The sequence below is a fragment of the Neodiprion virginianus genome, chromosome 6 (assembly GCF_021901495.1).
Source record: "Neodiprion virginianus isolate iyNeoVirg1 chromosome 6, iyNeoVirg1.1, whole genome shotgun sequence".
Classification (NCBI taxonomy): domain Eukaryota; kingdom Metazoa; phylum Arthropoda; class Insecta; order Hymenoptera; family Diprionidae; genus Neodiprion; species Neodiprion virginianus.
The window spans coordinates 27,274,955-27,406,641 of NC_060882.1; the positions used below are offsets into that span (position 1 = coordinate 27,274,955).

At 41.1% G+C, this 131,687-nt stretch overlaps 6 protein-coding genes and 1 long non-coding RNA gene across 10 annotated transcripts; 3 read left to right on the forward strand and 4 right to left on the reverse strand.

Annotated features, from left to right (window-relative positions):
- Positions 1-21,928: 21,928 nt before the first annotated feature.
- LOC124307908 (DDRGK domain-containing protein 1) lies at positions 21,929-23,846 on the reverse strand. Its single transcript, XM_046770087.1, has 3 exons — positions 23,709-23,846; positions 23,461-23,608; positions 21,929-23,222 (listed from the first exon to the last, which is right to left on the reverse strand). Exons 2-3 carry the CDS (start codon positions 23,543-23,545, stop codon positions 22,429-22,431), a joined length of 879 nt encoding a protein of 292 aa, XP_046626043.1. The 5' UTR covers positions 23,546-23,608; positions 23,709-23,846; the 3' UTR covers positions 21,929-22,428.
- Positions 23,847-23,896: 50 nt separating this feature from the next.
- On the forward strand, positions 23,897-25,516 carry LOC124307911 (transmembrane emp24 domain-containing protein eca). The gene is made up of 4 exons (XM_046770092.1): positions 23,897-24,043; positions 24,404-24,624; positions 24,793-24,939; positions 25,040-25,516. The coding sequence occupies exons 1-4, from the start codon at positions 23,902-23,904 to the stop codon at positions 25,187-25,189; spliced, it is 660 nt and encodes a 219-aa protein (XP_046626048.1). The 5' UTR covers positions 23,897-23,901; the 3' UTR covers positions 25,190-25,516.
- On the reverse strand, positions 24,971-29,162 carry LOC124307913 (uncharacterized). 3 transcript variants are annotated; one of them, XR_006908886.1, is made up of 3 exons: positions 28,855-29,162; positions 28,482-28,668; positions 24,971-27,672 (listed from the first exon to the last, which is right to left on the reverse strand). It is a non-coding gene; the product is annotated as an uncharacterized LOC124307913 (long non-coding RNA). The 3 variants fall into 3 exon arrangements; XR_006908885.1 differs by having other exon boundaries at positions 24,971-26,920; positions 27,462-27,672; positions 28,482-29,162; XR_006908884.1 differs by having other exon boundaries at positions 28,482-29,162.
- On the forward strand, positions 29,144-43,686 carry LOC124307899 (myogenesis-regulating glycosidase). Its single transcript, XM_046770065.1, has 9 exons — positions 29,144-29,348; positions 32,341-32,600; positions 32,681-33,154; positions 33,243-33,334; positions 35,671-35,849; positions 38,263-38,393; positions 40,253-40,474; positions 40,615-40,725; positions 41,146-43,686. Exons 1-9 carry the CDS (start codon positions 29,304-29,306, stop codon positions 43,049-43,051), a joined length of 3,420 nt encoding a protein of 1,139 aa, XP_046626021.1. The 5' UTR covers positions 29,144-29,303; the 3' UTR covers positions 43,052-43,686.
- Positions 33,409-34,836, reverse strand: LOC124307905 (nucleoside diphosphate kinase homolog 5-like). The gene is made up of 5 exons (XM_046770083.1): positions 34,529-34,836; positions 34,063-34,455; positions 33,853-33,991; positions 33,703-33,791; positions 33,409-33,638 (listed from the first exon to the last, which is right to left on the reverse strand). Exons 1-5 carry the CDS (start codon positions 34,757-34,759, stop codon positions 33,528-33,530), a joined length of 963 nt encoding a protein of 320 aa, XP_046626039.1. The 5' UTR covers positions 34,760-34,836; the 3' UTR covers positions 33,409-33,527.
- Positions 43,687-45,123: 1,437 nt separating the features above from the next.
- Positions 45,124-117,774, reverse strand: LOC124307898 (microtubule-associated protein futsch). Its single transcript, XM_046770064.1, has 9 exons — positions 117,261-117,774; positions 114,143-114,349; positions 76,275-76,373; positions 71,954-72,126; positions 71,704-71,861; positions 71,211-71,622; positions 61,613-71,130; positions 50,838-61,558; positions 45,124-50,748 (listed from the first exon to the last, which is right to left on the reverse strand). Exons 2-9 carry the CDS (start codon positions 114,345-114,347, stop codon positions 50,579-50,581), a joined length of 21,456 nt encoding a protein of 7,151 aa, XP_046626020.1. The 5' UTR covers positions 114,348-114,349; positions 117,261-117,774; the 3' UTR covers positions 45,124-50,578.
- A 5,800-nt stretch (positions 117,775-123,574) lies between these two features.
- Positions 123,575-129,826, forward strand: LOC124307907 (uncharacterized). 2 transcript variants are annotated; one of them, XM_046770086.1, is made up of 6 exons: positions 123,575-123,929; positions 126,742-126,910; positions 127,170-127,339; positions 127,852-127,911; positions 128,077-128,189; positions 128,344-129,826. In XM_046770086.1, the coding sequence occupies exons 1-6, from the start codon at positions 123,822-123,824 to the stop codon at positions 128,600-128,602; spliced, it is 879 nt and encodes a 292-aa protein (XP_046626042.1). In that variant the 5' UTR covers positions 123,575-123,821; the 3' UTR covers positions 128,603-129,826. The 2 variants fall into 2 exon arrangements, with proteins under 2 accessions (XP_046626042.1, XP_046626041.1); XM_046770085.1 differs by having other exon boundaries at positions 123,578-123,929; positions 127,146-127,339.
- The last annotated feature ends 1,861 nt before the right edge of the window (positions 129,827-131,687 follow it).

Here is a 131,687-nt window from a genome sequence, read left to right on the forward strand (position 1 = left end):
GACCCCCCTCCCCCCTCCCTCTTCCTGACCCCTTCTGCCGTTTCACACCCTCGCGCACTTTCTATCTTCGTCTCACGTGACCCTTTTTTCATTCACATCTGAATATATTTATTAATGAAAATAACGTTCAACGTATAATTAAGGCGTACAAGCCACAATATATACATATATATATATATATATATATATATATATATTGTAGGCGGGATTAAGTGAGTTTTTGAATAGTTTCGTGCGGTTTTTGTTTTTTTTTTTTTTTGATTACGAAAAGAATTATTTTTCTTTTTCGTGTTTTCGTAGATTTCGATGTACGACTACGTATTATATAATAATGATAATGATAATGATAATGATAATGAGAATAAAACTGTCAATGCCGCGCGTTCGTGAGTAGTAAGGGTGTACTTTTTGTGCTTGTTTCAATCACTGTATAATTATTACGAATTCTCCCTCCCCCCCCCCCCTCCCCCTCCGCCCCTATTAAAAGTAATTTGTACTATGTAACTATCGCTATTTTTATGAATTTTTGTACATTTTTCTAATTATTTTGTATAAATAACCTTAGCGGAACGATGGAAAGTGTCTGGCACCTGCTCCCCCAGTGTTCAAAATGGTTATGGTAATGGTTTATGATGATATGTATTTATATAAAAAAAAAAATATATATATATATATATATATTATATATATAAAAATATAATATATATATATATTATTATAGCCATTTCACGTTATTATATAAATTCTATATATATTTCGAAACTATGCAAATGCGTTTTTTAAACTGCACGGTATAAATTCAATAAATAGAAAGATAAAGGAAAATAAAAAAAAAAAAATGGAAAAAAATGAAAAAAATAAGAAGGAGAAAATAAAATTTGAAATTACAATTTCTGATGCACTCTAGGACGTATCAGTGATACTGCGAGTGGACATCTACTATGAATAGGTACATTAGGTTCCATTGTATATTATATATGTATATCTATATTATATACAACATGTATTACCCACTTTGTATCGGGGGAGAATTTTTTCCTAAATTCAACTATAGAGGTATTTTGCCGATAAGAAATATGATTTTTATTGTTTTGTATTTAAAAAATCAAAAAAGCAAACGAAAAAAAGGATAAAAAAAACTACAAAAATTGTAAACGAAAAAGTTTTGCGCATACTATGAAAACAATACCATGAATCCCTATACAAGTTTCAAGAGTGAACAAAGAAAAATAAGCAAGTGAATAAGCGTGTACTTGATGTGTGAACTTCATACGACGTGCATATAATGTATATATACGCATCAATCGATATGTAATATAATATGATTTATAATGTATTTTATTTGTGTATATATACATATGTGTGCGCCCACAAATTCAGGAGCAAAAATTCTTATACAAACATACACATAAACACGTAACCTAAACTTACATACACATATATAGGTATATGAATAAAAATTGTGTTTGCCATTAGAAGAAGAAAAACATGAAAATGATGAAAAAAAATTTTCCCTCTTTTCTAACACGGAATTACTATATATAAAAATCAAGCAAATAGATCAAGTCTTTAATGAAAAAGAAAATTTGATGTTGTTTCATACTTATTTTTCTTATTCTTCAACTAATTGTGTTGACTGCACATGTATGTATAAAATATTCTATACAACACACCTGAGGTCCCACTCCCGTCCGTATGTGTACATTTTTGTGAAGTAATGCACTCACTAGCTGCTGCACGCTCTCATTTCATAATACCTACTTGCTACTTCATATCCTATTCTTACTAGATCGTATTTGATAATTATTATGTGTAATTTTTCGATTTTGTTAATTTCAACAATTTTACTACTTTAATAAAATGAGTTTGTTAAGAATATTACCTGACAATCATTTCTATGCAAGCGATGGTAAGTATAATATGCAATAAGTAGATACCTCGTGAAATAAGTTAGCGTACACATGTAAGTTTTTTTGGAACATTGGAAATTGTCATAAATGATAAATTACATAACAACTGGCGCTTGACTTATACACTGAGACGCGAAACAACTGACGGCTTTGTCATTATTTAACAGGCAAGATCGTTTGTTTTGTTATTTACATGAAAAGAGAATTGCTCCGATTGATTGAATCAACTTACGAGAATCTGCTACCACTAACTTCCTCTGAAAAAATGTGGCAAATGTTGAAAAAATTTTAGAAGCAACTGTTGTGGCGATACGGTAGGGTCTCGGGCAATTGTACAATTGTTTGTTTGATTTGGCCGAATTCGGATGAAAGATTTCAAAGAGATGAGGCTTTATTTTGCTTATTTTTGAGTCGTAATAATTACGAGGAGAAGTCGATTTGGATGAGCCTTTCTGGACTGATTCTACACTGAGAAAGCCTGGAATGATATCTACCACATCGAAGATCAACAGCTGACGGAATACCTACAAAGAATATATGGTGAAATTTCAAAATTTCCGCCTACGTTTGATCCGATATGTGGAGTAAGTCAAGACTGCGCAATCGATTCATCTCGCAGGATTACGTAGGAATAGTGCACGAAAGAATTTATTCCAGCACTTTTCAAAATCGCGAAAATTTTCGCCAAAAATGAAAGGGGTTAGCCTGACTTTTTTTTCATTTTTCGACCAAAAAAATTATGGTCTCAGATTCGATTTGTATGACCCTTTCCTGACGAATTGGACCCTCGGGAACTCAGAAATCGCAGCGAAAAGAGCCTGGGATCAACAGGAGAGAAGTTACGAAGGAAAAAGCACCTGCTGAAAAATGTGGAAAACGCAGGTTTTCGTTTTTCGGCTGTAACTCTTCATACGTTGCTCGCAGCGTATTGGGACTGCGCCTGATCGTTTTCTCTCGCAAAATTACGTAGGAATAGTGCACGAAAGAATTTATTCCAGCACTTTTCAAAATCGCGAAAATTTTCGCCAAAAATGCAAAGGGGTTAGCCTTACTTTTTTTTTGGGCAAAAAACTTTTGGTCTCAGATTCGATTTAGATGACCCTAACCTGACTAATTGGACACCCCGGAACCCAGAAAACGCAGCGAAAAGAGCGTGGGATCAACTGGAGAGGAGTTACGAAGGAAAAAGCACCTGCTGAAAAATGTCGAAAACGCAGGTTCTCGTTTTTCGGCTGTAACTCTTCATACGTTGCTCGCAGCGTATTGTGACTGCGCTGAATCGTTTTCTCTCGCAAAATTACGTAGGAATAGTGCACGAAAGAATTTATTCCAGCACTTTACAAAATCGCGAAAATTTTCGCCAAAAATGCGAAGGGGTTAGCCTTACTTTTTTTTTGGGCAAAAAATTTATGGTCTCAGATTCGATTTTTATGACCCTTTCCTGACGAATCGGACCCTCAGGAACCCGGAAATCGCAGCGAAAAGAGCGTGGGATCAACAGGAGAGAAGTTACGTAGGAAAAAGCACCTGCTGAAAAATGTCGAAAACGCAGGTTCTCGTTTTTCGGCTGTAACTCTTCATACGTAGCTCGCAGCGTATTGGGACTGCGCCTAATCGTTTTCTCTCGCAAAATTACGTAGGAATAGTGCACGAAAGAATTCATTCCAGCACTTTTCAAAATCGCGAAAATTTTCGCCAAAAATGCAAAGGGGTTAGCCTTACTTTTTTTTTGGGCAAAAAACTTTTGGTCTCAGATTTGATTTAGATGACCCTTTCCTGACGAATTGGACCCTCAGGAACCCGGAAATCGCAGCGAAAAGAGCGTGGGATCAACAGGAGAAAAGTTACGAAGGAAAAAGCACCTGCTGAAAAATGTCGAAAACGCAGGTTCTTGTTTTTCGGCTGTAACTCTTCATACGTTGCTCGCAGCGTATTGGGACTGCGCCTAATCGTTTTCTCTCGCAAAATTACGTAGGAATAGTGCACGAAAGAATTCATTCCAGCACTTTTAAAAATCGCGAAAATTTTCGCCAAAAATGCAAAGGGGTTAGCCTTACTTTTTTTCTGGGCAAAAAACTTTTGGTCCCAGATTCGATTCAAATGACCCTTACCTGACTAATTGGACACCCTGGAACTCAGAAAACGCAGCCAAAAGAGCGTTGGATCAACAGGAGAGAAGTTACGAAGGAAAAAGCACCTGCTGAAAAATGTGGAAAACGCAGGTTTTCGTTTTTCGGCTGTAACTCTTCATACGTTGCTCGCAGCGTATTGGGACTGCGCCTGATCGTTTTCTCTCGCAAAATTACGTAGGAATAGTGCACGAAAGAATTTATTCCAGCACTTTTCAAAATCGCGAAAATTTTCGCCAAAAATGCAAAGGGGTTAGCCTTACTTTTTTTTTGGGCAAAAAACTTTTGGTCTCAGATTCGATTTAGATGACCCTAACCTGACTAATTGGACACCCCGGAACCCAGAAAACGCAGCGAAAAGAGCGTGGGATCAACTGGAGAGGAGTTACGAAGGAAAAAGCACCTGCTGAAAAATGTCGAAAACGCAGGTTCTCGTTTTTCGGCTGTAACTCTTCATACGTTGCTCGCAGCGTATTGTGACTGCGCTGAATCGTTTTCTCTCGCAAAATTACGTAGGAATAGTGCACGAAAGAATTTATTCCAGCACTTTACAAAATCGCGAAAATTTTCGCCAAAAATGCGAAGGGGTTAGCCTTACTTTTTTTTTGGGCAAAAAATTTATGGTCTCAGATTCGATTTTTATGACCCTTTCCTGACGAATCGGACCCTCAGGAACCCGGAAATCGCAGCGAAAAGAGCGTGGGATCAACAGGAGAGAAGTTACGTAGGAAAAAGCACCTGCTGAAAAATGTCGAAAACGCAGGTTCTCGTTTTTCGGCTGTAACTCTTCATACGTAGCTCGCAGCGTATTGGGACTGCGCCTAATCGTTTTCTCTCGCAAAATTACGTAGGAATAGTGCACGAAAGAATTCATTCCAGCACTTTTCAAAATCGCGAAAATTTTCGCCAAAAATGCAAAGGGGTTAGCCTTACTTTTTTTTTGGGCAAAAAACTTTTGGTCTCAGATTTGATTTAGATGACCCTTTCCTGACGAATTGGACCCTCAGGAACCCGGAAATCGCAGCGAAAAGAGCGTGGGATCAACAGGAGAAAAGTTACGAAGGAAAAAGCACCTGCTGAAAAATGTCGAAAACGCAGGTTCTTGTTTTTCGGCTGTAACTCTTCATACGTTGCTCGCAGCGTATTGGGACTGCGCCTAATCGTTTTCTCTCGCAAAATTACGTAGGAATAGTGCACGAAAGAATTCATTCCAGCACTTTTAAAAATCGCGAAAATTTTCGCCAAAAATGCAAAGGGGTTAGCCTTACTTTTTTTCTGGGCAAAAAACTTTTGGTCCCAGATTCGATTCAAATGACCCTTACCTGACTAATTGGACACCCTGGAACTCAGAAAACGCAGCCAAAAGAGCGTTGGATCAACAGGAGAGAAGTTACGAAGGAAAAAGCACCTGCTGAAAAATGTCGAAAACGCAGGTTCTCGTTTTTCGGCTGTAACTCTTCATACGTTGCTCGCAGCGTATTGGGACTGCGCCTAATCGTTTTCTCTCGCAAAATTACGTAGGAATAGTGCACGAAAGAATTTATTCCAGCACTTTTCAAAATCGCGAAAATTTTCGCCAAAAATGCAAAGGGGTTAGCCTTACTTTTTTTTCATTTTTCGACCAAAAAATTTATGGTCTCAGATTCGATTTGTATGACCCTTTCCTGACGAATTGGACCCTCTGGAACTCAGAAATCGCAGCGAAAAGAGCGTGGGATCAACAGGAGAGAAGTTACGAAGGAAAAAGCATCTGCTGAAAAATGTCGAAAACGCAGGTTCTCGTTTTTCGGCTGTAACTCTTCATACGTTGCTCGCAGCGTATTGGGACTGCGCTTAATCGTTTTCTCTCGCAAAATTACGTAGGAATAGTGCACGAAAGAATTCATTCCAGCACTTTTCAAAATCGCGAAAATTTTCGCCAAAAATGCAAAGGGGTCAGCCTTACTTTTTTTTTGGGCAAAAAACTTTTGGTCTCAGATTCGATTTAGATGACCCTAACCTGACTAATTGGACACCCCGGAACCCAGAAAACGCAGCGAAAAGAGCGTGGGATCAACTGGAGAGGAGTTACGAAGGAAAAAGCACCTGCTGAAAAATGTCGAAAACGCAGGTTCTCGTTTTTCGGCTGTAACTCTTCATACGTTGTTCGCAGCGTATTGATACTGCGCTTAATCGTTTTCTCTCGCAAAATTACGTAGGAATAGTGCACGAAAGAATTTATTCCAGCACTTTTCAAAATCACGAAAATTTTCGCCAAAAATGCAAAGGGGTTAGCCTTACTTTTTTTTCATTTTTCGACCAAAAATTTTATGGTCTCAGATTCGATTTGTATGACCCTTTCCTGACGAATTGGACCCTCTGGAACTCAGAAATCGCAGCGAAAAGAGCGTGGGATCAACAGGAGAGAAGTTACGAAGGAAAAAGCACCTGCTGAAAAATGTGGAAAACGCAGGTTTTCGTTTTTCGGCTGTAACTCTTCATACGTTGCTCGCAGCGTATTGGGACTGCGCCTGATCGTTTTCTGTCGCAAAATTACGTAGGAATAGTGCACGAAAGAATTTATTCCAGCACTTTTCAAAATCGCGAAAATTTTCGCCAAAAATGCAAAGGGGTTAGCCTTACTTTTTTTTTGGGCAAAAAACTTTTGGTCTCAGATTCGATTTAGATGACCCTAACCTGACTAATTGGACACCCCGGAACCCAGAAAACGCAGCGAAAAGAGCGTGGGATCAACTGGAGAGGAGTTACGAAGGGAAAAGCACCTGCTGAAAAATGTCGAAAACGCAGGTTCTCGTTTTTCGGCTGTAACTCTTCATACGTTGCTCGCAGCGTATTGGGACTGCGCTGAATCGTTTTCTCTCGCAAAATTACGTAGGAATAGTGCACGAAAGAATTTATTCCAGCACTTTACAAAATCGCGAAAATTTTCGCCAAAAATGCGAAGGGGTTAGCCTTACTTTTTTTTTGGGCAAAAAATTTATGGTCTCAGATTCGATTTTTATGACCCTTTCCTGACGAATTGGAGCCTCTGGAACTCAGAAATCGCAGTGAAAAGAGCGTGGGATCAACAGGAGAGAAGTTACGAAGGAAAAAGCACCTGCTGAAAAATGTCGAAAACGCAGGTTCTCGTTTTTCGGCTGTAACTCTTCATACGTTGCTCGCAGCGTATTGGGACTGCGCTTAATCGTTTTCTCTCGCAAAATTACGTAGGAATAGTGCACGAAAGAATTCATTCCAGCACTTTTCAAAATCGCGAAAATTTTCGCCAAAAATGCAAAGGGGTTAGCCTTACTTTTTTTCATTTTTCGACCAAAAAATTTATGGTCTCAGATTCGGTTTGTATGACCCTTTTCTGACGAATTGGTCACCCAGGAACTCGGTATCGCAGCGAAAAGAGCGTGGGATCAACGGGAGAGAAGTTACGAAGGAAAAAGCACCTGCTGAAAAATGTCGAAAACGCAGGTTCTCGTTTTTCGGCTGTAACTCTTCATACGTTGCTCGCAGCGTATTGGGACTGCGCTTAATCGTTTTCTCTCGCAAAATTACGTAGGAATAGTGCACGAAAGAATTCATTCCAGCACTTTTCAAAATCGCGAAAATTTTCGCCAAAAATGCAAAGGGGTCAGCCTTACTTTTTTTTTGGGCAAAAAACTTTTGGTCTCAGATTCGATTTAGATGACCCTAACCTGACTAATTGGACACCCCGGAACCCAGAAAACGCAGCGAAAAGAGCGTGGGATCAACGGGAGAGAAGTTACGAAGGAAAAAGCACCTGCTGAAAAATGTCGAAAACGCAGGTTCTCGTTTTTCGGCTGTAACTCTTCATACGTTGCTCGCAGCGTATTGGGACTGCGCTTAATCGTTTTCTCTCGCAAAATTACGTAGGAATAGTGCACGAAAGAATTCATTCCAGCACTTTTCAAAATCGCGAAAATTTTCGCCAAAAATGCAAAGGGGTCAGCCTTACTTTTTTTTTGGGCAAAAAACTTTTGGTCTCAGATTCGATTTAGATGACCCTAACCTGACTAATTGGACACCCCGGAACCCAGAAAACGCAGCGAAAAGAGCGTGGGATCAACTGGAGAGGAGTTACGAAGGAAAAAGCACCTGCTGAAAAATGTCGAAAACGCAGGTTCTCGTTTTTCGGCTGTAACTCTTCATACGTTGCTCGCAGCGTATTGGGACTGCGCTTAATCGTTTTCTCTCGCAAAATTACGTAGGAATAGTGCACGGAAGAATTTATTCCAGCACTTTTAAAAATCGCGAAAATTTTCGCCATAAATGCAAAGGGGTTAGCCTTACTTTTTTTTCATTTTTCGACCAAAAATTTTATGGTCTCAGATTCGATTTGTATGACCCTTTCCTGACGAATTGGACCCTCTGGAACTCAGAAATCGCAGCGAAAAGAGCGTGGGATCAACAGGAGAGAAGTTACGAAGGAAAAAGCATCTGCTGAAAAATGTCGAAAACGCAGGTTCTCGTTTTTCGGCTGTAACTCTTCATACGTTGCTCGCAGCGTATTGGGACTGCGCTTAATCGTTTTCTCTCGCAAAATTACGTAGGAATAGTGCACGAAAGAATTTATTCCAGCACTTTTCAAAATCGCGAAAATTTTCGCCAAAAATGCAAAGGGGTTAGCCTTACTTTTTTTTCATTTTTCGACCAAAAATTTTATGGTCTCAGATTCGATTTGTGTGACCCTTTCCTGACGAATTGGACCCTCTGGAACTCAGAAATCGCAGCGAAAAGAGCGTGGGATCAACAGGAAAGAAGTTACGAAGGAAAAAGCACCTGCTGAAAAATGTCGAAAACGCAGGTTTTCGTTTTTCGGCTGTAATTCTTCATACGTTGCTCGCAGCGTATTGGGACTGCGCCTAATGGTTTTCTCTCGCAAAATCACGTAGGAATAGTGCACGAAAGAATTTATTCCAGCACTTTTCAAAATCGCGAAAATTTTCGCCAAAAATGCAAAGGGGTTAGCCTTACTTTTTTTCTGGGCAAAAAACTTTTGGTCTCAGATTTGATTTAGATGACCCTTTCCTGACGAATTGGACCCTCAGGAACCCGGAAATCGCAGCGAAAAGAGCGTGGGATCAACAGGAGAGGAGTTACGAAGGAAAAAGCACCTGCTGAAAAATGTCGAAAACGCAGGTTCTCGTTTTTCGGCTGTAACTCTTCATACGTTGCTCGCAGCGTATTGGGACTGCGCCTAATCGTTTCCTCTCGCAAAATTACGTAGGAATAGCGCACGAAAGAATTTATTCCAGCACTTTTCAAAATTGCGAAAATTTTCGCCAAAAATGCAAAGGGGTTAGCCTTACTTTTTTTTTGGGCAAAAAACTTTTGGTCTCACATTTGATTGAGATGACCCTTTCCTGACGAATTGGACCCTCTGGAACTCAGAAATCGCAGCGAAAAGAGCGTGGGATCAACAGGAGAGAAGTTACGAAGGAAAAAGCACCTGCTGAAAAATGTCGAAAACGCAGGTTCTCGTTTTTCGGCTGTAACTCTTCATACGTTGCTCGCAGCGTATTGGGACTGCGCCTAATCGTTTTCTCTCGCAAAATTACGTAGGAATAGTGCACGAAAGAATTCATTCCAGCACTTTTCAAAATCGCGAAAATTTTCGCCAAAAATGCAAAGGGGTTAGCCTTACTTTTTTTTTGGGCAAAAAACTTTTGGTCTCAGATTCGATTTAGATGACCCTTTCCTGACGAATTGGACCCTCTGGAACTCAGAAATCGCAGCGAAAAGAGCGTGGGATCAACAGGAGAGAAGTTACGAAGGAAAAAGCATCTGCTGAAAAATGTCGAAAACGCAGGTTCTCGTTTTTCGGCTGTAACTCTTCATACGGTGCTCGCAGCGTATTGGGACTGCGCCTAATCGTTTCCTCTCGCAAAATTACGTAGGAATAGTGCACGAAAGAATTTATTCCAGCACTTTTCAAAATCGCGAAAATTTTCGCCAAAAATGCAAAGGGGTTAGCCTTACTTTTCTTTTGGGCAAAAAACTTTAGGTCTCAGATTTGATTTAGATGACCCTTTCCTGACGAATTGGACCCTCAGGAACCCGGAAATCGCAGCGAAAAGAGCGTGGGATCAACAGGAGAGAAGTTACGAAGGAAAAAGCACCTGCTGAAAAATGTCGAAAACGCAGGTTCTCGTTTTTCGGCTGTAACTCTTCATACGTTGCTCGCAGCGTATTGGGACTGCGCCTAATCGTTTTCTCTCGCAAAATTACGTAGGAATAGTGCACGAAAGAATTCATTCCAGCACTTTTTAAAATCGCGAAAATTTTCGCCAAAAATGCAAAGGGGTTAGCCTTACTTTTTTTTTGGGCAAAAAACTTTTGGTCCCAGATTCGATTTAAATGACCCTTACCTGACTAATTGGACACCCAGGAACTCAGAAAACGCAGCAAAAAGAGCGTGGGATCAACAGGAGAGAAGTTACGAAGGAAAAAGCACCTGCTGAAAAATGTCGAACACGCAGGTTCTCGTTTTTCGGCTGTAACTCTTCATACGTTGCTCGCAGCGTATTGGGACTGCGCCTAATCGTTTTCTCTCGCAAAATTACGTAGGAATAGTGCACGAAAGAATTAATTCCAGCACTTTTCAAAATCGCGAAAATTTTCGCCAAAAATGCAAAGGGGTTAGCCTTACTTTTTTTTCATTTTTTGACCAAAGAATTTATGGTCTCAGATTCGGTTTGTATGACCCTTTTCTGACGAATCGGATACCCAGGAACTCAGAAATCGCAGCGAAAAGAGCGTGGGATCAACGGGAGAGAAGTTACGAAGGAAAAAGCACCTGCTGAAAAATGTCGAAAACGCAGGTTCTCGTTTTTCGGCTGTAACTCTTCATACGTTGCTCGCAGCGTATTGGGACTGCGCTTAATCGTTTTCCCTCGCAAAATTACGTAGGAATAGTGCACGAAAGAATTCATTCCAGCACTTTTCAAAATCGCGAAAATTTTCGCCAAAAATGCAAAGGGGTTAGCCTTACTTTTTTTTTGGGCAAAAAACTTTTGGTCTCAGATTCGATTTAGATGACCCTTTCCTGACGAATTGGACCCTCTGGAACTCAGAAATCGCAGCGAAAAGAGTGTGGGATCAACAGGAGAGAGGTTACGAAGGAAAAAGCATCTGCTGAAAAATGTCGAAAACGCAGGTTCTCGTTTTTCGGCTGCAACTCTTCATACGTTGCTCGCAGCGTATTGGGACTGCGCTTAATCGTTTTCTCTCGCAAAATTACGTAGGAATGGAGCACGAAAGAATTTATTCCAGCACTTTTAAAAATCGCGAAAATTTTCGCCATAAATGCAAAGGGGTTAGCCTTACTTTTTTTTCATTTTTCGACCAAAAAATTTATGGTCTCAGATTCGATTTGTATGACCCTTTCCTGACGCATTGGACCCTCTGGAACTCAGAAATCGCAGCGAAAAGAGCGTGGGATCAACAGGAGAGAAGTTACGAAGGAAAAAGCATCTGCTGAATAATGTCGAAAACGCAGGTTCTCGTTTTTCGGCTGTAACTCTTCATACGTTGCTCGCAGCGTAGTGGGACTGCGCTTAATCGTTTTCTCTCGCAAAATTACGTAGGAATAGTGCACGAAAGAATTTATTCCAGCACTTTTCAAAATCGCGAAAATTTTCGCCAAAAATGCAAAGGGGTTAGCCTTACTTTTTTTTCATTTTTCGACCAAAAAATTTATGGTCTCAGATTCGATTTGTATGACCCTTTCCTGACGAATAGGACCCTCTGGAACTCAGAAATCGCAGCGAAAAGAGCGTGGGATCAACAGGAGAGAAGTTACGAAGGAAAAAGCATCTGCTGAAAATAGCGAAAACGCAGGTTCTCGTTTTTCGGCTGTAACTCTTCATACGTTGCTCGCAGCGTAGTGGGACTGCGCTTAATCGTTTTCTCTCGCAAAATTACGTAGGAATAGTGCACGAAAGAATTTATTCCAGCACTTTTCAAAATCGCGAAAATTTTCGCCACAAATGCAAAGGGGTTAGCCTTACTTTTTTTTCATTTTTCGACCAAAAATTTTATGGTCTCGGATTCGATTTGTATGACCCTTTCCTGACGAATTGGACCCTCTGGAACTCAGAAATCGCAGCGAAAAGAGCGTGGGATCAACAGGAAAGAAGTTACGAAGGAAAAAGCACCTGCTGAAAAATGTCGAAAACGCAGGTTCTCGTTTTTCGGCTGTAACTCTTCATACGTTGCTCGCAGCGTATTGGGACTGCGCCTAATCGTTTTCTCTCGCAAAATTACGTAGGAATAGTTTACGAAAGAATTTATTCCAGCACTTTTCAAAATCGCGAAAATTTTCGCCAAAAATGCAAAGGGGTTTACTTTTTTTTCATTTTTCGACCAAAAATTTTATGGTCTCAGATTCGATTTGTATGACCCTTTTCTGACGAATTGAACCCTCTGGAACTCAGAAATCGCAGCGAAAAGAGCGTGGGATCAACAGGAGAGAAGTTACGAAGGAAAAAGCACCTGCTGAAAAATGTCGAAAACGCAGGTTTTCGTTTTTCGGCTGTAACTCTTCATACGTTGCTCGCAGCGTATTGGGACTGCGCCTAATGGTTTTCTCTCGCAAAATTACGTAGGAATAGTGCACGAAAGAATTTATTCCAGCACTTTTCAAAATCGCGAAAATTTTCGCCAAAAATGCAAAGGGGTTAGCCTTACTTTTTTTCTGGGCAAAAAACTTTTGGTCTCAGATTTGATTTAGATGACCCTTTCCTGACGAATTGGACCCTCAGGAACCCGGAAATCGCAGCGAAAAGAGCGTGGGATCAACAGGAGAGAAGTTACGAAGGAAAAAGCACCTGCTGAAAAATGTCGAAAACGCAGGTTCTCGTTTTTCGGCTGTAACTCTTCATACGTTGCTCGCAGCGTATTGGGACTGCGCCTAAACGTTTCCTCTCGCAAAATTACGTAGGAATAGTGCACGAAAGAATTTATTCCAGCACTTTTCAAAATCGCGAAAATTTTCTCCAAAAATGCAAAGGGGTTAGCCTTACTTTTTTTTCATTTTTCGACCAAAAAATTTATGGTCTCAGATTCGATTTGTATGACCCTTTCCTGACGAATTGGACCCTCTGGAACTCAGAAATCGCAGCGAAAAGAGCGTGGGATCAACAGGAGAGAAGTTACGAAGGAAAAAGCACCTGCTGAAAAATGTCGAAAACGCAGGTTCTCGTTTTTCGGCTGTAACTCTTCATACGTTGCTCGCAGCGTATTGGGACTGCGCCTAATCGTTTTCTCTCGCAAAATTACGTAGGAATAGTGCACGAAAGAATTCATTCCAGCACTTCTCAAAATCGCGAAAATTTTCGCCAAAAATGCAAAGGGGTTAGCCTTACTTTTTTTTTGGGCAAAAAACTTTCGGTCTCAGATTCGATTTAGATGACCCTTTCCTGACGAATTGGACCCTCTGGAACTCAGAAATCGCAGCGAAAAGAGCGTGGGATCAACAGGAGAGAAGTTACGAAGGAAAAAGCATCTGCTGAAAAATGTCGAAAACGCAGGTTCTCGTTTTTCGGCTGTAACTCTTCATACGTTGCTCGCAGCGTATTGGGACTGCGCTTAATCGTTTTCTCTCGCAAAATTACGTAGGAATAGTGCACGAAAGAATTTATTCCAGCACTTTACAAAATCGCGAAAATTTTCGCCAAAAATGCGAAGGGGTTAGCCTTACTTTTTTTTTGGGCAAAAAATTTATGGTCTCAGATTCGATTTTTATGACCCTTTCCTGACGAATTGGAGCCTCTGGAACTCAGAAATCGCAGTGAAAAGAGCGTGGGATCAACAGGAGAGAAGTTACGAAGGAAAAAGCACCTGCTGAAAAATGTCGAAAACGCAGGTTCTCGTTTTTCGGCTGTAACTCTTCATACGTTGCTCGCAGCGTATTGGGACTGCGCCTAATCGTTTCCTCTCGCAAAATTACGTAGGAATAGTGCACGAAAGAATTTATTCCAGCACTTTTCAAAATCGCGAAAATTTTCGCCAAAAATGCAAAGGGGTTAGCCTTACTTTTTTTTTGGGCAAAAAACTTTTGGTCTCAGATTTGATTTAGATGACCCTTTCCTGACGAATTGGTTCCTCAGGAACCCGTAAATCGCAGCGAAAAGAGCGTGGGATCAACAGGAGAGAAGTTACGAAGGAAAAAGCACCTGCTGAAAAATGTCGAAAACGCAGGTTTTCGTTTTTCGGCTGTAACTCTTCATACGTTGCTCGCAGCGTATTGGGACTGCGCCTAATCGTTTTCTCTCGCAAAATTACGTAGGAATAGTGCACGAAAGAATTCATTCCAGCACTTTTCAAAATCGCGAAAATTTTCGCCAAAAATGCAAAGGGGTTAGCCTTACTTTTTTTTTGGGCAAAAAGTTTTGGTCTCAGATTCGATTTAGATGACCCTTTCCTGACGAATTGGACCCTCAGGAACCCGGAAATCGCAGCGAAAAGAGCGTGGGATCAACAGGAGAGAAGTTACGAAGGAAAAAGCACCTGCTGAAAAATGTCGAAAACGCAGGTTCTCGTTTTTCGGCTGTAACTCTTCATACGTTGCTCGCAGCGTATTGGGACTGCGCCTAATCGTTTTCTCTCGCAAAATTACGTAGGAATAGTGCACGAAAGAATTCATTCCAGCACTTTTCAAAATCGCGAAAATTTTCGCCAAAAATGCAAAGGGGTTAGCCTTACTTTTTTTTTGGGTAAAAAACTTTTGGTCTCAGATTCGATTTAGATGACCCTTTCCTGACGAATTGGACCCTCTGGAACACAGAAATCGCAGCGAAAAGAGCGTGGGATCAACAGGAGAGAAGTTACGAAGGAAAAAGCACCTGCTGAAAAATGTCGAAAACGCAGGTTCTCGTTTTTCGGCTGTAACTCTTCATACGTTGCTCGCAGCGTATTGCGACTGCGCCTAATCGTTTTCTCTCGCAAAATTACGTAGGAATAGTGCACGAAAGAATTTATTCCAGCACTTTTCAAAATCGCGAAAATTTTCGCCAAAAATGCAAAGGGGTTAGCCTTACTTTTTTTTTCATTTTTCGACCAAAAATTTTATGGTCTCAGATTCGATTTGTATGACCCTTTCCTGACGAATTGGACCCTCTAGAACTCAGAAATCGCAGCGAAAAGAGCGTGGGATCAACAGGAGAGAAGTTACGAAGGAAAAAGCACCTGCTGAAAAATGTCGAAAACGCAGGTTTTCGTTTTTCGGCTGTAACTCTTCATACGTTGCTCGCAGCGTATTGGGACTGCGCCTAATGGTTTTCTCTCGCAAAATTACGTAGGAATAGTGCACGAAAGAATTTATTCCAGCACTTTTCAAAATCGCGAAAATTTTCGCCAAAAATGCAAAGGGGTTAGCCTTACTTTTTTTTTGGGTAAAAAACTTTTGGTCTCAGATTCGATTTAGATGACCCTTTCCTGACGAATTGGACCCTCTGGAACACAGAAATCGCAGCGAAAAGAGCGTGGGATCAACAGGAGAGAAGTTACGAAGGAAAAAGCACCTGCTGAAAAATGTCGAAAACGCAGGTTCTCGTTTTTCGGCTGTAACTCTTCATACGTTGCTCGCAGCGTATTGGGACTGCGCCTAATCGTTTTCTCTCGCAAAATTACGTAGGAATAGTTTACGAAAGAATTTATTCCAGCACTTTTCAAAATCGCGAAAATTTTCGCCAAAAATGCAAAGGGGTTAGCCTTACTTTTTTTTCATTTTTCGACCAAAAATTTTATGGTCTCAGATTCGATTTGTATGACCCTTTTCTGACGAATTGAACCCTCTGGAACTCAGAAATCGCAGCGAAAAGAGCGTGGGATCAACAGGAGAGAAGTTACGAAGGAAAAAGCACCTGCTGAAAAATGTCGAAAACGCAGGTTTTCGTTTTTCGGCTGTAACTCTTCATACGTTGCTCGCAGCGTATTGGGACTGCGCCTAATGGTTTTCTCTCGCAAAATTACGTAGGAATAGTGCACGAAAGAATTTATTCCAGCACTTTTCAAAATCGCGAAAATTTTCGCCAAAAATGCAAAGGGGTTAGCCTTACTTTTTTTCTGGGCAAAAAACTTTTGGTCTCAGATTTGATTTAGATGACCCTTTCCTGACGAATTGGACCCTCAGGAACCCGGAAATCGCAGCGAAAAGAGCGTGGGATCAACAGGAGAGGAGTTACGAAGGAAAAAGCACCTGCTGAAAAATGTCGAAAACGCAGGTTCTCGTTTTTCGGCTGTAACTCTTCATACGTTGCTCGCAGCGTATTGGGACTGCGCCTAATCGTTTCCTCTCGCAAAATTACGTAGGAATAGTGCACGAAAGAATTTATTCCAGCACTTTTCAAAATCGCGAAAATTTTCTCCAAAAATGCAAAGGGGTTAGCCTTACTTTTTTTTCATTTTTCGACCAAAAAATTTATGGTCTCAGATTCGATTTGTATGACCCTTTCCTGACGAATTGGACCCTCTGGAACTCAGAAATCGCAGCGAAAAGAGCGTGGGATCAACAGGAGAGAAGTTACGAAGTAAAAAGCACCTGCTGAAAAATGTCGAAAACGCAGGTTTTCGTTTTTCGGCTGTAACTCTTCATACGTTGCTCGCAGCGTATTGGGACTGCGCCTAATCGTTTTCTCTCGCAAAATTACGTAGGAATAGTGCACGAAAGAATTTATTCCAGCACTTTACAAAATCGCGAAAATTTTCGCCAAAAATGCAAAGGGGTTAGCCTTACTTTTTTTTTGGGCAAAAAACTTTTGGTCTCAGATTCGATTTAGATGACCCTTTCCTGACGAATTGGACCCTCTGGAACTCAGAAATCGCAGCGAAAAGAGCGTGGGATCAACAGGAGAGAAGTTACGAAGGAAAAAGCATCTGCTGAAAAATGTCGAAAACGCAGGTTCTCGTTTTTCGGCTGTAACTCTTCATACGGTGCTCGCAGCGTATTGGGACTGCGCCTAATCGTTTCCTCTCGCAAAATTACGTAGGAATAGTGCACGAAAAAATTTATTCCAGCACTTTTCAAAATCGCGAAAATTTTCGCCAAAAATGCAAAGGGGTTAGCCTTACTTTTTTTCTGGGCAAAAAACTTTTGGTCTCAGATTTGATTTAGATGACCCTTTCCTGACGAATTGGACCCTCAGGAACCCGGAAATCGCAGCGAAAAGAGCGTGGGATCAACAGGAGAGAAGTTACGAAGGAAAAAGCACCTGCTGAAAAATGTCGAAAACGCAGGTTCTCGTTTTTCGGCTGTAACTCTTCATACGTTGCTCGCAGCGTATTGGGACTGCGCCTAATCGTTTTCTCTCGCAAAATTACGTAGGAATAGTGCACGAAAGAATTCATTCCAGCACTTTTCAAAATCGCGAAAATTTTCGCCAAAAATGCAAAGGGGTTAGCCTTACTTTTTTTTTGGGTAAAAAACTTTTGGTCTCAGATTCGATTTAGATGACCCTTTCCTGACGAATTGGACCCTCTGGAACACAGAAATCGCAGCGAAAAGAGCGTGGGATCAACAGGAGAGAAGTTACGAAGGAAAAAGCACCTGCTGAAAAATGTCGAAAACGCAGGTTCTCGTTTTTCGGCTGTAACTCTTCATACGTTGCTCGCAGCGTATTGGGACTGCGCCTAATCGTTTTCTCTCGCAAAATTACGTAGGAATAGTGCACGAAAGAATTCATTCCAGCACTTTTCAAAATCGCGAAAATTTTCGCCAAAAATGCAAAGGGGTTAGCCTTACTTTTTTTTTGGGCAAAAAGTTTTGGTCTCAGATTCGATTTAGATGACCCTTTCCTGACGAATTGGACCCTCAGGAACCCGGAAATCGCAGCGAAAAGAGCGTGGGATCAACAGGAGAGAAGTTACGAAGGAAAAAGCACCTGCTGAAAAATGTCGAAAACGCAGGTTCTCGTTTTTCGGCTGTAACTCTTCATACGTTGCTCGCAGCGTATTGGGACTGCGCCTAATCGTTTTCTCTCGCAAAATTACGTAGGAATAGTGCACGAAAGAATTCATTCCAGCACTTTTCAAAATCGCGAAAATTTTCGCCAAAAATGCAAAGGGGTTAGCCTTACTTTTTTTTTGGGTAAAAAACTTTTGGTCTCAGATTCGATTTAGATGACCCTTTTCTGACGAATTGGACCCTCTGGAACACAGAAATCGCAGCGAAAAGAGCGTGGGATCAACAGGAGAGAAGTTACGAAGGAAAAAGCACCTGCTGAAAAATGTCGAAAACGCAGGTTCTCGTTTTTCGGCTGTAACTCTTCATACGTTGCTCGCAGCGTATTGGGACTGCGCCTAATCGTTTTCTCTCGCAAAATTACGTAGGAATAGTGCACGAAAGAATTTATTCCAGCACTTTTCAAAATCGCGAAAATTTTCGCCAAAAATGCAAAGGGGTTAGCCTTACTTTTTTTTCATTTTTCGACCAAAAATTTTATGGTCTCAGATTCGATTTGTATGACCCTTTTCTGACGAATTGGACCCTCTGGAACTCAGAAATCGCAGCGAAAAGAGCGTGGGATCAACAGGAGAGAAGTTACGAAGGAAAAAGCACCTGCTGAAAAATGTCGAAAACGCAGGTTTTCGTTTTTCGGCTGTAACTCTTCATACGTTGCTCGCAGCGTATTGGGACTGCGCCTAATGGTTTTCTCTCGCAAAATTACGTAGGAATAGTGCACGAAAGAATTTATTCCAGCACTTTTCAAAATCGTGAAAATTTTCGCCAAAAATGCAAAGGGGTTAGCCTTACTTTTTTTCTGGGCAAAAAACTTTTGGTCTCAGATTTGATTTAGATGACCCTTTCCTGACGAATTGGACCCTCAGGAACCCGGAAATCGCAGCGAAAAGAGCGTGGGATCAACAGGAGAGGAGTTACGAAGGAAAAAGCACCTGCTGTAAAATGTCGAAAACGCAGGTTCTCGTTTTTCGGCTGTAACTCTTCATACGTTGCTCGCAGCGTATTGGGACTGCGCCTAATCGTTTCCTCTCGCAAAATTACGTAGGAATAGTGCACGAAAGAATTTATTCCAGCACTCTTCAAAATCGCGAAAATTTTCTCCAAAAATGCAAAGGGGTTAGCCTTACTTTTTTTTCATTTTTCGACCAAAAAATTTATGGTCTCAGATTCGATTTGTATGACCCTTTCCTGACGAATTGGACCCTCTGGAACTCAGAAATCGCAGCGAAAAGAGCGTGGGATCAACAGGAGAGAAGTTACGAAGTAAAAAGCACCTGCTGAAAAATGTCGAAAACGCAGGTTTTCGTTTTTCGGCTGTAATTCTTCATACGTTGCTCGCAGCGTATTGGGACTGCGCCTAATCGTTTTCTCTCGCAAAATTACGTAGGAATAGTGCACGAAAGAATTCATTCCAGCACTTTTCAAAATCGCGAAAATTTTCGCCAAAAATGCAAAGCGGTTAGCCTTACTTTTTTTTTGGGCAAAAAACTTTTGGTCTCAGATTCGATTTAGATGACCCTTTCCTGACGAATTGGACCCTCTGGAACTCAGAAATCGCAGCGAAAAGAGCGTGGGAACAACAGGAGAGAAGTTACGAAGGAAAAAGCATCTGCTGAAAAATGTCGAAAACGCAGGTTCTCGTTTTTCGGCTGTAACTCTTCATACGGTGCTCGCAGCGTATTGGGACTGCGCCTAATCGTTTCCTCTCGCAAAATTACGTAGGAATAGTGCACGAAAGAATTTATTCCAGCACTTTTCAAAATCGCGAAAATTTTCGCCAAAAATGCAAAGGGGTTAGCCTTACTTTTTTTTTGGGCAAAAAACTTTAGGTCTCAGATTTGATTTAGATGACCCTTTCCTGACGAATTGGACCCTCAGGAACCCGGAAATCGCAGCGAAAAGAGCGTGGGATCAACAGGAGAGAAGTTACGAAGGAAAAAGCACCTGCTGAAAAATGTCGAAAACGCAGGTTCTCGTTTTTCGGCTGTAACTCTTCATACGGTGCTCGCAGCGTATTGGGACTGCGCCTAATCGTTTCCTCTCGCAAAATTACGTAGGAATAGTGCACGAAAGAATTTATTCCAGCACTTTTCAAAATCGCGAAAATTTTCGCCAAAAATGCAAAGGGGTTAGCCTTACTTTTTTTTTGGGCAAAAAACTTTTGGTCTCAGATTCGATTTAGATGACCCTTTCCTGACGAATTGGACCCTCTGGAACTCAGAAATCGCAGCGAAAAGAGCGTGGGATCAACAGGAGAGAAGTTACGAAGGAAAAAGCATCTGCTGAAAAATGTCGAAAACGCAGGTTCTCGTTTTTCGGCTGTAACTCTTCATACGGTGCTCGCAGCGTATTGGGACTGCGCCTAATCGTTTCCTCTCGCAAAATTACGTAGGAATAGTGCACGAAAGAATTTATTCCAGCACTTTTCAAAATCGCGAAAATTTTCGCCAAAAATGCAAAGGGGTTAGCCTTACTTTTTTTTTGGGCAAAAAACTTTAGGTCTCAGATTTGATTTAGATGACCCTTTCCTGACGAATTGGACCCTCAGGAACCCGGAAATCGCAGCGAAAAGAGCGTGGGATCAACAGGAGAGAAGTTACGAAGGAAAAAGCACCTGCTGAAAAATGTCGAAAACGCAGGTTCTCGTTTTTCGGCTGTAACTCTTCATACGTTGCTCGCAGCGTATTGGGACTGCGCCTAATCGTTTTCTCTCGCAAAATTACGTAGGAATAGTGCACGAAAGAATTCATTCCAGCACTTTTTAAAATCGCGAAAATTTTCGCCAAAAATGCAAAGGGGTTAGCCTTACTTTTTTTTTGGGCAAAAAACTTTTGGTCCCAGATTCGATTTAAATGACCCTTACCTGACTAATTGGACACCCAGGAACTCAGAAAACGCAGCAAAAAGAGCGTGGGATCAACAGGAGAGAAGTTACGAAGGAAAAAGCACCTGCTGAAAAATGTCGAAAACGCAGGTTCTCGTTTTTCGGCTGTAACTCTTCATACGTTGCTCGCAGCGTATTGGGACTGCGCCTAATCGTTTTCTCTCGCAAAATTACGTAGGAATAGTGCACGAAAGAATTAATTCCAGCACTTTTCAAAATCGCGAAAATTTTCGCCAAAAATGCAAAGGGGTTAGCCTTACTTTTTTTTCATTTTTCGACCAAAAAATTTATGGTCTCAGATTCGGTTTGTATGACCCTTTTCTGACGAATCGGATACCCAGGAACTCAGAAATCGCAGCGAAAAGAGCGTGGGATCAACGGGAGAGAAGTTACGAAGGAAAAAGCACCTGCTGAAAAATGTCGAAAACGCAGGTTCTCGTTTTTCGGCTGTAACTCTTCATACGTTGCTCGCAGCGTATTGGGACTGCGCTTAATCGTTTTCCCTCGCAAAATTACGTAGGAATAGTGCATGAAAGAATCTATTCCAGCACTTTTCATAATCGCGAAAATTCGTACTTATAACACCAACGGCTGAAAGATCTCCAGTCTTGAAACCGATTCGAACGTCAATTTGACTCCAAGGAATCTGAAAATGCACGTCAAGCACAGTGCAGACTAAACAACTAAGGAGAAACCCAGAAATCACAGAGAAATATGTTCATCGATCGCAACTCTAGATGAGTTGAGTACCGTGATCGGGGACTGATGACAATGTATTATTTCCTCTAACAAAGTTTCCACATCAGGATCGTCAGAAAAGCATTTCAGTATTTATTCAATTTTCCCACATTCAGACTGTGGAAATTTAAAAAGAATAACATTTTACCTCCGCGATTATTGGTACCGATAATCATTACGTATAAGAATTGTGGTGCAGGAGTCTTTTTCCACTTTCTTGACTCTCATAATGAATTTAAATAGGAGCAGGCGAGTTTGTGTGTTTTCATTCAAGAAAAAGTCCTTCAACACTCACTAGGAAATACATTTTTTTTTATTACATACAGGTACTAATCTACCCTTTGAAAGAGTCGTTTGTTCAAGACGCATAATTAGAAAATTCATACATCAATTAGTTCAGCTTGTAGTGTTTGTTCACGTTAAAAGTTTCTGTTGTGTTACCCAAAGTGGCTCTGGCTTATCAAAAATTCAAACGCAATTCAGTTTCTGGTTTTTACACATACGAATTTTGATACTTTGTTCACGATATAAATGAGAGTAAAGGTTGTTTCAAAACTTGATATTCCAATGAGTGACAATTCTCGCTGAACTGTTTTGTTGGTAACAAATTTTACACTAGTCTTTCAGTTGCGAGTTATAGAAATACATGATTCAGTTATAATAATGAAGGGATCAATTGTTTTCCTCAAAACTTCAAATAATGTTAAACATTCGTAAATATACAATACTATCTTACAATAATTTATACAAGAAACATCTAAAAATATTGCTGTCAAACAATCTGTCACCGCGATTCTATGTGCTAACAGAGTTCGTCTTCGATGGATTCAAATTAATCAATATATTAGAATTCTCCGCCAATTCCGTTATGCTAACGCGGCCCCTCTGCCGGATGAATTTTGCAACAGCCTCTAGTTCTCCTGTTGAAATGTAAATAAACTTTCCTCGGTCATCAACGACTCCGGTAAGATTACCATCAGCTTGCAAATTCTGTATCCTCTCAATAACACTGACGGTCTTCATTCTAAAGTGTGCTGCCAAATCCTCAAGCACAACAACTTTGTTTACTTTTATATAGTCTATAAATTTAGTCAACAAATTCTCTTCTTCTGTATTTTCCCCATCCTCGTAGCCCTCCTCTTCAACGCTGAAGGCCTCCTTCATTTTCATGTACTCCTCGTACTCTCTTCTCTCCTTTTCTTCTCTAGCTTTCTTCTCCGCCTCCTCCAGTTTAGCCTCTTCCATCCTCTCTTTTTCACTCTGTTTATCCCTTTCCTCCTGGAGCAACTGATCTCTCTTTCTCCTCTCCTCTCTCTCCCGCTCCGCGGCTTCCCTCTGTAGCTTTTTTTCTGCTTTAGCTTCCAGCTTAGCCCTCTTTTTAGCTCCTAGTTTGCTGTCTGCCAAATCTATGTCCCCATCCTCATTTTCATCGTTCGCATCATTGCTGTGATCCGATTCGTTTCCTCTTCTAGCTTCAGCCGCGGCATTGCCTCGCATTCTTTGCCTCGCATTTCTAACTCCCGCCGCACGCCTTGGCTGTTGCCTGTGCGCCTGAGCTCCTCGACCTCTGACATCTGCTTCGGGTGTGTCTGAAATAAAAAGTAAATTAAAATCGGATTCTCAATACCAGTATACCAATTCTAACATCAGAATTCATTCCAAAAATCTTCTAAGAATTAACCTACGATGAGTATATTCGATATTCAAACAGCTGTTCCAGTTGCTTATAGGTTATGGTGTACAGCGATTTTTAAAATCATCGAAACGATGTCTATCAATAGTATAAAATTATTTAAAGATGATAATAATAACCACTTCAAATATTACCTGCCTTTTTCCTGGAAAATAGGGCCAGGATAATTAATAATACGACTAGTCCCGTCACAACAGTCACTAGCAGGAGAACGTCCATGATTGTTGTTGCCACTAGTCACTGGTCGGTAAAATCGAAAGAATGTCCGTTGAAAACGGGTTTCTGATGAAAATTGGTTATGTGAAATCAAGAACAACTATTTTAGCAAAGTTTGAATACTTTTAAACGTTTTAATCAACCCCCGCTTTTTCTTTCAACTCACAATTTGTATCTCAAGTATATTCTTTGACTGGCGTGGTATCCGGTGACGGCAAATGGTTGGAACGAGAAATGAGACCGTCGTCATCCGCTGACGTGTGTCATCTGTGTTTCATCGTCGGTTTCGTGTTTTGTGTTTTCCGTGGTCTATTCGTCCGAGATTAGAAAATAAATAATAGATAAATACACACAATTTAATGAAGATGTGGAAATGCTTTACTTCCTTTGTCGTGCTCAGTGTTATATTCCTCGAATATTCGAGCGGACTTTATTTCCACATCGGTGAAACCGAGAGAAAATGTTTCATAGAAGAAATACCCGACGACACTACCGTTCTAGGTTTGTAGCAGACAGATTTCAACTCGTATTTCTGTTCCCACCGCTCTCAAGCGTCCTCGAATTCGCTCAGAACACGCTATTTCATTCGTTGTTGCCCCTCTATCGGCTATTTACACCGATTTTTGATAACCTCATACTTGTACCCCGTTTTCTCAATCCCTAACCTAACCTACTTTGAACTAACCTCGTTGGCATTTCGGAGTAAAGTTTTTACCAACTGAGATTTAAAACTAGTTGACTTCATTTTGATTATGCCATTCTTTTTGTAACGGCACACGACGATCAACGGATTAGCTTTATAATTTTACGCTTTCTCTTATTTCGTCTTCATCAAGTTAACTTGCCTTTTTTTGTTGTTAGTGAACTACAAAGTCGAACTGTACGATCCAAGGAGCGGTGGATTCATGCCTAGCAGTCCTGGTATAGGAATGCACGTCGAGGTCCGAGACGTCGATGACAAAATGATATTGTCGAGGGTCTACAGTTCCGAGGGACGCATCTCGTTTACTTCTCATACGCCTGGAGAACATGTCATATGTTTGTACTCGAACAGTTCTGCCTGGTTTAGCGGTACTCAGTTGGTGAGATTCAATTCCTTTATTACTTTCTGTAGCGCTTGAATGAATACGTAGTGGCAAACTAGCGAAACAAAACAATGAGCTATTCAGTGTTGGTATTTTCATAGATATAATATTTTTAGCTACTACATCCTTGACACCTCAATTACTGATTGGTTATTCATTTTGCAGAGAGTTCATCTAGACATACAGGTTGGGGAGCATGCTATCGATTACGCTAACGTCGCACAGAAGGAAAAGCTGTCCGAACTACAGCTCAGACTTCGTCAGCTGCTTAGCCAGGTCGACCAAATAACCAAGGAACAGAATTATCAAAGGGTAATTGGCAATGAGAAAATACACATTCTGATTATTTTAACTAAATATAATATTATTCAGTCTTACCATAATCATTACGATACAATATTCAATGTTTCAGTATCGTGAAGAACGATTTAGACAGACGTCGGAAAGCACGAATCAACGTGTCCTGTGGTGGTCGCTTGCTCAGACAGCGATTCTTCTAGCAATGGGTGCATGGCAGATGAAACATCTGAAAGGATTCTTCGAGGCAAAGAAATTGGTTTAAAAGAATCCCCGCGTCTATACGTGTATCATCTAAATATCGTGCATTTGTCACGGTGAATAAAATACAATTTGTTATCATTTTTCAACATAAAAAATTTCAACACACTGAGTCTGATTGTTTGGTAAATATACACATCAATGTCTTAACTTTGTAGTCACCGGCGGCATTACCGAGGTCTACATATAATGCCCAAGTACATATTTCGATCATGGATATTAATCAACTAATTTTTACTATCAAGATTGGGAAATATTGTATGACCAGTTAATCCGCAACTGTGTATGCCATTGAAATGTTTATAATAAAATTATCTATTTATAAAGTAAAGATATGAAATTCTCTATGATTATTTATCAATTATTTGCGCTTGATCCTGCATCACGTCTTTACGCGATGGTTGCATATAGTAAGGCGGATTACGCTCGATTTCGTATAAAAATTAACTGACCAACTAACAAGAATAACAACCATCGTCGGAAATTAGAAAAGACATTTTACTCCGTTATTAGTGAACAATTATCCTCGTTTGATCTTTAAAAATGTGATGGAACGTCTAATCGTCGTGGACATCGTATGATCCGTGACAAAGGGTAATTCTTCCCGCTTGTATTCGACGGCGTTAAGAAATCTAGCGTAAATTACAACTCACATTTGCCTTGAAAGTCCGAGTGTCCTGCTCCTTTTAGCAGCGACGACATCTTGTTAGCACCACTTAGCGACTTTATACCAGATTTGTTTAACGCCGACGATAATTGTGGCGGAATATCATGCTTGATTAACGGCCTCCGCGAACGAAAATGCAAAATTTAATTATCCCCCAACGAGCACGGCTAGTGCGTTTTATATTTACCATTAGCATGGTACGTGTCACATGTGCTAATGTTTATTTTGAGCACCTTACGATCCGATAATGACGTCTATGTGCTTACTTATGGCGTAGAGAAACGCCGGCTTGAACATTCGTGGAAAACTGTGTCAAGAGTAAGAAAACTTGACCCTGAAAATCCGCAGCTATCCAAATGTTATTAACTACATGTGATATGTTGTATTATTTCGTAATTTATGGAACTCTGTGTGCATAACGGTTCTTTTGACTCGCCGTCCGCAAGGTGTCTGAACATAATATAAGGATGTTTGATTTGATTTAAAAAAAAATTTATGTGACATACATGGCGTGCCTCGTCAGTTATTCCTGTTTCCCAAACACGATGGCTGCTATAATATACACAAATAAGCTATTACGTACCTATACATACATTGTTTTACCGGTTTTCACAACACTAGCAATAATTGCATCACTTTCGTCGCCAGGGTGTGGTGATTGTGTATTTTCAATTTTTGGTAAATTTTTTCAGATCTTCAAAATTGAAAACACGAAAGTGTAAAAAGCTAATTAATTTAGCCGCAAGTCTAGTTCGATACATTTGAAAGTCCAATTTATAGGTCATGTGTACAAAAAGTGACGCGCTTTGATATTACAACTAATCTTGTAATAATATCACTTAGTTTATACACTTGTTAACATTATGTCGTACGTATAAATAACATTGGATTGTTGGTCTTGGTTAGTTACACATATGTATATCTTTAACGCAAACAGTTAATAAGGCTAAACTTAGCAATCAATGCAGATAATAGCAAATGGGTTCATTGGTGAAGTAAAAGACTGGTGTTTAGCGTGATGGGTGAATTACTTCGATTGCAAGTTAGCAATTCTTCCGGAGCTTATCGCTAAAAAAAAAATCGGCAAATTATTTCTCGCGATAATTATAAATCAGTCAGATTCATCGTAATCTGCCAAAAATATTTTCGCGTACGCAATAGGTAGTCGGTACAAACTCGATGCGAAGCTTGCGCCATTACCACAATAACCCGACATAAGTACACCTATGCATTGACGCTCGACTTATATATCAGAAGTAAAACCTAGGCGACAGGTGGATTTATAAACAGATATATATTTATGCGCCCATCTCGATGTCGCTGCAATCAAAGATTGTAGGTAAACAAGTACCTATAGCTAACTATACGTGCATGAGTCAGGTTGATAATCATCGGGAATAAATTTTAACACAGATACCGGTATCTGCTCTCCGGATGATAACAAAAGCTCAAAAAATATCCGTCCAGTTGCACCCGATTTTCGCTTATACCCCATGCATGTAGGTCAGGTATGGAAGGGTACGAATTGAGAGGAATGGCGACCATCCTCTATTGTCACGAGAAAAGCGGTCACGGGTCACGGAGAAAGAAAAGTTCACTGTAACATTACTTGAATTTTTATCGTCCGTTGACTCTCTTATCAGTCACATGGTGTGTCGATTTGTTTTGCTCTCCCTGCTATGCTTTCCGCTGAGCCGAGTTCTTCTACCAGATCTAGTCCAGCTTTATTTTCACGTTTCTTCGTCACGTAAGGAACCGGCTAAAACCATCAGCCGTCTTCGCAGTGGGCTCGATTTTTTTTACCATCTATCACTCAATGCCTGTAACGGTGAGTAAGCCAAATCATTAGACGATCCACAGTTGGAGCGAAGAACAATTTACGCACACTCTGCAAGTTCGCGTAATTTTTAGCGAGCCATAGGTGAAACTTCAATCTATTTCCGGTACAGGTATTTCAATAGTTCTCGTCGGCAGTAATTATAGGTTTCTCTAGTATTCGCTCGGTGCTTTGCTTTGCCTAATAATGGCGAGCTCCCTTTTCTTCTAGATCAACTTACACCCTCAAAAATTGATTAATTTCACAAATAAGCCTCGATGCTTACGAGACAAGCATTAAATTAACGTTCACTCTGTTTCTTACGTTCTTTGTAAATACCTAATTCGGTTCCCACGAACAATTTCTTAGAATTGCACTGATTTAAAAACAATCGAAATCGTTTATCCGTAGACAGTGTTTATCGACTGATTCTACTGTTTCAAACAAATTCAACTTATCCTTATCTCTACTTGGCCGGTTTAGAGGCAGCTTCAAAAGCTCAGCGTCGCGACAATTAGGAGCTTAGACTTTGTAAAATCTACTTGATTTTCTTGCAGTGACGCAAGTCGCTTCACCACACATCGGAATCGTCGGCATTAATAGCGATGTAACTATCGTTACTTCAAGAAGAATAGACCTCTTTGAAGCGTTGTCACCTAGCTAAGAACTATTCACGCATTGTTCACGTGTGTTATTGAAATTTTCATGAAAGTACCTCCACCGTTAGGTTTCTCGGAAAAAATTCCGAACCACACAGAGCCATACCACCATACCATGGTTCGATCATGTGTTGGAAAAAATGGACACAAGTACCTGCATGTAATTATAGATCATTCAGGTTTGATCCCGCGTTGATGTACACGTATAATTTAAACCGACAGATGAAAACAATATCGTAATCGAGATGAGACATGCGTAAAATAAAAAATCGGTTACCACCTCACTTCTTCCTGCATCGCGTCCAACAGCGCAGGGGCGCGCTTCGTTTACGATCCTTGGCCTGACTCAGACAACACTGGTTTAGTTTATCGTGAGCACACTGCTCCGGGTTTAAGTTCAAACAGACGTACCTACTCTATATAAAAGATATGTACATAACACCGTTCGTACATACATGCATTAATTAACAAACAAACAGCGAAACACGTAAGAGGTATGTAAGGTACGTGTGTACCTAGGTACGCACCAACGGCCGACTTGGGTCTTCGGTTCGAATATCGCTCAACAGATCTTGCCTTCCTACTGATCCCGCAAACTTAACCCACCTAGATCCGATCCGGTGGTCGCGTCGGCGCCGAGGAAGGTGGAGACGCTGTATAACAAGGGGGCATGCAGACGTCGGGGGGAACTAAGAAGATATCGTTAAGTGGCTGCCGATACGAGACCCGCGGTCTTTGGATCAGTGCATATCTACCTGTCCGCGGAGTTGGCCATATTCGAATAGCGGATGTAACCCTCCATGTAGTTTCGATCTAGTTTGATAAGAGAAAAGGTCACCGTAACCGTAACCGTTCCTATTTTTTTTATTTTTATTTTTTTTTTTTATTTTTTTTTTTTTGTTACTTATTTTCAATCCATATCGCGAACGCTGTAACTTGTGTGTGGTAAACTTCCCTGAAATTATTCCGGTGTACGATGGATAGGATTAACCGCAGGAGGAGAAAGGCGAAGAAGCCAAAGGTATATAATACTTCATGGACTCGTCGAAACGTCTATTAGATATTTGAGAAACACTTTTACACTGATTCTGGTTATCATCAGCTAATTTTGAAAGCTTCCTCGAAATTCGAATGTTCCTGTCAATGGACATTAAACTGTATTTTTTTTTTTTTAAACCTTTTTGGAACCGTGAAACTCATAAGGGTTGATCAAATTTTTCACACATTATAGGAGTGAAGGTCAATGATATTTTTCAGCAATCGTACTCAGCCCGAATATCTGCCAAGTTTAACTTGACCACAAAGAAGTTCTATACGGATTTCACCGAGAAATGATTTGAGTTTGTTTTTGCTGGATTGAGAGAAGAAGATCGATGCTGAGTAATCAATATTTATTCAATACTCACGTTTTGTCGCGATATCTAGGGTACAAAGTCTGGTTTTTTCCAAGCACCTGCAGGGTATCAAAAAATCAAAGATTAACCGCAAAGTTGAGCATTTCTAATTTGGTAGATTTTTGATTTTTGCAAAATTTATGTTTTATGCCACGTTCATACAAAGCGGATTTTAAATTGGGGCTACGAATGAGATGTTCGCGATTAATAATCAATAAAGATGTGATAAATTTCACGTTATTATTTATTACACTAGGTAATATTTTCGATCACGAGCATATCTAGATTCAAGATTAGCGCTTAGACACTGATCACAAGTTTCAGAATTTCGCGTACACGACTCTGAGTTTCGAAAATATCGCGTTCCTGATTTATCAGTGAAGGTTGATTTCAATCTTCACGCGTTATCAGTTGGCATTATTTAGAAAAGCCTTGGTTAAAAACTGGGAGGAGAAGCCATTCATGTGAAACGGTAACATGCCTCTGTTGTTTACGCACTCGTGTCGTAATTTAGAAATATGTATTCGTGATATATGAATTATTTATTGCAGTAGGTTTAAGGCCGTATTTCACTAGTAATACCCGTCTATTCGTATCGAATACCGTTGGCAGTTAAAAACTCGATAATCATACTTTGAGCCGGCGTCTAAGCTACTAAATAACTTAATCCAGACTCATCGACAGGTTTCGATAAGGAATAACAAATAAATCGCTCACTGTGACTCGAGTCACGAGGTTCAAGTAATTCGCCATCAGTTTCAGCTGAGGCCAGACAATGATTATTTCACGCTTAATTTCACTCGCGCAGCTTCTCCAGAGATATATTATTATAACGCAATTAGGAACAATACGCGGTTGAAGAGCTTATTTATCGCACAAGCAACACAGCATTGTTTTTCAGTTCGACCGACGCGCAGTGCTGCAATTTAACGCACTCTCGACTTGCTTAGTTGCTGATGATCACTGCAGTCTAGAGCGTTATTTCAAATAATTGTTTTCAAAATTTCACGCCCAATGAAAGGATTCGTATTCTCGCTGAATGGAAACAGCTGAATAAATATGAATTACTAACAGCTTTCCATGGATGACTTGACATAAAAATCTAGGATATCAAAAATTAGTCATCTGGGAGAATTTGAACTTTCGAAATGAAAAGTTGACGAGTTAGTCGGCTCTCCAACATCTCTTAACTGTTTCAAACTAAAACAATTTAGGCTCATGACTTTGAAGCCGAAGATGAAAGTAGACCCAAAAAGTTTTTTTGAGCTACTAATTTTTTATTTTCTTTTTGATGATCTGTATTACTACACGATAAGTTATTACAACCAGCTGTTCAACATTCTCGGTATTAGATATTTTTGGATATTCTTATCTTTGCAGAAATGTTTACACCTAGCTTCGACTGTTTCATCACGTCAATTTCTACTTGGTCGTTTATACTGAAGTTAAAAAAATATTATCAGCGAGAAATACTTACCGTTGTATTGTAGTCCTGTAAGTCACTCTTGAGTGTTCAAGCAAATAGTGGTGACATTTTTAGATGTGGCCTGAATTACATTTCGTCTTCCGAATGAATAACGTATACTAAATGTAAGTTTTGAGATGGTGTAAATAAAAAAGGGCTAAAAAACTTACCACATCGTTTATTCCATTTTTGCGAATTATATACGAATCTTGTCTACTTTACTACCGGTCGAGGCGTAATCGTACATGAACAACCAGTTCATCTGTCTGGCAATCGCTGAACTTACATGCTAATGCGCAAACATCAATCAATCAGACATGCAAAAATTTGGTCGACAGTGATTAATTTCGAGCTGCAGTTTGTTGTTACCATTTTACGCACAGTAATAGGCAGTGAGTTACGTAATCGTACATCTGTATTAAGTGGTGTACGTTGGTCATGTATGCGCACAGTTGTTTAACAACCGTGTTATTTTCTGTCGTTTATCCGTAGTAATGCGGAAAACCGAAAAGTGACTCGACCAAAGGCACTTGCGCAATGAATGACCTGAACCTATTTTTCTTACACCATTCATATCCTATTCTCAGAATCGATTGTCCAATGCAGCTGAAGCAAGCCGTTAAACAAACTTTAATTACAGCTCGTATTTAAGTGCAGGGCATTTAAGTAACTGTACGTTCAAAACAGTCCAAGATTTTCAATTTTCATAGTAGAGATTATCAAAAGTTTTATTGCCGGTTATAAAATTCTCACCCCACGATAATTCAATACACCGCCGACTCAAAGTTTCAAGGTCAAGAATATGAGAAAAAAAACAGAAATCTCTGCGCCATTGCAAGAAATCGTATGAAAAATTTGAAAAGTAATGGCTTTCCCGAGGACTCGGCTCGGACCAAATTTCTAAACTGAACTAGGCTCAATCTTGATAATTAACTTCAAAACTGCTCACCTTTTTCTCCGATATAATTAGTATACCGTACGAAGTATCCCGGTCTCCTCGGCCAGCGCGTGGGCAAGCTTTTACGAGCTTAGCTGCTTTCAGACAGCCGGAGTTTCCTGCATGCGAGGCCCGGCTAATCAGACTCAATCGACTGACTCGCACACACCGACGCACAGATATTCTGTAGCCCTGTCCTTCTCAATTCATTGCACAGAAGCTGCTGTTGTCCACCGTTGATCCGTGGGACGTACAAGTGGCCAGTTTCGAGCCGGAGGGGCTAGCGCAACGTCGCGGAGTGTCCCTGTCATCCATCGTCACAAGTCCGGACGTCCAGACACCGTCCGGCAGAGTACTCCGGACACCCTCGCCCTGGTACAAGCCGGGCACAAATTCTCCAGCTCCAAACACCGCCGACACAGATCAAGGCGCCTTGACCAGCCCCGAGTGGCCTCTTCCTTGGTACAAGCCTCTGAGGTGAGCGAAGACCAAGTCTTGCTTGTCGTTGGTGTCTAAAGAAGAGTTAAGCCTGACGCATTTTCGCACCCCCCAATTAGGTCGTCGACTCTCGATACCCCTCGAGGATCGACGCAATCTGTACCGCCACTGAAACCTCCGCGAAGCAGAGCGAATTCGCGAGGACAATCGACGGACTCGGTGGATAATGAAACCGGTTCAAAAACCGACGGGAATTTTACTCCGAGTGGGGTAAAAGTACCCATCGTACAGTTTCACCTAGAGGATGAAAAGATACCTCCGGTAAAAACGAATGGGGTCCAGTTTCACGAAAGGGAAAGAAACTTCTTATCCGTACCGAAAATCGTCGTAAGCGAAGACTGTGATACCGAGGAATCGCCCAAGATCAAGGAAAACGGAACCTCCTCAAACAGTTCGATCAAACTGACCAACGGTACTTCGGAAACGGAGAGTCCGTATGATTCGAAAAATCCGGGACAACATCCTCTGTTGATCGTTGAAGGGAAGTACAGGACTTCGGTTGAATCAATCGTCGAGGATCTCGTCAAGACCAGGTAACCGATTACTCGCATTATCGTTTCGGTGAAATGATGCTTATAAATATTCCGGGGCACCGTAGATTGATAGATAAACGTTTTGCAGGTACAGTCCACAGACTGCTAGACAAAGAAGACTCCATAGATTGTCACCTCGAAACTCGTCAGTGCACGAGGGAGAGGCGCGAACTGACAACGGTGAGTTAAAACTAATAGTTGACCGTTATTCAAATTCGTCCGTGGGTAAAGACCGTTTTCTATTGATTGGCTAAAAATTATAAATCCAAATTGCCGTGTAATAATTCCGAATACCACATACGTAATTACAACGTGAGGTCTGGCGAACAGTGTACAGTATGCTTGTTGGGCTTAAATTCAAAGGTAAGTATCGTCAAGTCGGTATCATAGCCAGATCATCCGGTAACTTGGGATCATTTGGATTGTTCAGGATCAGCCAGTTTGCTAACCACAAAATAGGGTCGGCTGGTTTTCGCTTGCAGCACTGTGAATCAACGTAGTTAGTTACTGTAGTAGGTCAGCGTCTGAAAGTTGAGTGGTAAACTCACCAAGGTTAATCCCTCGAGCAGGACGTTATTGATCACTTCCCACAGATAGTCCGCCGCCATTTCACCCCTCAGTAGTGGTTCTATGATAACTGAAATTGCATTCGTAGCCAATTAGGGTAAGCCTGACATTGACGGACCAAAGAAACTCACACTCCGGAAAGAAGAAGTGAATTTCTCGTTCGGCTTGCTCCCGGCTCGCACTTCCGTGAACGGCGTTCTTGAAGTCTTCACCACGCCAGCCAAACCTGGCTCGAATGCTGTCAGGGTAATAGAGTCGAGCTTCGGTTACCTGGGCGTCAAAACGAACTCCAGAAAGAATGAAAATCCCCAAGGGTACGCGGGAAGATGACCTTCGCTCACCTTCGTTGGTCCCATCGCGTGTCGCCAGTCTTGAATTCCCCCCTGCTTGGCTAAAACCATGGCGATTATCGGAGCGGACGACATGTAGGCGACGAGGTGAGCGAAGTTCACCTGCCCGTAACGGTCCGTGTAAAAGTCCGAGGTCTGTTCGGGTGTCAGCTGGAGCCACCGAGTCTGATAGATCTCGAAGCCTTCCTCCAGTATTCGGTCCTCAATTTCTTTTCTGCATGCGACAGCCTCCGGCTTGATGATAGCCAAGGTGCACTCGACGTCTGGCTCTGCCTCTTCTTCCTCTTCCCCAGGTTCGCAAGGTTTGCAGGGTATCAGGGGGTACTCCGGGACCTCCTCCTCGCCACAGAGGTACTCGTAATCTTGAGAATTGACGAACTCGTACTAGAACAGAGAGGAAAACAGGTGGGGAATTGGTTTGGAATTCGATCCGTGGAAGAGACTCGTTTCCAATCACTTCTCTGGTCGAGTCACTCGAGCATTGGGAACTCGGCGGTTTCGGTGTCTCGTCTATTCCCACGTCGTCGTATTTCACAGGGGGTTCGAACAGGGTCATCAGCTTCCAGTTTCCAGGATCTTCGGGGTCCTGAGTGCCCTTGCATTTGTCAAAGATGTGGACTTGACTCACAGCGCAAGCATTTCCCGTGTCCGAATCACCGCTGTTCTGGTCTTGAGGACAGTCGCACATTGCGGTCCGGATGGTAATCGGTCAATTTTTTACATGCGAGATAACATGCGACTTGACGTGCCAAAGTGAAATGTCGGAGCGACAGGCGGACATTGATGCGTATTTCAATTATCCGACGATCTGGAAAACAGAGGGCAACTGATCGGAGCGTTTTTCTCTTTTCGCAAAAGATAATCAGCTGCCACTAGATATTCCACGATCCGATTTTTGAATCAGTGCATCGTATTGTATGCTATCACGTTTTAATAAGCTCCATCCTGCCTCCGTATATCCGTCTATCTTCACTTACTCTAAATAATATCTGACTACTGCGCAGATCTACGTAGCATTGAATATCCCGAAGGCAGTTCACGGCTGTATTTACCGGTGCAGCGCGGTATCTAACTTTAAACAATTCAATTTTTACTATTTATTTTGTCATTTCGAATGCGAATATTCGTACTGTAACGATACAGCAAATAATTAGCTACAACGGTTTGAATTTCGTTAACGACGGCTTGTTGCGTCTGGTTTTATTTTCAGAAAATCGTTTACACGCTGATAAGCCGCCTTCATCTCGCATTTATTGCCTCGCAGATAAATTGACCGTAAATTTATTGTTAGTTTACGAATTAGGCTCGGAAAATATTACAGAACGGTATGCACACGGTCGTGTTCTGGTATTATGATTGTAGACTCGACAATTTGTCAACAATCATAATACACCGTCGCTTCTTTATTGTTTTACGACAGATTTTTACACTAAATATTTACTACGATTTTTTACGATCTTATTGTTAGCCAATCTGCCAGAGGCGTGCGTTCGTGATAATCGCTTCAGCGTAAGAACGAAATAACTACAACGACTAATAATTGCATGGTATTGTTGTTGGTTTATGAAGCTATTGGTAAATTACTTGTTTCACTTTCAGGTCGGCCATTATCAGCCGGTACTATCGAGGTTAAAAAAACCCCAAATAGCCCAAATATCGTTAGAATTGGATCACGACACGAAATCTTTGAACCCAGAAGGAACTCAAGGAAAAGCAGCATCTCTATGCCGGACAGGTTGGACAACATGGAGGGACTTGAACAGTCTATGAGACAGCAGGTGAGGCTTCGACTATTTTCCTTCGCCGGTGATAAACCTGATAGTAACCAAATTATCAACAACAGGATTCCTTAAGACAACACATGCCTGACGAAGATGACATTAAGAAATAACAGGTTTGCCGAAAATTATGCAGATTGAATCACGACGAGAATTATTCGATATCTTATCGACAATCTTGCGATCAGTGTAGATCTATTATCGATGGGATATTCCGTATTTGACATGACGGTCACGGTTCACGTTTACACGACGTAATGACGGATCCATCGCACTCACACTCGCATAACTTACACTAGTTAATTTTACTTACGAATTCTTGCTCGACACGTATTGAACACACTTCGAGTGTTGTCAAACACCTGGCCTTATCACGATTAGTAAACACTATCGAGTAAGATTCGCAGTGAAATTGGACAACCCTGCGATAGCTGAAATATTGCTGCACGATTGCGTCTCGTGCATATAAATTAAAAATCGTGCAATCAGCCCAAGCTGATTCAATCGCGAAAAGTATATATAACCAAAAAAATGGACGATAAGAAGAAAGATAATAAATACAGTTCGATTTATTCGCTCGAGAAAGACATGCAGGCTGGGTGTAGCGGATGGAGTCGTTTAAACTCTATCACAGAGGTTAGTCAAACCGTTTTTACATTAGGTTGGTGAAAAAGTTGAGCCGAAGCTCAGAATTTCTCCCTTCAAAAAATTCCGCATAATCTGAAAATTAAGCAGTTTGTTCCAAAGATCTTTCCGACTGGTTGATACACGACGTCGGTAATCCATTTCGAGGGACCTTGTCATGGTTATGATGATATTGCACAATCGAAGCACGTTTCAGCACGAGCCAAGCATACGTGTAGCGTCGAATGACCGGTATTTTAACGAACACGCGTTCCTCCGACGTCTCTCGTGACTTTGAGAGGAGTCGAAAGAAACTAGTCGTGTCTCGATCACCTTTGGAGCGAGTCGTGAGTCCGAATATCTGCGTGCACTAGGTCAGAAATTTTTGTGCGCGAAAATACCTATATATTTTTACGAACCCAGTCGCGATAATATTTATAGACATTGGCTAGGCGGTTGGAAGACATGACACCGGCATTTTCTCGCGTGGATTTTCGGTTTCTCAAAGTTTTTGCAAATTTCGACAAGCAGGTTCGCTGCGCTGATATTGACGGTTCCGTACGTGGTTCCGGGTTATTTATTTGACGAGAAAATCGAAGTGAGTGTTTTCAAAAGCAGTCGATTAACTCGGTGCAACAAATCGACTGACGGTCGTTTTTTAGTCGACTGAATACAATACGATGGGCGAGAAGGCAGGTGGGGACTACCTCCACGATTTGAGAAAACAAGTTCTCATTAAGGTGAACCCATGCAAAGTTGATAGCCTCTCTGAGAACGCATCGTCATTCACCTTGAGTATCTCATGCGTATGGTCACCCACACTCGGCGTATATTACTACGTTGCACGAGTAACGTGAGACTCAAGTTAACCGCGTTAGTGAAACTATGAAAGGGATTATAACGTCTTGTTCAATTCTTAAACTGCACGAATTTAATCTTGAAATTAAAGATCAGTGCACATACTATCATCACCGACCACCAAAAAATAATTAAACATCGGCACAGTGTAAAAATAACCAAGTAGTTTCTACAAGGTGGGCAATAAGCGCTTTGTAACTGACTTTTAGTTTCATTATGACTGCAATAAAAAAATATTGCTTCAAAGAAAAATTCGATGGACTGTTTCAGTTGCGTCTTTCAGCCTTAGTTTCGGCATTTTTTGCTTCCGGAAATCCTTTGGTCTGTAGATTGCATAATGTCTGATGCATATTTATCTCAACAAGTATGCCATTATGTTCGACCGTACAGTTCAGCATTCAGAGATACAAAGTTATTCATACAATTGCGATCGTTATTAGGATGTACTTAAAATATCCGTTTCACAATTACTGGGTATACAGAGGTGACGAAGAATAGCTCACGTATGTACGTACATAAATTACTTATCTATTGTCTTTTTTGACAAAAGAACGTACAAAACTCTGCAATCGTGATTTCATTTTAACGCGTTGATAAACTTGTTCACCGTAACGAAGTCGTTTTACGCATTGTTTTGCGTTTGACGAAAACTTATTCAGGATTTGAACAAAGTCTTACTCAAGTCCAACCGGTTTACTTGCCATGAATTAGTATTCTGCGTCGTAATGCGTTGGTAAAGCTGAGTTGAATCGAAAATCATCACACGAGCGCGAAGCGCGAATTGCTGCAACCTACGTGCGTTGCAATAATTCGCATTCTCGCAAGCTGCGTGTACCCGGAGCATGACAATTCGCATGAAAATCGTCGCTGATTCTCATCGTAGTCATGAGATGCAACTCAAGCTTTACATATTTCGTTGTTATCGTTTCAGGGAACGAGTTCGAAATTTCGAAGAGACGACAGTGACAGTAGCGTGACATTTAGCAACAGCGGTTCAACGCCGCGAGAGAGTGCTTTGGACTCTGATACCGACGACGATGTCAACGATGAGGAACTTGCCAAGTGAGTAAAATCACCAGTCGAGTCCAAGTCGTAACGCACATAACCGCATTCCATCAATGACAGAGGACGCAATAAATCTAGAAGGCATATAGCGGAATTTTTATATCATACGTGAAATATTTCGACGTTGTTTGACGTCGAGCAGCATCACTTATCGAATCAACTGCCTTTATTCCCGCCCAGATAAAATTTTTATACGGTCTGTAAAACGATATGCTCAGTCGTATCTGTGACGATGCAGCAGTTCAATTAACACATTTACAAACTAGGGCTCACCGTCAGATAGCAGATGTGGTGGATCATTTGTACAATACTGCTTTAGAGTTTACTATGTATTCTGGGTGTAGCTGTGTATGTAATGCCAACTTGCCGACCTTATACACTTTCATTTTACCACTACCATGACAATTGTTCAAGGTGAAGGGGAATTCCATTCACATTTACCGCGTAACGTCTACTAGCTGTTACCTAAAAATGCTGTCATATGGTAAAAAATCTATAATCGATCAACAATTTTTTTCCTCTGCAAATCTATCCGCATACATTTACGTATCGCATTAGCAAATAAACGAGCAAGAAAAAGAAATGATCAGTCTGTGATGATGCGAGTTTTTAGAAGCGTCGCCTCGAAAATTTTTTGGTGAGGCATTTTGGCCTTATTTATAAACTTGAATTATATGTTAGCATTTCGTAATATCTACACGGTCCTGTCGCATCTTTTTCTCATCTGGACTTTGGAACATTATATAAGTTGAAAGACTAGCCGTGTTACGTTATCTGGTCATCCAGAGTAGAAAACACTTTTTAACTAGTGTCGAAATCTCAACTAGCTCGTTATTGTTTCCTTGACTTTACCGTCTCTGAAAGTTGAGAGACGACTGTAGATTGTACGACCTTCCTTGACCTTCACCTATCGCATTAGGTTATCGAAATTCTGGTTTCTTTATTCACGCTTCATCGGCGCAATCTGCAGATGCTCGCAACGCGCGACGTCAAAATTACTTATTCGGTGCCGTGTAACTCTCTGTGTTAGATATTGACTCGTCTGAATGCAATTATTACTTAAGCTCGTTCGCGACATGATTTTTGAATATTACACTTTAAATCAATCGATACGTGTATCCACTCGTAGATAGTAAAAGTACAAATCGGAAAATGATCCCTCGTTATGACATTGGTAGCGCTGTTTCGGTGCAGAGGTAAGTAGTTAATCGTAAGACGGAAATGGCTTCACCGAATTAGTAACCACGACGTTCCAAATATCCGGCGTTAGCTGGTTAACGGTCCAATACATGTCTTCTTGAATCACATTACTTTTTAAATTCAAACCGAGACACCGAATCTTCTTCCTCGAGACCATTTCGTATGCCTTTATTTAAAAGCAGTTCAATTTCCTTTTTCCTCATCACTCGATTAATCTGATCAGGATCGTCAGCTAAGAGCTGACTTTCACGGATTAAAATACGAGCCGGAAGCGCACTATGACCCACAAATTAGGCTCCGTGACCCACGGGTCAGTCCCAATCATCCCCACTCTGATCCTAAACATTTCGTAAGCCTCACGTGCGGATAGCGAATCGGGGACTTTAGTGATACGAAGATCGTGGTCCTGGGTGGCACTGTAGCAGCCACATCTTTCACAAGTTTGTAATTTTTCTTACCGCATGGGTGCTAGACCCTGCAGATTTAAACCTTGGTCGAAAATCGCTATGATCGAGGTCGACAAAACGATCAGTGGATCGTGGTGAACATTTATCCGTGACAAACGCGCGTTCATCGGCTCGAATAAACCAGATTTTCACTCAAGACGTGATAAAAACTGCACAGCAGATACTCACGGAGCATTTTGCGCCTTCCAGGGTCCCGTTGCAGGCACCTTCACGTCGGAAACCGCCACCAATCGGCTTCATTTCACCGGCTCATAAAATGGCCAGGGAGACGATTGAAATTTCGGGCGGCCAGAGCGTCAACTCAACGATAACGAGTGTCAACAGCATCAGCAGTCTTCTCAAGGAAAAATTACAGCTTTCCATTCCTCAGGCGCTGCGGAGTAGCAAGAAACAACAAAATGCTGATTACAGGTATGACTCAGGATTCCCTTTTTGCATGACGGAAGTATTATGAGGTTCTGATCACTTCTGACCTTGCATAGTAGTCATCAACGTGCTTTTCTTCAAGGCGTAGAAGTCGAATAATCATGTGCTTCCGTTTCATTTCCCAGGCTGAGGGCCTTCGTCGGTATCCTGTTCTTCAGCATAGTCTTCCTGATCGGATTCGCCTACGTTTACTACAACCAACACGTTCTTCAGAGGGCGTACTTTGAGCTGTTCAGGTGAGCAACGTGTTCCGTAACTTTGAGTAATTGATAATGCTTCTTATGGTGGTGCAACCCTATAATCAGACAACCATCAAATGCAGTGAATTGCCGGTTAGACGACGAAACGTCATTGTCGCGGTGCGACATGACAACGATCTCTAATTTTCACCCAGGAAGCAATCATAACGTACTTTATACCTATAGTCCGCATGGTTGAGGTTCGTAGGCGGAGAAGCGAGTGCTCGCTTCGCATGTCGCCGTTTCAACTAGAAGCAATTTAAATTATTGATCCAAATAGCTTGTCGAGTTATCGTTGTCACGAAAGCTGATCGTTGATTTGCGGCATAAACACAGAGGCGAAACCGCCCCGCTACACAAACCAATCGACCGTTGTACCATGAAAATTCACCTCTTATTTTCTCGTTCTAATCGCAGCTTCAACAAGAACGACCGGACGATGCACGTCTACAGTAGAAAGGGTGTCGAGCTAATATCTGCTCGATTGGGTGAAGGGATACTTCATGCAACCGGGGTGTTTCCCTGTCTTCCCCATCACGACAGACCCGGTTCCGTATGCCTCGAATGGCTGCAGCAAACCAGACTCTACTTATCGCACACCGATCATGATCAGGAGAGCACTCACTGCTACCATATAACATGGCAGAGTCTGAGCCCCAGCTACAACCCGAAGGACTGTTTTGACTGGTCTCCGAAACGGGGCCACTGGTACGGTGCCGGACAGACTCAGAACATGGCGTATCCGCTGGAGAAGGGCGCTTCGGATTCTAGTGCCTTTGTAACCGGAGACATAAAGAAGCACGCCTTCGGGAACGTCCTCAGGCGTTACTTCTTAAACTCGAAGGGGGCCACGATCGTCGTGGATCCCGAGTCGCCGCTCTACGTCTCGATAAACGCTAAAGGGTCGCAGGACTTCTGCATCGAGGCGAAGTACGACTCGTTCGCTTATATAAACCACCTGACGCCACTGCCGCAGCTGAACTACACGGTGTGCGCCTCGGACAACATAAAGACGCTGCTCTCGATGATAACGGAAAAGGCCCCACCGGGCGGGCCCAAGAAGGAGGACGTGGACGCCGTGAATTCCCTGATTTCCGAGCCGGTTTGGCAGATCTCGCCAACGGATGAGGCGGCCATATACAACTACACCGTGGATGTAAACGACCACGGTTTCCTCCAAGGTCACGTACTTCTCAGCGAGGGATGGCAGCCGAACTCCGGTGACTTCCATCTTGACATGGAGCGGTTCCCCACGATGGTGAAGACCATCAAAACCATCCACCGTCGCGGGTTCAGGATCATATTTTCTATCCAACCGTTCATATCCACCGAGTCGGTAAACTTCGCGGACACCGTTGCCAGTCGACTCCTGATATCCGAGCGGGGCAGTGACCCAAGGATACCAGCTTTGACCAGGTACAAGCAGAGCAACAGCGCCGCCATACTGGACATAACGAACGACAGGACCTTGCCTTGGCTCGAGGACAAGCTGCAGAGCCTCGTCAACAACTACAAGGTCGACTCATTCTACCTCGACTTGGGGAACGCTCACGACATGCCGCACTATTACAAATGTCAAAAGCCACTGACGAATCCGGACCACTACAAGACCCTCTTCACCGAGGCGATACTGAGCTCGGTACCGGTGATCGGGGTTTCCGGCGCCATCACGAGACCAAAGACGCCGGTCTTCGTTTCCCTGCCGCCGTTTCCGTCATCCTGGAAGGCGATTAAGACGGTGATACCGACGGTGCTGAGTTACGGTATAATCGGGTATCCCTTCATAATGCCCGGCGCTGTAGGTGGCGACGTCGCTCTTCCCATGTCGGACAACAACCCGAATAATGACTTCGAGGTCAATCTGCCCGACAAGGAGTTGTACCTCAGATGGTTGCAGCTCTCGACCTTCTTACCGGTAATTCGATTCACTCACTTGCCGAGCAAGTACTCGAACGAATCGGTCCTCGAGATGGCCAAGAGCTTAACCACCCTCAGACAGAAGACGGTGAAACCTCTGCTCACGAAGTACGCCCTCGAGGCGCTCGAGTTGGGACTCCCGATCATCAGGCCTCTCTGGATGCTGGATCCGTCCGATCCCGCCTGTCACGACGTGGTCGACGAATTTTCCGTTGGCGAAGAGCTCATAGTTGCTCCAATTTTGTACTCGGGTAGCAGGCAAAGGGAGGTGTATCTTCCGGCCGGAGTCTGGAGGGACGGCATCGACGGAACACTGAAGAAGGGGTCAAGATGGATCCACAACTACAGAGTGGCCGAGGACAAGGTTGCGTACTTCGTCAAAATGCCTGACAACACTAGATTTTGAAGTGATTGTGATATATCCTTGCTGCGTGACAGCGTACCTGTATTGTAAATAAAAAAATAAAAAAAATTAATACAGGTATGATTCGTAAAAAGTGACGTATAGTATAATGAGGAATGCCTCGCCCGATGTGTGTACATAGGCTGTAAGTTTACTCTGTGCCATTATACGCTATTTTGCAATATTGATCACGCTATATGAGCTTTATGCTTTTACGGCTATGTCACATGTCGGTGTAAAATATCGTACGTCGTTTCATTATAAGCAATTAATTCAGTAGAGTGACAATTATATTAACAATTATAGCCAAACGCCAGTTCGACAATTAATAATAGTACTGAATTCAGCATATGAGGTTCTTTTTTTTAAATGAGCCAAGAGGCCTTACACATACGTATATACATATTATGTGATAAAAGTAATCGTTCCCGAGATGAGAAAGAATAAATACCAAAAAAGCTTTAAGGAAGGGCGGTATCAGATAATTTGATATGAATTTACATAATATAAGTAATGTGTTAACGTGTACATAATAGTAATACTGAATGTATGTACAAAATAGTCAAAATAACACATATTATATACAATTTCCTATGTATGAAATATTTCTATATTAAATAAAGAACACTTTTTCTATATTTTTTTAGGATTTTTATTCAATCTTTTGGCGTTTTTTTTTGTATGATTTTTTCCGTTTATTTCTTTTATTCATTTTATATTGTAATTATATAGCGATACTTTAGCATACATAACCCATGGAAATAATGCCGTTAAATATGAAGATATTATTTTGTCGATAATATAACATTTACTTATAATGATGGCCATATTATGCTCCTCCCACCTAACTATATATTTATCATATAAGATTTTATTATATTACCTTGCGGGGATTGGCGGGGGGAGACAACAATTTATTTATTTATTTAATTATTTTAATTTTATTTCTTCATATTTTTTGTTTTTTTTTTCTCTGTCGTTTTTCATTTTGACTAGAAGCGGGATGAAAGCCGAAAAAATAAACAAGGAGTTTTAATATATGCTTCACGTTATATACGTATAATATATTATAATAATTAATAATAATATATATAATAATCGTTAGTCCCTACGCGACGTTTTCGTTAATCAAACAGTCAATGGGAAGCAAACATCTATGCATGCATATATATAATCCATACTTATATATACATACATAAATAAAGATAATCGAATAAATAAAGCTTTCTCATCGTCAGTAATATTCGTATTAATTATATTTAATTATAATCATAATCGTGTTACGAAAAATAATCTTTTCTCTTTTCACCGTTCCATCGTTTCTTCAAATATGGTTACTAGGTACAATTTCTTGTTAAGATTTAGGCTCGCTTTTTTTTTTAGAATGTGTATGTATTATACATATATTTGTGTTTTGTGTAGGTGTTGCACGTGTGAGCAATCTTTTCATCCGTCGCTAGTAATCGGTAAAACTTGCCTCGTTCTGTTACACATTATACAAAGAAATTCAACACTCGTTATCCGCGGCATGCCGCGTATTTGAGTTCAGCATTTTTCATGCTCTCACACTTTACTTGCCTATATTACACGCAATTTTTCAAGTGAAATTCGCACCGAAGTTCCAGTTTGCCAGGAATAAAAAATGGATACTTTACGAACGGCCTGCACCCAACATACCAGCAAAATCACTCTAACATTTATTTCAACATTTCTGTTTCCGCATTACGTAGCCATTCAACCAATCGTACAAGATTTTTTTTTTCTCTATTTTTGGTGAGAAATACTGTGTATTGGCCAGTGAGAGAGAATGTATAATCAACGATTGCAATATTTTTCGGTTATTGAAAAAACGTTGATACGATTAGGGATGGAAATGACCACCCTAACCAATTTAAGCATTCACATTTTAGACACTCATCGCATAATTAATAGGGTTTCTACGGAGGGTGAGGTTTAAATAATCTGAAATCACTTAACGATTTTGGGAAGCTGACGGATCGCACGGGAGGATCTTTTATCGTCATGGAAGTAGATTTACGGAAGATGCGTATGTAGAGGTGAAACACTTTCTTGTCAATAATTTCTGCAGTGATACCGACGTCGATTATTTGTTTTTTTTTTTTTTTGTTTTTGGCAGATGATGCTCTTTTTTGTTCCGCACTTTCTTTTAATTTTAGTGCATGCATCCTTTTTTCAGCGTTTCAAATTCCAGTCGGAGGAATGACTGGCGTTTGAACGTTCAAAGTACACTTTACGACGATTTCATCTTCAATTTCAAATTCGGTGTTGAATTCATTGCACCAAATTTCACCTCACATTTCACCAACGCGAGATGTTTCCAGTTTCGTTTTATTTTGGAATTATTTTATGCTCGTAGCTTCGGTAGTTTCCTAGCCTTATCGTCAGACGTTTTCGGAGTTCAGGATATTGGCGGCAGAATCAGTATTTCGAAGAATGCGATAATACAAAATCAAAACTGTCACCAAAGAGAAAAAATATCGCACTAATCATTGAGTGCCTCGTGTTTTGGATAATAAAAATGTTACAGTGACAGTCTATACAACGGGAGAAATCGTAAGAAGTTGAGAAGTTAGAAACGAAAAGAAAGGTTTCGAAATGCCTTGGTAAGGACAATATGATGGTTTTTTTGCTTTAGTTTAAATTTTATAGAGATACAACAAGATTGCGGTATCATATCGGAACCTGTTTCTTTGGGCAAGGCATTCTAAGGTATAGTGTACTTTTCGTTTATTACATTATCATTTATCATAATATAGCATAACATTATTACTTTTATTATTATTATTATTCATTATTTTTTATTTAATCATTTATTTATTAATTTTTTAATTTTTTTTTTTTTTTTCTAATAATAATCATAGCACCATGAACACTCCACGTATTAATTTGAATTCATCCGTTCGTAAAACGAAATGCACGCACCGTTTCGGGAGGGATTAACAGTTTGTGAAACTCATTTTCACCTCGGATTATTATATTCGATTGATCCAGTGCAGGCTTTGTTCAAAAATCTTAATAGGGTGATTATTTTGATAAAAAGAGATTTAATCATTGTTTTACAAATTAATACTCGCGTTTTCACCGGTGACTAGATGAATCGACATTTTCAGCAGCACGTTAGCCACAGGAAACGACTACTCTCATCAGTTTGACTAGAGCCTCGAGTTATCCACATAGTTATAGACTTTGGAATGTTTGAGGAACATTTTTGCATGTATAAAGTTTTAATTATATATATATAGTAAATGCACATGCTTCTTTGCAATATTTTTTTTTCTCTCGTTTTCATTGCTGCGGTTCTTATTTTTTTTTTTCCCCCTTTCGACGTCCGTTGCAGCATTCTTATACGATAATTAATTAATTAACGTAATAATAAGAATCATAGTAGATAATCACATGAACAGGACAAAATGTCCAACCTCGGTTGATCGGTTACTTAAGTAATGATAAACTGCACGCATCGCAGTTATTATAGGTATAGTAGTAATTGTACAATATAACAGTAGCAGTAGTAGTATAGAAGTCATAATAATAATAATAATAATGATAATGATAATGATAATAATAACAATAATAAAAATGATAACAGTTAGCAGTAGCCAATCGGCTCATAGTCAGACTAGTGTGAAGCAAGAGAACAGAAGAAAAAATAAGAATTATCGATAATAGTATAATAATGTTCACAACGACGATAATAATATGTATATACATGTCAGGTATATTTAAGGGTACACAACAAAAAAGAGGAACTATTACGGTATCACGAAACTGTTAATCTCCCTTCGTTTCGAAACGGCTTATTTTTCGTTAAGGTGTGGGGCTCGTACTGCATCCATTTTCGATCTCTCATCGAACCGTATTATTCTTTCTCGTCTTCTCGTTTCTCTTTTTCTTTATCATGATTATTTTTTAATTAAAATTTTTCTCTCTTATCTTCAATCCTCGTATTCGATTCACTCTATATAAGTATATCTTTGAAAGCTCGCACCTAATTATAATATTTATTTATTCCTTTTTCTTCAATTCATCAAATTGTATATAATAATTATATAGATTTCAATCGACAATTCAATTATTTTTATATATATCAACATCCTACCTAAATAGCTGGTCATTTTTTTTTTCAATCGATAATCAAATCCAACGAATTCAATTGTAAGACAAAACAATATTTAAAAAATTTTCAAACATCAAAGCAATTAAAACAAATGAACCAATTAGTTATCCGCTTTTAAAAACGTAAAATCACAACACAAGGTTCAATGTAACACATTGTTAGTTACGACGGTTGCATTTCCACTTTTTAATCGCGTATCTACACTCAAATATAACAATCGAAATAATATGCATATTTTATATACCTATTGCGGTATTTAATTTTCAAGTAGTTACCATACGAATTCGATTATAGCGGTTTTTGTTTTTTAACGTTTGTTTTATAGTTTGTATCATAGATATTATGTATATGTATATATGTATATATACATATAAATACGTGTGTATAGTAATAATAATAATATTTGACTCAAACCGTGGCATTCCAAAATATAATACTCGGCCTCCACGCGCATAGTGTAACAGGTATATAGGTATAATAGTGCATGTACGTATATGATACCTAATTTCTTTTTTCTTTTTTTTGCTCGAATTAAAAAATAAATAGTCGTATATAATAATAGATGAAAGAAAAATAGAAATAGAAATAAAATAATAATAATAATAATAATAATAATAACAACAACAACAATAGCGGTATAGCAATATTTAGTAAATATAGGTAATAGTACGTGTACGAATCTGTGTGTGCATATGTCCATATACACACATATATAGCGTTAAAATTTTAAATAATGATATATAAATAATTGTAATCAACAATGGATAACGATAATTAAATGTAATAATATAAGATAATATAATGTATATAGGGTTTTCGTGTAAGAGCGCGGTGGCGAAAAGAAAATTGAAAAAATACCACGAAAGTAGGCGGGCGGTAGAAAACTTACTATTAAATACTATTTTATATACGTTCCTTTTCACGTTGTTAGCGATATAAAAATCTCGCGCGCGCGCTAATCCCTAAGACTCCGTATTAGTCATATTATTCTTAGCACATTATACATAGTACGCAAATTTACGTACGAATTATCCGTCGTTTATATTTTTTCATTTTTTTTTTATCTTTTTTTTTTTTTTTCATCTTTTCTCAATCTCTTTTTCTTTTTTTCTATATAATATTTATATTATATATTAGCATTCTAAAATCACATTTTCTATATATTTGCGCCACACGTAAGGTGCGCGCGCGAGATTATCAATCAGCTCAACGGGATTTAGTTCCTAAATTTCTAATATAATAACTATTAATACGTATTATGCAATAACTTGAAAAAATGAGTCAATTGTCTCGCGGACGAGAAAGCCGACGATGTCGGAACGAACACAAACCGACAACATTCGCCCCTCGCCCCGTATACTACACGAATTACATGCCTTTTCCATAGCTACATAATAATAATAATAATAATAATAACAATAATAATAATAATAATAATCATGGTAATTATAAATGCAGCGGTGTATAATCGATAAAATATATTTTGACTTTTCCTCACGAAATTTCGTGTTGAACATTTTTTACGTCATTGCACGGGACGGGATAAAATGAAACGACAAATTAACAAAATAAAACGGTAGTACCAAACTCGGAAGGCAAAGAAATAAAATTGCTTGAAAAAGCCTGTAACATTCCATACGAACAAAGACGCGGTCAAAAAACCTACTTCGCCGATGTATCGACTCATCAATAACACAATATATATTATGTGAAATAGTAGATGAAATTTGCCTCGCTATTCTCAAGCACTCGTCGCTGACAGAGCAATAAGTACAAAAAGTTTGTATCGATTCTACGGTTACAGTTTTGTGTTTTTTTTCACTTCTTTTTTTTGTTTACTTGTTAGTTTGTTCTTCATTTTTTAATATTGTTTCTCTATCATCTTTCATTTTTTTTTTTTTATTTTTTTTTAATTTATGGTCTGGCATCGAGGTGAAAATTGTCCGAGTAAATGAACACCGTAAACTCTCGAGATCCTCTCCCCCGGTACGGCGCAAATTTGCGAAACGTATGCGAAGCACTTTAAACCCGTAAACTTTGAATCTCGAAAGTTGGCGGAGCTCACGTCTATAAGTCTATGATTACAGAGTTTTGATCGTCTAGGTTGAATTATGCGTATAGGATGTCGTTTTGGATGGAACAATTGAAACTTCATACGACAGTATAACGTACATCTTTCTTCTGCATGGAATTTGCAAAGTCAAATCGATTTTTTTATTTTCACGAGAGTAAACCTGGATTCAAACAGTTTTATTATATTTAAGTCCAAAGTATGTATAATCAATAGCTGGATGAAGTGAAATGTTATATTATATTATAATATATTAGTACTGTCTGCCAGTCAACAAAGGACATATTTATACGTTTTGCCAACGTCATATAATATATAGATGATCGCGTTTATAGGTAACCACGACCAGTTTCTTTTTTTTTCGTTTTTTTTTTGGATTTTGTATTGGTAAACTGTTGATTATCTCTCTAAAAAGACATATAATAATATTATAATAGGTAACATTATTTCTTGGTGTAAATATAACCATTTATATATTGTTATATATGTATAGACATTTACGACAATATACTCATTTTAAAGACATATAGATGTTTTTTCGCACGATATAATGTTGGTCTAACAATATTATTATTATTATATTTTCTTTTTCTTTTGCTTTCATGCTTTAACAACATTGGGGCTTAGTTCAGGTAACTTCAAAGGTTCATTATTATTATTATTATTACAACTAACGCATAATTGCTCGTAGAGAGCAGTGGCTACGTCAGATCTTCGATTAAGGGTCTTGCTACAGGGAAGAGGAAAGATTCCTGGATTCTCTCTTTTGACTGTCATACCTGCACGTTTTCATTCGCTATTTTATACTTGGCTAATCACATCCGGGAATTTGAAAATCCTATATCTTGATCACGATCTAATATACAGAGAATTTCCGTGCCGTGACCCGGAGGAATTGAAATGCGAGTTTCGTATACACGATCAACCTGATCAAATATGTTAAGCGTTTGCCTAGATATCCTCGAGCTTCTATTCTGTCGGTATAATGAATCTCTCTCGAGTACGACCTATTCCATTTAGCCTCAAGCTATATACTTGCAAATATAAATATACATACTATCGATTACAGGCTTATTATTAATTCGGATGATTCTTTACCTTGTTTTTTGAATGGGCATAAACTTGTCCGGGCCCCGGCAGGGAGCGACCGACCTAGAGTCAGTGCACTTTTTACTTTGCTGTTTCATTTTTCTTTTTTTTTTTTTCAACTTTATCTCCAGTTCCTTACGTGGCATACGCTAGTCTAGGCTCAGTTTGCGTTGACGTTGAATGACAAGACTGCCTAGAACTCGACTATCACGGCCGAGCATGCTGCCAATCCCTAGAACTCGAGGCGGTAGGCACTGCAACTAGTCTCATGATCCTGGAGGTTTATTGTGCAGCGAGAAGCTGAGGGTGAGAGGTCGATGTGGTTCGCCGCAAGCGCCTCCTCATTGTCGGCGACCCAGTAGCCGAGAGTGTCGGTGTCGTAAGTCGGGATCATGGTCACTTCTGGAACAGAAATAGCATGCCTCGTTAATGATCGGTCTGAAAACGACCTTTAGAGCATCGTCGAATCAAAGTGCAAAGTCATCACTCACCCAAATTTTTGTCCTCCCAAGTCTTTTTCGCTTCGAGCAAAGCGTCGTAGACCTCTCGGCTGGGTTCTGTGCCGCTGAAGACGTAGTACCGAGCCCGAATTCGCTTGAAGAACTCGAGTGAACTGTAGAAGGAGTTGCCGTGGTGAGGAACGTAGGTTAGATCCATGTAGACTGGCTGAACCTTGTTCTTCGTGTCTTTTGATTTCTTGTCAACTTTGTTCGGGCTCTCTGAGCGTTTTTTGTTCTTGTTATTTTCCGAGACCACTTTTTTCGGCTGTTTTCTCTCCTTCTTCGGCGTTCCGGGAGTTCCGTTATTCGGAAGCTCGTTCGTTGGGGCCGGGGCAGGAGAAGGAAGCCTCAGCGGTTCTCCCCAATTGTTGATCACGTCGAACTTCAGACTGTCCGGATTGAGTTCCTCCGAGCTCGTGGAGGCGACTGGTCGTTGAAGGTTGAATTTCCTCGGCGGCTTGGGCGACGGGAGGTAGAGGGGTTTACCCCAACCCTCAAGAGGATCTTTTCCGGATTTTCCGGCCTCCTCGCCTTCCTTTTCTGCGCTGAATGAAGCGGCCATTGGGTCGCTCTTCTTCTTCTCACCAACTGTCTTTGTCTCAACGGTAGTCGGTGTGGTCGCATCTTTACCAGAAGCATTACCGTTCGTGTAAACCGTGGCCGATGCACCGTTTGAATAGTGATGCGAGACGAGGTCCTCGCCACGCTTTTCCCTGTGCTCCATCATCGCTTTGTCAAAGTCGAGGTCCGCGTCGTCGACGTACTTTTTCGCTTCGACTCTGTAGTCGTAGCCTCCGGCGTACTCCTTCTCAACCATAAACCTTTTCTTCATCACTGAGTATTCACCCTGAATCGGTATCGGTTCGCTGTTCTTCGGCATGGTGTGGGAAGTCTTGGTCGACGAGGTTGTGCCTGGCTCAACTGGAAGCTCACCGTAGAAGCTTCCGCTCATCATCGAACTCTGGATACCCTCTGTCTTGTGCTCCTTCTCCTTGTCGAAGGGCAACTCGTAACGGGGTAGCTGCGGCAAATCGTACCTGGGCGACTCGTGTCTTGGTGGCTGAGGGGAGCAGCCGAACTGGGATGTCGCACTGAGTGGCGAGCTGGGTGGTTCATCGTCTGAGTAGGTGTGCCTTTCCTCGCTGCTTCCCCAGACGTGAGTTGCTGCACGACTATGTCCGCTACTAATGTCACTCCTGGGACTCATCGGACCGATATCTCGGTCGCTCATGACGTCGGAACCAGGACTCGACCCCCTCTTTAACTCCGAGGCCTTGATGCTTCCAATAACGCTGCTGATCGCAGTCTCTCCTGCATCTTTGCTGGGTAGTTTATCGTCTCGTATAACGTTAGTCTTCTCCTCGAGTACCACCGTCTCACCCTGTTCGTTAGTACTCTCTGTAACTTCCTTTGTCACGGTTATGATGTCGCCTTCTTCAGACATTGTTCGCGTCGTGGTTATGATCGTTCTGATCGTTTCACCGGACCGGAATCCTTCGGGAGTTGCGGTCCGGGATCTTCCTTCAGACTTTCTATCAGGTGTAGACCTTCCAGATAACATTCTACCTTGAATCGAAGTCGGATCTCGGATTAACGGAGATACGGGAATGTCTGGAGTTGATTTTCCGGTAGATCCGATCGAGATTAAATCCTTTGGTAGCGAAATATCAGGCGATGACATTCCAGAGTAGCTTCTATCCTCGGAAATGATATCTTTTATCAAATGTGAAGATGGAATTTCTGGTCCTGACTTATCGCTGGATATTTCCGAACTTGGCTTGGCCGTATCTTCCTTGGGCGGAGTTTTAATTTTCATATCTTGTTTGTGATCGGGTGTTGACTTTTCAGAGTCAACGAACGTCTTCACGTCTGGAGTGGATGTTCCTGAACTGGAAGTGACTGTGGTGACTGTTCTCTTTATTATCTCCTCCGTTTTGAGTCCGTCTGGAGTCTCGCTAACGAATCTCTCCTCGCTGGTTTTGGTTTCGCCGGAAGAAGAATCGATCAATTTCTCCAGCAAGTCTTCGCTGTCCAACTTGTCACTGCTCTCCTTTACATCCTTTGTTGTAACAGATTCCCCATCAGGTCCCGTAACCGTTGTCACCGTTGTCACGATTCGTTTGACGTCAGAAGTTTTTATAATTTCTGGCGTTCCTTCGCGATTGATGATCTTGGTGATGTACTCAGGCCCAGCATCCGACGAAGTTGTTTTTGTCGTTCTTGTAATAGTTTCTGAGATTTCTGGTGTGCCTTCGCGTGATATGATGCGAGTGATTAGTTCCGGTTTCTCAATATCGGAAGTTACAGTCGTAGTTGTTGTTTTTGTTATTGTTTCTGTTGGGGGACCAGCCTCGGAAATTATCGTCTTTGTTGTCCTAGTTGTAATAGTTTCAGTAACCTCTGGGGTACCTTCTCGACTGATTATTCTTTTTACTGTTTCCGGTGGCGCGTCTGATGTCTTTATCGACTTAGTTATAATCTCAGATGTTTCCAATTTTCCTTCAGGGTGATCCACATCGTGTTGTTCACCATCAGGAATGTGAATTTCTCGTCTAATAACTCTTGTGATAATTTCTGGCTCATCGTCTTCGATTTCTGTCACGTGTCTGATGGTTCTCGTGATCACTTCGGTTTCTGAAGGTTCATGTTCCTCTACTTCACGCCGGATTATTCTTGTGATTATTTCTGGCTCGAGTTCGATCTCATCTCTAGGTTCAACAATTTCTCGTTTTATTACCTTCGTGATGATTTCTGGGTCAGTTTCCTCAACTTCGGTAACGTGCTTTACTGTTCTCGTAATCACTTCCGTTTCCGAAGGTTCATGCATCTCTACTTCACGCCGGATCGTCCTCGTGATTACTTCCGATTCTAGTTCAGTGGCATCATCAGATTCAACAATTTCCCGCCTTATCACTTTCGTGATAATTTCTGGTTCTCCTTCCTCGATCTCGGTAACGTGTCTAATGGTTCTCGTAATAGTATCCATTGCCTCCGGTTCGTATCCCTGGACCTGGTGCTTAGTACCAGGAAGACTATGTGATACTGAATCATCTGCAGGTTGGATTATTTCGCGTTTTATGACCTTTGTAGTGATTTGCGGCGCACTTTCTTCCGATTCTGTAACGTGTTTTATAGTTCTAGTAATCACTTGCGTCTCCGAAGGCTCATGCGATTCGATTTCACCTCTTATAACTTTGGTAATAATTTCTGGCTCTGATTCAACTTCGACAGTCTTCGTTACGGTAGTTGAGGTTTCAGTAACACTAGCTTCATCTTCTTCGACTTCAGTTACATGTCGTACCGTTCTGATTATTATTTCAGTTTCAGGAGTTTCATGAGTTTCAATTTGACGCTTGATAACCTTAGTGATTGCTTCGGGGTCCGATTCAATTTCGGACGTCTTTACCGTGGTAATGGTACTCGGTGATGTGATGGTATCTTCTGGAACAGGTGAACCGGAAGGTGCTTTCGATTCGTGTTCAGACACAACTGTTTTGTTTGTTACCGTAGAAGTGGAAGATGCTAAAGATTCACTGATTTTAGTAACCAGCTCAGATTTTGCTTTGGTTATTTCCGAAATTGTTGTAATAAATGTTGATTGTTCGGAAGTTTTCTCCGGACTCGAATGTTCTGAATCTGTGGTTTTTGTTCCTGATGATACCTCGGGAACTTTTGCTTTGTGTGAATCTGGGTCAACATGCGTAGTTGGAACAGTCTCGGCTGATTTTTCTTCTGATGGTACAATTTTGGTGTCATGGATGGCCGTGTCGAAAGGTCCACCAGGTAAATGGTCTGATTTCAGTTCACACGATTCTGATTTTGGTTCTGGTGTATCGTCACGTCCTGCGCCAAAGTCTGGTGTTGACTTTCCGGACAGTGTCGTGATGTGCGTAGTTCTAATTTCCGTCATCCCTCCAATAAATGCTTTGTGAAATTGGCTTTCATATTCTGTTCTGTAATCTGGAGTCGATTTTCCAGACCTTTCGTCGAATTGTCTCATATCCGGAGAAGAATATCCAGACTTGTCGGAATACTTCTCAGAAAGCAAAGACGATTTCAAATCCGGAGTAGATTTCCCAGAGAAATCTATCGTCTGGTCCTTGGCGGATGAAATCTCTGGAGTTGACTTGCCAGTAACTATTTCAAATCTGTCTTCAGACGATTTTCTCAGCCTTATATCATCCTTCTCACTGATTGAAGAAGTCGTCGATCGATCAGTGGGTTCAAGACCTTCCTTATCGGATGTTTCCTCATCATGAAAATCAATTACCGATACTCGTGAAATTCTTCGTTTGATGATTATTTCCTCAATGATTTCCAAAATTATATATCTGGGTACTCCTTTTTTCATCACAATCTCTTCTACAATCTCTCGCGTTAATTTTCTGCCTCTAATAATGTATTCTTCCATAATATATTCCTCGATCTCTGTTCTCTTCGCATCCGTTATCATTACCACTTCTTCCTCCAACTGTTTGGGACGAATATCTTTGCTTTCATCAGTCGTCGGTACCACTACGGGAGTAACTTTCACATCTGGCTTGGTTTGATCTTCAGAAATCTTCGAATCCAATTTAGAACCTGAATGTTCATCTTGTACGATGCTAGGACGCTCAATTTTCATTTCTTCTGACTCTGGGCTATCATCTTTAACGCTTGTAAGTTTTTCCGACTGAGGTGCTTTGGGTTCATGAGGACTTTTCTTCACTTCATCAGACTCTGGACTCTTGTCATCGAGAACACTGCGCTTTTTGATTACGTGCAATTCAGGTGTAATCGTTTTGACACTGACGGTACTTGGTGCCGTTGGCGTTACCGATTTCATATCAGAGACTTGATCAGTGATGCCTTCACGAGGCTTCTTGTCTTCTGATGTTGGCTTTGTATCCTCAACAGGAGTTGGACTACCTTTTTTGTCATCATCAGTTTCCTTTGTTTCAAGAGCTGTCTGCTTTGGTTGAACTTTCATATCCTCCGGCTCGAGTTCTTCGGTCTCGAGAACCTCAATCACAGATTCTCTGGGAATCTTTCGCTTGATAATTATTTCCTCGATAATCTCGATGACAATGTATCTTGGAACTGATTTTTTCACCACGATTTCTTGAATAATTTCTGATGTTACCTTTCTGTTTCTCAATATGAACTCTTCAAGTATATACTGTTCGATTTCCAGTCGCTTGGCAGATGGGAAATCAGTGCTCTTGAGATCGGTGGCAATTGAAGTTCTTGGACTTTCGAGATTACCAACGCTGGGCGATTTCGAACCGGGTTTGGAGTCATCTACCTTTTGTGGTAATCGATCCTCATCAGTTTCTTCAGAAATACTAAGTCGTGTCGCGTGACTGTCAAATTCTAATAGCGCGATCCTGTCTTCCAATTTATCGTCAAATAAGCTTGCTGCTCTGGAACGTCCCAAAGGTGTTCTGTCTCCTGAATCAAACAGACTATGAGATCTGGAGCGGTCCATCGGAGACCTGTCATGACTAAGCGATCTATCTCTGGGAGATTTCGGTTCGTCATAAACCGATCCGTCAGCAAGCGATTCAGGAATTTCATCGGTTTCCATCGGTTCTATTGCCTGTGACTTGGTGCTGGGAGATTTTAATTGTTCACCAACGATACTCGGTGAACGAGGTTTGTCCGTTAATGCATCAGTGCTAGGTAACGGAGACTTACTCTCTTTATCGTCTGGCTTTACGAAAAGTTGAGTGGGTGTTTCCGGCTGGTGAGTCGGTGTCAAATCTTCAACGTTAAATGTGTCGTGCGTCTGTGTCAACGGGCTGTGAGATTTTGGTAAATCGTCTTTTTCGTGGGTTTGAGTAACTACTTCATCCAATAAATCGCTAGCGGTACTAGATGGTTTTGACACAGATTCCGCTTTGTCGTCTTCGGTGATTTTTGTTTCACCATCGTGAGCAGCATGTTTTGTTTCGGGCTGATCTTCGAGGGCACTAGGCAGTTTTTCGAGCACGTCACTCACTTTACTAGGGCTGAGTGATGATATCGAAGATTTTTCGTCAAGGTTGGCATCAAACTTGTCATCGAAAATATCATGGGGTTTTGGTTCTTCGGTTGACATGCTGACGTCACCTTTTTCACTTTCAATACTGTGTGACCTAGATTTATATGTAGCTTTTTCGACCACAGGAGATGGAGATTTGTCTTTTTCTATTTTCAGATCAAGTTTTTTGGCATCAGACTTTTCACTGGTAGGACTGGGACTCTGGGATTTTTCTTTTACTTCAGGTTCTTCGGTGGATATACTAGGAGACCTGGTTTTGTCAAATGCATCAGTATTCGGCAGGAGTGATTTTTCCGTATCCTCTTTATCTTCAGGGACATCACTAACTTCCAATTTCTTTATAGGAGTTTCACATACCGCTGGTTTGTCTTCTGGCTTATCGTGTGCTTCAACATGTTCTTTAGGAAGATTCTTTTCTTCTGTCTTGTGATCGGTAATATCCAGCTTTGGGGATCCATCGGTGACTTTATCATCAGTTGGGACTGGAGATGTATCCTTGTAAATTTCGTGAGTAGGAATGTCTTCGTCACCCGATTTATCGGAGAACATACTAGGTGACCTAGATTTCTCACCGGGAATATCACTAAAGACACTAGATCCTGGAGATTTTGGTTTTTTATCATCGATCAATGAGGGTGGGGATTGTTCTTTTGGTAGTTTGTCAGCATGAGTAGCGACTGCTTCTAATTTGTCAGTGGTAACACTGGATCGCTTTGAATCATCCGTAATTTTGTCCACTGTTGGTGAAGGAGCTGTTCCTTTTAGTACGTCATCATCAAGCTTTTTCTTATCTGGCTGTTCACCAACTTTACCAGAAGGTGGAGAAGGAGATTTGTCTTTCTGAGATTCAAATTCAGAAGTAGCTTCTTCATCCAGCTTTACAGAACTAATGCTGGATGCTCGTGACTTGTGAACATCTATATCCGGTGTTAAAGAAGGAGATTTGTCCTTCCGTAGAGAATCACCTGAAATATGCTGATCACCTAGTTCATCGGGCACGATGCTGGGGATGCGAGAATTGACCGTCAATTCGTCAACAGTCGGAGATGGAGTTTTATCTTTCAGTGACTTGTCGTCAGAAATATCTTTTTCTACCATTTTTTCAGAACTGATACTAGAGGTACGGGAGTGACGATCGGTCTTGTCCTCAATTGTTGGAGTTGGGGATTTGTCCTTTTGCACTTCAGTTTCAGAGATTTCTTGTTCATCAGGAATCTCAGAAATCAATGCAGGTGATCGAGGCTTGTCAGTGGCTTTATCGGTAGTGGGAGACGGAGACTTATCTTTTTGTTTACTGACGTCTGGAATGTCCTTGTCGTCTAGTTTCACAGAACTGATACTAGGAGTTCGAGAGTGTCGTTCAATTTTATCACTAGTTGTTGGGGACGGAGTTGTGTCCTTTTGCAACTTACTTTCATCGACGTCTCTTTCATCTGGTTTCTCGGAAGTGATGCTAGGCGACCGAGACTTATCACTTATTTTATCCGCTGATGGAGACGGAGATTTGTCCATGGATAGCTCATCCTTAGGAATGTCTTTGGTATCCAGTTTATCAGAACTGATACTAGAATCTGTAGAGTGACGTTCGGCTGTGTCAACGATCGTTGGCGATGGAGTTTTGTCCTTTGGTGAACGTGATTTCTCACTTGTTTCCTCAGTTCGTGGAGATGGAGATCTGTCCTTTGGCACCTTGCCTTCCAGATCTTCTTTGACGTCTAGTTTCTCGGAACTAATGCTAGTAGATCGCGAATGTTGGTCAGTTTTATCGTCAGTCGTTGGGGACGGAGATTTGTCTTTTTTCAATTCACTATCAAGATTGTCCTTCTCAACTAATTTTTTGGACGTGATACTAGGTGACTGAGGCTTGTCACTCATTTTATCTGTTGTTGGAGACGGAGACTTTTCCTTGATTGTCTTATCCTCAAGAATATCTTTGACTTCCAGTCCGTCAGGACTCATACTATAAGTTTGGTCAGTTTTGACGTCAGTCGTTGGGGACGGAGTTTTAGCCCTATGTAACTTGCTGTCAAGTATATCCATCTCATCTGGTTTTTCGGAAGTTACACTAGGTGACCGAGATTTTTCACTCACGGTATCTGTTGTTGGAGACGGAGATCCGTCCTTAGATATTTTATCCTTAGGAATATCCTTTGCATCTAATTTGTCAGGACTAATACTGGGAGCTTGGTCAGTTTTATCGCTAATCGTTGGGGACGGAGTTTTGTCCTTCTGCAGCTTGCTTTCAGGAATATCTCTATCATCTGATTTTTCAGAAGGTTTTTCAGTTATTTTATCTACTTCTGCAGACGCTGGCCGCTCTGTAATTATCTTATCTTCAGCAATATCCTTATCATCTAGTCTTTCAGAGCTGATGCTAGAAGTTCGAGAGTGACGATCAGTTTTATCGCCAGTTATCGAGGACGGAGTCTTCTCCTTTTCATCTTTTCGTTCCGCAATTATTCTTTCATCCGGTGCCCCAGAAGTGATACTCGGTGACCAAGATTTTTCACCTATTTTATCTGATGACGGAGACGGAGATGCATCCTTAATTATCATGTCATCAGAAATTTTCTTGTCAGCCAGTTGCTCTGGAGTGATGCTAGGAGTTCGAGAGTGAGGATAGACTGCATCAATAACTGTCGGCGATGGAGTTCTGTCCCTATGTACCTTGCTTTCTAGAATTTCTTTTTCATCTGGTTTCTCAGCAGCGATGCTTGGTGACCTAGACTTGTCACTTAATTTATCAGTCGATGGAGATGGAGATCTGTCCTTACTTATTTTTGCATCGGAAATGTCCTCATCGTCCAATTTACCTGAACTGATGCTCGGAGTTCTGGAATGCCTCTCAATCTTGTCACCGATTGTTGGGGATGAAGTTTTGTCTTTGGATTCTTTACTTTCTAGGATATCTTTTTCGTCTGGTTTCTCGGCAACAATACTTGGTGACCGAGACTTATCACTTATTTTATCAGTCGGTGAAGATGGTGATCTGTCCTTACTTATTTTTGCATCGGAAATGTCCTCATCGTCCAATTTATCTGAACTGATGCTCGGAGTTTTAGAATGCCTCTCAATCTTGTCACCGATTGTTGGTGATGAAGTTTTGTCTTTGGATACTTTACTTTCTAGGACATCTTTTTCGTCCGGTTTCTCAGCAGCGATGCTTGGTGACCTAGACTTGTCAGTTAATTTATCAGTCGATGGAGATGGAGATCTGTCCTTACTTATTTTGGCATCGGGAATGTCCTCATCCTCCAATTTATCTAAACTGATGCTCGGAGTTCTAGAATGCCTCTCAATCTTGTCACCGATTGTTGGGGATGAAGTTTTGTCTTCGGATACTTTACTTTCTAGGATATCTTTTTCATCTGGTTTATCAGCAACAATGCTTGGTGACCGAGACTTATCATTTATTTTATCAGTCGATGGAGATGGAGATCTGTCCTTAATTACATTTGCATCCGGAGTGTCGTCATAGTCCAATTTATCTGAACTGATGCTCGGAGTTCTAGGATGACTCTCAATCTCGTCACCGATTGTTGGGGATGAGGTTTTATCCTTGTGTACCATGCTTTCTGAGATATCTTTTTCGTCTGGTTTCTCAGCAGCGATACTTGGTGACCGAGACTTATCACTTATTTTATCACTCGATGGCGATGGAGATTTATCCTTTAGCAATTCGTCATCGAGAATATCTTTTTCATCTGGTCGATTGGAGGGTATACTGGGTTTTCGAGATTTGGAAGTATCTAGGCCAGAAGTGGGAGAAGGAGATTTATCTTGGTGTACCTTATCATCTGGCTTATCATCAGCTGTGAGGCTGGGTTTGCGACTTTCATCCATAACCCGATCTGTATTTAGAATAGGGAACTTTTCCTCTGTTTCTGCGTGTGAGACTGATAACGGGGAATCTTTCAGTATTTTCTCATCTGGTGTATCTTGTTTATCCAGAGTTGTTAAACTTGCTGGGATTGGAGATTTCTCCTTTTGATCCTTGTCATCCAGTTTTTCAGAAGTAATACTGGGCTTTTGCGAATCAATAGTGACTTTTTCAGTGGTTGGAGAAGGAGATTTATCCCCGGGTAACTCTGTTTGAGGAGCATCTTTGTCATCCGGCTGTTCGAGAGTGACTTTTGGCGCTTGAGCTTCGTCTTTTTTCAAATCAGTGATAGGAGATGGGGATTTCTCCTTCTGCATTTCCACGTCAGAAATTTCTTTGTCATCTAGCTTGTCAGAAGTGATGCTGGGCTTACGCAGTTTTTCAGCGTCATGGTCTGCAGTTGGGGAGGGAGATTTGTCCTGAATATAATGTGGCACATCTTGCTCATCTATTTTTCCAGAAGTTATACTAGGTTTCCTGGTTTTGTCAGCATCTTTGTCAGTGGTTGGAGAAGGAGATTTATCCTTGTCTAATTTATCATCATGAATTTCCTTCTCAATTAACTTTTCAGCATTGATTCTGGGCTTTCCAGTTTCCTCCGTTACCTCACCTGTAGTCGGTGACGGAGATCTATCTTCAGATGAAACTTTTTCAATAGATTTCTCTGCAATCAGACTAGGTATGTGAGACTGATCCGGTTTGACGTCAGCCAAGGGAGACGGAGACTTGTCTTTTGACGCTTCTTCTTCAGGAACTCTTTTTTTCTCCAACGTATCTGTGGTAATGCTGGGCGTTAGATACTCATCAACTTCTTTCGTAGTCGGCGACGAAGACTTCTTCTGGATCTTGTCATCAGGTATAACCTGTGCCTCTGTTTTTTCCGATGAAATGCTAGGTGTTTGGGATCTATCATCAGTCGGTAGGAACGTAGACTTATCCTTCTGCTCCGGACTTACCGTAATATCTTTTTCGTCTAGTTTTACAGAAACATCGCTTGGCGTTTTCGATTCTTTGTCAGATGCTGGCGACGGTATTTGGTCTTTATGCATTTCATCGCCCGGTGTATCTTTCTCATGTATCTTTTCGGGAATTGTAGGGTCATCAGTTTTTACTTCGCTAGTAAGCTCCAAAGCTTTCTCATCGGAGATTTTGTCTACCGGCGCATGTTTATCGTCTAATTTGTTCGAAGTCAAGCTAGGTGAGCGTGACTTATCAGCTGTTTCATCCATAGTTGGCGTCGACACCTTATCTTTCTGTAGCTCAACAGGAGCAGCATCTTCTTGATCTAATTTCCCAAAGGTAATACTGGGTGATCGAGATTTATCAGTTTCTGGAGATGGAGATTTTTCCTTCGGTAATTCACCAGAGAGGATATCTTCTTCCTTCTGTTTGTCCGAGGCGACGCCAGGTGATTTAAGTACGTCTATTGATTTTCCGCTCGTTGGAGATGGAGATTTCTGTTTCTCTAACTTCTCGGAAGTAACGTGTTCGGCATCTGGCTTCTGTGGAGCAATACTAGGCAAGGTGGATATCACCATTTTTTCATCAACTGTGGGAGATAAGGGTTTTTCTTTCTGTTCTGTTTCTGCTTCGGGCGTTTCCTGTAGTTCCAACTCATCGGGAGCGACGCTGAACGACTTGACTTCATCAGCTGCCTTTTCAGATATCGGTGACTTGTCCTTTGGTGCCTCAACAGTAGAATCTTTTATTTCCAATTTTTCACAGACGGTACTCGGTTTCGCAGTTGGAGATTTGTCTTCACGATCTTTCTCAGCCAACGTACCCGTTGTTTCTTTTTCTACTGTTTCCGGATACATCTCACCCGACGATTTCTCGAAAATCGTGCTGGCTGGAGATATTTCTTCTGAATGGGTTGGCTCAGGTGATTTCAGTCCAGGAATCTCCGTCGGCGTTTCAGGAGTAATTTTTTCGGCTATTTTATCTGAAATTTCTTCCGTTAACTTTTCTGAAATCTTTTGCGGATGCTCCGCCAATTTTTCTACTGGTTTTTCTTCTTCTTCAAGTTTCTCTGGAATCTTTTCGCACGGCTGCTCAGACACTTTTTCAATTGATTTCGCGGTAACTTCTTCCTTCAGCTGTTCTGGAATCTTTTCGATCGGCTGCTCAGGTGACTTTTCTGTGATTTTTTCTGGAATTGCTTCCTTCGGTTTTTCAGAAACCTCCGCCGTTAATTTTTCTAGTCCTGCATCCTGCAGTTTTTCCATACCCTCCGATTGCTTGGTGGGTTTCCCTGATGGTTTCTCTAGAACAGTTTCCTTCAGCTGTTCTGTAATTTTCTCGATTGGCTGATCAGTCAATTTTTCTGTTACTTTTTCTGGAGTTACTTCCTGCAGCTTTTCTGTAACCTCTTCTTTTGGTTTTTCTGTTACTTCATCCTTCGGTTTTTCTTCGACTTTCTCCAACGGTTCAGTGAATTTCGCTGCTGGCTTTTCCAAAACGCTTTCCTTCGGTTCCTCCGGAACCTTATCCGTTAATTGTTCGGAAGTTGTTTCGGTTGACTTAACCGGAATGGTCTCGGTTGGTTTTGTAAGAATCTCCTCGGTAATCTGTCCTGGAACTTCGGACTGTGGCTTCTCGCAAACCTCCGCCGGTAGTTTTTTAGGAATTTTTTCTGTTATCTTTTCGGAAAGTTTTTCAGTTGCTTTATCTGGGATTGCTTCTGCCGGCTTTTTCGGAATCTCATCCGTTTGCTTTTCCATAATTTCATCCTTCAATTTGTCTGTAAGTAGATCTTGAACATTTTCTATTGGTTTATTCACAATTGTATCTGCCAACTTTTCGGAAGCTTCTTGTATTAGTTTCTCTGGAATTTTTTCTGTCAGCTGTTCAGAAAGTTCTTCATTTGATTTCGCTGGAAGTATTTGCGCTTCCTTAATCAGAGAGTCTTTTGTTGGACTTTCGGGTACTTGTTGTTTCAACTTATCCGTCGGTGGTTCGAGAATTTTGTCCGTCAATTTCTCCATCAGTTCATCCGTTAACTTAAGCGGAGCTTCTTGTGTTGGTTTCTCCGAAATTTTTTCTGTTGGCTTCTCAGAAATTTTTTCCGAAGGTAAAGAGGCTGTTTCCTCGTGCACCTTTTGCGTAGCTTCAGTCGGTGATTTGGCAGTTGCATCTTCAGAAACGGCTGGTTTCATTTCTTTAGCGACGGATTTTTCAAGACTATCTTCAGGAGTTACCTTATCATCTTTTAATTCTGACACAGACTTTTCGGAAATGCTATCCTTTTCTGGTGAGCTTTTCCCAGAAAACAAAGAATCTTTTTCCAGTTGCAATGAGTCTGTGTTCGGAGTTGACTTTGTGGAAATATCTCTCAAAGAATCTTCTGGAGTAACAGATTTTACAAATGTGATGCTGCCCGTTGGGCAAAGCTCTGTTTCGTCACCACCGTCCTCGCTGCTGGCAGTAACAACCATTCGCCGTACAGTGCTAGATTCCTTGTCATCTTCGTCATCTTCCACATCTTTCGATTCTACTCCCGAACTTTTTCCCACCTTTTCGGGCTTCTGCGTTGATTCAGGGAGTGATTCTGATTTTCCTAAATCCATTGGTTCAACCTTTTCGTTCTCTTGTGCACTCGATGTTGCATCGAGAGGTTTCTTCACGAGTTCTGTAGGTTTCGAGTCAATATCCTTTGGTTTCAAGATCTCAGAATCCAGGAAATCTTCTGTTGTTGATCGCGTCTTCCTAGCAATATGCTGGGGTTCTTCGTCACTAATGTCAGCATCTCTCACTCTGTCATCTAAGGGTTTCGGTTTTATCAATTTGTCTTCTAATCTATGCTCCGCGTCCAATGGTTGCTTCACTGGAGCTTGCGGAATTTCTTGCTCAATTATATTAAAACAGCTGCTATCCACAAACTTTGTATCAGCAGCGTCGATTGGAGAATGTGTTTGTTTTTCGGAAGCTTCCCCCAGTTGCTTCAGATCTACAATTTCACTTGTGTCGAGTATTTTAACACCTGCCATTTCAGGAACAATCTCTTTGTCCTTTAATCCGTCTGTCTTCTCCGAGACTTCCCGAGTATTTTTCGTTACATCAACAGGAGTTTGACTTTCATCTTTTACACTTTGTTGACTGATGGTTTTTTGGATATCTGCAGGTTCGGGGGTCGTCCTGTCTACGAGCTCAATTTTTTCACCGACTGGTGAGATGTGGTCTTTTGCATCATTAGTGTCAACGTCAGATTTTTGTTCTCCAATCAGCTTCTTGGAGTCTGGAGTAATTTCTGATATCGCATCCTCGATATCTTTGCCCTTAGGGGTTCTCAATTCCTTTTTTAGGTCGTCCGTAAGCTCAATTTTGTATCCCTTATCATTTTCGGGGGATCTAATTTTATCGTCTTTGACGTGTGTCTCCTCTTCTTTTAACGGTTCCTTCACCTCGCCTTTCAGATCAACGATTTGTTTATCAGTAATCGTTTTTAAGGCATGATCGTCTGTCTTGATTTCATGTAAAATATCACTAGTCTTAGGTTCAGGTTTATCCAATTTTTCAGACGGACTCTTGGTGTCGTAAATTTTGTCCGACACATCCGCGATAATGTGTTCAACGTCATCAAGAGTTTTTTTTGCGTCCTTCAGCTCTTCGGGAACAGAACTCGTGATAACCGTTGGCTTTTCTTTGGCCTCGTCAAGGTATTTTTCCGTGGTTATCGAAATTTCTGAGGCAATTAGTGAAGTGACATTAGACACACTGTCATCGTCTGCTTCATCGCTAACATCTTTTAATTTGCTCTCTGCAAAACTGACTTTCTCATCAGGGGTGTCTGGGCGAGTTTTGTCATCCTTAACACCAGGAATCAACTGAGTTTTGGACTTGACAGGAGATTCCGGGGCTTTATGAGTGACTTCATCAGAAACAGGAGTCTCTTTTAAATCCACCGGCTTCTCCTTGGTTTCTTCAACGAACTTTTCAGCTGCTTCAACAACTTCATCTAAATTATCTTCAACGGCTTCCAACACTTCATCGTTTTGTTTGAAATCAGATATTCCATGGAACGTCGTTGCAGTAGTCGTTGTGATATCGTGAACTTTGTATTCCTGTTCTACAGCTTCAAAATCATCGCCTGAATCTTTTGTTGTGTCATCAGTTACTTCCGTTTTCGAAGCTGGCAAGAATTCTTTGGAAGAATCCTTCTTTCCAGTAACGTGTTCTTCATGTGACAGTCTTCGCTCTTCGTGTAGGAAATTGATCACTACATCCTTGGAAGGAATATTTACGAAATCGTCGAACAGTTTACCTTCATCTAAGTCTTTTTCATCGAAAAACGGTGCATCCTTCTCTTTTGAGGTTTCTGGTCGACTCGAAACTTCTTCTAGAGTTTTTGCTTGATCTGCCTTTGGCAATACTTCTTTTACTTCTGGAGGAGTTATATGTTTCGGACTCAATTTTTCATCTGTTATCTCCGGCTTTTCAGCCCCGATTACATGTTCGTCTTTACTATCAACTGTAACTGGCGCTTTTTCAGAGGGCTCCCTATCGTATTCGTCGTAGATCGGTCTGACCTGTTTGATAAATTCCTCTTCAACAATTTCGTAGACTGATTCTCTGGATATTTTTCTTTTAATGATTATCTCTTCTATGATTTCAATGATAACTCGTTTAGGAACAACTTTTTTGATTGCAATTTCTTCTATTATTTGTACAGTTATCTTTTTACCTTTCATTATGTATTCGGTTATAATATATTCTTCGATTTCAACTCGTTTTACCGAGGATATCATCAGATCGTCGGAGTCCTGACCTTTGAGAATTTCAATATCTTCTACCACACTTTCTGGAGGAATACCTTTATTTATAATAATCTCTTCAATAATGTATATCACATGCTCTCTCGAGACTCTCTTTACAATCACAATATATTCAATGATTTCTATAGTTATTTTTTTACCCTTTTTAATCACTTCATCAACGATATCGTAAACATCAGCCTTACTGCTGATGAACTCTTCAATATCCTTCGGTATTCCAGGAACCTTAGAAACATCGCTGACAGCGTCTTCCAATTCTTTGTCGTAAATTTTATCACTAGTAAATTTTGGTGATGTTGGGGCTGTATCCGGTGTCACCATTACAAGTTCGGCTTGTGCCGGTGATAATTTCTGCTCAAACAATATCTCGGGATGTTCAACTTCATCGTCTTCAGCTTCATGAATGCCCTCTTCGGACACGTCTCGCTTTGCCACTTTCTTTGTGCATACTTCTTCTATTCCAGCCTCCATTACGTCAATTTTCCCTTCATGCTCCTTTGGAGACTCTTTCGGAGTGACTACTTTCTTATCTTTCGTATCATCCATCAGCTGTGAGCACAAATCGTGCACATCTTCACCAATAGGATGTTTATCGTTGATCGGTGAGGTCAATTCGACCTTGGTATCTTTGACCATTTTCACGAACGGCTCTTCCTCCACTTCCATTCCACCGGCTCTCTCGTAATCTGGCAGAGGTCTGGCAATTCCACCTTCCAGCATTTCCTCGATCTCTTCCTGAGGAGGAAGTTCCTCTGTAACTCCCACTTTTTTCGGCATAATTATGTCTTCGATCATCGGCTTAAGGTCAGCAGATTTTTCAGGCTTTGTCGGAGTGATTTCTTCAGATTTTATAGCTTTTAAACTAACCGTTTCGAAAAGAGCTTGCTCCGACAAAAAGTTGTCCTCTTTCAGCACCTCAGCGACCTTCTTTACTATTTCAATCACGTCTTTCGGCTTATCGTCGATTACAATGCCGGCCGTGCCAGCCAACACTTCGCCCACATCTCGGACCGCTTCCTTAAGATCTCTCACAGGGCCCTCGTATTCTTCGGAAGCATCTCCGTCATCGTCAGCATCCTCATCATCCCTTGGGATTTCGAATTTCACTCTTTCCGGCTCTTTAGAGTCCGCAGCGACAACGTCATCAACGTGTGGTTTGATTCCCTCTAATTTTTCTACTACTCCCGTCAGCGTGCTCTTGACCGAGTCTTTTGGACTTATTGGCTGTACTTCATCGATGATTTGTTCTGCGATTTTCTCCTCCAAAGATTCAAGAGAGTCTCTCAGGCTATCTTTAACCGTGACGAATTTTTTGGACGCTTCCTCTAACAGTGCTTCTACCTCTTTAGTATCTTCGGCGAGATCTTCACCGACGATATCATCTTTCACCGACGGTTGCTTCTTCGCCAAACTATCAATTCCTGCATCCAATACCGGAGTGATATCTTTCTGGATATCACTGAGCAATGTCTCTGCATGCAGAGACGTTTTGACGCCCTCTACGCCAGCTGGAATATCAGTCTCTATTCCAGGTGCCGTGTCTATTTTACTTTCTCTTATCTCCTGCTGTAAAAATGACGCCGTCTCTTTTATGGCAGCAACTTTAATGTCAGCCGGAGCCTGTGGTTTTGCCTTCTCGAAAGTGTCGTGAGGCTCGATCTTTCCAACCTTGGCAAAAACTTTCCCCATGTCAACTTCTTGCACGGCCTCAGTCCTTTCTTGAGGTTTCGTCTCCTTCGGGGAACTCGACTTTGACGATTTCTCATCAGTCTCCTTCTCCGTATCTTTCTTGGATTTTCCAGTCAGCTTGTCCATACCCTTTTCAAACTTGTCGGCAACCTTGCCGAAGAAACTGAACATTCCCTTTTGTTCTTTAATCGGAGGTGTAGGGGGCTCTTTAGCCTCCGGAGTTTGGGGTACCTTTTCGTCCTTAGCTTTGTCGAATTCTTCCATGTCGTAAAGTTTCGGATCAACCTCTTCATGTACGGGAAGATCGGCAACTTCATCCGGTGTTTTAACAATGTCTCTCTGAACAGCAGGTATCGTTTCACGAATGAGAAAACTTTTCATCATTACGCTTGGCACGGGAGGTGGAACTGCAGGTACCTTCTCCTTGACTAGCTCAACTTCTTTCTCTTTAACTTCTTCCTTTACGTGTTTCTCGTCAACGTCTTCTTTTATCTCATCCAATGGAATCCGTTCATCTTCCGGCAACGTCGGAGCTGTCGTCGTCCCTCCGGATTCCAAAGTGGAAACGCGATCCTGGGATTCTTCAAGTTTTTCAGGCATCTGATCTTTCTGATCAGCTTCTGGCTTCAGGTCTGTGTCGGTAGTCTTTTTCTCCGATGAATCAAGCTTGTCTGGACTCAAGCTTGACGGCTCCTTCGTAACGTTATCGCTGTCTTTTTTCCTAGAATCATCACGGTCGTCCGTTTTCTGGACTATGTCTGTCGCGGACGCAATAATGTCCTTGACCTGACCCTCAAGCTGGACTTTATGCACCGGCGACATATCCGCAGGTTTTTTCTTTTCCTCTTCATCCTGAAACAGTAGTTTCTTTTCCGGCTGCTCGTCTTTCTCCTTCTCCTCTGTCTCGTCTTTCTCCTTCGCTTCTTCCTCTTCGGGAAGGTCCACGCCCTTGGATACTCCATACTTGTTCACCTTCTCAGACTCGACTTCATCGAGGAAATGCTTCTGTTCTCCTTCGCCGCTCAGACCGGCAGAATCTTCTGTATAAATTTCCTCCTTTTCAACAATCAAGTACTCGTCCTCCTCGGTGAACTCCTGACTTTCCTTTCGGGAGTCCATTTTCTTGGGCACATCTTCTATCTCGGCTGTGACGTCTTCCTCCGTCACGTCATCTTCCTTCTTGTCAGTAGCCTCGGCGGTTATTTCATCATCACCCTCAAGCTGGTCCTCCTTGCGAGCGATTTCGTTTCTCTCCGCCTTGCTGAGCACAGCCTCGATCTCCTCGACAACTTCCCGCTCTTCTTTAAGGTCAGCGAGTACCTTACTTTCTATGGAATCGACGGAAATGTCATCAGACTTCTCGGTGAGACTCTTGTCGGCCAGTTTAATAACACTCTCAGGCTCGACTACCGAAGGCGTCGAAATGGCGGAAGAATCCGTCGTTCCCTTGTTACTCTTCGGTCGCCGGATAATCCCCTCTTTTTCCGACTTGACAGATGACGCCGGGATGCTTCGCGTTGATTTAGCGGGACTGCCAGGCAGTCGCTGCTTTATTGGACTCCCGGTTCGCGTTCGTCTGCTTATCGGTTTCCGCTCCGTTGATTTTGGTTTAGCAACGACCGACGGTGTCTTCGCACCGGTGGTTGCCGGCGCCGACGACAACGCGATGTTCTTAGATTCGACGACCTTGCGGTTCGTCGCGTCCTTCGCACTTTTTGCCGGCATCGCCGACACTGTTCTGGAAGTTGTTTTTGAAACAGTTCTGGTACTGGTCTTTGTGATTTCCGTCTTGGTCGCAGTGCCATTGACAATTTTTTTCGGAGTCGTTGGGGACGATTTGACGTCTTTCTTATCAATGGATGGCTTGAGTTTCTTCTCAGCTGCCGATTTAGCTGCCGTTTTGGTAACCGGTTCTACCTTAGTCTTAACAAGTGTTTTAGCTTCTTTAATATCCTTCTTTTTTGGCTCGGGTTTTGGTTTCGATTCTTTAGTAATTACAGTCTTTTCAGTTTCCGTTTTAACTACATCAGTCTTTTTCGTTTCACTGTCATGCTTATCTACCTTAATCACCTCCTTCTTTGCGCCGTCCTTTTTAACCTCCTTCAGATCCCTTTCTATCTTTCTACTCTCCGTTTTAATCGTTTCCTTCTCTATCTTCTTATTTTCTACAACCTTTTTAGCCTTCACGTCTACCTTAGCCGACTGCTTTGTTGGAATGATTGGTGTCGAGGTGACGGCCGGCTTCGCAGTGGGTTCCTCAACCCCTTTAACAGTCTTTGGTTCAGAAGTTTCCTTCTTCTCCTTCCTATAGTCCGAAATTCTCTTAATATCCTTATCCTTATCCTTATCCTTATCCTTGTCTATACTTTTCTCAATTATCGACGTCTTCTGTCTGTTCGACTTCTCTTTGAGAACAGCGAGCGACGCCGAGGGCGATAAATTCTTGGCCGTGCAAATAGGCCGTTTCATAAACTCCAGATGCTTTAGCCGTTCCAATCCTTCGAATATTTTACTCTGCGGCGTGCTACCGGGGAACAATATTCTCGTTATTGTATCCTCAGGGTTAGCCGGCTGCCAGACTACCAGCGCACAGATTGAGACCAAATTTTGTATCGGAAACGTCAAGTTATTCGAGTCCTTTTTGTGGGATCCAGCGAACAGCTTAGAGTCTGAATTCTGCCACTTTGTAAGGAACTCCCTGACTTCTCGAGTGTCCTTGCTCGGGCTCAAAACATACATATCGAGGGTACCATGACCCACCTTATGGTAAAGATTGATGGGATCCAAGTCCCTGTAACAGGGATGAGCTCGCAGATTGATGTGTCGAAGATTGACCATCATTTCCTGGCCAAGATCAGTCAGGTTCAATATCAACGGATCGACATCCTTGTCGCCGTCTGGAGAGTTTGCCTGTCGTCGTTCCTGAAATTTGATTCAAGTGTTTCATAAGTTTTTCCACAACAAGGGCTAAGTTTTTCCCCCATTGCTAAACAGGTACTCACCACCAAATTGCAAAAGAAATGTCCAATCTGGGGGTAGACGTGCATTTCCTGTTTCTTCCGCAAGACGCTCGACATACCGCCGATGTTACTGTTGTTAACTCTGGTTAGAAGTACCGCGTCGAGGCGATCCAAGTGCCGGGCGAAGTCCCAGAAGCAGGCCTTCCGGGCGAAGCCACCGTCGACTAGCATATTGAACCCGTTTATTCCAAAGAGGGCAGCGTCACCCTGCCCGCCGGGGAATACGTAGAGAGTTGGGTGGCTGAACCGGATGTTACCGACGACATCCGACGGCTCCATCAGCTGATCCAACGTCTGGGCAATTAGATACTGTCCAACGTAATTTGTGAAGCTTGATATTGCCGGAACCCCGGCGGTGAGAACGTCATCTGGATTTACTCGAACTCTGCATGACCTGCGGATCACGAGTAACGGTAAGTAATTTTCTCATCCGGGAAACTCGAAACTTCTTATTTTTTTTGCCGGGACCACCAACCTGGTGCAGGCTTCCTTCGACAGTCGTGAAGTCGTCCAGTCGCCGACACCCGCGCAATGTATGTCAACGGTGACGCTGTTCTCGTACGCGCGAAGAACCCGCTGTACCTCATGCTCGCCGAAGGCGTCCAAGAAGTCAGCCAGGCTGAAGGTTCCATCCTGAGTAAGGGGGATCGGTCGTTAAATAGTTGATGAGAAATCGGCGAATCGGTGTCGCGAGTGTGCAACTATAAAATGTTCATATCACGTACCTGCAGTATCCAGGAACCGTTTCCGCTGAACGTATAGCCGGCGTGAATGATGTGTCTATGTTTGGTAAAGCTAGCGAGGAGGTTGCGGATACACTGAAGCAGTGTGTTCGTCTGCGGGTGTATCAGCACCTCCGTCACGAGGTTCTCCGTCGCGTACTGAATCAGTCGCTCACCTGAAACGGATCAAAGGTATTTTTCACCTCCGTGTAACAGGCCGATTGATAATACCGGCAGTTCAAGCCTACACTCTGATATTTCAAAGACCCGGAAAGTAGTGAGGATTCGTGATGAAAAACTGAATTGAATGGGAGTCGACGTCAGAGGCGATGGAAGATTAAGTGGATTTCAAAGGGTAGCGACGTACCTATAGGTTCTTCGATCGAAAGGTCGGACGACTCGGCGGTAATCACGGATATCGTGTGTTACTATATAACTTGTACCTACTTCTGAAGAACCACGGTAAAATTCTTATTTCCTACTAAGTTTGCCTAACGTCCAGAACAAGGCTAAGAGTATTGATTGGAAATGATCGATAGTCGAATTGGGCTACGTTAGTACCAGGAATCATTACTTAGATATTGTTGGCTGGATATAAGCAAATACGTAGAATAATAGTAACAGTCAAACCTAGATAGGAGGAACGGAAATGTAAGCAAATGAGTCGTAAAATTTTACCCGATTGTACAGAATACGTGCATGATATCGTATACTTCAAATTGTAACCCACTCTCAAATACGTCGAATGTTGTACCTGTTTGCTATGATTAATTTGTAGCTGGAGAAATAATCGGTATGCCGTTCCAGATCGATGTTATTGGTGACGAGTCGGTACGTTATCTAATAACTGCGATAAATTCTAATACTCGCTGTTCGGCGAGCGAGGATTCTCAACTGTGAGTCAATTTGACGGTCGGACAACTGTATAAGGAATTCCGTATTAAATGTATAATTAAACAAGTTATCCTCTTCATCCACAAGAATTGAATGATCCAGACCCAGAAACCAATTAATAGAATTCTATATTTATAAAATTAAAGGGGCAGAATATGAAATATTGAGAAGAAAAATGAAGAAGGAACGATGATGAGAATGAAACTTGCTGACGGAGAGGAACGTGGCACATCGGGTGGATGAAACACCTACACGGTCCAATAACCAAGGCAGTACTGAACAATAATTGGCTATTAACCGAGGCTGCAGACGTTAAAGTATTATTATTAAACCGGTGATTCCTGGAGCTCATCAAGATTGATCATCGAACCGAGGTGCGAGCTCGAATCTGCAGACCGATCTACAGCTTATACCTGCTGCAGTGTTCGATAGTCAAACGTTACAGTGGACGATTAATTAATTCGCACGAACACAAGCAGCAAAACTTCTCGCGCGTAATTATCACCGGCTATTGTGACAACTCCTTGTCCCGATAGGCCACGGGTCGTATCGCGATAAAACAGGGGGAATCCCCGCCATCGCTATTTCGCTGAATACTGTAATATACAAGGGATGAATGAAGCTTGCAGTTTCGCCGGAACCTCATTGTGCCGCCACACTTCCGATCCAGACGAGACTCGGAACTTCCTCAAACAAGTTCCCAGCTGTTTCCTATTCCTCGATCCCATCTCCGTTATTCCCGCGGAAGCTTTTACGGCTTCTGTGTTAAAGGATAACTTCGAACAGTCTGCGGAGATCGCAGGCTCCGCCTCCTAAGTCTCTGTAATCTATCGCAATAAGTTGCGGCCGATTTTCTGCTTCGCGAAATTTATTCTCGCACACGTTTAAACGACGCTGTAAATCTGTCGCAAAATATCGGCTGGAGCAAGAGTATCGCGTCGTTAGCAACAGGCTTTAAAAGAACATTGTTTAATTATTCAGTATTCGTGTCGGGTTTCCACCGTCACTGTATTTCTGTATTCGTACATTCGCAGAAGTTATTATTTCACTGTCGAAACAAGGTTCGTAATTTTCCACAAAATCGCGGAATCGCGATGACGAGAAATTCTTCGAAAAAATATATCACATTGGCAAAATATTTCAGCGGTTTTAAACATAAAAAGAACGAAGTGTTATTAGGAATACCGAAGAATCGCCCGAGTTGTGAAAGAGATAAACGTTGTGGTTGCAGACGAACGGATGCCGGGAATGCGTGAAAACGATACAGGGGAATAAAAGTGGGCTTCTGCAATAACCCGACGGCATAATGGGTGAAAAAATGTTTGCAACCTTGCGGGCGTATGGCGTCTGCAGCACGGCAGTTTATATTTTTCTGTTCTTCGAGGGATGGAGTGATTGTATTATGCGACATGCACATCGTACGTTTAACGTCGCCAGACGAGTGTCAATTGAGATGTGCAAATATGTGGCAATATTTGCTAATATGCGACAGGAATTCGTGTTTCTTTTTTCTAACGATCCTACACGATAATTTTCTTACCAATTGAATTTCAATGACTCGAATAATATTACGAACGACGATGGATCGATGGCGTTCAGAAAACGTGATCCGGTCAACATCGTACAACCGTAAAATTACGTTGGACGAAAGTTCAGTATTGAGAGAAAAGAGAATCGGGGTAAAGTACGTTCGGCTACCGCATAGATGGATTTTGTGAGTACGGAGGCTTTCGAGTTACCTGTAAATCTTTTTATCCCTTTGGTCCTTTGAAAGGTTGGGTATATGTTGTACGATGCATATTCCGGGGCGAGGCATGGCATGAGATTGAATTTAATATTGCATCAAGATTTCCTCAATGCTCAAGGCGTATAGATGTATGAGGTATGTACACAATTTCGAGGACGTGTAATATTATTGAGACGAATATACGAAAGGCCGCTGCGAAAGGGTTACACGTCATGTCGTATTGATCGACCCCCGGTCCAATGGGATTTATGAATAATAATTACCATGGGATGACATTGAAATTAGTAAACTAAAATTTTTGGAAATATAAAAATGCAGTTCAATTTTATCCGCATAATTTTATGAAAGTATTGGGGGTTCAACGTATTTGACAAAATTTTGTTATTCGAAATTCGTTACCTAATTCGAACGAAAATTAGAAAGTTTGGCTGCTAGTTTCAGCCTCGTTACCGTGGGAATAAAAACGATTGTTAAAGTCGTTTCGACTTCTGCAGTCCGATCGAGATAAGGATTAACTTTAAAGATACTTCGAATATATTGGCTATTGTTGAACGCCATTTAAGTATTCCACAATGTCCTTTTTTTCGTCCTACTTTCTTGTTCAATTCGTTTTTTTCTTTGTACTCCTTTTTTGTATTCTACGATTGCAAAACGTACGTCGCAAATTCAGCCAGTTGCCGTTTGCGAAATGTTGAACAGCGCGAATAGACGGATATACCTGGCTAATTATGACGCAACCCGCCGTTCTTTTCTTCCTCCGAATTGTTTCTTCTTCGTCCTTTTTCTCTTCACCTCTCTCGCTCTCTCTCTCTTTCTCTCTCTCTCTCTCTCTCTATTTCGCGCTAAGCCGGTGAATATGGAATGACTTCATTGTGTATTTTTAGTTCGCCTGGAAAGCGTCCGTCGTGTAGATGTAATATTCGTAAATTCATGAAATAATTACGGAGATACCGTGGCGTATTTCGCTCTCCTCTTTTCGTTGGACGAGAAATTTCCCGTCCCGATATTTATGCACTCGAAAAGTTGTGTGAAACGTAATGAAGAAATTTCTGGAACCGCGAGTCTTGTTGTTATTAAATAATGTTATTATTATACCTACGTTTGTGTTGCGTCAACGCCAATCGCTCGTTATAACGACATGTGTAAACCCAGGTTTAATTTCGTAGTTTGTAAGCACTTCGCGGCGATATATTGTGCATGTATAATGTGTATGTGTATTGCATACAATACCCGGGTAATATAAAAAGCTCAGGAAGTACACAGCAGACTGGCTTTTGGAAAAAAATTAATAGCAAAGTAAAGAAGGAGAAAACGAAGGAAGAAAAAAGAACCATAAAATTTTATACTGTAACGAGGTAAGTAATAAGATTCCGAGGTGATTTATAACCGTCGTGCGAGAAAAACACCGAAAGTAAAGGCATAAATTTGCCTAATAAACAATTTTAAATTCTGGGTAAACAACGTACGTATACCCAATACTCAAAGGTACCACAATTTATAATATTAATGTTCAAATTCACCTGCGACATTACTTGGGTTATTTAAAGGAGGCTTTACGGGTGATTGATTGATTTATTAAAATGGAATAATAAATGCGCGGCGTTCGTTCGTTCATGAACAGTCGGGTACCCAGATTCGTCGACAAAATCCGCCCAATAAGTCGTTTCAATTCTTTTGTCTTACCATTTCGGGCTTCTTCTCCTTCCGGCGCTTGTGTAACCAAAGCCTGCAATTCTTTCTCCAAGTCCACATGACAACTATCTTTATCCCACGAAAGGAATCCTGAAACAGAGAGAAAAAAATCCATCCGTCAATATTCATGCCCATAAAATACCTTAACAATGTCTACGCGTGTCGATGTCGTCGTATTATTTGAACGAAAACGATTTCACCGCGTGAATAACTTTCCTCATTTTCATTCGCGCAATAACACCGATTCCTTACAGATTCATATTCGATATACTATCTGCGAACGTCATTCCGCTGATGAATCAAAATTCCAGTTTGATCGGAGGCTCAAAATCATCCAAGCTGATCGCGGGAAAAATACGAAAAGACGATGTAGAAAAGTACCTGTATTATACTCAAGTTGTTCGCGGTTGATGTTTTTTTTTCTTTTTTAGTCTTTTTTTTTATTATTCTTCTCTTCAAGTAAAGTGTCGAAAAAAGAGTAAGTAGGTATTCTTGGTGAAATTCGCGCGGAGCCTCACGGATGAAGCGAGGATCTCAAGCCGGCACACAATACGATAGATCTTGAGTGCTCTAAATTCAACTCGGCACTTGCGAGTACAACGCTGCTGGGTAGGCGAAGCGGAAGAATAGAAATTGGCAGGCTTATCGAACCCTTGGCAATTACCCGTTCCCGTGCGAACCTACATTTCTCTTCACTGTTTGCGGGCAGACGAACGAGTCCGATAGCAAGGCGCGGCTTCCTTCGATCATTTCTATTATACGCTAGATACGACGATTTTCTCCTTAGACCTACGGGTTCTATAGATCCTTAGGTGTGATAAGGAAGTGAAACTTTGTAGAGCAATAATATATGTACGAGTCGATTAGCCTTTGGGCGAAATAAAAAACGAAAAGCATCGAGTGTTGAATTTCGATTCATCGTGTGTAGGTACGCAAACATTTGATTAAAACCTGAATTAAGTGTTGGATAATTTTCGAAAAATCAGGGTAGGAATGTAGGGTATTTTTATACTTGTTAGCCACACGCAGGTTTTAGTTGTGAGTTACGGGGGCGTAAGAAGTTGAGAGTAAAAAGTTTGGGACGAGATTTTTACGGTAAACACGGGGATTGAGAAACGCGAAAAAAGAAAAAGAAAAGAAAGTAAAAGGTGAAAAAAATTAGTGGAAAAGACGACGGCAAGGAAGAAAGTTTGAGGCTCAGCCAAGGGGAGGCCCCGATTCTGCGGCACTCGGTTCAGGGATCGATAGATTGCGGGCGTTGAGCCACGTGATCATCGCTGTATAAGCTCGCTGCCAAAAACTGGGAATGTCCGTTGGATTCTCTCCGCTTTCGCAAACCCCTTTCCTATAGCTTTTGCGCCTAACCGAGCCTCCGCGGGAACAAAACCCGATAGCAAATACTGATTTCCGGTTGCAGGAAGTGATCCTTGCTTGACGAAGGAGAATCGCGCGATAACGACTACAACCGAGTCGGCGTAAAGCTTCGCCATCGCGGCTAATTTCACCAACAGATTGCAGTTCGAACCTCGTCCAGACCTTTTACCAATCAACTGTAATTACGACTATTACGGATGTGGAATGCTGCGCGCTGTGCAGCTCTCCATAATTTTATTCCATTATTTTTTATACGTAGGAATTTATCAGGATCAGAGAATAGAAGGATCGTAATATCGAATTTGCAAAAAAACTTGGAAATGCAGGAAGTCGAAGCATAGGAAGGTCAAAATATGGATAAGGAAGGTATAAACGAAAACCAAAATACAAAACGGTTATTTTGGCAAAATTTTACGTATAAAACGGTTCGTCGCGTTTTTTAAAATCCTATATTGCGACCCTTCGATTCGTTCGACTCGTTTTACATTTCCACCATCACCCTTTATTATTCAACCGAAAGATTTGGTTCAGCCAGGTGTTTAAAATTGGAGAAAATGGGATTTGGCAAGTCGGGAGAACTTATAATTTTACCGAAACGACTGAAATTGCCGGGTAGATTAATTGTTCGCTGATTGCAAAAACGGGGCAAAGGAAAAAAGAGGCGCGTGAGAAAAAAGAAAAAAAAAAACGGAGAAAAAAATCAACCCTTTCACGACGAACCAATTTACGAATGAACCTCGCAAACTTATAGTCATACCCAGTATAACGAATAACCCTGTGATCAAGCCGTATTCTGGAGAATAACTTATTTTTAGCGTCCAACGCGATCGTCCAGGGTCTACGAACCCAGCTGCATTTTACATTGCCGTCTCATTTTAACGAGTAAACTAATTGGAATATAAATAATGCGTTTCAGATGTATTCAACCGTGGTTATAATATAACACAAAACCGAGTCGAGCGAGGCCGCTAATTAGTGCAGAAGAATAAATTCGCATTAGGTAGGTGAAACACGGAGGTTCGGGGCGCGACGTACCCACGTTTTATCATTGTTAGTCCCCGCACAGCCGGCAGTGTTGGGAATAATTGATAACGCAATCAATTTAAGAGCGACGTGAAATTCGCCGAAGGAACGGTGGAAAAAAGCAATACCTAAAAAAAAAAAAATAAAAACTAGATGTATTACGTTTTCATCGAGTAAGTGTTAGTCTTCGTTTTTTCTCACCTCTTCTTACTTTTTCTTCTTCATCTTCTTATTATTTCCCAACTTTTTCCAAACGTTAATTATATCAAAGGATCGTGTATATGCTTTTTTTATCGACTCGCGTATATCACTACATCGCCATATATGTATCGTCCAACTTTCTTTCAATAGAATCGATCGAGAATACAATTTTCCGACGATTCGGCTAGCTTTCGAGTTAATCCAATCGACAGAGTGTACGCCGGTCGCAAAGCTCGGTGTATAGACCGAAAAAAAATAAAAAAAATATCCCATTTCCGTTTTGTTTAGACGTCGTGCGAAGCGAGAAAAGATCCTCCTAATCCCTCTCGGACCTTTTCGCACTTTTTCCCGTTACGGTTTTTCCTGATTCGAAGGACCGCACCCATCCAGTTTTTCTCACTTCTTTTTCCGCAGCGGTAGAAATATAATTTTTTTTCTTTTCTCTCTCTCTCTCTCTCTCTCTCTCTCTACCGACGAAATGACATCGTCCTCCCTCGCGTCTCGGTTAGCGTAGCGTGAAATTTTCCGCAGCACCGAGTCCCGTGGCTTGTCAGGGTGTGAGGTACATGATTAAGGTATTCCGACGAAAAGTTATACACCCAGTACAGGCAATGTGTACGGAGGTCAGGGGAGGAGCGAATCCCGTGGGACGAAACAGGCGCATGGCCCGAGGGTGACACACCCTAACCTTAACGCTTTAGAAGACAGTCTGCATATAAACACGCGTGTATATTGAACCTCCGAAAGTGTTAGTTACGATGACATTCTCAATGGGATGTAGGTTGGCGTTAGATTAACCTGTCAAAGGTCGTCTATTCAGCCTCCCGCGTTCTGTTTGACTCCTGTTTCAACGGCAACAAGCAATGCGGAACGTAGGTGAGCGTGATGGATTCCCGACGTCGCGATGCCAGAAGATCAAAATTTCATCCCCCCTTGATTGTTTTTATTTTACGAAGGTTGGAAGAATCGAGCGAATCAAAATTCAACTCGAATATAAATATGTATAAGCGTAAAATAACAATGTAGCTAATAATCGTGAAGACTTAATAATACCAGCCGGACCTTAGGCGCCGACTTGTGTACAAACGCGTCTGCAGGAACAGGCCGTATTGATTCCGCGGGTGGGTTAATGCTATTCCATTGTGTGCCTAACCGAGGACCAATCAGAAACGACCGGTGACCGAGGCAAGGATTCGAGCCTCCAAGCTACGGCCTATAGCCTGACTTGAGGGGGTGACTTCGGGGCGGCCGGCGATCACGGAGCTTTAAAAAAACCAGCTGTTAAAGCAGACCCTGCGGCACGTATTATACAAGTCGAACAGTGTTGACGTACGAAACAGCGACACGTGACGACGGCCCAGTTTGAAAGGGACTGAGCGAATTTTATTTCTCACAACACACGGAGTTCGCTTGTCTATCCGGCTGGGAATTGCCTCTGCTTTTAAAACTCCCAGGACCAATTGGCGTTGGTCACCATAATAGAGCGGGACGTTTAACGCCAAGGAGGGAGTGGAGCACTGGGTCGGTGACTATGTGTCTGCCCTCCTGTGCTCGCTTCGGTCATGTAAGTAGCGCACCTTTGAGGTTTCCTCAAGCAGCCCGCAGCCCCGGAGAAACTGAGGATAAGATTCTAGCCCCCTTCCCCGTCTGTCACTCGGGGCTAAGGCTAAGGTCAAGTCCGAGATAATGCATCGCATGCTCCGCGGGTCCGAGGCGCGATTAATTACTGTATAGGAAAAAATTTATCGCGACCTTCCAAGATCGGGAATTATCGCACAACGAGTGGTGTGTCAGACAGTCGAGTACCTACTGCGGAAGTCATTAAAGCAGCCGAATTGGAGTCCGGTTAACCGGCTGTCAGGACTTTATAGGATGTCAAACAAATCGTTTTGCCGGATTAGAATTTAATTACACGTGATACTGCGGGTAAGTATCAGCGAACGTCGATCCAAAGAATCAACGGTGGCTTGAATTCGGGCGATTTGAGTTCGTGCATTAATGGACGGAAGTCCAGGTTGCCGAAGAGAAGACCCATGTTCACCGGTATCTGGAGAAGTTCGTAGCTGCATGGAAACTGCTGTGCGAGCGTAATCATCGGGGGTTAATCAATCCGTAAACTTTGCAAAGCCGCAATTCCATTAGCCGGTGTTTTAGACTGCTATTATACAGGGAGCACCGGTGAACGGTTGACCTGTCTAGTAAATTGTCAAAATTGTTTATCCCGACAATCGAGTACGCGGGTCTGTTGTGGGTTGGGTACACGTCGAGAACCCGAGGGACGAATATTTTCTGGGTCACGAACGTTGAACGAAAGCCGGCCGCTCCGCGGTCCGATTTTAGACTCATGGTAAGTTAACAGTTCGAACGATTCCAACAATTCGAAACCATTGCCACCGCAGGATCGGGTCTGAGAAAGATATCGAATGATCAGGGGAATTGGGGAAGTTTGCGTCAAGTGCGGTTGAAGAAAATCGAATCGGAAGGATTTTTCAAATTGCTTCCTCAAAAGTTTCCAAAAGCCAAGAATTCCGACTATTCCATGCACGGGTATGCGTTCTGCATTATGAAAGGGGTTAAACGTCGGGTGAACGGAGCAGCCTCTCCGTTTCCCGTTCCTCAAACTGGCAGTAAATTAATCCGTCACGCGTTGCTTCCTCGTCCTCGTAAGTTCACTATCCGAAATTCATAAGGCGGTGGTGCGGCTGCGCGAACGTGTCACGCCTCCAATGAGGTACAAGGCAGAGACACCTTGTCCGACAAAAGACGTCCCGCGGAATTGTGCAGACTTCTCAACGAGACTCGCAGTTATCGCTTCCAAGGTATTCGGATTAGTACAAGAGCATGCGCGCACCAAGGTTATACAATAGCTTCACTGACTGACGGTATTGTCCCATTATTATAAGGATAAAAATAACCTGTCGGGTGCAACGATGTGGATACGAACTGTCACTGTCAGTTGAGCCGAGACAAAAGCTCGAGCTGAATGCCAAGTGAACGTTGTGACGTGCGTCTTTCCCTTATTCGAACTTTCGCATCGACGAACCAACGGCGATACGCGAGGCGGATGGATGTCACTGAAACATCGTTCTTACCATTCGCTGCGAAGGTCGTGGATTTCACCCCCTTTGTGCCGCTCGTGTCCATTGAACGCGGGGTTAATCAGCATTCGGTGATCGGTCGAGACGAGCGATTTCACCGATTGTGGCGTAGGTCTGTGTTCCATCGAAGAAATTCAATCTGCGAGAATCGTTAAGTTGATGGACGAGCCTTGGAGACCCGTCGAACCTTGGCTCAACTTATCTCTCTACCCTTCCAGTTACGACGGGTAAAAAGTTCTCGAGTTAATGTCTCACAGGTTCGCAACGAATCGTCGAAACACTTTGAAAAAAATGGCCGCGATGCGAGTGGCGAAAATTTCGTGGCCTGTGCAAATCCAGATCGTTACACCGTGGGATAGTCCTACAGAATGATGAATAATAAAATTTCCATTTCGAGAAAATGGAGTTACGAACATCGCGTGGCTGTCCCGTCTCGGTTCCATCATAACCGCAGACGATGAGATAGGAGGAATGTTAATGCGCGGATGTTTCGGTAAGATATAACGGCGGTCTATACTTCATGCCGTTTTATCGAACGCCCGGATGAGTGCTTCTTCTGCAGGATCTCGACTACTGCGAACATCTATAACTTCTCGAGTCTCGGATTTCTTTGTACAGTGGAGCTCTTTCCCGGCGTGAAATAGCGGGCCTCCCTTCCATCCTCGCGACTCGTGTCTTTGGTGATCGAATGCCGACCCTCGAACCACCACCCACTCGAAAAGCGTCACCGTGAATGGCTCCGACGGGACGCTTCAGCCTCCCGTTGTTCGTCGTCGAGTGTTGATCCTTCCGGAATCCGTAACCATGCCACGGGATCGGAGTTATTCTAAGGGTGTAGGATCCTCCCGACGTTTAGAAGGAAAAACCCGGGTCAATCCGGAATTGGCACTTTTGTGGGATTCGCAACTCTGCTGTTTCTACCTCTTTCCCTTCACCTCATGATCGTTCCCTTCTCATTCTCGTCCCGATATCAAGCTCGAAGTGGAAAGTTTCCCCCTGGCTTGAAATGTGACATTCTTCCTTGAGGATACAGGGTTGCGTAATATCCCTTTAAATTTGAATAACATTGTACGAATTCTTCGTCGCTATTCGGACTATCGCAAACAATCGTAGATACGCCTTTTTTTTACAATCGTAGACACGGAGTTGATTCACTGGCTGGGGCATCACGTGGTTTCTAATCAAGTCCAAGGTTTAAAAATCTTCCAAATTCGCAGTGCAGTGACACGGGTATCGTAATGCAAAGTGACGGTAAGTCGGGTGAGATAAAAGTCTGCGAAGCCATTCAGAGTGACGTTTGAGTTACCCGACGTGTTTCTCAAGTTGGGAAAGTTTCCCGGAGAATCTTGAAGCGACAGAGTCAGAGTTTTACTCTTGATTTTTCGCTCGGCTCGAGAATTAGATAAGACAGTGACAGTCTGGAATTCGGTATTAACTTTGTTGCCGACGGATAGGAGAATAGCAGCCGCACCCCAAGCATCGTGTGATACACGTGTAGTGGGCCTCGCCCTCGAAGAATGACAAGCACTTTTGAAACTTCATTTACTGCACCGTCTCGCAATCAGCGCAAAGTATATCAAATGTTTATTCATAATGTTCAATTTCAATCTCGAGGACGCATTTGAGGGTCCTCCAATTGTCTCGAACTCTTCCCACCCGAGTTACAGAACGCAAATTCCCCTCCGATTCCAAACACCAAGCGGCAATTATTCATACGCAAACTACCCGCCCGGTCCCTTCGCAGCCCGAATTCTCGGTGGTATAATCTGTAGGTACTACAGAAGTTAGTGTACCTACACAGATCTGCGGTAAACTTGGAAGAGCGAATAGAGGCGATGTAAGACTCGTCGGAACATTCTCAGAAGTCCTCGATCAGCCTCCGCAGCCTCGAATTCATCATGGCGGCCGAAACTCGGCGGAAGGCCCGTCAACTTCGTCGCGTCTCAAACATGGCGGTGACGAAGGTTGTCAGCTGCGGTGTGAGTTATGCAGAAACGGAGAAATTCTCGGGGATTTTGACTCCGCGTTATTTCGTGGATATAAAAATGGAAATTTTAGGTAACAGGGAAAGCAGGACGGGGAGGGTGGATTCGTCGGACGAAGCTGCGTCTCGCCTATTTGTCTCGGCGGATTGCCAAAGTATACCTATGTATTATACCCTACAGGCTGCACGAATGCCGGGTCTTATCGAGCGATCATCGAGCACCCTGCAGTCCGTTGGAACGAGTTCGCGATGCAGTCGCGATTTTTTCGCATAAACCGCGTCGCGTCGCGGGGTTAAGTTCGGTTGAAACGTCGTTAACCCGCTTTCCAAATCTCTTGACGAGGTATGGAAAGTACGTACGTATTTTTCTACAGTCAGGTCAAGTAAGAGTCTGATTGCGAAGAAGTATTAAAAGAGGCTGGAAATGCCTGCAACTTAGAATTTATAAAAAAAAAAAAAAAGCATATCGTAACCTTCCTGACATTGTTGATAATAACAAGGTGTTTATAGACTTAGAATTGGTGTTTAAATGTTTTTACCTCGATCACAAAAATCATGTTCAATCACATGTCGTTTGACGATTAGCTTCAGTATTACTTTTGAAACCTTAACGTCTCTTTTCTTTACACGCACCATCTGCGCGTGTAAGTTGGATTTTTTTTTTTATTCTCTAAATGAAAATCCTTAGTTCCTAGTTTCCGAGAAATTTTTGCTCTCTGGCAGGAGACCGACAACGATTTTCAGACTGTCCCTCCCCCCTCCCCCGCGATCGGAATTCTAATCGGAAAGAGAACGAGTCCGAAAGAAGCGTTGATTCTTGCAATTCAGGCGTCGCGCGTCGCGGCGGCGCCGCCAAGGCCTCGAGGCAAAGTAATTAGTGTAAATGAATTAGCCCTGCAGCATCGGACCGGGCCTAGGGGTGTTCAGGGCGGAGGTCGTGACGTCACCGGGACCGCGGCAGTCACGTGGTATCCACCGCTCGCTTTTGGATCGATCGACGCAACACCCTGTCGCCACCACAGTCTAAGTATGTGTTTGTAGTATAAACCGTGCATCTCGGACGAGCTCTAAGGACGCCGGCATATCGTCGACACCTTGTACCTTCGAATCATCGGCGAGTGGTTTTTTACACCCCTGTTGATTGTTACGAGAAAAGAGAAAAGAGAGTAAAGAAGAAAAAAAAAATTAAAGAAAAATAAAAATATGTTCCCAGGGAAATCGATGAAAAAGAAAAAGGAATGTCGACGAAACCATGAATGATTTTATATCGCGTATAAAATAAGCTGCAGGATGACCTGCGGCTTGTTGGATTTTTTAATTTTGACGGCGTAGGTTTTGTAGGTATTATTTATTATTGTTGTAACGAATTTGTAACCACACCTTTTGTTTATACCGTTACCAATGCGTGTCCCTTATCGCATGTTCAATCATTTGTCTACGCATATAAGGTTGCTCAGCCAAAAGTCATTACTGTAAAAACTGTCGGTCTCGAGATTTATTGTTAAACAGGAGAACACTTGTTCGAATTACATCAATTTTTCACCCAATTTTTATTCGTTGTGTGATTTCCAGGCTTAACGTTTCCTCGTTACTAACGTAGAATCATTTTATTTCGTTTTCCCGCAATCTCGGAATACTGCCCTTGGTAACACTGGTGCCAGAAGTGGAATTGCATCGGGATCGATCCGGATATTAGATATTTCTTCGTGCGTGATCGTGCGAGCAGGGGATTAAAGCTTCGTCACGTATCCCGGCAGTGCGTTATACGTAAACCCTGAATATTGTGTTACAGGTACACAGAGTTATTGCTTCCACGCAAATACTCTTTATATCCTAGTTCACGTCGGATAAAGTATCAAAGTCGCGAAAGGGAGATTGCGATGCACCCGCGTTACAGTGCGTTACAACGCCGATAAACGATCGACGGATTGCTCTGATCAAGTTTTGGGGTAAACAAGAATAAATGGGAGCATTTTATTGCCCCTATATATAAGCGGCTGTTTCACCGCACACCGCGGTATTCTAAATAACTTTTATAGATCGGATATATAATATATATAGTATGTATATATGCATGTGTACAGGGGAGATTGATAACTATATAGATATATTGTATATACATATATACGTATACATTGCGCGAGACGCACCCTGTGCGGGCGGAATGGCTTATTCGCATCCTCCCAAGAAGGGACGGGGCATTATTTCTTTCCTCCGGCCATTTCTCCTCGGTCTTGAACCTCCTTTCTCGAAACGACCCTCGACTCGAGAACGGCGCTCTTCTCGCTCGTCGTTACGCACGCGATCGCGTATGAACGCGCGAATGTTGGGGCACGAGTCTCGTTCCAGACAGCGGAACGACCCACGGGGGTAAGACAATCGACAAATCTTCCCCGGTCCATCGAGGATTACGTAAAATCACCTTGGCGCGGTCTCAGTACTCAGCATCCGGTCGCTGCTGCGCCGAATATTGTCCCGTGACGGTTAGGTTGATAAGAAATTCCTGATACGTGGTCACAGTGGATGGACTCCGCCTCCAACCTTAATTGGTAAATTTGCAGATTATTTTCACTTTTTTTCTACAAACTTTTTTGTTAATACGAAACGCGCACCGTGTTTTCTCGCGGGTGTAAAACTAACTTCTTGTGTTCTGCGGCAACCTCCTTAATAACAACGTGAATTAACACGAGTGAAAGCCACCCCCGCAAATGCGCGCGCGAACTCTTGACGTCCGGAGCTTGCGAGGTGGATAACAGCTTAAAGTCGAGAGACAAGCGCGACCAGATAAGCGGGGCTATTTACGTCTTTTTGCGCACTTTACCAAGGCCGGGCTGCTCGCCTCAAAGTTTGTTAATTAGCCGGTCCCCAGCTTAATCAACGCGCTTTAAAGGAATTTCGTAAGCCATGCGGTACGGCGTCGGGATCTGAAATTTATTAGCGATAAACGAGGTTAAGGCTCGTTTAGCGTTACATAAAATCGAATAAAAAGTACCCGATGATCTCGTAAAAAAAAAAGTACCCGCGTCCTGTAACCGCAACCCCCGTTCGCGATGAATAAAACACCATTGATGTACCGTTTCAAATCACGGGCATAAATTGAATTGGTTTCGGATAACCAGCTATACGCGTATGCGCTACGGATCGCAGGAATCAAGTCGCGCTACTCAAAACCACAATTATACCTCGACGAGTGATTCAGACTCATTTATAATCGGCCGGCGGTTGTTCAATCGCTGCAAGAAATAAACGAGACACCGAGAAAACGTTACGTGTTGTCGATCTGAAATTAAATTTGAATAATTTTAAAAATACTCGGTCAATGATCAATGACGAAAACAATTCGAAATGCAGCTTGGGAGCAAGTTTTGGCGTAAATTCGGGGCTCTTTTTATTCTAACTTAAGGACACGTCATGCGGTAATATTAGTGGATATTTAGGAATCGCGCGGATTCGGTCGAACTCGGTCAGACTCGACTGACGTCTAGGTCAAATTGATCAGAAGCCCTGAGCGTGATACTCGAGAAGCCGTGTCGCGGAAGTTCTCCTCCTAATGCTCACCACCCCTACTTTGTTGGCGATAGACGTTCGTTCTTTCGCTTGAACGATTAGATTTTTCCAAGCAACCCCGCTGTCGCAGTCGATTCTCAATCCCCGGGCCAATGCTTGAGAGAATAATCTCAAAGGCACGCCTCGAGGTATTTCATCATCAAGTGTCATTTACCGAATCGCTTGAAAATCCCGAAGAGTCGTTCCAAGTCGGTTTAATTGCCGTTTAAAGTCTCCGCGATGCCGCCTAAAGTCGTTACACAAGCAATCACGAGGAACTCGACAAAGTCGGTAGAAATCGTTGAACTTGACTCTCAAAACACGGCGAGTTGTCCGACATGAAATGTACGATGAAACTGAAGCTATATTTAAACTCTCGCAAACTGGTTTCAAGTTGTTTCAAGTTCTATGTCAGGACAAAAAACTTTCGAGTATCTAATTTGAATTTTAAGAAAACTCGCGTCGAGTAACTTGCGGAGTAAAGTAGCTTTGAAAACCAACTTGGATCGAGCTTCGCAAGTTCATCTCGAAGCGAGGCTAAGTAAGGTGGTCAATAATTTGGCGTCATCGCTTCAGCCGAAATAAATGCGTGTAAATTATGCAGATATTCAATCTGCGGAGTGGCCCGAGTCTCTGGAGGATTCGTTTCTCGAGGTGTTGCGAAATTGTCTTATAAAGAAAATCGTGTTAGCGTAGAAGTTATCTCCTCCCCGTTCGCAGATCTCCGGAGTTCGCGTGAGGAGGACTCGTCAAGTACCAATACGTGCGTATATATCTATACCTATATCCGGGAAATTTCAATTTCAAATACCGTGGAGAAGCAACGATTTTGCGACACACGCCGCGGGCCCATTTATCTGAAGGGTAAAATGAAGCTGTTGACTGTTGAAATCGTTCGAGGCTAGGGAGTCACGACTGTAGAATCAATGAATTGAAACTATACGAGAGAGCGAAAGAGATTGCCGGTCGCCGGGATTAAATCATTTCCCACAATTTCGCGGTATAAATTATCGCGATTATTCGTCGTAGCGATATTCGTCGTTTAGGTTTAGGCGTAACGTGACGTCACGAATGCGGCGCGGCTAAACGAGCTTAGGGCGGGTCTCAAAGCGGTTTATAAATAAATTGTCTGAATATACGACGTGTACTTGTTCCCGGCGGGCTACGTGAACCGTGAATCATGAACGAGAAGAGGGATCAGCAGACATTCGACCATAGAGGGAACCTCTTTTTTCTCCTCTACTCCCCCTCTATCCCCTTTCCTTTTTCACCGGCGTTGCTTACGCCCCTGCATTACGGTTCTGGAATTACACGCGAGGGATTCAGAGCCTCGACTTAGCTCCATCCCAAATGGAAAATGTCAATTCCCTCCCGATCCGGTTACCTCATACGTCGGTTTGAAATTTTTCATATCCCCCCCACGTTACTTCCTGTAATACACGACACAGCGTATGGCCAAGCACTTTTAAAACTCCAAGTGATCTCAGTTTTTATAATACATCCATGAAATTCTTATCCTCTCGTTTCGTCAGGGATAAACTCGTTTAGACGTCAATTTTTAAAAAGAACCTCCCCCCCCCCCGTCACTGTTCCCCCATTTTCTCTGAAATATGTCATGAACAATTTTACCCTTCAACACCGCGTATAACGGTATATATATAATTACGAACGTAACAAACTGCGATTATATAAATTCTCAATGTTCAATTAAACCCGCGAATAGTTAGTGCATATTTTAGTCTTCTCTCTCTTCCTTCTTTTTTTTTTTTTTTTCAAACTACGGGAGGATTGTTTAACCCAATTAGTCACCGTAATTAGGAGAATTCACTGGGGGCAGAAAATTCCCGTACACCGTGGCTATAACCGCGTTGTTACATTCGCTAAACACGCTGAAGGGGCGGCGTCGGATGAAGATAAAGTTTCTGCGGGTAAATCGGTGCGAAACTTTCGCTTTTCATTAAACCGTCGTCACGCGATTTCGCGTCATTTGATACTCTTCGCGTACCCAGCATCCCCCGCGCCTTTGACCCTTTGCTCCGAACGTCACCCTAAAATTTTCCCTACGTGATTATACATGTGCAAATACGCACCCTGGACCCTCTCACTCGCGATTAAACAGAAACGGAGAAACTCCGTCTATTTTTTCTTGCCCATTCACGTTTCCTTTCACATTCTTTCAAACATTTTCCATCACTTTGCCACAATTTTTTTAGTTTTTTTTTTTTTTTATTTCATTTTCTTCGCTTCTCTTTTCGACTCGGAATGTTTCGTTGTACTCTTGAAACACTGCAGCCCGATGACACGACGTGTCGCTGCAGAGAGCTTAGGATAGGCTCGAGCTGTAGGTACGTGAAGAATAATAATAAGAAGAAGCCGGGCGTACGACTCGCGACACTTTATACTTCGCGGCTCTCCGCGCATATTACCGAGACAAGAGATTTAAATTTATTACACTTGACCCTGCAGTCGGTTCTAACGAACGGGGTCAGTCGCAGGAATCGCTTAAGAATTTTCTACAAGTCTGGAGGTCGATCAAAGGAAATCGAACGCTCGAGACTGAAGCTTAAAAGTTTCTCTCCGAAGAACCTTGCAAGACAGATACAAGTACGTGTAACCTGATACTCGAAATCACAGTTCAGAATGTATTCGAACAACTTTTAAACCGTTTCGCGTCTTGCTTCCGCTATTTGTCGTTTCCTTGCGGTAACGCAGCGAAGAATTGACGTGACTTTTCGGCGCGGATAAAAGTATTTACCGTTGTTATTCGAGGTACGGGAAAATGGTGAGAGCCGAGTAAAGTGCACTGCGGTGTTTACATAGGTGCAAAAGGTTTCTTCTGCTCCAGACACATGAGGGAATCAGCGATTAGTGAGTGGAAAGCACCGAGTAACCGTTCAGTGCGGTATAAATCGGTGTTTGTATTTCTCTCCAGATATCACCGAGTCCGTTCAACCACGTGGTTAGAAAAAATAAACCAGACCAGTGTGGGTGTTTCTCCATCCTGCGGACTGTTCGACTCTGCTTTTTAGACTGGAAATACTGTCCCGGTCGACAAGTTTATTCTGTCGTGTAACCGAAGACTGTACCGGAAATCGAAGATGCTGTGTTCCACGTTTTTGAAATCGATCTTCCAAGAGTGAAAACATCCCTCGTTCTCTACTTTTCAGCGATGCCGTTGGTTTGAAATTCAAGTCTTACTCCCTTTAGAAATTAGAATATAAAAATCTCTTTTTCGTAATTTCGTTTGAAACCTTGTAACGATTCAGCAATTCACTGAGCATATCATACGATCCTTCAGTTTTCTTCTCATTCGTTCGCTTTTGAATCAGTAACTCGTCGATAAGACGAGTAACGTTGTAATTTCGCAGTAAAGAAAAGACAACGTTTATTTATTTGTTTATTGTTATTCATCGATAACGATTGCGTGACGGAAGGGAGTTTACTCGATTCTTTAAGGTTGACTCAGACTCTGCACCGTTTCCCTCAAGCCCCGAGGACATAATTAATGCAACACTTAATATCAGACAGCTGTGAAACGGATATGAACACTGCTGCAACACGAAAGTGTTGTTCATTGATGCGGGTCGGTGGAGGCCAACCAACACGTGGCAGCCGTTGACACACATTAATGAACTGTGCAGCGCAATTGCGGCATGCGGCGCGTAGTGAATTCGCCGCAAAAACCGATCAAAAATCACCGTAATTGAAAAACTGGCTTTCATCGTTTGTACAAAGTCAAAGTCGTGTTTGTCAAAGATTACGGTTTCTGCGCGATGCAGGCGTCACGATATTAACAAATAGTGCAGCGAAATTGGCCTGCACGGTTCGGAAATTTTTTTCAAACATCTTACAGATTTTTTTTTCACGATCGTTGCGATAATTTTATGTTCGTGAAACAGTAAAGTAAAGTGAAAAATGTACGATACCTAGACTATAAACAAACAGATTATCGTTGCAATCACCAGGTAAGCAGTTTCCTTGTATCAATAACGTATAATCATTATACCGTGACAGTACTCAGTTAACTAAAATTTCTTGTTACCACACATAAGTTTGATAAAAAATAAAAAAAAAAATAAATTAAAGCTCATCGTACAATATACGTCTAATTGTCAGCACGTAGCGACAATATGAATTTAAGAATCTATCGATGTTTTAAATTGTCTCCGGAATACTAAGGGCAGTAAGGTTTGTATAAAGTACGAGAGGGGTTTCACCTGTCCATAAATATACATTAAGCACCGCGCAGGTATATCGAGGTGTATAAGAACAAACAGCGACGCTGAGGGGATAGTAAATTAATGGAGGTCGAGCCTGTGCGGCAGGCGTATGTCATTCCCCCGAGTCCCTTTACCAATGAATCACGCGATCGCGTCATCACAGGGGTTGTTAGGACGCCGATAACATTTCAGGATTCGCGTCTCTGGAAAATATAAGCACAGTGCAGCCCTGCAGGCAAAGGTTTCTCCCCCGGGAGTACGAGCCGTCTGTCCGCTGAATCATCGACCGTCTTCGACGCTGCCGGAAGTTTGCAGCCCGTAATTTCCACAGCCCTTGTATATATTTACTCAAGGAAAAAAATCCCACCGTTCCCCCGACTCCCTTCACCGCCGAAACAAGTACGCGGTTTCGGGGTATCTGGTAATCTACTCTCACCGCCCCGGGACAGTAGACGAGATATTAATTTCACCCCCTTCTTGATTTCGGGAGTTAATTTCTTACCCTCGGCGCTCCTGAATCTAACGTTGAGGAATAGCGTAGCAAAAATATTTTGCATGCTAAAATCGGCAACAATTGTTAGCGAATATTCATTACCGATGTGTAAATTTTAGTCCGATTGCTGGTACGTAAGCTGTTACACGTCGTGCATAGTTGATGTAAAAACTGAAATCCAGCTTTAACACCGAGGTTTCTGTTCCTCTTCGGTGTTTTATTTTTTGTTTTTTCTTTTCTTTTTCTTTTGTATCTTTGTTCTGAACTCATCTTTTCGGTTTACAAGGGTTGATTTTTGCGTTTCTACCTCTCGACTCTCTTCCTGATGCCCCCCAACAATTCGACCATACGACGAGGTTCGCCTCGAACATTGAAAAGCAAATCGTCCTCCACGTCAAGAGCATCCGCTAAAGCCGTCAGGGTCTTCCAACCCCTTCGTGAAGTCCGGGAAAAATATGCGTAGGCATCGCCGTGCGGTCAAGTGCGACAGGAGACAAGTGGGACCGTCGTGTCGGGTCGCGAAAGACTCGCTCGTTAGTCCGCGTAATGCGAAGGTAAGAAATAATTGGGAGGGGGTGAAGAAGGACATCGCCTCTTCAATTTGTCTTTCGTATCACGGGTGATCTGTGTAATTATACGGTTTTACGGACACGAGCCAAATAAATTGACAACAAAACTCCACCCTGATGTAAAAAAGTTTATCATGTCAAAATGATTACTTCGGAAACTCGTAGGTAGGTAATAACTGCGGCGAAAAAAATCTGAAACGAGTGTTTTCGTCCTAGTGCAAGTGTAACGACGATGCGTCTCGAGGGGCGCGTAATAAATGCAAACAGTCACTCATCGAGTCCCCGTCTGCACGGTTTTCTCGACACGAAGCGCGGCCAAACCAAGATGGGAATTTTGGTAGGGATAAAAATGCACCCCCTGTACTCTACGGGGATAACAAGAGTAATTGCGGAGGTAGTTTTCAAGGGGGACGTCAACGGGATGAAGAGGTAAGAATTCTGCTTCGCCGGAGTCCCGCGTGGCTAAGTTTAGCCGGAAAGTATAAGGTATGGCTTTCACGTAGGCGCAGAAAGAGAGAGAGAGAGAGAGAGAGAGAAAGATGAAAAGATAGAGCAAGAGAGAGATAGAGAGAGATAGAGAGAGAGAGGGAGAGAGCTCACGCGTCAATCCCCTAGCGGGAGTTGGCGTTTCTTGCTCTCCGTTTTTTTAACGGCGGATGCTCAGCGGCGAGATGCCTGCCATGCCGAGGCTGCATAGGCCACACCTATGTTTAGACTTTAGACACCGTCTCGCACACGTGTGCAGAGGTCCGTCATCCCCGAGTTATAGCTGCGGGACACGTGACCGAGACACATGCGAGTCCGTCCGCTTTTAACGCGCTTTAGCGTGTGCAGAAAAAGCTCCCTTCTCCATCCATCCCTCGGACTGCGATGCAGCGTGTAAACGCCGAGCAGCCATCCTCTGAGGGTTCGCTTTGTTTCGCATTTGGGTCAAAAGGTTTGCTTGAAAAATGCTGACGCCTTGCCTGGACGGCTGTCCAAGTCGCGATATGGGGAGAGGGAGGGAGGGAGGAACCCGGACTTCTGTTTCACCTTTTTCTCATTCTTACTGGTTCGTCTTCGGCTTCTTCTTCTTCTTCTGCTTCTTTGCCTCTCCGGTCTCAGCTCGGTTATCTCAACGGACCGATTTTTCACCGAGCTTTCTGCCGACCCCCTGCAACAAAAGCTCGAGCTTCCGTGCCCAATAACCACTGATCGACTTCTGGGTTAAGCAGGTGCAACGGGAATAGGATTTAAATGTAACTCTTTAGCAACTTGAAGTCTAGCTGAATTCCGAAGGCCCGTTGAGCCGCAAGCTCGTCTCTCGTTACACCCTCACGTTGGGGTTGAACGTCAGAAATCGTAACCTAAATTCAAACATGAACGGTGACGATGTTCAAGCTCCTTGAGAAATCCGTATTCTCCGAAACTCGATTATTACATTACAAGGTTTGAGCTTGTATTACAGTTTCGTCTTGACAAGATATCCTAATACAAAAGATCATTTTCCTCGCGACTCGTATAATACAACTGATACATGTACGACAAAAATCACCTCGCAAATACAGGAAGAGAAGAAGTTTTTGCGTTCGAATTTACCGAGGTGATGAGAAATTACACCGGAAGTATCGAAAAGGAGGTAAAAACTTTTGCGTCACGATGCCTAGTTTTCCTCGAACACAAATGGACGCGGTCATGCTAATGGATTCGAGGAATCAATATGGCGATTGCCGTGGCAACGCCTTTTGCCTGCACGTGACGTAATTGGAGAATGGACAATATAGTTTCGGTTGCCGACGAAAAAAAAACGGGCGTAGCTGTGAATTTTCTTGATTGTGAATCGCTCTTCGTGTCATAGCTTCGACTCGTGCAATGGGAAAAAAACAAACAACATTTAAAAAAACGGATTGTTGCCGGGCAATTTATTTCCTGCTTTACAGCCGGATTTTCGCGACACCGAAAGAAGTTTCTTGGGGTTTGGTGGCACAGTTTCATCCAGAAATCGCGGGATATTGGAACGGAAGTGGGAATGCAGGGTAAACTTTGCATATAACACTCGCAAATCCGGACGAAATGAAAACGTTTTCAAAGGATCGTATAGACCAGCTACGCCCCGTTTTGCTGGGTATGGAAATGGCCGAGTGCTGAAACAATGGATTGTGAGAAAATGTCTAACACGCCTCGGTGAACGTGATTATTTTCAAAAACCCATTGCAGCCAAGAGTTATGATATACCGTGTCCATGGTACTGAAAATGAACGGATTAAGGGATCTCCGGTTAGTTAAATCCGAATATAAAGTGTTCGGAATAATTTAACTTTTATAAACGGGTGAAAATGCACGCGTATAATGAAGTTACGATCAAAAGTCATAATCAAGTTGATGCAATGTACGTAAAACAAAACCGATAAAATACAATCCGAAACACCAGATCTTGACAATTTTTAGCGTTCTGATTACAAATCCTGTTCCAAAGTTCAGGGATTTTATTTCATTCGATGTTCACCATCATCCTGAAGCAAATACGTGCATAAAAAAAATTCCTGGTGGTTGCATTACTCTTGTAAAAATGTGTATGTACATGTATAAATTCCATGTATAACTTCACCCCTCAAAAACCCGTCGAGAGTTTATCCTTTGCTTAAACTTCATCCCCCTAAAGCAAAAACGTATAAGCTACTCTAACGTCGTAGTTTGATTATTATCATCTCCTTTGATTAAAATCAAGTTGCTTTCAGTAAACCCACGATCTGGATGAAGTGATTTCGTTTTTCTTAGCTCCCCTGACGAATGAACGTCGCGTTGCAACAATACGCACACGTAGCCCTAACAGAATTTAGACAGAAGTTGCCGGGCAGCTCTTTCGTATGCGACTCGTTCACCGATGATGACGCTACCGCCGTTCTTACTGCGTTTCGAGACTTATTAGGTCTTCCGGACGTGACGCGATTCTCGTTCTCACTCGCAGTGTTTTAACACGACGCTACCAAAATACGCGCTTCACGATGAAATACAGCTGGTTTTCACCGCTGTCAACAGGAGTTACCCGAAGTCGAGGAATCACATGGTGCAAGAGGATTATCCGAAGGGATTGCGATTTCTGCGGTGAAATTTGCGCAACATCCGGATGTTTAATGCACGGTATTTCATCTTCCAAGCCCGAAGGATGGAAAAATCCGGTATTCCAAAGCCTCCGTGTTTCTCTGACACACAAACACCCTCGGGTAGAATTTCCAGACCGTCTGTCTCTCTCTCTCTCTCCCTCTCTCGAGGATTTGCGGTGACCTGACCCTCTTCATCGCCGGGTCTTAAGGACATCAAGTCTTGGTCTCGTCTTCGCTTTATCGTCCGGTTACCGTTAGCGCCTTCTCGCCTTGACGATACGTCTGAAATACGGCTTTGACGGATTACACAGTCCGTCAAGTTTCCAAATGATCGATTCTCGCCCGGTTTCTGGATCTCGATTTTCCCTCCGCGCAACTCATCCACCTGACTTTGTCTTATCCTTATTCCACGGTTGTAAGTAGACAAATAACGACGAGGCAAACCGCGATATTATCGGTTCATCGGATTCCCGACATTATCTCGCAACGCCGCAAGTTCGTACCAAGTTTCACCAAATTATGTATACGATCTTTACCTCGTAACGAAGTTGGTTAGGATCTACCGAGCGTGCCGATCAAATTTCAAAGCATATTCCTCCTGAGGTTTGCATTAAGCTGCTGGTTGAACATGGGGATTTTAATCAAATCAGTGATCCACCTTACCGACGGTGCACCGATCAGATATCAACATCGCTGCAAGAAGATGGATTCACTTCATTCTCCTCCGTTTTATTCCCCTCGTTTTTCTTGGCTTCGATTCTCGGATTAATTATCGGAGAAGCACCGCACGAGAGGAATCGTTTTCTCTTCCGCTTACTTTTTTTTCCCTCTGATCGAGATGTAGACAGAAGCCCAGCCACTTATAGATACGCCACGTTTCTTGTTCCTTCTTTTTCTTTTCTTCATCTTATTGAGCTGGGAATGAGGAAGATAAGAAAGGAGCTCCATTTCGTAGCCCGTAGGTGGAGCATGAATTACTCTTATTACTCCTCTCCCCGTGGCTCGTTCATTTTTTTTTTCCTCACCACCACTCTTCTCTTCTCTGATCCGAATATATCCTTACAAGTCCTGCATAACGCGCTGGTATACCGTGGATATTTTTGGAACGTTTGTTATTTCGACTCACAGAAGATCCTCGACGTTTGTATAGACGACTTCGTCGTTCGTGTGTGTTTAGTAGCTTAATGATTTCTGGAGAGAAAGAGGAAGAGAGAGAGAGAGAGAGAGAGAGAGAGAGAGAGAGAGAGAGAGAGAGAGAGAGGAGACAGAGAGAAACACATACACTGTCTTTAACTTCGCTACTGAACAAGTTGCGTTTTGTACAAAAGTTTCAGGGCTTCTCCAAGAAGACGTATAGTCTCGGAGAGAGAGAGAGAGAGAGAGAGAGAGAGAAACGTAATGTGAAAAGCGCCGGTTCACCGTCCTTATTTCATTCACATCGACAAGCTGCTGCAGCTGCTGTCGCTGTTGTTCGGAAGTTGATGACTTCGAGAAGCGGTAATGGGAAAAAAAAAACAAGTAATTTTTACCCAAAAAATCATATCCTTCGTCAAATCGCACGCGTTGAAATGTACCAAATATTATTTCTCTTATTCTTTCACAGTCTTTATACGTGTTTCGAAAATTGCGAAATAAGGAAATTTCACTCGTTTCGAACGCTGTGTCGAACTAAATATATCATATACACGAGTTTAGAAGCTTATTACCAAGTATATGTATATATATCGATGACTGTACATAAGATAATGATATGCCATATATAGTATCTGGATCACAGATGCTGCAGAAGTTTACGGGCCAAAGTTTAGCGTGCCTACACACATAGGATGAGTTCATAAGTGGCCACAAGCACGTCGCGTGTACGTGTGACAACCGCGATTTGCTGTACACACAGAGAACCAAAATTGCAGGTATATACACACATGCATCATGTAATAAACGGGGGCCGTGGAGAGACGATGTAATTTAATTAAACGTTACACGCGTATCTCGAAACGTACGTATACGTAGGTTAATTATCTCGGTGTCCGGATACGCCGGATATGCGCTGAGTTTTGAAGCCCTGTTGCGAACAGAGTTATGGTTCAATTTCTCTCTGTGAGAGAATTAATATATATATATAATAATATTTTAACAATGAAATGAATGAAAATTCCTAAACTTGTCAAGTTTCAAGAAGGCCTCTCGACGTCCAGGAAATTTCAACCATCATGCGATATGAAAATGGCGATTACCAGTGATCGCCGAGGAGGAAAATTCGGAAGAAGGAAACGGGAGAGATCAATTGCCCAATCGCTGAAGGCAAGAATATGCTCTTTGACGTGGCTCGATCGAGCTTGTATAGGTACAAGATACCCATTCCCGCCCTTCCAGTTTCCTGCCCTCTCAATTCATCCTTGATAATGCGGCTACCCTCACGTAAGCGATAGTCTTTTTAGTCGAACGAAAGATTCTACGAACACGACCAGGAGATTTCCTTTACCTTGGTTTTATCTTTCATTTTATCAATTTATTATTGAAAGTATCCTCGCGGAAATGTGATTTCTTTCCTTTTTTTTTTTTTGTTTTTATTCTTCGTCAACTCGGACTCTCTGCAACATAATTACGTAATATGGTTAGACCTGAGGGTCGTTCTAGCCAAACAACAAAAAAAAAGAAAAGAAAGTTTCCCTCTGAATAGAGCGGAAGTGGTTCGAGGGCCAATTGCAGCGGGTAGAAAATCCGGTTTTTTCGTTGTACGCCAACTGCCCCGGGGTGTGAGGTAAGTGCCAGTAGAGGGATTTGTTCCAGACTGCGTTACGCCGACCTCAAGTACGGTTCGAGCATCTCCTTTAGTCCCTTTTGCCTGTGTATAGTCAGGACTAAATGCCGACCGCGAGATTCGTTTCGCTCGCTGTGCTCGCAATAACGAAATAGGAAAGGGAGAGTTTATGAGCTCTCGAAATCCGCCTCAAAGAATTATCCACAACACTCCGTTCAACGAGGAAATAAGGACGCGTTTGTTACCCTAGTACGATCAATCCAATTCTCGCCCTAGACATGCGAATAGTCGAGTTTATTTTTTCTCGTTCTTTTGTCAAGCGGGTTTGTCGGCCACGTAAATCGATACTGTTCGTTAATTCTATCGCGAGATAATTGCGCGTTCGGTATTTATCAAATTGTTATTAATATATTCGTAAGCTGCGAGGATCTGTTCGAATGAACAAAAATGCCAATTACAGAAATTTTAAACAAAAGCGTACTGACGTAGATACTTCACGTCGAATCGCTTTCAAATTCTTTAAAATCCAGCAGAGATTTGTTCGATTTCACTCTGCGATGGCTCACTTCAGTTCGGAGGAAGAATTTGGTGCTCGCTTTGTTTCAAAGGTACAGAAAGTGTTATTCTGTATTCCGGTCGAGCTGTAGGTACTTGTGTAGTGTATTATGTATATTCTTTGAAATATTCAACGGGCTTCATAAATACAGCCGGCACACATACATGTGCATATGTACCACGGTTAAAGATGTTTGTAAAAAGAGTAAAAGTAGAATTTCTCTACAGCAAAGTGGAATCGCCGTACATTGTTTGTAAATTTGATTTAAAAAATTGCAATTTTTCGAATCCTTGTGCCAAAAATGCGCAAATGATTTTTAAACTTATACTCGACTTGTGGTATGAACACTATTCATTTACCAATTTCATACAAATCTTTCGAAATTTGAGATGCATTTTTGTAAATGCGTACTAAACGCGCTGTACTTATGTAAAACTGTGTGTGTTCAGTATTAAACACGCTAGAGCGAATTTCAAGAAAAGGCCTCGACACGCTCGCTCGGGAGTGCTTGAGACAAAAGTGGCTAAACTGTGGAGTACAATCGTGCGAAAGACAGCGTGCTGTTGCTACCGTTGCTGATGTGGGGGAGGGTTTTGAAATATTCAACACTTTTCTCAAAGCTTGAATTTTTTCTCCGTCAAAAGAATGGTGCAAAAAATACAATGAAGAAATACAAAAAACGGTTCAAGATAAAGAAAGGGAAAACGTTTTCTTTGTCAGGGAGATTTAGATCCGGACGAGCGAACTCGCAGGGTCGAAAAAATTAAAATAAAACGTTTCCTCAAACTCGAAATTCGCAAGTTATAAATTTTACTAGCCTGTATAAATTGACGCATTAGTTATACCGAATATTTACAAATTTCTCTTTGCGGTTACGAAAAGTAGATTTTTCTGAATTAATTTAACGTGAATGTATAACGAAAAAATAATTGGTCCAAAGGCAGAACTTTTGAAATATTCAGAGAATCGTTTCTTTGAGTTTGATACGCGGGGTGGTGGGTATGAATAAGTCGAAAAAGTTGAGAATTGAATTCCAAACGCGTTTAGAGAGCGATGAATATATGAAAGAGAAAAAAGTTGGGCGTATTGAAATTTCAACGAGGGAGCAATCGATTTTTCTCGAATTTATACAGAGAATTGAAGCTCGGTGGTGTGAGCGTCATATTTCGAATGGGAAACCATTATAGAAGTTCGAAAAGTACGTTAAATCAATCATACGCCACAGCTTCGATGTTCTAGACCGGAAGGCCAAGCAATTTTTCCATTGGAATAAAATTTGACCAATTAAATAACCAGTCAAATACTTTCTCTAAAATTAAGGAGACGAAATGACGAAATCAAATATTTTTCTCAAAGCATCATTTGGAATGAGAGTTAAGAAAATAGATTGATCTTTTCTCATGATCGTATTGAAAGACAAATCGACACGCAGAAACTGCGTATTTAAAATCTACAGACAATCGATTTGAAGATACTTAGTCGACGCAACGAATTTAACGAGCCGAATTTAGGCAAGCTAATATTTGATTCTCTGCGGTATGAGTAACGCCGAGTAATGGCGATGACGTGACCATTCGAATTTAAGAAAAGGTGATGGAGGGGAGGGAGGGGGGGGGGGGGGGGGGGCTCGGATTTACCGATATAACTCTGGACGTGTCGGAATTGTCAATAGGGAAAGAAATCTAGGGGGCATTGAACAGCCTTAACCTGCAGAATTTCGATTATGTACCAACATGTTCAAACAATCGCAAAGTGAATATCCCTGCTCATTGCCTTGAATGCCGGAGAACGGTGAAAAAAACGGTGGAAAAGAAGTTTTATTGTCACCGCGTTGCAAGAGTGAACATTTTTCGGTTTAAGTGGCTTTGAATAATCGAGGGAAAAAAATAATGGAATATTTTTTGCGAAGTTTTTGCGGCGGTCCAAAAGGAAGTCTTCTTCTTTTTTTTTTGGTTAAGAACGAAGTGCGGATTTGAGAAAACGTCTCTAATCCCGAAATTAAGAGGACGTTTTCTTCTCTGTATTATGTTGTAAAAGGATTGTTGTTGGAAAAAATTGGAACCAACAGCGGGGTCAAGTTCAAGTCCGCAGTCGACCGCGTGCTTTTAGCACTCGCACGGTTGAAAGTCAGGGTTAAAACATTGCATATAACAGAGGCGGCCGGAATACTCAGAGTTAAATATAGTCACTGCATGGCACGACGACGAAAACAGCTCCGCGGGAACATTGGCAGCGGCGGTTGAGTCAGTCCGAAGAATGCTCGTCAAATAAAAATGATCACCCTGCGTTCCCGAGTGGTGTATAAAGTGCCTCGGTGCCTACGTGCCTAATTAGAGCTTTCGAGAATTTCAACTTTCAGAAGCAGCGCGGCCTCTCGACGCGTAGGCGTAGCACTGATCGCGGAAATTCCAGTTTTGTCTACTTGTCCTTAAAACTGGAGAGTTCTCATAGTCGCCGAAACATGTTTTTTTACTTATTTAGTGCAGCCACATAGTCGATTCGACATCGTCGTTTATGGATTTTCAAATTAATTACACAACGCGTGAAAGAAAAATTTTTCAACGAATTTCTAGATGATAGTATCCTTGGTAAAATCAAACCGTAGACTGAAGTCGAACGAATCTACTAGATTTTAACCAATTTCGAAGCGATTTGAAACGAAGTATCGATACCCGAACTCGATAGTTACCATTCATGTATTCTTCAAGAGATCGTTCTACCTCACGATTAATATAATTTTCAATCAAATAATGTAATTTTTTAAGCTATGGTACGAATTCTTAGCAAATCAACTTCCTCGGTGAGATATATTTGACCAAAACTGCCGATTGCGTAATTAGGAAAGTCCGCATCGATTAACTTTCAAATTTCGGTCTGGGTTAGCCATTTTTTCATCTCTTTGCGTTACTTTGGTATTTTGCTAATTCAATGCTTCTTGATGAAATTTAATCTTGAATGATCAAAAGGACCGAGAATACAACAAATCGGTCTCTCGGACAAAAAATTCTGCGTAGGTTATACCTTGTACTAACCACGATCCTGACGTGTTCTTTCACTTAGTCTCTCTCTCTCTCTTTCTCTCTCTCTTTGAGACTTTAATTTCAATTTATTGCATTGCATTCTTTTGTTCCTCTCTTTATCGAATTACCGACTCAGTTTTACAAGACTGAGCGAACGTTGAACGTTCCAAATTCCGTTCATTATTCGCGATAGCAGAATCAATTTACTGTCAAGTACTCGTAGCGGGGTGGAAATAGGATAACATATTTTTCAAACAACCGGGACCAAGTTCGCATCCTTATCTGCGCTCCTCGTAGGCGAACATCGTTGCAATTTCACGGCTCAATTACGTCGTCTATCGAAGATGAGGGGAAGAAGAGGAAAGAAAAAAAAAGAGAGAAAAGACGAGGCAGGGGAAGAATTTTTGTGTATTCACTCCCCCGTCAATCGATCATTTTCGCCATATCGCCGAGGGATCCCGTTCAGCAGCAAAAGCGGAGAGAACGAGAAGGACCAAAGAATAACGGGCGCCTGGCTACGTGCGGCAATTCAAGATAGGCGAGTCCTGCCGAAGGTCCTGCAACTACGCCGCAGGATTCAATCGATTTCCGCACAACCAAGGCGTTCCCGGTTTCTCCCCTCCTCCCATCCTCCCGTCTACCCCTTTCTTTCAGTGACGTTGCGAATTCTACGAGACTTTCGCAATTCAATCTCTTTTGCAGTTATCGTCCAGTAAAACCTCGTCGACGTTAATTTCAGAGTTTTACAACTTTTGCCCCACGAAAAACACTAAAACACTTTTCAATTGCAGAAAAGATCGAAGTGGAAGAAGTAAAGTAGCGAAAACGAATAGTATTCTCGACAAGTCTAAGAATTCAGAATCGAATGTGACTAATGAATTTCATTTTTCGTTAATTTCTAAACATAAAATATCACGCCAATAGACTATTTTATTACCACTTTTTACAAATCGTATAAAATATACGCGGACGTGTCACGCAAGCGAATAAAATTTCGTATAGAATACTTCGGATAATTTTCCATCGACGGATTTGCTTTCGTAATTCTCTCCACACCGCGTATCGCGAATGGTAGGGAGAAAAAAAAAAAAACGAAATAAATAATAATCGGAAATCCGAAACAACGTGAATTGTTCCTCCGGTTGATATGCAAAAAAATTTGCTTGTAACACAGAAGAGGGGAAAAATAATTGTGCAACGGTGCGACGGGGCAGGGAATGAAAGCTGTGTGGAGAGCTGGAGATGAAGAGAGAAAAGGAGAGAGGAAGATAGAAAGAGCTGGATGAGAGAAGAGGGAATTTTTCATCGAAAATATTCGGAATGATAATCCGTAAAACTCCTTTGATGATAAAGCTCCGCTGATCCCGAGGGACTTCCGGATGGCTAGACATACGTGTGCATTATAATGGACGGTAAAACGAATAGTCGCGTATCTACATCCGATATTTGAGCACAATATCTGTTTTTGTTTCAATTTGTTTTTCTCGTATTATCGCACGTTCTTTGTTGTTTCTTTTTTCTTATTTTTTTACATAAAAACAAAAAAAAGTTATTGTTTTTTACCGATATAATTTTCGTGAATTTCAAAAGGGTTATGTGCGAAGAGAATTTGATTTTTCTTCGCGAATTTACGTAGCAATTTCAGTTCGATAGCGACGCGTATATCCTTCGCAGCAATGAATCCACGTCAGCGAAGATAAATATACACTGTAGGCATATTTTTGGGGGAAGAAAACATCTTGGAAAACCGCTCCGCAAGCTTTTCCCCGATTTTTAAAACGACACGATGATTTACGTACGTTAAATTTATACGCGACGTTGCGTTTAATAATAAGAAAGTCTAGGTAAGTGATTTTGTCAACAAATCTTTAACGCGGAATGTTATTCGTTGACGAATGTGTTTTAAAAAGATGGAGAGTAAACAAACGATTCAAATTTTTCCAACGGTTCAACATCGAGAATTGATCATTCTTCGACATTTTTATATCATAATTACTTAATTAATTATATACATATACCTATGTATTATTCCAGAAGCAAAAAATGGTGACTAATTTTATTACTGTAACCATATTTCGTTGACTTCTTATGTAGAACCTCAAATTTTCCAGTTATATAATCCCGACGACAATAAATTCAGCCCCCGCGTCTTATCCTCAAGGTGAAATATTCGCGGGATGATGAGGGTTAAAAAATATAGTAATAAAACATTCAATCTTCTCGTCTACGACGCGAGGATAAGAAAAAATAAAGAAAAATACGACGATTTATTTTCTTGCACAAGAAAAGATTCTTCGAACCTGCAGTCGTTTCTAACCTGATACGTGTACGAAAAAAAAACTAATAAAAAATTACATTTCCAATGAACCCGGATCGTATCTTAAACTTTTTAACACATACCGAACAGCATCGATCCTCAAATGTGTACAAACGGTGAAAAATACATAGCTATTCGTTATCTGTACGCAAAAATATGTGACAATGGGACAGAGGCACCTTGTATACGGCAAGTATCTAATGCTCGATCGCTGTAACTTTACTCGCCTTTTCTCAAGCCGACTTTAGAAGATGGAGAGAAAGCGCCGACCGAACCAAAGAAAGCTTCGAGCTTTCGGATCAGCGGGGTTTGAGGAGCAAAAGTTTTCTTATTCGCTTCAGGTATTCGACACACACACACACACACTTGTCATTTTATGAAGAGGGATGATGTCGCACACAGAATTTAACCCCTGGAGGGACAACTTTTTTCATTCTCTCCCTTATTTTTCATTTTCTCTTTCTGCTTACTAGAGGAATCGTCTTTTTCATGCAAGTTGACATTGTGATTTTTTATTTATTCAGATCTTTCATGTTTCACCTCACCGTTGGACTTATTTTGTATTATTTTATTTCTCTTCCTTTTTTTCTTCATTTTTTTTTTCCCATGAAATTTTTGACACGGGTCTAAATCGAGAATGACTTTAGAAAAACCGAGAAAATCTCACCGAGGCTGACGTTTCAAGGAAAAAAATCGTTTCTGCGTTGCAATTAATTCTACGGTGATTGAAAAAAAAAAAAAAAAAAAAAACAAGACAAAGTGTGTCAGATTTTTATGCGTTCAAGATCACGATCAATTCTATACCGTCGATAAAATTGTAACGAGTATAATAATAAAGAAGAAGGATAATAATAAGGGAATCGTATCGACGATTCGTACCTAATAAGGGGGAAAGGATTCGAAGACCTCCAACCTCCGCATTCGCTCCTGCAATGAGTCATTTTTACGGGATCTTACGTAAGCCTGATAAATTCGTATCGCACGTATACGCCGGTATAATTTCCATCGATCTATTATCGTAAGGGAGGTTCGTGGATTCTGTAGGTTCTGTGCGGTGTTGTGACGTTGTTCAGATGGAAGTTCCCCGAGCCTTTAATCCCCGACGACGTTGCGAAACGAGATGCTAATTATTATACTTAATTAATCACGCGCTCAATCGTTCGGTTATTGTACGTATGTACATATTGTATGACAATCGATCGATTCGATATCACGTGTACCCGTTAATTTCACCGGCTCCTCGTTAATCCTTCAGCAGGGATTATCGCATAAACTGCGCGATTTATAGTGAACAACAATTTCACATTCGGACAAATTATATAACACTGTACTTAACCCGTATACCCTTAATGCCAGCATTAATGGAAGTATATTTAACCACAATAGTTTCATAATATTCGTTCCTTGCTTATTCATTTTTCGAATAAATGACGTATAGAAAGCTCGATATTATCGCAAGAGATGTTATCGACAACGTGACAGTCCGCTATCTTTACAAGGAGAGTATTTGAAACGTGAACGGATTACTATAAATAATAATAATAACAACAACAACAACAACAACAATAATAACAATAATAATAATAATCAAACAAACGAATACATAATTAAATTTCGAAAACTGCGGACAGACGAAGACGTTATCAGGAATATTATTAAACGCCGGTCGCCTCAGGCTTCAGGTATGCGATCGAGTCAGGCGAAATGGTATCATGTAAATACAGATAAGAAGTGATATACATATTTATATACATATATACATATGTATATACATGTACCTTTATTATTAATCCGTATATGAATTTGCTCAACGATAACCGTGCGCATGCAATAATATCACTTGCCGTTTCAGTAACAACGTATTGTAGAAATACATTTACTAGTGTGTCGTGTGAAAATAAATTCAGTGACGCACCCTGTTTTAGTCACTTTTACACGCGGCTAGAGGAGGGTAAAACGCTACGGTGAAATGGAGAATATCAGGGAATGAGGGAAAAAAGAATGCCGGAAAAGGGGGAGGGACGACGAAGGTAAGTATCGAAGGATGAAGAAAGAAAAAAAAAATACAATAACCACTATCTTTAAAAGGTATAATGTAAGCTCGGAGCACCTTAATTGGAATCTAAAATCTGCCCCAACCGAATCGCCAATTATTATGCATAATATATATCTGATCGGTTGCTCGAATCAAGCCTTTTAAAACTCCTAAACGAGCACAAGTAGGTACTGAAGATACATGGTAGAGATAATACTTCCCTGCCTTAAAAATTGGGAGGTTATTAAATCGTTTTTTACCATGTCGTACAATAAATCAAAATGGATTAAATCCACGCGAACGATCGCAACTCGTAGAAAAGATCATTTTAAAAAATAATATTATTTACAAACTATTGTTTTCCAACAGTTTTACAGGTTTTTGAAGTGTTGTTACTTTTTGCCTTTCAACCGTGAAATTGAATCTAAAAACTAATCGAGAATTTAGCCAGCAGCAGAATCTCGCACGTTTCTTCATGTTTGAAAAAAAAAAAAAAAAAAAAAAAATTCCGGATAAACGCACCGCCGAAATGAAGATTAAATGCAGAGAGAGAATATTAATCAGGAAACAGATTAACGAAGGATGATCTGAAACCGTTTGCAACATGGATTTGGAAAGGCGGAGGATTATCCCTTGAGTAGCTCGGTGTTGGAGAATTTAAACGATTAACAATCCTCTCTGTCTCTCCTCACTCTCTCTTTCTCTAGTTATCCTCGTCACTTTTTCTGAATTGTTAAAGGTGCACGGCACAATTATATCTTATCTATAAACAGAATTAACGATGCTTTCTACGATATGACGCAATGCGATTTATCCGCTTTCAGAGCATTGGCATTAAGTATATATTCTTGGAAACCTGTCCCGTTCTAGTCAATGACGTAATAAAGTTCGATGTGAAAAAAGTGTATTTTATGCAATATATGTAAATGTAAATGAAAATTGTAGTTCAATTTAATATATAATAAGGTAAACATTTTAACGAGGTATCGTGAATGTTTGACGAAAAATCTTTCCGTTCAAATATCTCTGTCGAGAAGAAGAAGAAAAAAAAAAGGGAGGCAAACATTGACAAAATTCATCTTTCGTTCGAGCCAACTTCCTCTACAAATTTCTTACAAAGTATCGAGATCCGGCGACGGAATATAAGAGGAGAAGCAAAGTAAACGAGTTCAATAAAAGTGTGAAAGGGTAAAAATCGTTTCGAAAAAGACGTACGTATATATACATATACATATATATATATACATAATACTTTCGAGACGTTTTTTCCCTCGTCACTGAATTACGGTGTCACGGTATAAATAGTACCCAGTGAAATGAAAAAAGGATAGGGAGCGTCATTTCACGCGTCATTTGAATCGGAAAACGATAAGTCAATCGAGTATCAAATCCCGAACCCCGGTTCGAATTTTACTTCAAATTCGTGTACAGCCGTGTATTATATACCTTCGTACGAGTATACCAGACCACATGCACGCATTGAGAGAGTTTTCATCCAACATTTTTACAATTATTTCTACATAATCTACATAATAAGTGTATAACTGCGGCAGAAATTTTTTCTCTTCAATATTTGTTATTTTATACATCCGTATAGATAGGCTAACGCTTCTACGAAGGAAAAAGTTGAATAACAAATAACGCAAAAAAAAAAAAAAAAAAAAAAGCAAACCAATCGATTCCATTCGCATATCGTGCATACGAAGTGCATGATACGTATATACATTATATACAATACACATGTGTGTATGCGTATAATATCGGTCACTTATCCGAGGCGGCCAATCTCATCAATCAATTTAAATTGCCCGGATCGTACGGTATGTACTTGCAGTATACTGTGTATATATGTATATATATTTACACACTTATGTACGCATGTAGCAGTAGTATATGGGCCATCCGCATAAACGGGCAGGGAATACACGATTGCGTGAAATTTCGCAAGCACACCGATCATACTTTGGCAGAGCAGACCGAGAGACGCGTCTGGAACGCCGGAGGCGCTAAAAATTTTTCGATCACGTGTTTGACCGTCGGAGAAATGGTGGAGAACCAACAGGACGCGTGGATGTGTGATGCGTGTCCAGAACGGTGGCCAGGATCCGTTGCAAGGAATACAGATCGAGAGGAAAAGCCAAGTTCCGGCGTAGCGACAGTTTTCTTCGCGGTGTCTGAGGGGAATATTGATCCTGGTAGTCCACGCCGCGTGTAGAGAGAGAGAGAGAGAGAGAGAGAGAGAGAGAGAGGAGAAAAGGTTCCGTTCAGGGCGCGCATGCTGTCTGCGAATTTCAGCGACGTCGGCACCTGCAGGAGGTCCAACGGAGACGAAGAAGGTCCTCGAAGATATAAAAATTACATATAACTCGTTGGGAAAAAAAGTCTGACGATGTGCCAGGGATCAGGCTTGGCAAAGCCTGAGAAGAGAAATTCGCGTTACCTACGATAAACGTGTGAGAAATTTGTCAGGTGTGCGGTGGTTTTGCGGTGGTAAAAAACGCGTCGAGAACGAAAAAATGAAGAAACCAGCGAAGGCTTGAAATCGCTGACTGAATTCAGTAGCTTAAAGTATACTCATGTTTTTATTTTTTATTTTTTTCTCTTTCGAGCAAAATATTTGCTCGTCGACATTGTGCGGGGAAAAAAGAAACCATCGTTTTAAACGACGTAAATTTTCTATCGAAATGCGGTTTATTGCTGGTTATTGGTGATCAGAGACTGGTTATATTGACGAGCAAACTTTGTTTGTATAGACAAATTCGTATGTAACCGATCGTCCAATTTCTATCGATGATAACAATTCCCAGTTGATTTTGCTCGTAAATTTATTTTATGAAAATCATCGATATTTTATAGGGTATAATAAATGTTATATTCTGAAGGAGAGCGTTCGTTTAATATTTATTACAGGCACGCAGCCTGTATTGATTTCACATTATTGGTGGCTAAGTTGGTTTTTTGGTCAATTCTATACTTTGAAGAATAATTCAAGTTCACGTGATTCGTAGGTGATGAATTTACGAATAAAAGCAGCTATGGTTTTATTATATAAATTGAATAACATGTGGTAAAGTTTTTATTCGAACGTTTCTCGAGATGGTTGAAAAGTATTACGATGAGACAGAAAATTTAAGTAAGGAGAAAAGAAGCTTAAGACGTTTTCGAAGACTCTTATATCGTACGCAGAATGTGAGTAAAAAAATTCAAGCTTCTACGCAAAGACGATTACAAAAAATTTAAGCCCAAAAAATCGCTAAAAACTTATAATATCTGGCGGGGGATTTGAAGAGGAAAGGAAAAAACCTGAGACGTATATTTCATTGCACGCAAGAAAAATAAAATCGTTATTATCAAGAAACGCTTCATGCGGTTTTCAAAGAGGTTGTGTGTAAATACGAAAATAACAAACTTCGAGATGAAAAGACGGGGCTGGAAAAATTACACGAGCATAAAATGATTAATTAACAAGTGAAAAACTGCGTGCACTGCAAGATAAGCGCAATGTTATTATTGTTGTTGTTGTTGTTATTATTATTATAAACAATAAATCCGACGACCGTGAGACGTTCGATAATCTTGATGCGTGAGTTACGGTTCGTTAATAAATAGATTAGAGAATTTGACGCGAAATCCGTTCGCCTTGCAAATTTATACACGCGACTCATCGAATTCTCGCGAGAAATGTTTCGTCACTTGGATATTTTGAGACGATGAGGCGCGTAGTCGTAACTCAATCGTGTGAAATCATTTCTTAACGTGATATTATCTATAACTCTGCGGCAAAAACGCCGGCAATTTTTTATTGGGATGAAATATTTGCGCATCAGTGTAAAGCGAATAAGTAAATAAATGCAAAATAATATAACTTATTGTTATTTTTCTCATCTTCAACAAAGTATGAAGCTGTTACTCGAGATGGGAAAGTACAACGATATGATCTCATTCTGCGTGTTCGTTGGTGAGGTATGCTTGTAAATTGTAAAATTTGTGAAATTGAATAGCATACGTGATTAATATCCGTGATCATTTTGTGTGATGAAAAAGAAAAAAATCAATCTCCGAATTATTTCGGTCTTGTCCAATTCGTAGGGAAATAAAAATTAAAAATATTCCTTTCATAAAAAGATTCAATTGCGTGTACATATAATAAGATTAATAAGGACAAAAGAGTTTGGTGGTAATAGCAGAAGCAGATTCGATTCGAACGAGCCGGAGTTCATTCATCTTAAAGGCATCCGACCATTCAGCCTTCTTCATATTTTGTAGTTACAGTTCTAGCCGTGTTTCATAATCTCATACTCTCAATTAAATCGAACAGAAACATTTCTCTACCAAAACACCGATTGCCGTATTCGCATTTACTGGCAAAACGAATTTTTTTTTCGATCACAAGCCTGTGCATCATTTTCTAATACCATCAACTTTTCTTCTATTGCACGCTTTCAATCGCTGCAATTTATTCCTTTTCTATTCATTATTTGGCGCGCAGTTTTTATTCTGCAACTAAGTGGACAAAAAAAACTCTAATGCCGTTTTTTTAGTCTTCAAATAATCTCGTGCAGTTATTGCGTGAAAATTGGAAAAGAAAAATCGAGTGAAAATTGAAATTTGCATTTATATAGCTAAATCGTCTTCTTCTGCGGCTCCATAAAAACGTCATCCTTGATATCATACTTCAATTCAGAGAGTGCTTTAAAGCAGTCTAAGCGTTTTGCGGCGATGTTTAAACGCGACGGGAAAACGAGAGAGTTTGCAAATAAATTGTAAACGTCTGGAGAAGTTTATAGTGAGCAGAGAACACGGCTCGTTAAGATCCCGAGAAACGCAGCGTGCACGTTATAATCCGTCGACGGGATAAAATTTTGAATACGTATTTCAAGGGCGGCGTCAGGCGTCAGGCGACGGAAGACGAGTCGAAGAAAGATGGCGTCGACTCTCGAGTCGTCAGCTGCGGTCCGGGGTGCGAGAGTCTAGCTAACCGCAGGGTCTTTCCGTCTGTAAAGTCTATAAATACAAACGGTGCGCCGCATTTGAGGCCTTGCAGAGGGTCGCGGCTTCGGGTCACAACCCTGAAGCTTGAAACGCACGCAGTGCAGTGCAGTTAAGAGCGAGCCCAAACGAAGGGAAGGGAAGAGAAGAGAAGAGAAGAGAAGAGAAGAGGAGGCAGAAGCTGCACTGGGACAAATAGAGAAAATCCTCGATTTATCGCTAAATTTACTCCGCAAATATACGCCACGTCCCTCCGCTTTGAGTCTTCTTCTTCTTCTTTTCCTTCTGCTTATTCTTGCGGTTCTTCAGAGGAGAGAAAGAGAGAGAGAGAGAGATAGAGAGAGAGAAAATCCTTGAGAATTTTTTGTTTTATTTACTTTTCCAATGCGAAACCGTCGTTTTGGCCGTTTTTTCCATCATGTACAGGGGCGAAGCCCGTTTCGCGTCTGCGAAATTCCGCGACGCGTTTTCGAAACTCTGGGAATATTGTTAAACCGAGCGATTATACGTGTGTCGTATAAGGTGGCTAATGCTGGAAAATACCGCAATGCGGGATAAACCTGAAGGCGGGACGCCGGTATAAAACCCCGGAGCGTCGTCGTCGTTATTCGGACGTAAAACGATCCGTCGACACGCTCGAAACTGCCTTGCATACCGACTCAAAGTTACAGTAGGGATAAAATTGAACAGCTTCTAATCTCTTGACAACGTGAATCTGTAAACGCGACTTTCAGACTGTCCAAAAACGAAGGACGAAAGAAAAAATCGAAACGCGAAATAACGAGTGAGACAAAACGAAAATACAAGATCTACCCCTAACCTGAAATTTTGCAAAATGATCCCGATTTTTGTTTTACACTCGGCATTGCGGAAAGTTGCAATTAGGGTGAAAAAAATATTTCTAACAAAATTTGATGACGTATAATACTTACGATTTGGAGTGTCGCGTTTGACTTGCAAATTTCAAAGCTATACCCGTCGTAATTACTTTATACATTTAGAACGAATACCTGGAAGGGCGCTGATTCTGCAAAAGCGAATTATAGCGGATTTGCAATCACGTTTAAAAGGATCAAATACGTAACGAGCATTATATTATATTTATCACATGTATATCCGATGTGCGCTTTGGTAAATTAAAGTGTCGATTCTATTTTCATATTCGAGTTACATAATCGCATAATTACCTTATCCCTTCGAACATATATCTAGGTTTAAAAAATATTTCTATCCCTGAAACGAAAAATTCGAATGTAAAATTGACGATGTATAGTTTCGACAAAAACCGCATCGATTTTCATCGATTTACATCGCTAACCGCGAGCTTGCAAAAAAAAAAAGAAAAAATGAAAAAAAGATCAAATAAAAATCAAATAAATCAACAAACAATTTCCGCCAAAGATTAAGTTTGAGTTGGATTTTTTGCCCACTATTAATGAGCTCGTTTCCGTGTCATCGAACCGCTGCAGTGACGAGCGTGTTACACAATTCGGATGGATTAATTGCAGATGTATGTACATACCTGAGTATCGACTAGCTAGTTAGCCGCAGCCAGCGACGTGATTTCGTTTTTCGATTAGTCCGCAGAGCTACGTTCGTGCAAGTTTCAAGATACAATGTGTATAATGTATACAGTCGGAAAGTATATAGCTAATAACTTAATGCTCGATAAGGGAAATATTATTGCTGCACACTCGGTCGGGACTTCGGTAGAGACATTTGCACAAACCGGCAATATCAATAATAATATTCAACGCCTGTAATCGAGATAAGCGACAGCTGATAGGCTGCGATAAATTCGCCTCGCCGCGGGTGCCGTTCCGTAATCGATTACCTCGGGATTCGAAGGCATTCGTTCGGGCCTAAGATATTCAAATATCATTTTTTTTCATCTTCTTCTCTATTGTACAGAATTTTTTGAAACGATTCCAGCGCTTCGAGAATCGATAAATTCCAAAACAGTCAGAGAAATTGCATCGTCGTTTCAACGTGATGCAATATTTTATTTCTAACTGGTATTTTTTTTTTTTTTGTAACTATTGAGACCGTGAGGTTTCCTGACAGCACGCGTTATTTTATGTTGTTGCGATAAAAAATATTGAATCTTGAAGATTTTCCCAAAAATATCACAACTTCTTTAATTTTGAGAACCTTCAACTTTTGCCACTATGAATTTGCACAAATTATCTGAATTTTCCCTGTTTCACGTTATTCTTAACCTGTTCATTGTTTCTGCCTACATAAGTTCGTAAACAAATAATCCAAGTAGAATATTACACACGTTTCTTACGGCAGTGTTGTCGAAAAGAAAAGACGACCGAGAAAACATAAACAATTTAATCCGCAAGAATTAGAGACGCGATTATCTTGTGTAGATATATTCGTTACAACATTATACTGCAAGTAATGCGCCAAATTATACCTTACACATAAACCGCGGAAGGCATATTTGCCTGTACAACGCGTATAATTGGTAGAAGAAACGTATACGTCGTTAGAAGAGAAATTATTGTTGCATAAAATCGGCGATAAAATATTGTACGTATCAGGTTAAGTTGGCCGTATGTAGAGTGTAAATATTTCTACTCACCTTTCGCAAGACGGTTAATGATCAAATCCTTGTGTTGTGCGGTGTGCGGTTCCGGCAAAACCACGAGGAGGTAGCAGCCGCTCAGGGGCGAAGGCGGGGGGTGGATTTGGGCCCCGGTCTGCGTCGTGCCGGCGCTCTGGTCGCCCCCGGGAGTCGATTCGCCGCCTCCCCCTCCCCCCTCGCCGGCAGGCTCCCCCGTGCTCATGCCTGAGGGATGTCGAACATTTCGTTGTCGTTAATAAATTCACCATGCGTAAAACGGATATTTGAATAGGTGTGTTATAAATTACTTAAACGACCCTTGGAAATGTCCGAGTTAATCAGCGTGGATGGAATATTAAAATTATCGAAGAAATATTCCGAGATGGAAGAATTGTTTAGAGAATACCGCGAAATGTAAAAATCGTCGAGAGAATATTGAGAGGTAGTATAATTATTTGAAAAATATTTTGAAACGTAAGAATCGTGCGGAAATACAAGAGTTTTGAAATATTGAACATGTTGAGAGATTGTTCTAGAATAGTAGAATCATAATATCAATGGTAATTATTTTATACCTGACGAGGTTCAAATGCTAAAATATTTCACAAGATTAAAGATGTTCATCGATCAAACCCGTGGAATCAAGTTTTTTTTTCCGTCACGGGATGTTTCGAATAGAGTTTCGAGAGAGAAAAAAGCTCAGAGGTAAAAAACTGAATGGCTGTATCATAGGTACAGGAGTTTGATCGATATTCACTCGCACGTTGTAAAAATAATATATATATATACATATGTGTACATATATATTGGTTTCCTCAGTGCGTAGGTTGATACTCGAAGGCATCAATCCTATATTTCCGGATGTGATTTCGCGTGGAAGGATTATTTCGCGATCTTTGAACAGGTCGATTTAATTTTTTCTATACTCGTTAGTCCGACATTTTTCCCAGCTCAGCTACAACACAATTTCACAATCGTAATTGTAATTGTACAGCGATTTATACAATAAATTGATACAGCGGAAGATAAATAATTCATGTTGTTGTAAATGATGAAACAAAAGTCAGGCTATAAGTAAGCCCCAGTGTGTTTATATGAAAATAAAGATAGTAAATTGGGTGCGTTGACTAGTAAATTACATAATGAACAATCATTTTTCCAAGATATTCCAAATACTTGTAATCAATACAGTATCGACAGAAATAAAATATAAGGTATTCCCGAAATACTTAGCGAAGACTTTATACACTCAGTTGAAGTGATAAAAATCGAAAAAAAAAAAAAAAAAACCATACGCGTGTTACATCTTCAACAGAACACTCCGTACAGCACGTAGATAATGAAAACAAAGTAAGCGAACGAGCGATTAAAGTGAGGTAAAACTGTTTGCCGCATAACGATGACCGAAATTCCGCAGCAGCCGCATGCAGCGTAAGGCGTAGCGGTATTTCACGAACCGTCTATCGATCCACGGAAGACGTTAGCTGCAACGCGAATACGTCTACGACTTTAAACGACCTGCATTGAAATAATACCGCACCGCGATACAATGCCGTTGCCGATAAACGTACGGAGTGCCGAGACAGGCGTTAAGATACAAGCGGGGGTCGCGTATCGCGTAAGAGGGGTGAAGCGGTAGGTGGTGAGGGAACGCGGAGGTAAAGCGAGAAAAATTAGTTAATCGAGGAACCTCCTCCTCCTTTTTCGAGGTCTTCGCCGAAAGCGGCGAAGTAACGATCATTCGCGTGTCGTATCGACTATCGAGTAACGCGGCGGAATGAGCTTCGATGCACGTCCTGTGTTAGAAACGTGATGACGGCGTGACACGCCGGCCGGCATGGCAACCGTTGAGTGGTAAAAGCCGGACGAATCGGCCGCCCAGGTGAGGCTGACCCGACGCGCTTTTATCACTGCAGCGAGAAGCGCGTCCGCTTCCAGTGGAAAAAGCGTAACTTGTCGGCCGCCCTGGGAGTCGAAATTAAACTCCGGGAGTAGACGACGTGCGTCCGTTTTAGATGTACGACGAGATTTAAGCCACAGAGAGAGAGAGAGTACGAAAGGAAGTTAAAATGAGGAATGAAAGTAGGATGAGAAGCTTTCGTTGGATGGAAGATGAACTGGCGATTGTCTGGCTTCGCTACGCGTTGAAGGTTGCACAGGAAACGCGAGGAGTAAAGTAAACCGGACATGAAGTATGATTTACGAGTTTGGCAGTAAGTGTTTTGTAGTTTCTACGCTTGTCGTCGTGATGAAATCTGATTAGTGTACCGCCGAGGACGACGATGCTTCCATTAGCTTGGATTTCAGGATTGAAATGTAACAAAAAATAAAAAAAGGATCCAGACCTGCCTGGAATTTCGTTGGCGATAATTTAGAGCGTGTCTGGCGCGATGAGTTTTTGATAAAAATAGAAAAAAATGACGACAAGTTTGTGTATACGGTATATCTATGTGTCGCGTATGCGGAACGCACCCCGATTGTGAGACACCGCTAGAGAAAGAAGTACCTCGTCAATTTCAAAATGGCGACCGTGGATCTATGGTGGAGAAAAAAATTTCAGACGAAAATACCTTGTCGGTGATCGGTTAATTCACCGCGAAATTTTCAATTGCAAATCTCGTATTTAAATAATTATACGAAGCGATGAAAATCCGTTGTTGTTATTCACGTTTCAACTTATCCCTGAGAAATAAAAATCTCCCGTAGTGACATGCTATATCGTTACGGCAATGCGGCAAAATTCACAAGACACACAGAGGCTCTGGTACATAAAATTATCGTTATATAACAAAGAATCTTGCTATTCGTAGGTAGATTTAAAAAGGCTGCAGAGTTGAGAGAATGAATATGAACGAAAAAGAAGAAGATGAGGAACTAATTTTCTACAGAGCTGATACTTCAGTCCTGTCAGTTATTATATACCTATTTCTGCAGCAAACGTCACACGGATTTTAACGTAAATGTGAATAAGAGCAATGCCTGGCAAAAGAATAAGTAGAAACGACGATCTGTGACGAGTTTTTGGTGCGAAGTGTACGTGCCGGTTGCCAAGTTCACAGTGACTAAGAAACCGGCGAGCACAAAGATGCGGATTATCGGTTGGTCCTTGACAGTAGAGAATGTCGGTGTGACTAACCTGGTCCTTTCGAGTGCCCAGCGTATCCTTGGCAGGTTCAAACGGACGTCCTTATGCTACGACGGCACCGGTTTAAACTTGAACTAAACGATTTCGATTTCGTCCTCCTCTATTTCGCCCTTTTAAACGTGCGTCGTCCGATCCTATCGGCCTCGTTGCTGTCAATTTTCTTAGAACGAAGCGATCGATCGGGGTTTCGAAAACTTGTTTTTTTCCTCTATTTCTCTCCCTCCCTCTCTCTTCAAAAAACTGCGAGTACAATTCGAAGGCCCGGCCCTCGTCCGTCGACAGTTCGAGGCCGTCTGCGTCTCCCCTGTCCCTCTTTTCCGTCCTTCCCTCCCTCTTTCTGTCCCTCTCTGTCTATCTATATATCCCTCGGCCCGTCCGTCCGTCCGTCGGCCCAACCGTCCGCCTCGATCAACTTCTCGTCTATCACGGTATCAGTAACAGCAGCAGCAGCAGCACCAGCAGCACCAGCAGCGCGGTTGTGAGCTGCCGTCTGTCTGACAGCGAGCAACTTCTGCAGCTGAGAGCTCGCTGCTCTGCGTCCCGCGCCTTCCCTCCCGCCCCCACCCCCACCCCCACCCCCGCCTATCGCCGCTTCCTTCCTTCCCTCGTTCTGCCCCTCAAAACGCCCTAGCCTCTCCTGACACGCGCGGAATATCCTCGCGACTCCCCCACCAGGTTGTTCGATTCAAACGCGAACCCGCGAAATCCACCTTCCGGATTTACGGAGTTCGGATTTTGCACGTTTTTGCAACGTCGGTTACCTCAAAATACATCTTTTTGCATATTCTACACATTTGAAGGGTCATGTTTTCCTCACTTATTAATTCACTTTCGGTACTTTTTGCGAAACATCAACTATCTTCATGTTATGCAAATTGTCTATACATTTTCATACTAAAAACAGTTTCGCAATTTTTTAAAATTTCTCTTTACACATTTATTTATTCAATTGTTTTTTACTACTGTTACTGAACCGATTCAGAATCTGATTACGTTACATTCGCCTAGTTTTTAAAACACGTGTTTCCAATGTCACAAGTTTTTGTATAATTATAGTTTTGACTTGACTCCGAATTATCTACACTAAAATTCTGCAAAAATCCGGTAAAAGAATATTTTCTTCTCTCAGTCAACTTGATAGTAAAGTAGGAAGAATCTATAACAAAAAACGGACATCATCTAAGAAAATCTTGGCGAGATTTATCGTTTTTAAGAAATCAAAACTGCTTCCATTTCGACTGTGTATTTTTAAACACAGGTTTGACAAAATCGAGTCTTTGCAAAAAAAATTTTCATTTCACCGGATGACCAGAATGTTCGTAGTTATTATCACCATCACTGATCTGTACTTTTTTCAAATTATCGGACCACGAATATCTTCATCAACCTTCCTTGCAATATCGAAATTTAAAAAATAAATAAATCCGAATAAATAAAGATAAAATCTAAAATCATTCCTCGTCAATTTGCATTTTTCCCATTAAAAATACGTATCAACTTTTTTACCAATCTAAAATTCAAGACGAAAAAGTTCCTGCGATCATGAGAAGACAAAAAGAGGATCAAGGTTCGCCCCTGGGAGTCCTCATCCACCCCTGGCGCCAGTTGCGCGCATGATTCGCGTTTCACCCCGCTAGTCATGTGGATTTCTGGTTAAAACGTTCACCCTGCGTGCTTAATTTCGTTAAAAAGCGTCGATGATCGGAGTCGCTCCTCGGTCTCAGTAAATTAAAACCAAAAAATCAACACTCGAAAAAGGCGGTCCGATATTTTTTTGCGACTTTTCCTTTACCCGAGTCACTGCGCAGCCGAACTTTGAGCCACGTCGTCCTTCCGGCAAAACCCCCACCTAATTCCACCTGAACGCAGTGCTGGTATTGACCGCGCTACTAACAGTGCGGAATACATTCGCCCGGAATTATTCATCCCCCAGCGGACGTTTCAGCGACGTATTCCGCCAACACCATAGGCCTATTTTATGGCTCCGACAGTACAACGATTGTATATGGGGGTAACTCGAACAGAGGATGCTTCTCGTTTTGAATGTGAATTATTTTTATTTTTTCTTTTCGGCTTTCTTTTATTCAGTTGGAATGAAAAAACTTTACACCTTTCTCTTCCTCGATTTCTCCTCTCATCACGAAGCGAGCTTTAGATGCAGAAGAATCGTTCTTCGCGACGAGCCCTGCTGACAGATCCTATTGGAATTTCGTCACTGTTAAAGCTGCCTGATCTGACGGCAGACTGAGGTTCAATCTGTACGAAGGCGTGCTGAGTTATTCACACGCCTAATAACTTCCAAGGCCCCCTTGACAAACGTCGCTCAACGTCAACGATCGCTTAGTTCGCGTTTTCCCCGAAAAACGCGACGGATTTGTTGACTGCTTTGTTCGCAATATATCGTTATTGTTGTAAAATTTATTTTTAATATTATTCATCGAACATTCGGGATAAAACGATTTTCTCGAGAAGGTTGGTGATTTTCAAGTTAATACTTGTCGTAATTTGGTACTAGGAAATTAGTATTTGTATCAAATTATTATCTAATTCGTGAGTTACGAATTATTTTCGTAAAGCAAGAGATCTGGATGTTAATTTTTTTATTTCAAATTATATTCAGATTGTGCAAAAATCTGGGAGATTCATTCGATCTCAGACCACGGTTATTTTTTTTGTCGAGTTAACTATTTTCTACCATTCACTGAACTTGTGATAAATTTGATATTTCGTAAGTTAATTTAACATTACTACTCGTTGAAACAAAATCAATATTAGCGTACTCTTGAAAAATCAAATATTGAGGTAACGGTTCTACTAACGTGGTATGAAAAAAAGTACCTTATATATTAGTGGAATTGTAGATAATACAGTATTCCGTATAAAACGATTTAAAATGAAGAACCGAGTCCGAACTTTTGTTTACGAGTTGAATAAATTTTTTTCCATCACATTTGCGTATAAATAACATCGTCGTAGCTAATTCGTCAACTTAAATGGCGAATTAAGAAAAAAGAATTGATCCTCGGCTCGAGGGCTAAATTTTTAGCCCTCAATTAAAATCAAAACATCGCGTGTAACACATTTCAAATCTATACATAACGTCAAAGAATTTTTCCTTGCTTAGTTATAAAAAAGAGGAATACAGAGCTGGGTGTAATATGTAAATTTAATCAAGTGTTCTAGATTCAGCGGCACAACAGTAGCTGAACTGTGAAACGTTTACCGGACCGAAAAATCTGCTGCACGTGTACATGTAACACGAAGTATATCCGTCTCGATCAGGGCGTGATAGGGCTAATTAAATAATTAAATTGTAATTAAAGACGGATCGAATATCTGTCGAAGTGTAACGAGACACGACATTTCCTTCATTACGTTCCAGATCATGCGGCGTTTGTAAAATAAGTAATGTTCTAATTTCTATGCTCGATTCCGTTTCCTTCGCATTAGTTTTTAGCGCGTTACTCCGTTCCCCGATTCGTCAGTAATTTTTGCAACTCGGATATAACGTCGTAACTGAGTGACATTTTGCTTTTTCAACGTCCCTTATACCCGCTGCAGTCGATATCCACTCGATCATGCGAGCTTAATCTTCGAACTCTCTGAAACTTATGGCGAAACTTTGATGGACGAGGAAAACTGCTCGGGATAAATGTGACGTAGTGGACGAGGTATACATACATGCATGTAATAGATTTGGGTAGAAAAGTCGATGTAGCTTATACAGTAAAAGTTTGTGAAAAAAAATACAGGAGTTTCGCATCAACGAGAGTTCATTTTACATTATAATAACGGTAAAACACGTCTGAGATATGCATTTTAAATTATTCTGAAAGATATTTGTTCGTCTCAATTATTTTCAAATATCTCAATCGTCTATGCGGTACATGAAAAAGACCTTCTTTACATCAAATATCACACTGATCTCGTTCCAAGAAATTGTAGATTACAGGAAGGAGAAAAAAAATTCGACCATAAATTATGCCTACATTGGCAACAAAAAAAAAAAGGCACCAATATTCAGGGATGGAATCTTAGAGCACCGACGTAATAAAGTATACGTGTATATATAATGAATCTCTAAAAGCCAATTTATAACTCGAAACAAGTCGATTATTGTACGAAAATAAATCGTTTGCATGACGATATAGACCACGTGTGTATACGTAAAACGGAATAATTCGTGTTTCGGTATCTGGCTTGAAGAATTACCTAGTAGAACTATAGAAAAAGGTGGAGAAAAACAAATTGTTCAACAATATTGATTTTGTAAATCACGGAAGAAAACAGAGACTGCAAATCTACGCAGAAAATGCTTCACAATATGTACTGCAATGCAACGTTTGTGGGTCGCTTTGAACGTGTGTTTGTGAGTACGTTTCGAGCTTTGAGAGTTCGGGCGAATTGGAGAGAAAATAAGGAAAAGAATAATATGTATCTACCTGTGTAAGTACCTGCCGTAACGCCTTCAGCAAACATTTCTCTACCTATCACACGTTTTACCGGATGAAAAAATTGTACACAACATATAAAATAAATAATCAAATAAATTACGTGCATCAAATATGTGTGTACAACATAAAACGAGAACCAAGAAAATGTACATATTTTGTTAAAATATTTTTCTCACGTTTTTTCGGGGCAATGGATAAAAATGAAGAATGAGAAACAATCCGAGTAAAAATATTTTATTAATCAATGTTCGAAATTATAAAACACTAATACTTAAAACACTTGAAAACTTATGTTTAAGCGTGATTTGAACGGAACATAAAATTTGTTTTATACTGTTTTTCTTTCCTTTGTTTCAATCCTTTTACGAGTTTCGAATTTCAGTGGAACGCAATTCGTTGGTGCTTCAAAGGGTAGAAACGCGAATCAACCGTGATGGGGCATAAAAAAAAAAAAAAAATACAAACAAGAATTAATTAATGAAAATGTTATATATACATATATCAAGAAGGTTCGTGAACTTTGAATGAATTACAGCCAACGAGTGAAATAAGACGCGTTGTGCGCGGAAGAGAAATAGCAATAGAAAATGTTTGTTCGCAAGCCGTGGCTGGCAGCTCGTTTGTGCCTACTTATCCCGCCCCCGTTACAAGGGGAGCTTTCGTTGGTCGTTTGGACCGCGAATTAGTGGTTGAAAGTATAACCCGGATGTGCAAAGAAGAGGAACCGGAGTATACTCGGCTGTAACACGAGTACTTGATGCCTGCTTCGGTGATTGGGGGGTTGTTTCTTTGTTTTATTTATATTTTTCAATTTTTACGCAGGAACGCCGTGACAAGACGGAAGATAATAATTGATAGAGGAGTGAGTTAGGTGTTTTGAGTCGTTAAATGAAGAGAAATTCACTGATTCACGAGGGCAAGAAGTGTACGAAGTTTGGGCTGAAGACGATTAATCACCCTGCGCCAAAAAGACGGCGATGCAGAATCTTTTTTCAACCTTCCACGATTCGAATCCCCGCCAAATTACATTGGCGAGTTGACAAAGGATTTCGTGTCTGGCGGAATATATACGATATCGCGGAAAAACGTTGCGACCTATCGATAATAACGAGTTACGCAATTAAAAGCTCCGATTTTTCTACGACTTGAACTGAAATTCAAATTACGGTAAAACGGGCATTGATGTCATAATTTTGAAATATTATTGCAAGAATTGTAAGTACCAAATTTTTTCCCAACTTCAACTGTTCCGGTAGTATCAAATTAAAAATTGATACGAGTATCTTTACCTATATATGTACACGCAACGAAAAAATAATATCAACAGGTTCTACATTTTCTGTTTACAACTATGTAAATATATTTCCTTGCATCACGTTTGAGATAGTGAAAAAGTTAAATATATTATAATATGCGTGGTGGAAGAAAAAAAAAAAAAAAAAAAATGCTTTCCATGGAATAAAACCGAGGCCAAACTCGTGTTACATGCGATAAATCTGCGGTGAAAATAATGTGAAAAGTGAAGGTATGAATTTTTTATCGTTTCAACCGTTTCCGATTCTCAGTATTTCGAGTCTGAAATTTTGTTTACAAATTTGTTACTCCTTCGAGTAAACTGTATCGTTTTATACACGTGTGGAACGGCTTACGTGTTAGGTGTAAAAACGGTTTCTGGGTAATAAAAGAAACGAAAAGATCTTCACCGCATACAGATTAGGGACACCGCAGCGATGCGTTGAAAGTTTCAATAAAGAGCGCCCCCCTCGCATAATTATAATAACGATCCGCTAGCGCTCCATACAGGAACTTGACTGACGGGTTGACCGCCGCTACTGCCGCTGTTATGGTTGTCATTTGAAAGTGAAGACTGGTTAGTGGTCAGTGGACGATCGGAGTAGTGAGTGGAGTCGCTCAGCGAGCAGTCGCGAAAGCGTTATAACCAGTTGCAACAAGTGCAAACAAGACGCGAGTTATTTGTTTGCCAGAAGGATTTCGACAAAAGTATCAAGCACGGAACGAGTTGGCAATTTTCAAATACAACGTTAAATTATCATAAAGTGACTGAAAGACACGCGCGAGCGTCAAGGATCGAACCGTTATGCAAACAACGATGTGTCAAACGATGGACTGCAGGTGCCAAAAATCTACGCGAACAAGAAACACTTGGGCGTCCCGTTTGCTGTTATTTGCAATTTTTACTCTTTGGGTATGTGTTGACTTTTCTTTTCATTGGTCTCCATGTGGTGATATTTTTATTTATTTTTTTCCTTTTTCGTTTTTATCTCGAAAGTAACGATATTTCATCCAACGATGTTACGTGTATCTCATTCCTTCTCTTTAACACATTTTTTACGCGTGTTTATGAAAAAATCATTGGTAGGTACCGTAAGAGCTTGTTTTAATAACCACTGTGTAAAATTGAACTTGCGATTAGAGATTTCTTGGGAACGTAACTCACTTCAAAATCTAATTTAGGAATATGGAATGCGACACGCATATTTTGTTTACACAGTCTGATTATACCCAAATATTATATGCATTTTTGAATACGAATGTGACTGCATGGGGCCCAATGCCGTTTAGAAAATATTGTGAACGATGATAATGCATTCGATGTATATATATATATATATATATATATATGTGTGTGCGTGTATACGTACATCGAATGCATTATCATCGTTCACAATATTTATATATATATATATGTCCCCTTCGGCAATCTTGTTATACAAATATGTGATACTCGGTATGTATAGATACATCGATAACGATCATAATTGCTTCAACGGTGGTGGTAAACATTTTAGCTCGCATTTTAGTGAATTTTTGATTCACGATAGAGACCCGTTTCTACATAATAAATGAAGAGGAGAATTAAAAAAAGGCTGTAATCAGTGTCTGCGACCATAAATTAAGAGAAAAAAATAAAATAAAAAATGGTCAGCTAACGCTTTTTTCTTTTTTGCGTTGAATAATTGAATTTGTCTAGAAATTGGAAAAAATGGGACGTGTACAGTCTTTTTTATAATCCTTTTCTCGAATTAAAGAAACTTTTAAACGGTTGAACTCGGTCATAACATTAGACGGAAACACGATAACCTTCTTCCGTTAAATCGTTATCTTAACCTACAACTGCGAGAAAATATTTACCGCAAATTATAATGGAACCTTGTACGGGCATTCTTCCTCTTATAACTTACGGCAAGGATTTATTCTCATTATCGTTGTTTGAAGCTCGTTACGTTGTAAGCATTCAGGATTTCTCAATGAATTTTTTTTTCTTCTATTTTCACATAATTCAGGTATATCTGACAATAACGAAGTAATAACATTAAAACTATTTTTCACTCCTTACGCCTTAGTTTACGTGTATAATAGAGCAATATCCTCGTCGAAGTATGTGCAGAATTTAGTCAACAAATAAACTGCGAACTTCAATGACTAGCAAACTGAACTGGTTCATTGTGGGAAAAAGTGTAAACGTTGCCAGCCGCATCGATTCCGCATTTGTTAAAGTTGCAGTCTACAGAGACTCGTTATCAGATCGTTGATAAATTTGTATAATAAAAACGATTTCTAAGTACCGGATGAAAGTGCAGAAGGAAATTACCACAATAAATCAAACTTGAACACCAAAAGCGTGTGAGATATATTTAAACGGCTGTATCAACCGCAAAAATTACAATCAATACGAATCAAAATCCAGCTAATCATTAGAAATTCTTTCCTGTTTGCGGTTTTTCGCTTCAGCACTACGGGACATTGTTAAATATGATTAAAATTTTTCATTTTGTTTTATTAATTAATTTTTATTTACCAATCATAACATCGTGCATCTTGTCAAATAGAAACTGAAACGCTTTCGATGCTCATTCGCGGTGAGAACTGCTCGGCGCAACACCGTATACCGCAAGCGAGTTAATTAGGTATACAAGAGTCTCCGGTACAACGCAAGGACGACCAGTTCCCTCGGTGGGATTTGTATTTTTGTGACATTATTTCTTGTTATTATCGTCACTATCATTATACATAATTATAAACGCACACTGGCGTTTTGTACATTCGCATACACGCGATGCATGCACGGATAAAATCACGTGTATGAACGCAACACACACTTGTATAAATCGCGAATTCCGTATCGGCGTGAATGACCCGAACTAATATACATATAATAGCTGAATTGAAAATCACAAAGCAGACAAAGATTCCGGGTAATTTCGTTGATATGTTGATTGGGAAATTTAACGCGAAGCAAAGGGTGTATTTTACCGAAATACGCCTGCACGTCGGCAACTCGAAATACATTTTAACCGATCGTCATTTGTCTCGTCCTTCCCGATTGACTGACTCTTCTCCAACCTCTCCAATCATGAACTCCGAAACAAATGTCGATCGGTTAATTTGTCATACAAGTTGCCGAAATGCAGGCGGTTTTAGTTTGGATGTACCCTGAATTGCATAAATGCAGGCGGATTCACTCGGTGTTAAATTGCTCATGTAACATTTCCACGAAATGACCTGATATGAAGGAGACAAGAGTTTGTGAAAATGTTGTGTATCGTGTGTATTCTCATATCTCTGGGATTTGGAAAAAAAATATCAAAGATTTGTGCCATCAAATGGAAGATTGAAAAACATTATCATTATTGGACACGACTTGTTCGAAACTATTCGTCTCTTCTCGGGTACAAATTGATCAGTAAAATTATACCGCGATTTGATGACTAACAAATTTTCTTCACTCATTCAACTCGACCCAACTTTACTCCATTCGGTTTAGGTGTAACAAAGAACGCTTGGAAGGAGCTGAAAAGTCCCACTTAAACTTTAAATTTTCATCATTCTTTACTTGTGTAACAACTCCTAGTCGCAATTTTTGTTAAAAATTCGGAGCGGTTCAACATCCAGTCACCTCTGTCCTCTTTTCCTCTGGCATTTTACATTCTCAGTTTCTTGAAAACAGGAAAAACAGTCCGGAAAATGCGGTAACGACTTGTTAATTATCTCCTCAGGCGGTGCAGCAAGTGCAGTCCATGCCCTCCAGGGATGTGACAGAACTCGATTCCTTCTTCAGGACCCGAATTCCGGTAGAATCTCACCGGCGAAATCCCGAGGTCCGAGAAACAACGTCGAACAACAGAGTGAGAAGTCGAGGAGAAACGATCCCGGAAAGTCGACGAAGTAAGTGAGAAAAAATGGTTTGTCTTTGTCTTAACGTGTGTGCAGAGAAAAAGTTTACTTGTTATATTACCTACCGATTGTTTAGAATAAAGTGCAACAAAAGCCCGACACTTTGATCCTTGATCGATATAAAATTTGCGTATCATCGGCGTAAATTCGCCAACCGATTTATTTGACAAAGTTACGTTGTTCGTAATCTCTGATCGGAGCTTAAAATAATGTGAAACTCCTACAGACAGCGGCAATATCAACTTTCCAGAGGAAGACGTAAATCACCGTAACACTTCGACGCGTTTCACGGTTCCTGTCCGGATGAAATCCTGCACTGGTCAGACATACTGCGAGGAAGTTGAGTCTTATCCCGAGGATATCGTGAGGAACGTATTAAGGAGAAATGAAAATTTGAAGATATTCGCCGGCATCGACGAAGTGAGTTTCAATAAAATATTTCCAAATTTCATTATAATTGACCGCGACGAAAAAAAAGATATACGTCTAGAAGAGAAATAATGAAAATATTCCGTAAATTTCGTAGTACAATTAATCGTCAACGCACGTCGTTTGTCACTGCTGAGAAATCCCGACGCCTCGGTATCCTGGAATCGTTGCATTACCAACGCTGTTCTGCATATTATGCGGTTGTTCGCTCGCTGCATATCGTTACATGTTACTTATCATACTCTCTGTATTGACAAAGCATTGAAAATAATTATAACAATGACCGTGATGCGATGCGATCAAATTCCGATGACGATTTCAAACTCCGACACATGAATCGCTCGGTAGAATAATCTCGATCTTAATCAATTGCTTTTACTTTTTCGTCATTAATTTTACATCGCATTTATGTGAACGATTAAAATCTCGTTCGATGCAATAGAATTATTTTACCGTAAAATTTTACAGAATATAATGACCAAGGCGTGACAATCTCGTTTCAGATCCAGATCGATCACAGGCTAAATCCATCCGAAGGTACCGAATCGCTTTGCAATGCAGAGGTGAGAATTACACCTACATATAAATATTTCACTCGTTAAATAAATGAGAATAACAATAATACTTAGATTACTACACATCTCATAATATAATGCAAAAATTAGAATATAGAAAATGATATTTTCTTTCAAATCGTAAGTACACCGAAGTTAAAAATTACTTTTCAGGTAAGGGTCATATTTCCAAAAGAGGGGGAAACCGATACAGGCGATCGGCTGCTCATACTCCAGGATCCCGCGAGTGGTTTCAAGCAGGGTGTGCAAATCGAGAGCTGCGGAACGTGAGTATACACGTGTATAATAATAACAACAACAACAATAATATCTTACTTCGAGAATAAATCGAATATCGACAAGTTTCGACATTTTCGAATCAAATCGTTTCTTTCGCATCGTGCTTTTTTTTTTTTTTAATTCTCTTTCATTACTTTGCAGAGGGCAGATCGGCGGCGCTTGCAAGATAATCGACAAGGCCATCCTCGGATACAAGACGGAATGCACACAGAAGTACGTTTACAGAGTAATGGCTGCGCTCTCGAAAGACATGAAGGGGGAAAAGGCACGCGTCAAAATGCCCTCGAGCTGCTGTTGTCAGATACAGTTTGTCGGTTCGCGAATCGGCGGTCGCATCGGGATCGACAAGGATCAAAGTCCAGCGCAAAATACGAAGACCTCACACTCGCGACGCAATTGAGTTGACAATATTTGTTCGACTGCGTTTTTAGCCCTATTTTTTTTTTTTTGTTTTTTTCTTTCTTTAGTCTTCATTTTACTCCAATATGTTTGACGAATTTAAGTTATTCGTTACGTTATAATTTACGTTTGTGAATTAATTGAGGGGAGATAAAGAGGGGGAAAAAAAAGAAGGATAAAAGTGAAAGCTTCTGTGAGAATTAAATTTTATCGCCACATATACATCGTAGCGTGATTTTTTATTATCTTCGATTGTCAACTTTCATTTCATTTTCTCGTTTCTCTTTCGTCGATTTGATTCTATTTTTTTTATTAATTTTTATCTCGTTCTTTTTCATTTTTTTGCTGCCGTTCTTCAAACCAAAAATATTGGGCAAGATTTAAATCAATATGTTTATTTCAAATTTTAGGGCATATATATGATAACCTACGTTGTGTGTAATATTATAAACGCTACGAAATTATATAGAATTTAGCGATGACGCTTATTCTAAACCGAATCATATATAGGCACAGTACCGTGACTCAATTCCTATTAAATTTTTGATGACGTAACACGTTCGACGCAGTTCTACCGTTGTATATAACGTGACCTTAAACCATGTTACGCGCAAAACCAGGTGCATTGTGAACGAAAACATCAAGGTTTACCATTATCGTAATGATTTTTATTTTCTCATATTATTCTTAGCATTCATCGGTATGCATAATTGTTAATGAAATGTCTTCGTGACATTTAATTGTAAGAAAACGCAGTTGAAGTGAAAATATTATAAATACAATGGAATAAAAAATCGAAAATCAAAAGCCACAATATTTTAAACACCAAAGTAGCGTTTACATTAGGCGTACTGTATTTTATTTGCTTTAAATAATTCATCATAATCAAGTAGGTACTTTATAACTTAATGACCTTTTTCGCATTTAAATGCTTCGTTATTACGTCGATTATTTCGTTTAGATATGAAAAAAAAAAAAAAAAAATTGAAGAGCAAAAAAACTTTCAAATCTTTGAAGAAAAATTACTCTATTATAATTATCGTTATTGTATCTTGTTCTTAAATTAGATACGCAGAGTAAGTAAACTTCTTTCCAGATTTGTAGATACAAGATTCGTTAAATCGCGTCATAGACTGTATCATTATTTTGTAATATGTACTTATTACCCTGATTATTTCGAATGAAATGTACGTTTAAATAAACGTATTATAATGTTTATACACAACTTTAAGGTTTAATTAAATTGCCTCTGCCGATATGTATAAATTGAAATTATTTGTCGAGGACGATTCAAGAACTGGAGATCGATGAAAGGCTCAAGATACCCGCATCAAAGTATAGAGACATAAAAAGAAATTTACTAAACTGTAGGTACCTGAAAGAAAATTTTCCCTCGTCACGCGACACGAAATACTATAAAATGTACTCACGGTATGTAAAAACCTGGAATTAAAAACGCCTCGAAACAATGTTAACGCGTGTTTATCTAATTTTCAAAAATATACAATTCGTTCATCTGAATTGTGTTGATAAAAATTTCGAGACACATTTTTCCGAAGAATTTGTGAAAATTTTTCTACCAACGAGGCTGAATAAATCCCTTTTTTCAATCTTCAAGCTCTTTCCCGTATTCTCATATAAATCAGTGCGAATCGACCCTCGGAAATCTGGATAACCTAGATTAACGTTTTTCCCATTTGAATCCGTATACCGTGAAATTAATTCGCCTAACTTTGAGTAGCTAATTTCAAAAACGGGTTTTACCTTGTACCCGAAAGTTTACGCAATGCTACCCACATTATTTTGCAAAACGATAAGAGCAGAACAATAAGAGTCTGATTGTATACCTGGGGGATGTTCGTAAGGCTGTTGATTCTTCGGGAAAGGTAAAATCGTTCGTATACACGGTTATTAATACACACAAAAGAGACCGACCAATTTCCAATTTACTCTGAAACTCCCGCGTGCGTTTCCGCTGATGTATACTTACAACGACAACCTAATAATATATCCCGTGTAGCAATGGAATTTACCGTATAAATCGCGTTTGTAGAGTCCGGTACGCGGTGATCTGCAGATGATGCAAACAATACCGGATATATATATATATTTTCCACTTGTCCTCACGTCCATGGGATTACCATGGTGCTGCAGGGACTGATGTATTATATTAGGGGGACAGCCGACAATTAATCACGTTTCGTTCCGGCGTTCGAGCACGCGGATGACGATACAACGATCGTTGTGAAAAATGAATCAATTTGCTTCCCAGAAGCCACGAGAATACGGGACAAAAGTTTGGTAACACTTGTTTTTTCCTAAATCCACAAAGAAAGAAAACAAATATCTCTACATCACGTGTTTGCAGATATATTAATCAATTCGATATTCGTTTAACAATAGTTTCGTTTTGATACAGCTTAGAGAATTATCACGGAGATAAATTCCATCACAACTATACCGTGATTGAAAAAACGAGCCAGACCCGATTCGTATAATTTTTTGATAAATTACTCGGCGAGTGATCGGTGCATTTTTTTTTTTTTTTCTCATACGTTGTTGATTACCATGATTTTTCAGAATCAAGTCCTAGCATTGATTTGCAAATTTGTCAAGTTGTTGTTCTTCTTAAAATTTATAACCGATGCTTCTTTCCTGTCAATCTGTATTCACTGAACTGATGATCTTGATTCCCCAACGTGACGTTGTTTCCCCCCTACCCCCTCCCCCCAATACAGATAAACGGTATTTTCGTGAGAAATGAAGCAGAAAGAGAAAATAATAAAAAAAAAAGAATTAAAAATAAAAAAAAAAAAAAGAATCGTTAAACGTTGCAGTGGAAATAAACTAACCAATTAAAGATATTCAAAAAATTTCAATGCCGGGAATTTCAGTCGATAAATAATTAGTGGCGTACCGGAATCGTCGTTTCATAATTATACGTTACACCGAATAAACGTCGATGAGATATTTTTTTGTGTAAACCGTAATTATCACGATAACATAATAAAACCTGCCAGAAGAACCTATCGATATTATAAATTTCGTTACTATATCGATACCTCGTTAAATATAACCAACGTATT

What these genes read in the sequence shown, in the direction of transcription:
- LOC124307898 (XM_046770064.1), bottom strand. Translation starts at nt 114,347, where the DNA reads ATGAGCACGGGGGAGCCTGCCGGCGAGGGGGGAGGGGGAGGCGGCGAA. An exon ending in CATTAACCGTCTTGCGAAAG is followed by an intron (nt 76,374 to 114,142) that starts GTGAGTAGAAAT and finishes TCTCTGTTTCAG; the next exon opens with GATTCCTTTCGTGGGATAAA. An exon ending in TCGGAAAAAACAGAGGCACA is followed by an intron (nt 61,559 to 61,612) that starts GGTTATACCTGA and finishes GACTACGAAAGA; the next exon opens with AGTTGATGAGTATCTAACGC.
- LOC124307908 (XM_046770087.1), bottom strand. Translation starts at nt 23,545, where the DNA reads ATGGACGTTCTCCTGCTAGTGACTGTTGTGACGGGACTAGTCGTATTA. An exon ending in ATTTTCCAGGAAAAAGGCAG is followed by an intron (nt 23,223 to 23,460) that starts GTAATATTTGAA and finishes TTTTTATTTCAG; the next exon opens with ACACACCCGAAGCAGATGTC.
- LOC124307911 (XM_046770092.1), top strand. Translation starts at nt 23,902, where the DNA reads ATGAAGATGTGGAAATGCTTTACTTCCTTTGTCGTGCTCAGTGTTATA. An exon ending in CGACGACACTACCGTTCTAG is followed by an intron (nt 24,044 to 24,403) that starts GTTTGTAGCAGA and finishes TTTTGTTGTTAG; the next exon opens with TGAACTACAAAGTCGAACTG. An exon ending in GGTTTAGCGGTACTCAGTTG is followed by an intron (nt 24,625 to 24,792) that starts GTGAGATTCAAT and finishes TTCATTTTGCAG; the next exon opens with AGAGTTCATCTAGACATACA.
- LOC124307899 (XM_046770065.1), top strand. Translation starts at nt 29,304, where the DNA reads ATGGATAGGATTAACCGCAGGAGGAGAAAGGCGAAGAAGCCAAAG. An exon ending in AGAGGCGCGAACTGACAACG is followed by an intron (nt 33,335 to 35,670) that starts GTGAGTTAAAAC and finishes TTTCACTTTCAG; the next exon opens with GTCGGCCATTATCAGCCGGT. An exon ending in GCGTACTTTGAGCTGTTCAG is followed by an intron (nt 40,726 to 41,145) that starts GTGAGCAACGTG and finishes TTCTAATCGCAG; the next exon opens with CTTCAACAAGAACGACCGGA.
- LOC124307905 (XM_046770083.1), bottom strand. Translation starts at nt 34,759, where the DNA reads ATGTGCGACTGTCCTCAAGACCAGAACAGCGGTGATTCGGACACGGGA. An exon ending in CGAGTGACTCGACCAGAGAA is followed by an intron (nt 34,456 to 34,528) that starts GTGATTGGAAAC and finishes TCTCTGTTCTAG; the next exon opens with TACGAGTTCGTCAATTCTCA. An exon ending in TCACTTCTTCTTTCCGGAGT is followed by an intron (nt 33,792 to 33,852) that starts GTGAGTTTCTTT and finishes ATGCAATTTCAG; the next exon opens with TTATCATAGAACCACTACTG.
- LOC124307907 (XM_046770085.1), top strand. Translation starts at nt 123,822, where the DNA reads ATGCAAACAACGATGTGTCAAACGATGGACTGCAGGTGCCAAAAATCT. An exon ending in AATCGCTTTGCAATGCAGAG is followed by an intron (nt 127,912 to 128,076) that starts GTGAGAATTACA and finishes ATTACTTTTCAG; the next exon opens with GTAAGGGTCATATTTCCAAA. An exon ending in CAAATCGAGAGCTGCGGAAC is followed by an intron (nt 128,190 to 128,343) that starts GTGAGTATACAC and finishes ATTACTTTGCAG; the next exon opens with AGGGCAGATCGGCGGCGCTT.